The 144179-nt window shown below is 47.0% G+C and overlaps 1 long non-coding RNA gene across 2 annotated transcripts; it reads left to right on the top strand.

Moving 5' to 3' along the window:
• The first annotated feature begins 15777 nt into the window (after window positions 1-15777).
• Window positions 15778-117116, top strand: LOC118009978. 2 transcript variants are annotated; one of them, XR_004679068.1, is made up of 4 exons: window positions 15790-15866; window positions 55235-55419; window positions 114770-114918; window positions 116726-117116. It is a non-coding gene; the product is annotated as an uncharacterized LOC118009978 (long non-coding RNA). The 2 variants fall into 2 exon arrangements; XR_004679067.1 differs by lacking the exons at window positions 55235-55419; window positions 114770-114918; window positions 116726-117116 and adding exons at window positions 28386-28589; window positions 34762-35010 and having other exon boundaries at window positions 15778-15866.
• The last annotated feature ends 27063 nt before the right edge of the window (window positions 117117-144179 follow it).

The raw sequence follows: 144179 nt of genomic DNA on the forward strand, positions 1-144179 counted from the left end.
GGTCCCTTTCTAGCCTTCATACCTTTAGGATCCCCAGGGGCTGGAGAAAATTCTGCAACAATTGCCAATTCTCTTGGAGTTTCTCTAATGTTTTGGAGAGGTTTTCTCTCGAATTTCCCATCATCCGATATGAGCTCTCACTGTTCTGAGATGGTCTCCCCCTCCTTTGCCTCCTTATTCTTTGCTTTTTTAGCCTGTGCCGTCTGTCCTTGCCCGGAACCTACTGGATCGCCATGTGTTACAGGATTTGTGTCCCCTTACTGCCCAGGTTCTTGGTCAGGCCACTTCAAAGAATGAAGAGGTAGACCAGACGAAGAGTGGTGGGCAGCAAAGCACAGTTTATTGAACAAGAGTATAAAGCTCCTGGAGAGGGAGGGCGACCCAAGTGGGTTGCCCTCGGAGTTTCTAGGTGTAGGGGTTTGTATGAGCTCTTTTGCAGAACTTTCTTAAGCAATCAGGGTGTGCTGAGTTGTGCCCTATCAGGGCTTTGTTCACGTACCTGTCTACCTATTAGGTTAATGTCCATGTGCTGATGGCCTTTTTTTTTTTTTTTTTTTTTGACGTCTGGGGGCTTAGGTCTTTTTATTTTTTTTTTAAGATTTTATTTATTTATTTGAGAGAGAGAGAACACATGAGAGGGGGGAGGGTCAGAGGGAGAAGCAGACTCCCTGCCGAGCAGGGAGCCCGATGTGGGACGCGATCCAGGGACTCCAGGATCATGACCTGAGCCGAAGGCAGTCGCTTAACCGACTGAGCCACCCAGGCGCCCCCGGGGCTTAGGTCTTAATGGCCCCTTGCCTGTGATATTGATAAATGCTTTTGTGCTTAATTGTCTTATTTCAGGACGTTTTGCAGAAGTCATTTCTGCAAAGGCTGCAAAGCAGAATGTCAGTGCAGTCCCATCTAAGCTGCAAAACAGGATGTTAGGACTGTTTTAGTGTAGCTGTCCTGACTCTGTATTTTCTTGCTGGGGACCCTGGCCTTGACTACTAACTGTCCAAGTAACTCCTAACGCATGGACCAGGCGCTGGGAACTGGGGAACTCCCAAGGACCATGGAAGTGGTGGCTGCAGGAATGAGGAGGGTCGGTGGGGAGGCAGGATGACCTGAATACCAGGTAAGTCCCCACTCTCTCCAGAGTCAAAGTATAGCACAAATTGAGATCTCTGTGGGATAAATTCAGATGGGTTGTTAGGTGTGGGTATGGAGTTTAGAAGATTATAGGTGCGGGTTTTGCTGCTCAGCAAGAGCCTCAGCCCTGACCTTCATGAGACTTCTCACTGGTGTCATGTGCACACTCTTCCTGACTGCTTCGGGTCCCCCAGGTGGGGGGCCAGGTTTTTAGCCTTGATTTCTACCCACCCCTGCATCACTAAACTCTGGCCCCCGGGCGGTTTCCCGGAACACACGGGACTCAGATTCGCCTTGTCCCTTTGGCTTTTGTGGCCCTTCTCTTCCTGTCCATCCATCCAGTTCTACCCACGCTCTGAGGTTGAGATCAAGTTTTCTTTTCCCCTAAAACATGTCCCTGGCCACTTGGCTTCCTCTGACTGGCTTCCGGTCCCCAAGGCTCTCTTTAGCATGTACCTAAATACTGTTCCGTGTTGCCCGTATTGATCCGTTGTTTCTCTGGACTGTCCCATCTCCTCGCTGGGATATGAGGGATTTAGCCAGATGATCCTAAGGGTCTTTTGCAGGTATGACATCCTAGGATACTATGTCTGTTTGTCTCCCCTCATCATCTGGACTGTAAACTCCTCAAAAGCAGGGACACTATCTTTTCCTTGCATTGACTAGCCCACTGCTGGGCCCCAAGTGGGTATTCCATAGGAACTTTTGTTTACCTGACCTTTTTGTATACTTTTTCCTACTGGAACTGGAAGCCTGGTCTTGTAGTGTGGCCGGAAGGGAAATTGTTCTGTAGTCTATGGATATGATAAACATTGCCATGATGTCTCAACTCTCAATGTATTCTATTACAGGGAGCGGACACTGGGGAGCTCTGCCTGGCATAGGGAGATGTCTTATGAAAGGGGGCCAAGGACCCCCCAGCCCCGCCCCCCACCCTGCCCCTAGCAGCATATACATTTTGTGGTAAAGTCGAAAATAGTGCTCAGCTTGGTTCATACCTTGGTTTGGCCGCTTAACAGCCCACAGGACTCGAGCAAGTCACATGGCCTGTGTGAGTTGTGAAGGCTTACTTCTGAAATGGCAGTGTCTCTCTCGAAGGGTTGCTGTGGGAATAAAAAGGTGAGCCATGGGGAAATGTTCTGTAAATGATGAAGCCAATAGGGGTAGGTGTGAAGTATGGTTACTTAACGTCTCAAAATAAAAAGTCAAAAAAGTAAAACATGAAAACGAAACATAAAAAGAGAGTCAAAGGGCTCTCTCTTTTCCTCCACTGTGGACAAAGAACCACTTCTCTTCTCTGGATAATAATCTGTAGAGACTCCCTCCCCCCTGCCCTGCCAAAAATAGAAAATAAAAAGGAAGAAAGATATCAAAAGAAAAAAAAGTCCCGGAGTAAGAGGGAACATCCTGGTATATTCTGAAAGTTGACTCTGAGAAGAGAGGAAAACATGAGCAAACAAAAGCTGTCACTCACTGGCAAGCTGCTTCCTCTGGGGAATAGTCTCTGTGAGGAAAAACTCAAGATCTGAACGTTGCCTGGGAGCAGGCGCAGAGACTGCGGCCGTGGCTGGTAAAACAGGAGCCTCTGGGATGGAGCCTTCCTGCCCATTCTTGGGGTATCAGCGGCTCTGAGGGGGTCATGCTGTTGGTTAAGAGTCTGTCTGGTGGGGCGCCGTGTCCCTGCTCCTCAGCGTCCCAGCAGCTCTTGTAAACAGGCACAAACGGTGTATTCGGTGGTGCCAGGCTTTGTGCCACTGGAATATACCCACCGGCCCTTGGGCTCTCACACACTCATGCCTCGCTTCCCCTTATCCTATCCCCACCTTCCCTCTTCCCACATCCATTTGCCTTGCCTGTCAATTGTCACCCCATGAATCAAAGTCAGAGAACTTCCCAAAGCTGGCCACTGGGCCTCTAATCTTCTAGAAAGCTGTTTGTGTGCTGACAAAGGACCCCCCCCCTCCCCAAACCATGCACCATCACGACTTTCCAAGACGATGATTGAGTTTTTCCCCTGTTCTGCTTGATATTTCTGCCAAAGCAAGAAAAATCCTCATTGAAGTCTAGCAGGAAATCCAATAAAAATTCTTCAAAAGATGGGCTTGACATTGAAAAACAGCAAAATTATAAAATAGGCCTTAGAAAAGAGAGAGGAGAGTTATTATATCTGGCACCAAGCAAAAGCCCCGAGACCCTGTCCAAATGAGCCATCACAGATTGAAAGTGTTTAGCTTCCCGTTGATTAAATATGGAGAAGGACCCAGGGCCTGCCAAGCCTCGGGGATCCAAAGTTTGTTTTCAGTCAGAATGTGTTTTCAGTCAATGGAAAAAATGGTCGGCCTGCGCTGGGCTATGTAAACGAGAAGCCCCAGGTTTGGGGTGAGTAATGGCTGTGAAGCAGAAAACCATGAGGGTTGTTAATCATCCCTCACAGGCCCCTGTAATTTAACTCAGCGACTCATTCGACTTGGAAGGCTCCCCCCCCACCCCCTTTCTTCCTTCTCCCTCAGTTGATTTTGCTCAGGGGGGAAGAGATGAGTCCTTCTGATGCTTGTCTCTGTGTTTCAGTTGCGAAGCTTCCTCACCCGCAAGACATCCCTCTCCCCAGACAGGTTCCTGTCGCCCCCGCTGCTCTGAACACCCCGGGACAGAAGCAGCGAGAGAGGGTTTGCAGTCTCATCCGCAGGGTCCTTCCAGGGAACTCTCTTTGTCCCATGAGCTTCCTGGAATGGACGCCTGGAAAAATCTCTTCCTTCATGTGTTTCCGAGGTGTTTACAGGCATTCTTTAAACAGGGTTATCATATTCCAGGCTTGCAGTTTTCTTTTTTCCTGGGCTCTCCTCTGGCCTGCTGCATTCCCATACAATTAAGAGGATAGGGAGTCTTGGTTTTGAAGGTCATTAAAGGCAGTAAGAGTGAGGCTCTGAGGCAGAGAGAGAGAATGAGAGGGAGCGAGCGAGCAAGCCAGCAGCTGGAACTCTGAGGTAAGCCAAACCTCTTTTCCTGTCAAAAGCAAACACCTCTTCTATTTTTCTGCTTCAAGTTTTACACCCCGTGAGTAGCCTCAGGGGGGCGGGGATGCGGGTGCTTTTCTGACTCCCTTCCCTGTGCGCCCCACTGTGCGGGAACCGGGGCCTTCACTGTACGATGGGCTTCCCTGGCTTCACCTCTCCCGATCACCGTGACTCATGGGGCACACTGCACTGAAATCTGTTTACCATTGCAGGGGGTAGGCCCCGCTGAGCATTCTTTTGGTCTGCAGTCCGTTGCAAAATGGTGGTTGGCCTGAGCCCCAGCTTAATCTCACAGTGCAGGCGGCTTGATACCTTTCGGTTGGGCACCCAAATTTGGTTATAGGAAGTCACTCCAACCAAATATTTTTTGAGGACTAGGCAAATAAACTAAAGAAAATGAGTCAATAAATGGCTTGAAAATGATGACATGTGAAATGCTCAGTGGTTTAGTGGAAACAGACTGTTTTGTAAGGATGAGCAAGTCTCAGCTCGGCTGCGGAGGACACGGGCCCAGTCAGCTAATGCCCCGAATGCTGAGTGATGAAGGGACAAGGCAGAGACAGCTCCACGGGCCTAGGCTGTCCCAAACAGCAGCTGGAGGTGTTCTGGGCAGGGGGGAAAAGAAATGCTGCAGATCGGCTGTAGCGCACACATGCATATGCGCATGCGCAGAAGAGGGAGCTGCTCCGGATGCTACCGTTCTGGGGAGGGAGATCAAGGAGCGCACTGTAACTGAGTCAAAGGTGGTCTTCAGGTACAACCCTCTGCCTTCCCATTATTTTAATCCTCCTCCTCTTCACCACGGCTGTTACTTATTGAGTCATGGCCACGTGCCAGCCGGGTGCTGGCAGCCTTCTGTGTTATCTGATGAAGGCCTTCCAACAGCTCCTTAGAACATGCCTTATTTGCCTTCTTCACACTAGGAATCTGAGACTCAGCGTCCAGAAGAACACAAGGCTTGAAAGTGGCAGAGTCAGGATTTGAACCCAGGTCTGTCTAGCTTCCTGCCCTGAACCCACAAAGGCAGTCTGGTGGGCAGGCCATGGCGGGCAGCCATTCCAGGGCCCAGGCATTTGGAGAGAACCCAGGAGGGTCCAAATCAAACATCCCACTTCACAAGGGGAAGAAGACTAGAAGCCTCATCAGGTGGGGAGCCTGCATTTCAAAAGTTGTGGAGGCTGCTGAGTGCCTCACGGACAACAAGCCCAGATTGGAAGGGTCAGTGGCAGGTCACTGTCACCATCAATCACCACAAGCCCTTTGGCAGGGTGAGTGGAAAGGGGCTGGGTTGGGCACCAAGCAGAGAAGGTGAACCAACAGAATTGAAGGGACTCTGCTGGTGGCAGGAGATGGGGAGGGGCATTCACAATTTTAAGGCAAATCTCCATGGTTTGGGGAGAGAATATGCTGTTTCTAGGTCCCAGAACTGTGATGATGACTGGCATTCCCGTAACAACCTAGCTCATCCTGATGTTGAGTCACCCCTTAAGAAGACTAGATTTTTTTAATGTATCTCTCCATCCAGTTTTGAATGCTTCCTTGACCCACATCACCACAGATCTGGAAGTTATCAAGAAATACATTATGATGTTTGCATTCAGAGACACTTACTGTTGGGAAAAATATATACATGAAGCATAAAGTATAATAGTGTGTATATATATGTGCCTGGCACTGTTTTAAGTATATGCATGCATTAGATGGAACTCTAACAAGACTGGCTTAGGTGGGAGCTCCTATTATCCCCACTTCTCATATGAAGAAACTGAGGCACAGGGAGGCAAAGTAACTTGTCCATGTGTCTGGGGAGTGGTGGAGCCAGCATTCAACTCCAAGTTGCTTGGAGAAGGTAGAGAGGTGGTGGTACCTTCAAGAATGGGGTGAGGCATGACTCAGACACCTGGCCTGTGGGAGGTCAGGGAAGGAGGGCAGAGCTGTATGAGTGGGCAGCGTTGTGGGTGGGGGTGGGGGGGACTTGGGCCAGTTGCAGGGTGGGGATCTTTGTGAGCCAAAGCTGGGGTGAGACCGGTTCTGGGCTCTGTTGGGGAGAGACAGGGAGTCTGACTACAGAGTGGTGGGGTCATCAGGGGGCAGGAAGTGTGCAGGCTGGCGGGCCGGCTGTGGGCAGGTAGGTTTGGAGGGCCAGGCAAAGAACTTGGTCCGTTTCCTCTGAGGACGTGGGGATCCCTGGGAGATTTGGAGCCTCGAGCTGGCACAGCATAAAGAACAAGGTACTAGGAGGCCTGAAATCCAGGCCCAGCTCTGCCTTTAGGTGTCCTTGCTCAAGGTCATTCAGCTAAGTCATCTCTGGATTCCAGCTATCTCATTTTTTAAATACAAGGATTAGGCTAGATGAACCCTCTGGCTACAAAGTTGGCGGCAAAACCCAAAGACTCTAGTAGGGTTTTTGAGGAGGATTTTGGGGGGTGGTGGAAGAAACTGGAGGCAGTGAAAACTTGGAATCAGAGAATGTGGAACTAGACGGGATCTAAGAGCCCTTCCACTCACATTTTACAAGTGGGGAAACAGAGGCACAGAAAGGGTGGTTGGTTTTCTTAAGCCACAGAGATGATTATTGCCGAGCTGAGGTGCCAGCCCAGGCTCTGCTCTGTAGTCTGCTAGCCGGCCTGTGCCTGTTCCCTTCAGGTGGGAGCTCTGGGGAAACTTGGCTTGGATCTGGGATGGAAGGGGCTAGCAGGGAGGCTCAGCCCGCATACTATCCACCTGCATTCCTAGCTTGTTTTATCAGCACTGGCTGGGTGACTGTCCCCAAGGGAGCAGAGCTTAACAGAGCTGCTGATCTCTGGTTCCAGTCCTTGCTCTGCTATGGCAAGGCCCTGACTCTTTGGGGGTACTCTGACACGCTCATCTGTAAAATGCCCAGGACTGACCCTGCTCTGGGCTGTGAGCTGAGGCCATAATGTCACAAGAGTGGGGGAAATTGAAGTCTGACGTGGGGCCAAAGCCAGTGGCCAGTGTGGAGGCAGACTCCCAGGCCCAGCGCTCCATTTTTGCTTCTCTGGGCCCAGGGCTCTGTGCCTTGAATGTCCTGTGGCGGGGTGAAGGGGTAGGTATTCTGGCCTGGAGCTGCAGGGCTGGGTGCAGGTGATGAGGCTGTGGAGGGCTGTCTGAGCCTCTGACACTTGAATGAACCTCCCTCCTAGGTTCTTATTAGCGCTGCTCCATGTCAAAGGAGTCTGGTAAAAGTTAACAGGCCTCCCTGCCTCCAGGAGATCAGAGGGACAACTGGAGCTTACTGGGGTCAGGGAGAGGTCATTGAAACCTGCTTGATTGGGTAGTCAGGGAGCTGACCCTGGTCTGTGGGCTTGTCCTGTCCCCTCCCCTGATCCAGCACCCAGGGCTCCTTCCAGAGGGACTGACCTGACCCCTCCTTTGTCTAAAGGCCCCTTGGAAGGTGTCCTGGGCCTTCCGTAAGGCCCCCTCTCTGTTGGCCTGGGACACAGGACGTGTGGGAAGGAAAGGGATGCAGTGGGGAGAGAGTAGTCCAGCTCTGAGGATGAGGTGCTGGGCTGAACTGGGACTGGGCTAAGCCTGGCCAGGTGTGACCCGGCTCCCTGACCCCTGGTGGCCCAGAGGGGGAGGAGGTGAGCTTTGGGGCCTGGAAGGAGGCTGTTGGCTTACATTTACCAGGACCTTTGAAGATGTAAATGCTTCCCCAGGCCCTGTTTGGATTGATGGGGTCAGAGTTCACAGGCATGGTCGCCTGCTTCTCCAAGTAGGCTGGAAATCTTGCAGACAGATGGGTTATTGTCCCATGTGATAGGACTTTCCCCAGGGCTGGAGGGCTCATGGGAAATGCCATTTCTGGGGCTCTCCTGGATGAGGCCCCCTGGTCTGGAGGCCTTGGGAGGGGCTGACAGAAGCTGTCTTTTCCAAAAGCTCACATTTCAGTATGTTTTCCAGGGCATACTTAGCCCCACTAAGGTCAGTCACTGGGAGAAGGGCTTCCATCTCCTGCCGGTTTCCCTGATTTGTACTTTTGATTGTACAAATACTAGATTGCTTGAGGTTTTCCGTTCACATCCGGCTCTTTTAGGCCTGGTACCCCTCCTGTGCTAGTTTCTCTGCCGGCATGTCCTTCCCCACCTTCTCAGCCTGGTTAACTTCTATTCACCCTTCTGCATCACCTCCTGCAGGAAGCCTTCTGGGAATGGAATCTGCCCACTGTTCTGTTCTCCTGTAGCATTCAATGACTCGTTCAATCAACTACTATTTATGTGATATTGCCAGGCCCTGTTCTATTGGTAATGCATCAGTGCATAAAATAGACCCAAATCTTCCCTCAGGGAACTTACATTTTAGATGGTAATGATAGTGAACCATTGTATAACCCTATTTTAAGTGCTTTACACATGTTAACAAATTTAATCCTCAGAACATCCTTATGATTAGGTCAAGTATTAGCTGCATTTTAAGTATGAGGTTACATAGGTGATAAGGAACATATTTAATTTAATTTAATCCTTACAGCAGCCCTATGAAATAGATATTATTTCCTCATTTTACAGACGAGGAAACCAAGAGAGAAGGAATTGGCCCGAGGTCATCTAACCAGTAAACAGCTGCCAAGAAGGATGGCTCGAAGCCTGTGAAGGATCATATTGCCTCCCTACAATAAGAGTACTCTGTGTTTCTGTAGTGAGCAGCTTCTTTCCCTGTTTAAGTGATCTGCTCATCTTCTCCATTATCCTGGGAGCTCCCCCAAGGCAGTGACCTTGGCTTATTTATCTGTCTTTTGAACTGTTGTGTTGGGCACTTAATTGGCTTCCAACAAATAACTTGTCTATTGATTGACAGCTGTATGTGGGTGGAGATGAGAATAAAGCAGCTGACATTTATTGCACATACCCCTGGCTGGGCTGTGCATTGGTCCTTGCTAAGCATGATCTCTTCCAGTCCTTGTAAGAGTTATGTGAATGAGGGGCGCCTGGGTGGCTAAGCCGTTAAGCATCTGCCTTCAGCTCAGGTCATGATCCCAGGGTCCTGGGATCGAGCCCTGCATTGGGCTCCCTCCTCAGCCTGGAGTCTGCTTCTCCCTCTCCCTCTGCCCCTCCTCCCTTCTTGTGTGCTCGCACGCTCTCTCTCTCTCTCTCTGTCTCAAATAAGTAAATAAAATCTAAAAAAAAAAGTCATGTGAATGAGCTGTCACTACCCTGAGGCTGGCAGCCAGCACATGTGGGAGATGGGACCCTTTCCTCTGTGCCACGGGAGGCTGATCAAAGGAAAGGTGCCCAGTCTGAAGTCATGGAGCCTGAGTCTCGTGGCCCTTGCTGTTTCGGTGTCCACCTGGCTAGGAGGCCTTGGGGATGTGAAGAAGTGTGGGCCCGCGGTGCTAGGGGCTGCCTCCATGGCAGGTTGAAAGGTATCTGGTGAAGCTGAGGCCTTTGGTTCCAAGATGATTCCTACCTGTTAAGATGTTTGAAGTGGTTAAGGGAGTGATTCGACACATTGAAGGTGTTCAGTGAATTTTTACTGATTGTTGTAGAATTGTTCTCTGTTCCAGAGAAACAGCCAGATGCAGACTAAACTGGCAGATATACTGCAAGCGTTTTGCTGTGGAGGGAGGAGGATTATTGCAGAGCCGACTTCTGTCTTCAGGCCTGGAGCAGATATGGGAATATTCCTGCTCTACATACGTTTGGTTCCTTTCTTCTGACATCTGTTTTTTGGTTTTGTTTTTGTTCTTTTTGCTTTTCCAGTTAGGAGACTAGAGTCAAATCTTCTGACTCACCTGCCCACATCATAGGGCTTTGCAGAGTGGCCAACTGGGTATATGTATGGGGAGGGGAGTGCAAGGGATGGACTCAGGGTTGCCCAGCTGAACAGGGGCCCAGAGCCTGCACTCAGGCCTCCCACCCTCTCACTCATGCCATCAGCCTCGTTCCCTTCCGGAGCCCTGTCTCCCATGGCAGGTAGCGGCCTCAGGTCCCCCCAGCCCACTTTGATGAATCCCCTATTTTGCTTGACTAAGAGTCAAAATGCAGGACTGCACCCAAAAGAACTAAGCTCACTTAAATCCCTGGCAGGTAATTTGATAGATGAGTTGGCTGGCGCCCACTGTGGGAATTAAGCAAAGCCCGAGCTGTGGAGACAGTGGGAAACAAGCTTGAGCGACTGGTAAGCGGGTGGCCTCATTTCACCTGGGGACAGCCCCAGCCCCAGCCCCACAGCTCAAGTTGGAAGGCTTGTGTGTGCCACGAGGATGGTTGCCATGTCTCTCTCAGCCTCTTCCTCCAAAATTCGGGACCAACAACCCTGGGTCCTCGCTGACTCACCTGGCGTTTGGGTCTCTAACTGAGTGTCCAGGAAGGAGTGAGTACCAATGTGTTCTTAAAGCCCATGTCTCATCTCCTAGAACCCATAGGGTAAGAACACCAGCAAATGATCTCGTTTGGTGAGTTCACTTGTTTGTTGAGCGGACTCAGAGGGAACAAGGGTCTTTCAGCAGATGGAGCCGTGTTATACAAATGGGTGTCTCCTGGGCCACGTGCGGGAAACTGACCGCTTGCCGAAAGCTGCAAGCCCCCCCCCCCCACCTCTCTGCAGAGGGGCCAGTTGCAAGGGGGAAACTTGTAGATCCTTTCATCATGATGGGGATTGCTAGCTCTGACTTCAGATAAGCAGAACAAACAAGCCTCAGCCCAAGTGGGAACTGGTTCTGCCCCCTCTCTTTGCTTTTCTAAGTCATCAAAGCCAAGTTCCTAAAGCCTGACTGTCTCACGGTACTTTCTGATGGTTTCATTGTTTTGTTTATTGTGCTTATGACAAGTGCTAACAGACTGCTTTCAAAGTGTGTTGATATTTCGGTTGTTTTTGAATGGACCTTCTGTTTTTCTGCATCTGGACAGCATTAGAGTCTGGCCCCAGGGAACCACAGGTTCCTATAAAAGTGTACCAGGTCCCCTTCTGCAGAAAACCTTGGCCATGGCAAGATCAGACACCCCATCTGGGCAGGAACAAACACCAAAATGGAGAGCAGACTCATGAGACAGGATTCAGCAGCCAGGGAAGACAGGCCTCTGCTGGCAGTGCTCGCTGGCCCATGGGTGTTCTGTCCACGGCCGCACCGTGATGTTCCCGCTGGAGGACGTGGCCTAGCGGAGGGCCTGGCGCAGGGCAATACCACTAAACGCTGGTGGTCATCGATGGGTTCCCACTCTGCCTTCTCCGGGCTTGCCTGCTCAGTCACCAGCAGAGTGTCTGACAGGGGACTCCTGGGGACTGGACAGGGAAGAAGGAAGAGTGAGAACAGCATGAAGTCCTGGGGAAAACCAGAGGAAGCACCACTTCTCACAGCTCTCCTGGGGCATCTTTGCTACACTGTCCACGGGTGCTGAAGTGGGGAGAAGGTGGAAGAGTCCTCCTAAGACTTGTCTTCAGTTTTCTTTTTTTTTTTTTTTTAAGATTTTATTTATTTATTTTAGAGAGAGAGAATGAGAAACAGAGAGCATGAGAGGGAGGAGAGTCAGAGGGAGAAGCAGACTCCCCGCCGAGCAGGGAGCCTGATGCGGGACTCGACCCCGGGACTCCAGGATCATGACCTGAGCTGAAGGCAGTCGCTTAACCAACTGAGCCACCCAGGCGCCCCACTTGTCTTCAGTTTTCATGGACTTTCCCTTCCTACTTGTCCTGCTCTGTCCTGTCCCCAGGCCCCGCGCCATCCCGCATTAGAACCAGCTTCCTCCAGCGTGAGGGCACCTGGGGGTACAGACGGGCTCAGAGGAAGTGAGTCCCACATACGATCTCATGTGAGTTTAGCGCAGACTCAAATTCATTTCTTCAAGGTCATCTCTGATTTCTTCCTTCAAGCCGGCTGAGATTTTCTGGAACCCACGTACTTTACCGGCCTGTAAATGGTGCTCTCTTGTTTGGTGTCAGGAGTGAAAGGGCTCCTTTCTGCCTGACCTCCAGTGACTCTGGGGCTCCATGCGTGGCCCTGCCTTCACTCCCAGATATAGCAAGCCCCTGGACCTTGCTCTCAATGTCAAATGGGGTGGAGATTGAGAGGAGCAACAGTGAGCCCTGGTGCCTCAGTGCTATAGTTCCAGGGGCCCCAGCATTGCCGGGGAGGGGAAGAGTTAGCTCTGTTGGTTAGATCTCAGATGGAACCATGGGAGGCCTGTGTGTTCATGCACACACCTTGGGGGTGGTGGTCAGGGGCTGCACAATCTGATCGACTGGTGATGATTGGTCTCTACCCGTGGTATTAGGGCTGGACACACACTAGGCCTCAAAGTTCCTGACTTTATGACAACAATCCCTAGCATTTCCTTCTAGGTATACACCATCAAGTGAAAAATTCTCATTGATACTACTTGTCCTGACCTGGATCTTTCCCTTGAAGTTTTAGCATCCTTAGAATTGCATATGTTTACCACACTTCGCTTAGTGGGGATGTCTGATAAATCCCTCAGTGGCACCATTTTGTTTCTCAGGAACTGCACTGGCCCTTGATTCCAGCAAAGAGACAGAGAGCGACTCTGGGTCCAGGGCTGGGCACATCCCAATGGGCTGGGCTGATTGGCCTCTGAGAAGCTGAACGTGCCCTCCACCAAGGCAAGAATATTCCCTAAGGATGCTTGCTGGTTCCCAGTGTGATTCTCTGGGTAGGTGAGAAAGAGAACTGGGGCCTTTTGTCTGCCATACAGTATGTGTGTGTGATTGTGAGTGTGCGTGTGTATGTATGTATGAGGGTGTGTGCCTATGTGAGAGTGTGTGTGTGGATGTGAGTGTATATGTGTGTGTACGTGTGAGTGTGTGTGTGCGCGCGTATGTGTGTGAATGCTTGTCAGTTTGAAAAATTTCAAACTTTATGTAGCAGTTTCTTTCTCACCAGGGTCTCTGCTTGTGTGAAACTTTAATTTTATAGCTTTGGCTGTTAATTCATCATGGGCACCACCATTAATAAATATTTATTGAGCTTTCACTGAGCACAGCATGTTGAAATAAGAACTATATATTTGACTTAAGAGGAGTCAATAGCAGGTGGGGGTAGATTTGCGGAGGGGTGGGAGAAACAATCTTTGAGGTTTCTTTCAACCTTGAGATTTTATGACCTTATAACTAAAGCGACAGGATCCACTTGACACCCGTGGGGCAGCCAGCTCGGACAAGAGAATGGGCTACCAGAAGCCAGGCACCTTCAGAAATCCCACCCAATACTGACAGCACACATCTGCAAGCCTCATGTCTGTTTTGGAATTCAGGGCTGCAAAGGGATGAAGTGAATCTTCTTGGCCTTTCCCATGGTGCCCTATAGAAGTAAATATTTGCTGATCGAGTGATGGTTTGCCATTTGTCTTTGGAATTTACAAGAAGCATAGACTTCGGGGGAAGTTTGGAGCCCACTGATGTTTTGGCAGGAAAGGACCAGTTTTCTCCCGTTTTACGGGGTGTCAGTGGCAGCCTGGGGAAAGTCTCCATTGGAGAGAACTCCAGAATGGTGGGGGCTGAGAGCAAGTCTGGAGGGAGGGTGCGTGCCTCTCATGGAGCTCAGTTAATCAGACCAGAAGCAGTCTGCCTGCCACAGCAGTGACTCAGGCCTCCTGGGGGGTTTTCTTCAACATTATGAAGATGAACATGGCTCCGAGAATTCCCTTCGGACCTGGGCTTCGTGCTAATTGCCTCCATATTTATGGGAAGATGGGCGGCCCATGATGGGAACCTCCGGCGTGGCGTCTGGGGGTGTGCTCAGGAGAGTGGCCGGGCTCTAGAGGAGTTGGGAAAAGGTAGATCTGAGCCTGACAGGGTTAAGGCGCTCCTGCTGTCAGGTGGGTAAGCTACTATGATGATGATCACTACTCCCTTTTCCCCAAAGAGAAACTGAAACGGAAACCAGGAGTGGTTCCGTGCCCAAGGTAACACTGTCAGAAGGGGCCTCAGAGTCAAGGTAAATAGCAGAGTCAAGGTAAATAGTAGAGTCCAGATCCGTCACCTCCCAGTTCACAGATTTCCCCTGCCATGGGTGAGGGGTGGTGGGGGGGAGGCAATCCAGCATTGCTGAGTCACATAAAAGGTGATGTTCAGTGTCTTGCAAGCTGCTTTTCTCCTGAGTTAAACTGGTGGTATTCGGGGTGGAGACAGCTCATAGAGAAGTGAGAAAATAGGGAGTATTGCCTGCTTTTACTTTTACTAGCAGTTTAACTGTATGGCATCAGTTTCCCTGTCTGTAAAGTGAAGATAATAGTGGTAACTATCTCATAAGATTATTGGGGGGTTAATAAATGAAATAATACATGTAAGGAGATTTGCATCATGCCTGGAATACAAGTGGGTGCTTACTATCAGGTGCCATGATATGGAGGTAGTCTAGTAGTTAAAGATGCAGACTCAGGGCCCGAAGACCTGAGCACAGAGAGGTTTAGGGACCCACCAGGTCACACAGCTGGTGAGGAATACAGTCGTGGCGAGCTCCCTAGTTCAGTACAGGCAAACCTCGGGATGTTCCGGGTGTGGTTCCAGACCACAACAATAAAGCAAGTATTACAACAAAGCAAGTCAGATGAATTTTTTGGTCTTCCAGTGCATATAAAAGTTACGTTTATACTCTACTGTAGTCTATTAAGTGTGCAATAGTATTGTGTCTAAAACAAGTACAGAGCTTTATCGCTAGAAAATGCTAATCATCACCTGAGCTTTCAGTGAGCTGTGATCAGTGATCACAGATCACCATAACAAATATAATAATGATGCAAAAATTTGAGATATGGCGATAAAATGTGACACAAAACACAAAGTGAGCAAATGCTGTTGGACAAATGGTGCCGAAAGACTTGTTTGACACAGGGTCGCCACAAACCTGTGGTTTGTGAAAAATGCTGTATCTGAGAAGTGCAATAAAATGAGGTACGCCTGTACTCTTTCCAGACTTCTCCATGCTAGAACCTTTGGTCTGGGCACTGGGATGGGGCTCTCTGAGCACTAGTGCTGGTCACAGGAGCTGCCTATCTTGGAGGCTGGGGTGATAGGACTCCCGGGTTCCCCTGGACAGCTGCTACCTGGTGAGGGGCAAAGCACTGCAGGGACTCCAAGGGACTGCTCCTTGCCTCCCTCCCAAGACAGCTCTGGGGTAAGCTTAAGCAGCTGCCCTTGTCTACCCACAATCCAGTGGGGGTAGGTGCCTCCAGGCAGAGTGGAAGCCACACGGTCCAGGCAGGGTGGGGGTGCCCCCGGCGCCCTGGGGATCTCAGTGTGGCTTTCTTTCAAGCCTCTGTTGGTGCCTGGTTCCCCCATAAAGCCATTATGTACTGGGAGAATTAATCATGCCGTTAGGTAAGCATTATGGCACTTTTATGGCAGCTTTGAAGCTAATCTGTCATTAATGCCTGCTGGATTATCATGATTTCTTGCAGTTGTGATTCATTAACTCGAAGCCTAATAGTAATTCTATTAAACATCTCCCATCACCGTTTGCCCCAACATGTCCCCACTCTGTTCTATTGTGCCGCTGCAGCGGTGTGACTGGCAACCTGTGTGGTCTTCAAAGAGATGGACAGGTCCCCCTGCCAGCGAGAAACTGCCCAGCCAGGCATCCATGCCCTCCCCAACCTCGGAGCACGTCTCCTCCCACGCCAGCTGGACTCTTCGGTCCATTCTCGCTTTTCTCCCAGAGGTCGCCGCGATGCCTTTTCTGAACCACCCATGACTGCATTCCAGAGGCCAGACTGGGCAGAGTAAGACAAGCACCCCACGACTCCACAGGTGACTGTCCGGGCCGCGGGGCCAACCGGTGGCGGAAGTGGGTTTGGGGTCAGGAGAGAAACCGGGGTGCTGCGAAAGAAATGTGTTCAGGCGCCCCTTTCCCTCCTTGCTCAGAGCTCATGAAACTCACAAGCGGAGGAGGCAGGCGGCGGGGCCAGGAAGCAGGGGTGGCGCACCGTTGACTGTGGGCCTGCCCGCATGAATAAAAGCCCCTGGTGAGGTTTTTTTGAAAGAAATGGTTCTCTTAGGCTGGCTGTTCTCTGCAAAAGGTCAGCTTCGGGGCACGGTTTGACGGATGGGCTGTGAGTAGGCAAGAAAAAGGAAGTGGGGAGAACGGGCCGCTGGGGGTGGGTCAGGAGGAAGCCGGTGGAGGACTGGAGCTCGGGCTCGTCCCGGTGCCAGCATCTTGCCCCTCGTTCGGCGCCATCAATCAAGCCCGGCACCGATATCTCCGCAATTTGTAATGCCCCGACCCCCTCCGACCTGCCCAAGTGCGCACCGCGCTGACCCTTCTCGCCCTCATTCAGGCTTGTGCTGCTGCCCGGGTGATGGATGGCTTCTCCTCCCCCAGGGCTCGCCTCGCCACAGCTGGGGGAGCACGGGCAGGTAACCGAGGTCAAACCCGGGGCAGCCACAGTGACCCAGTCACCCAGGCCAAGGGACTGTGTGTTCCCAGAGGCAGCAGGTGATGCCAGGGATAGAGAAATAGAGCTGAGAGAGGAAGCAAGAGAAAATTCCAACTATATAAGGAAAGGGGGTGGGGGGAACCAAACCAAAAAACCTCTCTGTATCCTAAGGTCTTCCAAGACTTCTAAAAATCTCCAGCATGGTGTGATGTCTTCTGCGTACAGCTACAACATTGCCTGTTCCACTCCATCTGTGTTTTCTCACGCCTGTGCGCTTTAAGAACCACTGAAATGGAAAACAAGTTAAAAAATACATAGATGTATATATAGTGAGACGGAGAAAGAGAGGGCAGTACTCTGCAGCCTGCACTCGTTTTTCTCTTTCTTTCTCTCCCTCTTTTTTTTTTTTTTTTTGCCAGTGTTTGTTGTAGGAAAAAGTGTATAAAAACAAACCCTAGACAACTGGAGTAAATATTCTCAACACATCAGCCGAGGAGAAGTCAGGATCCAATGTTTCCATCCTTCCTCATTCTGGGCAGAGCTGGAAGGAAAAGAAAGGATCTCTGCCCGTTTTCTAACTTGTAGGTGGTGTTCCCTGTCTTTTGTTCACGGGTGAAATGGTTCTTGCGGTGGAGACTTGCAAATTGTGCGAAGTAAGGTGTGGACTGACCAGCTGGCCCGCGGAGGGCTGCGTTGGGAGGCTCCCGCCGAGGGCTTGGAGGGGTTGGCGCATGCGCGTGTGCTTGTGCGTGCAGGTGCGGGAGACGCCTGCGTCCGCTGCCAAGAGCAGCAGGTGAATTGAGTTTCGTGTCGGTGGACCCATCCTTGGCCTTGAGGCCCGGGGAAATAGCTCTCGGACAGGCTTCCTCTTGGAACTTCAGGGGCTGAGTAGAGGGTCCAGGAGAGGAGTCTGGGGACCGTGGACTTCCGAGCGAGTGGAACAGAGACTGCGGAGCGGGACTGCCCGGCATGCGATGGAGGGGTTGGGCCTGGGGCTGGCGAAGCCAGGAAATGGAGGAAAACACAAACTGATAGGCGGTGGAAGGAGAGAGGAAGGGACAGGAAAAGCGCTGAGAGAGATCCAAGAGATAGATGATCACGGGACAGGAGTCAGCAGGGAGAAGAGAGGGAGAGCAAATTTAATGAGGGCAACTTGAAGGCCAGCTTTAACCAACAGCTGGCGGGGGGCCGGGTTTGATCTCCTTGTGAGTCAGGCGGCTTGATTAATTGTGGCCTGTGGAGGAGGATGGACACCTGGCCCTGCTGCTGAGCTCTTTGATCTCAGGGTTTCTCAGGGCCTGTGGGAGGGGAGTTGCTCGCCTGGCTGGGGGCTCCCTGAGAAGGAAGCCAGGCGGCCCTGGAGAGGCTGGGAGAGTCAGGGCGGTGGGGGTAGGGATGGGGGAGACGGGAAGGCAGAGAGGCAAGCAGTACAAAGGGCAGGCGGGTCTGGAACTGTGAACAAAGCCCCCGGGGGGAAGGTGAGCTGAGGGAATGTAGAAGGAGGCAGCCTTTGAAGGTGAAGTTTCACCCATAATCTCGGGGTGATTCTGTGGTGAGGGTTCCTTCACCCTCTGTTTTACACCACTGTGTAGAGTTAGCTGAACTGTGAGGGAGGACCAGGCAGAGGAGAGAGCCATTTGCACAAAACTGTGTTCTGTTGCTTCTGGCTATGTGGCTAGCTAGTTTAATCAAGGAGTGAGCTCTACAAGGGGCAAAAGGAGAAGGGAGGTGTAGGGCTCCCTGGAACTGGCTCCATTTTATGCATGTTGGATGGAAACAGATTTGAGAGAAGAAAGCGACATATTGCCAAAAAAAAAAAAAAAAAAAAAACAACCCACCAACCCTCAAAGAAGAAGGAAAAAAGGAACTAAAACCCTAATGCCCTTAAAAAAGAAAACCAAAAAAAAAAAAAAAAAAAAGTCATATATTATGTCTTTGGACTAAATCCATTGGTGTTCTGCCAATTTCAAATAATAGTGTAACTTGATTAAGAAACTTTACAGGATTTAAAGTTGTTGGCTTTTCTGACTCCTCTCTGAGACTTCTCCGTAAGTCACTGTCTACACCAGGCTAATTTGTTCCCAGATTCCTTAATCTTTTGCAAGTTGGTGATGACGTTTATAACTTGGTAGCCATATTGGAAGTGTTCATGATTTCTTTCGCTCACAACTTCCACGCAGAATTTTTGGGTGACTTAAAACATTACCGTGAAATGTCCTGCTGTTGAAACACTGTGTATGTGTGTGTATCTGTGTGTGTGTGAATGTGTGCTCATAAGCTCTTCAAGCTTTATGTGGCCCCACTCTCCTCCTGGGCGCCAAACTCCTGCTCATAGCTGTTTTAAGTCTGAGACACAAGAATGAGGACAATAAGAATGGCCCCCTAGAGTTCAGCCTGGGACATAGGACTCCAGAGCCTCTGAAGACCAGCTGCAAAGGGAATTCCAGAAGTGAAGGAGGACGATTTTTCTGGCGGGATTCGAGTTTTGACCGGATGACATTAGTGTGGTTGGGAAGGCACTGGCCTCGCCTATGAACTAACGCCCAGCTCTGTACCCAGTCACCAGCTCTGCACCTTGGGCCTGCCACTTCATCTCCCTGGGGCTTCAGCTTCCTCATCTGTAACATGGGATAAAAGCATGTTTTTGGGGATGTGAAAGCACCCGGTAAAGGATGAAGCCTTCAATTAACAGCAGACATTAGAATTACTGCTTACATTACAGAAGCCCGGGTCTCTTTAAACACTCGTGTTGACAGCAAGGATGTTTTAATTTCAAACAGGGTTTGCTCATGGAGGACATTAGAAAATGAAATCCCATGTTACCTGCTCTCCCCGGGGCACCTGCTCTCCTATAATTATTATTTACTAATAAGTACATTTTGTTCATAAATGTCCCATAAAACCAGCTGAAATCCTTTCCCCGGCTGGCCTGGTTTTTCTGGGTAGGACTAGGCAGGAACCACTGGCAGTGCCCTCCGGGTGGTGGGGCTCTTGGTCTGTGAGTTGCTGTACCTGGCCCTTCCAGGGAAGGTCTGGCCAGTTTGACCTGGAGGTCTCCACGGTGTGGCGTCATCTGTCAAATCTTGCTCTTCCCGCTTCAGCCTGTTTTGCCTGTTTGTGAGAGGAACATTGTGTTCCTTGAGCCTGGGCTTCCTGGACCTTCACAGCTGTTTCTGTTTGTGGGGCTCTTGCTACCATTGACAGGCTAGGTGCATGGTGCCTGGAGCTCAGGCTCTGGTTTGAATGTGGTTTCTGATGTGAGACCTATGGGACATGGGACAAGATGGGGAGGGCCATGCTTACCCTTCAATGGTTGCGATGAGGATAAAGACGGTCTATGTAAAACTCCTAATCAACATCTGGCACCTAGCCAATGCTCAGTAAATGATTATTCTTGTAGACCAGTGGTCTCAACCCTGGCTATATATTGAAATGATGAGGGATCGTTTCAAAGCCTGGGCCCCACCTCTAGAAATCCTAACTGGTGTCGGGTTAAACCTTAGCATTAAAACCCTGGTGATTCTAATGTGTAGCCAGGGTTCAGAAATAGTAGTGCTATTTCTGAGATCATGACCTGAGCCGAAGGCAGACGCTTAACCGACTGAGCCACCCAGGCGCCCCTAAAATGCAGCTTCTGAGTCAGTACATGTGGGGCAGCAGAGCCTTTGCATTGCTGACAGGCGTGCCAATGCCTATGCGGGGACTACACTTTGGGTGGCAAGGCTCTAGCCTTCCCCGATCCTCATAGCTCATGCACGTGGCCATGGCCATGGATGGGAGACCTGGGAAGCAGGTGCAAGTGAACACAGGAAGAAATCTGAGAGGCAGTTCCGGAGGCTTGGTGAAGAGTGTTCCCACCAGGTACTGTCCTGGAATCCACAGTCCTCCTCAGTACACACACACGCATGCATGCATGCATGCACGCCTCCTTCTGAATCCAGTCTTGAACACCCATGTGAGTAGCAACCAGATGATGTTTTCCAATATTTCAGTATCTTTTCAGGTTGCCTATTCTGTGAAGACAACCAAATGAATGGAAACATTTGCCATGGAATATTTAGGGCTCAGGTCATGAGTTTAAATACCCATTTATAATACCCAACTGGAAGAGTAATCCCTAACCTGGCCTTGTAAATAGTCAGCCCAAGATGCTTACATGGCCAAATGAAATCCCCATAGGTGAGTATAATCATAGAGCAGATCCCAGTGAGGCTGCAAGTAAACAGCTACTGGTACTAGCCCATGAAACAGGGTATGCATTGGTGGGAGAGACAGAACTGATTAGAACAAAGGGCTTCTGAGTAGTGGGAAAGGGTCTTCCAGATAGCACTCAGTCTGGAAGACTTTTTTCCCCTAATGACAGGCATATATATAAACTACCACCTTCTCCCAACACAGTTGCAGATGATTGGGGTGTTTGGGGGCAGACACTTTTGCAAAAGACCCTGACAGAATGGGTTTTCCATGGGGGTATTAAGCTTACGCCATATTTCATGAGTTTATGGAATAAAGGAATAACCAGAGTTATATGGTTGATGAAGACTCTTCATGAAAGAATGCACTTTGAGCAATTGAGAGTCCTCTCCAGTTAGACTACCAGCTCAGGGCCAGGAAGCGAGCCATCTGACATGCCCACAGTGGCGTGGGTCTGGGTGTATCAGCCTGGGACCACCCTTGGTGGCATGCATGATCTCATCATCAGAGGCTGAGCACGTAGGACCGCATGGAAGAAGGAAGCCCTAACCTGACCCCTGTTGGAGGATTTCACTAGTCACCAAGGAAAAGAATTTCGCCACATGGCTGAGGGCTGGTGGTTGATGCCAGAACCACATCGTAGCCACCCCTATATATTTTTGGTTGGATCGTTCAATTGGCTTAAGTTCACTGTTGAGCAAATAGCATAGAGTGTTTCTGTGGTTTAGGTCAGGACCTTCTCGCAGTCCCTTTCCTGGTCTTTCTAAAGCCAGGTGTTTTTGGAGACCTATGTCAGGACAAGATGAACCCAGCTGCCAATCACTGTTGAGATCCTGGTGCATTGGGCAGTCAGGTAAGGAGCCCCTTTTAGGGGAAGGTGCCTGCACACAGTTTACTCTTGCTTTCAGGTGACACTCATTCCCAGAAATCCAAAGGCTGAGCCCCAGACAAGCTTTAGTGGGCTTGCCTGAGCACATCCGCCTCCAAGACGTCTGGGGCCCACTTGCACGCAGAAATCGACATGCACCGTTCCGGAAATCTTATTTTACTGCTCCTTTCCCCGCCAATAGTCCCCCTCCTCTGTCACCTCCTTGTTCACTCCTCTGGAATCCTAGTCCCAGATGTGACTTCTCTGTTTCCTTTGGCTGGGAATTTGCCGTTTTCCCATAACCCAGACGGGTTGCCTGTTAGAGAAACCAAAAAACTCCAACTTTCTGGGAAGACATCTAATTAAATTCCCAAAGAGGGAAGAGGAAAGCCCCCTGTGAAACAGACAGCTAGAACCTCACAAGACATAATCATCCCAGCAGAGAAAGTGCCCGGGATAAGCCTGGTGAACCGGTAACATGGTGTTCTGTTTCTTAATGTCCTCTGCAAAGAAGCTGGCCCTGGGTTTAAAATAGCCCTCTGGTAAAAAGCAACTATTTAAAGAGTATTGGGGTCTGAGAAATGCAAAACAAAGTGTTGTTGATTAAAAACACATGGTTTGTTCTCGAGACGCGAGTAGCCAGCAAAATCAAACGTGACAGTGTTTTGGCTTTTTCTATCCCACAAGACATGATGGTGATTTATTAGAGTGATGTCAGCTGTGGTTAAAAAGAGTTTGCTGTGTTGTCTTAATAAAAAGAGGCTTTACCTTGGCGCTGTCAAACTCCCTCTTCCCCTGGGCTTGAGGCAGTGGCTGCTCGGCCCTTGGCCCCTCCTGCAGGGGCTTCACCCCCAAGGGACAATCCTCTGCCTTGGGAAGTTTGTGAGGCCACAGGGCACCAAGTGCTCTTTGATGGAGATGCGGGATGGCCTCGAGGGGCTGCCTGCTCTGGGTTTGTTCAGCTTGTGCAGAGTGCAGCTGCTGCACCCAGCTTGGAGCTGGAGTATGGCCTGACTTGGTTGGGTGGTGGGGCCTTTGGTTGGAGGGACCCCCGTGGAAGGGAAGAGACCCTTAGCCCCATGGCCTTCTGCAGGTAACCTGGGCAGAAGCTGGATGATCAGCAGGGTAGATGATCTGCTGAAAACGATGAGAAATTGGGCTCTTAACTCAACATGAAGGAATTTCTTAGTGGAAACTCTTTGGCTATAAGGAAGAGAAGCCCCTCGAACAAAGTCAAATGACCAGGATGCACTGAAAGGACACAACAGTCCTTCTCATAGACATGTAAGAAGAGACAAGGCTATCTGGGGAATAAGGTGGGCAGCCAGGACTGGAGCCTCTTCTTTACCTTCCGTGAAGCCTTGCACCCTGGGGGCCTCCTCTCTCTTCCTTTTGTTCCCAAGGAAACCTCTGAGAAGGGAAGGGAGCTTCTCCATTTTTTACTTCTTCATGGCCTTGGCTTGTAACAGCCGTGCCCAATGCTACATGACCACATTTTTGTTCAAATACCATCATCTTTCTCCACTCAGTCTCGTTGTGTCAATTCCAAATTCCTGAGAGAGTGAATCCAGTTGGTGTAACTTGAATCAGATGTCTATCTCTGGTGCAGGCGGCAGCAGCTTGGGAGCCAGGGCCTGGGTGGTGTGGTTCCAGGGAGCCCGTGGAGAGGCTGGGCTGGGAGGCAACGTTAGGGGGTCAGCCCCAGAGAGGAGTGTGGTACCAGGGCAGTTGAAGAAAGCAATTACAGGTACGTGCTTTTGTCCTAAGATCCGGGACTTTGTGGGAGAATTTGATACTGCGATTTCTGAATGCTTCTGGCTCTTTCTTCTGTAGGAAGGAGAACCATCCCAACGGGAGGATGGAATCCCAGCAGACACCTTTAATTCTTTCCTGGAGACACACCCAGGAAGTGAGAAGATGACATTATTATTTCTTAATATCTGGATTTTTTTTTCTAATTACAAAGAAACGCATAAACGACTGTAGAAAATTTGGAAAACAGAAACAGACAAAGATGGATGTAAAAAGCCCCCGTAATCCAAGTTAACGGCTGTTAACATACTGGTGTATTTCCTTCTATCCTTTTTTTCTTTAAGTAGTAGCCTGAGGCCATGTGAACGATTGGAGCTTAAGATCTATCTTTTGACTTTAATTACGTGTCATCAGACTCTTTAAGACTTTAGGATTGCTTTAAATTTATTCCCATAGTTTTCCTGGAGCGCATCCTTTTCCCCCTGCTCTTTTCCCCTTTCCTGCAGGGGGCAGCGCAAATAGAATCAATGTTTGCTAGTACCTCTGTGCTGCACCCACTTTTGGGCACGGCAGCCCCCACCCCAGCCCCCCACCAGCTTTTCAACCGTCCCTTCCACTCCCTTCTTCCCCAGGGGTGGGAGTGAGGGTTGTGATCTTCTAAAGCCACATATCTGACCTCCTCCGTCCTCGCCCAACATCCTTTACTGGCCGTCCTTTGCATTTAGGGTAAGACAGACACAGCCTTTACCGTGTCCCTCCGGCCCACCTGCTCGCCGTTTGCAGCTGTAACACACCTTCTCTCCGCTCCTGCACTGTCTCAGTCACGTTCCCACCTCCGGCCTTCGCTGACTCGCTGCCTCTTCCCCCTCTTCGGCTGGCTGTCCCGGACTCCGCCTCCAGGCTGAGTTCAATGTCGCTTTTTTCAGAGAAGACTTTTCTCTCTGTGGCACCCTTAGGGTCCCTCAACATCCCCTTTTACCTTTCCTTCACGGCGGATCACACTTCGCAGTTGTACGTGTGTTTGCTCGGTTATTACATAATGTCTGTCTCCCGGATAGCTACGAACGCGCCCTGGGGCAGAGCAAATCTGTTATATACCCTCCGCCCGCTGTCAGCCCCCCACTCGGCTGCCACCCCCACCTCCCCACCCTCTGATCATCCCTGTCCTGGATGAGGGGCTCAATCCGTGCCTGCTGAACGAGTGAATCCAGTGCTCATCTGGTGCATATGCGTCAGTGAAGCGTCACTGTGTTGTAATATATTGGATCGGGAGGTCTGGTTTTCGACAAAGCCTCGGCGTGCCCCGCTTTCACAACCCCAGTCCTTTGTGAGTGCCCCAGAGTCCTCTGAGTGTGCCCGGCACACAGGGATGGGGGCTGTGGTGAGGCCAGATTTTGACTTGTGTGCACTGAGATGCTGATGCGTCAGGTGGGTTCGTGGGCTGGTGAGCGAAGTGGATTTCCAGTGAAGTATCTATACCTTGGCGTGGCTCTGCCACCCTCTGTGACCCACATTCTGTGGGGGGAGAGATCATTCTAGAGCATCTCTAAAGGCTGTTAAACCTCCTGGAATTGAACGCCTCCGTGGGGCAGAGCAGTCTGCCTCTGAATCAGCCCGGCGGACGGCTCCGGCAGTTCCATAGGTCTTGCCTAAGTTAAAGATGGATTTAGCTTCCTTAGAACCTTTATTGCTTGCCTCCTGAGATGTTTCTCCAGAGAATTCAGTGGACGTTTACTGAACACTGGCGCACCGGGCCAGGGAGGGACCCGGCACTGGGTGTACAGAGCTGCTTCTGACACGTGGGAAGCTAAGCCGGGGGGGCAGTGGTGGACAGCACTGCAGTCCGCCATGTGCTGTCACATCGTTATCTTAGTTCATCACAACACCCCTATGACGTGCATGCTGAAGAAATGGAAGCTCCGGGTTTGCACCACTTGCCTGACATGCCACAGTTCGTGCGTGAGGGAGCCACGGATCCAGCTGGTCTTTTGCCTCCAGCCCAGTGGTCCCTTTTACTACCCTAGGCTGAAAATATGAATGTACTTTTGCTTCGTGCAGTCCCTTGGACATGTGAGGGTAGCTAATGTACTCCCTGAATTCTCTCTTTCCCGGGATCTACTTGATCCCCCCTGAACTGGTCTTCCTTGGACTCCATCACACGGTAATGTCCTTGTAATTTGCAGAAGGTCGTGGCTACTCCTGTATGACACTCTTCCATCTGCAAATAGGAGGGTCTCAACCTTGAAAGCTAGATTCCCAAGGGGAACTCGGGGTGGTTACCCCCCACCCCAGGCAATGAAGCCAGTTGCTAAGCCTGGCACCTTTTTCTAGGGCAACTCAGGAGGTGCTTTCCCAGCAAGAATTGTGTAGTGAGAGATGACAGACATACAGACTTCCAGGGCAGTGTCTGACACCTGGGGCATCTTCTTCCCGACCTCCCTGTCTTAGTGACTGTTAAGTCGGGTACCACCCGACTTAAACGGTTCATGTTACGGGACACTCATGACCACCTGAGGAATGTCATTTTACCTACTGACAGATCCATTCGATTTTTGGCTCAACATATAAGGCAAAAAAAAAAAAAATCTGGCTCTTTGTAGCTTCCAACGTTGGTCTTCTTGTGGCTGGGAAGCCGGAGGGCAGTGCCTCTCTCACATGGCGGGCTGGCACACACACGAGGTGCCCAGGGAGTCCCAGCCTGAGCCCAGGCCCGGTCAGGCCCGGCTGAGCAGGCCCCATGATCGGCTGGGGTGGGCCCGTTCAGCCTCCTGGGAAGGAGCTTATCTCGACGGCAGAAGAAGGAACCAGCACAAACAGCTGACCTGAGACCTGAGCTTTGACTGTAGCAGGGCGGGAATAATTCTGAGCCTGGTCTGGTGAATGGCTCACAGCTGGGTTTGGCTCACAACTCAGCCCCCATTGGGCTTCTTTACAAAACCCCTGGAGAGCTGAGAGGCCACACATACAAACGGGAAGCATGTGTAAAGTAACACGTGCTGGTCCCTGGGGAGTCAGCTTTGGGACTTGCCCTCAGAGTAAAATGCACAATGGGGGGGAGACGCTCTCTCCTTCACCGTGGAACCCAGCAGGTTTTGGCCTCAGGGGGCCTCCGGCACCTCTGTGGTGGCAGTGACAGCAGGGCCCAGCGAGAGGTGGCGGTGTCCGGGGTCCTGGTAGAGGGCCTAGAGCAGGCCAAAGGGAATACAGCAGTGGGTGGTCAGAAGACTGTGTCTTGCGCACACATGGGGCAACTCCTAGGGACCTAGACATATGGGGGGGTGGGTAATTATGGAAGGGCTGACGCCCGGGTGAGCCATTGTTCCTAATAGGATTGTATCCAAGTAGGCCCAGGAGGCCAGGGTCCCGGGCCCCGAACGCCAGCTTCTCTTCCTGCTTGAGCATCCCCGTGTCCTCTGTCCCTTTTCAGAACCATGGTTCCAAGGCCCCCACTGCTCTCCTTACACCTTTCTGGAACCACTCCAGGCTGTGAGAGCCAAAACTGTTTGTGATAAGAATTTTCAGAAATCCTAGAATTAATATGGCCTCGTCTTTTTTTGACTCGATGAAATGAAAGCTCATACAGAAATGAAGTGACTTGCCCCGACTCTGTGTTCCCAGCCAGTAGAAGAGCAAGGACGGTCCCCAAGTCACATAACTATACTTCCCTCTCTGTTTCAACAAAGACCTCCCGCCCCGGGTTGGGGTCTGAGCCGGGGACTGGGAGCACGGGCGCAAACGTACCTTCTCTCGGTTGGACATGGCAGAGCTTTGTCCTCCAGCTGTGAGTCACATCTGGTCCTAACCCTCTAGGAGGGAGGGAAACAGGAACTGTTTTTCACTGTGCAAACCGGGTTGATGGAGGCGACCCCAGTGGGCAGTGCCAGTACATTTCTCGAAGCTAGCAGTGAGGACTCCCTTGTGGAAAGAGCACTAGCCTCCCTGTAAAGAGCAAGGGCTCTGCAAGCAGCTCGAGGCAGATGTGGAAAGTGACTGAAGAGGGTGGGCCTGTGATCCTAAAACAAGGTCCCCCATGGGACAAATGGGACAACTTAATAGTCCTCAGACAGAAAATCCCCCAAGAAAACCTGCCCCGGAAAATGTCCTGCCATCAGCTGAGACCCCCCATGGCTGGGAGGGAGGGGCCCACGAAGCCCCTGGATTTGCTGGGATGTCAGAAATAGCAGTCTGCAAATGTCTGTCTTTTTTGGGGACTGCACCCAAACCCCGAGATGGCCTGCAAATGTCAACATTTCATCCACCATCTTGCCCTTTCTCTAGCGTTTACATCTGTAGTCAGGGTTAGCAAGTAGATTTTGCTTCGAAGCCAAGTCCAGTTGATTCATGTCCGACTGCCAGAAGCATTGTTAAGAAGGGTTTTGAGGCAGACATTGGGATTAGCTGGCCATGTCTTCTGTCACCCCGGCAGGGAGGAGGGCAGGGAGGAGGTTCGAGTACTGTGGGAGGCAGAGTAATGGTCCCCTCAAGATTAGGTCCACATGCTAATCACTGCAGCCTGCAGACAGGTTATAATACGTGGCCGAGGGGAGTGAAGGTTGCAGACAGGCCGACCTTGAGATAAGAAGATTATCCTGATTAAGGATCTGAGTGAGTCCAAAGTAATCCCAAGGGTCCTCATAAGTGAAGGAGGAGATGGGGACTCAGAGTCAGTGATGTGATGTGAAAAAGACTAGTGGATATCACTGGCTTTGAAGATGGAAGAGACCACAAGCCCACAAATGCAGGCAGCCTCTAGGAACTAGAAAAGACATGGAAAAAGATTCTCCCCTGGAGGCTCCAGAAAGGAACACAGTACTGCCAACACCTTGACTTTGGCCCTGTGAGAACCATTTTGGACTTGGGGCCTCCAGAACTATAAGATAACAAATTTGTGTTATTTTAAACTATTAAATCTATGGTATTTTGTTACAGCAGCAAAAGGAAACCCATGCAATCTCTCCCTCCCCCTTCCCCCACTTCCCCTAGCCCCTCCCTGTCCCCCTCCCTCTCGCCCCCTCCTTTCCCCTTCCTTCTTCCTTTTCCTTCCTTCCTCCCACTCTTCCTCCCTCCCTTCCTTCCTAGAAGGACTCTGGCCCTGGATTATGCTGAGGACACAATCCAGGTGGCCACAACCACAGGCTAAGTCCAGGAATGATGCTCTTGGGGTGAAGCTTTTTCGTATACCAGGAGCCCGTTGGTGAAACAAGAATAATTCTTCTAGAACACAAGTATCTGTGATTTTGTTTCTTTTCCTGGCTCTCCTGGGGACCACTTCTGTGATTGTGGGTGAGTCTCTTTATTTCTCTCTTGGCCTGTGAAATGGGGAGGATGGACTAGAATCAGTGTTTTCCAACCAGTTCTTTTTAAAATTCATGCCACCTCAGCTAGGGAGATTTTGTTGAGCATTCCTCGCTGACATTTATATGATGAAAGCAATCTATTGTATTTTTAAATTTTGAGGTAAATCATAACTCATTTTCAAATCACACATTCCTCTTTCCCTCTACCCCCTTTCTGGTGTTTTGGGCAAAGCGCTGCTCCCTCCATCCTGCCATCTTGCACACAGTTGAGAATCCTTCCATTTGATGGTTTGGAATTTTGTTCTGGGTATAAGATTATTGGGGTCTAAGGGTATATATATTCTGGAAGAGAGATGGGGCAGGCTTACTGTGTTGCACATCTCTCTTCCTGGGGACCCCCCAACCCATTTTTCTCTGCCCGGGCCAGTTCTCTCTCTGCGCCCCCCATAGGCGGCCCCTTGGCTCTCCCGGGCTCTGAGGCAGCAGGTCGGCGGCCCTCCTGAGCGAGCAGACCGTCTCTCCGCAAGATTGCCAGCATGGTTATCTTTTATTTCTGCCTGGTGCAGTAACACAGTGATCTCAACTTCAGAGATTATCACCTCTCATCTTTTATTCTCTCTTTTCTCCTCTCCCTTTTCTTCCTGCAAGATGATAAAATTACCAGACAAGCCCTCCCTTCCTCCCGGCCCAGTCAGAGCTCAGAGATATTTACTTCTCGGGTAAACAGCTGTAATCTCCCTAACCAGACTTTATCGCAGTTAAGCAAGTTAAATTCTCCTGGTTTAATCCCCCAAGTGCTGTGGTTTTTTTGAGTATAAAGCTTTTGACATCTTCTGATATAATATGGCAACTCTGGGCCGCTGGATATGATTAGGCACCAGGCAAAGAGGTTTCAATGTACCTGAACTAGAAAAGAAGGGAACCTCTGCAGAACAGCTATGGACAGAAAAAAGTATGTGGAAAAGCACATTTGCTTGCGAGAGGAAAGGAGGGGGGTATGCAGGTGTTTTGCAGGGCTTGGGGACTCTCTCTAGTTATGCCAGCCTTTGGTGGCCAGTCAGTAACATGAGGTCCAAGCTGAGTCAGCCCCGGCGTCCATGTCTTTCCGCCTTGTCCCTAAACCACGTGCTGGGCACAGTGGCCGGAAGATGGGAGAAGCAAATGGCACCGTGCCTGAACTTGGAGAACGTGCCATTTCTAGTGGGAGAGACATGATGTACTTGCACCTCTAGAAAGCCTTACAAGGGCAGATGAAGACCAAAGGCTACATCGGACTTGGCTCTAATTATCAAAAATTCCAGGGCGTGGGGAATGGTGAGAGGACAGAAGATCAGTGTTTGACTGAAAGGTGTCTGAACTCCAGTGGAGACTGGAGCGAGCCTGGGAGACTGGTGGGGCTCTGCGTGGGTAGCTGGTGGCGGCAGGGGCTGGGGTGGGGGTGGGAGAGCAGCAGAACCCGGGGCTCGGGAGTAGGGATGTGCCTGCAGAGCGTCGCATCCAGTAGGGGGACCACAGCCCGTTCTTTCTGCCCAGAGGCCACTGTGGCCGCCTCGAAAGTGCCAGAGCCGTGCTCAGAAGCGCTTCTCGTTTCTATGTATATATGCTGCGTGTTGGCTTTTCTTTCTTGTCGACCTTCCAGTCACTCCTAAATTCGGTTCCCGTTCGTTCTCTGCCTCTCCCTGCCTGCCAGTGCCACCCATGCTCTCAGCCAAGCGGTGACATTTTCCCCAAGCACAGCCTGTGCATGTTTAAAGCCTGAGATGCGCTTAGGGGTTTGACTCCTCCTGCCACCCTCCCTTTGAATGTGTGTGTGTGTGAGAGAGAGAGAGAGAGAGAGAGTGTGTGTGTGTGTGTGTGTGTGTGTGAGTGAGAGAGAGAGAGAGAGAGAGAGAGAGTATTTTTGGCCTTGAATCCCCATTAAAAAGAAAAAGAGAGAAAACTGCCGGGGCCAAGGATGGAGAGGCAATTCGTGGATCCTAATAACCTGCCCTCCTATCCCCACTGCAGGCAACACTTTGATGGAGGCAGATCCACCACCAAGTTGGTTGCCCCCCCGAGAAGTTAGGGAGCTGCAGGGGCTTCTCCTGCCCATCCCCCCCACTTAGGGAAAGACAGGGCCCCAGGCGGCCGCTCCCTTCCCTCTGGGTGGCATCTCCCTGGAGGGCCACGGAAGTGTGTCCTACGTGCCATCCTGTTCTCCCGTCTTCCGCTTCCGGCACCTTCCCCTCTGCCAGCAGCCAGGCGCCCTGGGGTCTCTGCAGGGTCAGGACAGTGAAGGGCTACCCAGCCCAGTCTGAACCTGGTACTTGCTCCCGAGGGTCAGAAGCACCCATCAGCTGCAGGAAGGGTTGCAGACCCCTCAGCACGTGTCCTGCATGTGCTGCTTGTCGCTCCCCACGGCCTGCCTGGGCTCTTCGGCCCTTAAATCTCCATCTCTGTGTCTCTCCTGAGCAGGAGTCCCTGTTGCCATTTGTCAGGGTGTGTGTGAGTGAATGAATGAATGAATGAAGAGCAAGGGTAGGGTGCTTGCTTTAGATACCTGCCCCTGAAGTACCAGTGGCCCCTCAAATTCATCCGTTCACCTCTTTTCCACATTTTGGGGGGGCGGGTTAGGGCTGTGACCTCTTTTGCTCTGAGTGCTTATAAGCTGTTGGGCATTAGCACAAGTGAATTGTCATCTTCAGGGGCAGCTGGGGAGAGCTGAGCTTGATGGAGCTGTTGGGGGAGGAAAGAGGAAAACCTGGGGAATCTTGGGGAGGTGCTCTGAATGGCTAAAGGGGTCCCACCACTGGCCTTCTAGGTGATAAGAAGGAAAGCAGGGAGGACACAGTGAGACTGAGAAGGAAGAGACCCTCCTTCCATGGAGTGGCCTTGGGCCAGGGTAATGGGTGTCAGAGGGCGGTGTTTGGGACAGGGCCCCTATTCCATCAGCACCAGCTGAGCTGTCGGCTGGGCCGAGTCCCGTATCCCCCTGTAGGGAGGAGAAGGTGAGGCTTAGCACGTCTTACTCTACCCTGTGGTTGTCTGGCTTGCTTCTGGAATTCTTAACCCTGGTTTGGAGATGCTCCATCAGAAGCATGTACATTTGTTCTAAATGTGGTGAGATACATGTAATAATTTTAAGATTATAAGAGTAAATACTGACATGCTGTATATAGCTGTTGAAATGACGGAGAAATCAAGTGGCAGACTATTCATAGAGCACCTACTACATCCAAAGCTTTGGACATAACATTGCCCATCATGAGACTATTAACAAAAACAACAGTCATCATACTGATAGATACCATTCTTTGAGTATGTTTTATGTGCCAGGCATTCTGCCATATGATCCTGACAGTAACCCTTTTACTAAGGAAACAGATTGAAAGAGGTTGAGTAACTTGCCCATGGCTACACAACTAGTTAAGAAGCAAGGCTAGGATTCGGGCTCAGCTCCAGTGCCAGGCCCCCAAACCAGGAAATAGGTGAACATAGGAACAGACTAAGTCAACAGAAAAAGGTGTGAGATTAGATGCTCAGGGCTGTGGTTCTGACAATAAATCTTAGAGGAGGTGGTGAAGAGAGAAGGTCTGTGGAAGCTCAGGTGGTGACAGGTTTCTGGAAGGAGTTGAGGCTTGAGCGGGATTTAGGTAAGTGAAGGGGCGTACAGAAGGCATTTCAGAATGGATTTAGATACAGGAGTGAGCATGCCGTGTGTGGGGGTCAGTGAGAAGATGAGTAAGACAGGATGGAGGCTTGGTTTAGGGAAGAAGACACATCAGATTAGCGTGGTTAAAGTCCCCAGCCATTCTGTGTGAATTTGGGCAAACTAATAAACCTTCCCAAGCCCCAGCTCCTCCTCAGTACAACAGGGATCACGATAGTACCTGCTCTGTCATTCTGTGGTGAGGGTCCTGAGGTATTTCATGGGAGGCTCTTAGCACTGTGTCTGGCACATGCCACACACATGCCATCTGAGTGGAGAATGTTCTCTCCACCTGTTAAACTCCCGGGTTTTTGTGTTCTCTTAACTCTTCCCCCTTCTTCGGGGTCCTCCAGCCACTGAGTCATCAAGTTCAATTGATTTTATCTTCATAATATTTGTTCTTTCTTGTCCTCATTCACTGCCACCACACTGTTCCAGAGCCCTGTCATGACATGCCTGAATTATTGCAACAGACTCCTTCCTACTGTCTTCTGCCTACACTTTCTCCACGTCAGTCAACCTCATACATCAACACTGGATTATTCCCCCTGAAACACTGCACTCTCCATCTTACTTCCTTGCTCAGAACCTTCCAGTGACTCATTCTTGCCTTTGAAATTAAATCCAGGCTTTTTAGCTGAATCACCTACAGCCTACTTTCTCATCTGCCTCTGTTTCTCAACATGGTTGCTCTTACTGCTCTACGAACATGCTATGTTCTTTGCCATCAATGAGCCTTCAGCCCAATTTCCTCCTCCAGGAACCTACTCTTCCTCTCCATCTGGCCAAACGCTAATCTCCCAGGCTGGCTCGTCCGAAACCCACCTCCTCTGTGCAGATGTTCTGACTGGTCCAGCTCATGAGATCTCTCTCCTCAGTGGGCAGCTATTACACTCTCCCTGAGCCGTGCTCATTTGTGGCCAAGGGCTGTCTTGCTAACGATCTACTGTCACAAACAACAAAAAAGTCCCCCCAGATGGGCTGCAAATTCTCAAGGGAAGACTGCTTTATCCACCTCTTCTGTCCCCTGTGATTCCCAGCATAGAGCAGGGCTGAACACATAGAAGGCACTGAACACAATTTTTTAAAATTAAGTTTGTTGAATAAAGGTGGAAGTGAGAACCATGATAATGAAGAATGGAAGGTGGGAGAGAAGAGACTCTTCCCCAGGGAAGAAAGTGTGATTTGGGTGCTGCATTAGAAGCTTGTGGCTCAGCTTGGCCAGTCATTCATGTCGCTGGAGACGAGCAGCCTCTCTCTCTGTGCTTCCCCCTGGGCTACACACCACCCCACCCCCGGCCTTCTCCAGCCTTGCTTTCTGCCCTTAGAAGCTGTTCTTTGCCCACATCTCTGCTCTTGGGCTTCCTGGTAGAGCTCACAGCCCTCGCAGAAGGTAAACTGCGCTGGGATTGGTGCTTCGGTGGACATCTTGTAGCTGATACACCAGCCTTGGCCCTGCTGGTAGTTCACCATTGGCTGGGAGGGTTTATTTAATGTCTCAACAGATGAGTCAAGAGTGTATGAATGAAGAATAGCACGCAGCGGAATAGAATGCCAAGTCTTTAACAATAATATGTGGCCCTTTGTTGTATCCTTAATGACAATAACAGCAATAATGGTGATAATCTGATGGGGAGAACAGGACAGAGTGAATGATGGGTGGGACATAAGAGAACCTGATTCTCATCCTGGGGACTTGGGGTTTCAAGCCAGGCTTTCAATTTTGTTGGGTTTGTGTTCCATGCCCAGCTGGCAGGATGCCTCCCTCTGATTCAAAGGGGAAGAAGAATCCCTCACCCGGGGATCTTGGGGACGTCAAACCACTCCTTACGCAACAGCCTCCTAATGAGTTAAGTGTAAATGAATCAGAAGCAGATGGATTGGATTGTTCTGGAAATACACCCGAGGTTTGAAAATTAAGGGAAAAAGCATTTGGCAAAAGACATTTTGGGGTTTGCCAAGACCCAGAACATTTGAAAAACAGTTCAGGATTTTTTTTCTTTTTCTTTTTCTTTTTCTTCTTTTCTTTTCCTCTTTGGTTGTAAAACCCAAAATGCTGCCTGGAGGCAGCAGAAGAGATGGGCCTTGTTCTCTCAAAGTGAAGTTCCTCCTGCCGCGCGGGTAATGGACCCCTGACAGGAGGCAATGGGCTATAGAATTGTTGTGTCCGGGGCAAAGCACCCTGCCTCCCTTTGCAGGGGAAGGCAGCCCCTTGGGCCTGCAGCTCTCAGGCTGGGCCTCAGTCCCCCGGACCTGCCTGGGGCTGCTACCTCTGCCCTACAGTGAGCCTCTAGCCTTTCGTAAGACTTGCCTCACCTCATCCAAACATGAGGAAGCTCATTATATAAGGGAAATGGTCTCCAATTTGCTAGGCAAGAAACTTTGGAGGTTAGCAAACACTAATCCAATAAAATAGAAAATGAAGTGTTTATTCTAGAAAAAAACCCTTTAAACAATTTTTTTTTATTAGTCACATTTGGCATCGTCGAACCTTTCCCTGGAGAGACTGTCTTGCTGAGGGAAAAGAGAGAAAGCAACTGTTTCAGCAGAAAACTCAACCCAGCAGTTCCTAGATTTGCTGCTGGCTGGCTGTGTGTGGTACACAAGAACCAGACCTCTCTGTGCTTTGCTTTCCTAATAACCGCCTCTGAAGATTTTCTCTGATCAAAGGCGAATATATGAATGAAAGAGGTCAGGCTCATTCATGCAAGAAAATGAATCCTGGATCACCACATCAAAAACTAATGATGTATTGTATGGTGACTAACATAACATAATAAAATTTAAAAAATTAAAAAAAAAATTAAAAAAAAGAAAATGAATCCTAATGTCACCGGGGCACGAGTATCACGGGTGTGTCTGACACAGGCATTTACCTGTGGGCCCTGACACACCTGCACGCTTTCAGCATCCTGGGCCTTCTAAGCTTGGGGGTGGGGGGGAGCTGGCCCTGCTCTGTGCCATGACTGCCGTGGGGTCCCACCGCAGGATGTCTAGTCACTGCTCCAGAGTCTCCCACTTGCAAGAAGTGCTGTCCTCATCGGTGGCTTTGCCCCAGCACAGTCTGGAAAAAGCAGTATCGCTGTTCCCCTGTGAGCTGTTCTTGTGCGCTTACCTCCCGGGGCTGCTGACTCATCAGCGGTGTTCCTGCTGGATCCTAACCTAGCCCTTGGTCGCCCCGCCCCGAACTGTTCACTGTTTATAAAGAGCTTTCACACATGGGATCCCACAATGCCTCTTCTCCAAAGCCCACAGAGAACGCAGGGGCCTTCATTTCATCTTGTCACCGATATTTTAGAGAGGACAGGTTCTTAACCATAGTCCCACAGCCAGTGGGTGGCAGGGCTGGTCCGGTGCCTTCACTCACCGCCCTGCTTCCTTTTTGTCCTCGAAATCCCTTTGTTCCTGATCAGGATCTATTTTGTTACGTCATCTTGTTACATCACCCCATATGGACTGCAAAGGCCTTTGGGACAAGGATCATGTTTTGCACTTCTTCGTAACTCCCGTAGTGGACAACTGAGCGTCTTGCGCGTGGAATCCACCTAACCAAAATCTAATGGGCAGGGAAAAAGATGGAGTTGGGTAGAACTGGGGGTAACCCAACCCCAGTTCAGGGCAGACAGACTGGCGTTGGTGCTCTGGGTCTTGGGGATCATCCCCAATTGCTGCCAGACCCCCCTCCACCCCACCCTGCAGTCTGGACCCAGTCTCCTAGTCCTCAGCTGCAAGACAATTATCCTGACTGTCACCATGGTCCCACACAGAGTTCCTAGCGTGGGCCAAGAAGTGTGAAAGAAGGTGTTCACTTCTAGATATTGTCCCAGCCAAATAAATACCAAGCAGAAGCTCTGGAATTGGAGGGAGGAGACAGCCATGTGGGGAGGAAGCAGAAGGACCACGTGATCTACCAGCGGCCGGGGGTGGGGGGTGGGGGGTGGGGGTGGGGGTGGGGGGTGGGGCTGGCCCCGCCCCGAAATGCTGGGTTCCATCCTGCCTGGCTGGGTGACCTCAGCGCACTGCCCCTGGCTGAACTGGAGAACAAAGATCCTCTCTGTCCCGCCTACTTGCTTCTGAACCATTTTGAACTCGGGGAGAAAAGACAGCAGTAATAGTAACAATTATCTGGAGGTTACAGCCATCAAACAGAAAACAGCTCCCCGCTAAGGGCAACTGGGGGCCACTTCTAGGAGCCGGAGCAGTCTATCCTCCTGTCGGGCTCCGGGGGTGCGGGAGGCCGAGGGAAGGACAGAGAAACACCAGGGATTCTGCTTCAGATGCATTCATGTTCTTGGCTTCTCTAGGTGCATGGGAACCCTGAGAAGGCCTCCCCGCGCCCCCCGGTTTCTTCCTCCGATCTGTGAATTCTGGCTTCTTCGTGTGACGTGATGATTCAGGGCAAAAGTGGACTTGTCAGAAACAGGAAGGGAAGATAAGATAAAAACAAAACAAAACAAAATAAAAAATTAGCCAGACATAACTTCTTCCCCCCGTCCCCCAACATTCACATCCTTAAAACAGAAATCCCACAGCAAAGCCCAGAATGGGGGGCCAGACTTCGGGCTCCAGGTCAAGGCTGGAGAGCAGTGGGGGAAGCGATTCAGCACCCTGCGCCTGCCCAGATGGAGGAGCAGAGTACCAGGAGGCCCGGCCAGGACGCAGGGCTGTGGGTGGCGGGGCCTGCCTCAGCCTCAGCCCCGCCCACGGTGCTCGGCCCCCATTCACCCCAGGAGCCAGAGAGCTGGGGAGCTGCAGTGTGATTGATGGGCCCCAGCTTGAACTGAAAGTCCAGATCCCAGGGAGACAGCTTAAGAGGTAGGAGGAGAGACACTTCTCACATCTGCAACAAAATTAAAAATTAAATAAATAAAATTTGGTAGTTTACAAATAGAACTGTTACTTGTTACTCATGGTATTAATCTCCTATTTCAATTAAAAAATTTTTATTAAAATTTTTTTTTTTTTTTGGGAACACCCGTGAAAGACGTTTGTTTCATGCCAACATTTCTGCAGAACTAATGTGGGTGGATTGTGACAGATATAATTTCTCCGTCCTACAGTTTCATCAACTTGAGTTCTGTTAAACTATACCCGCTGGGCTTAGCTCCTTTTAAAGTTTCCGCTTTGACAGGTAGATTTATTAGTCTTGAAATTTGTACAAATCAGATGTCACTCGTGGCAACTTGTCAAAATGTCAGTCTGGCAAGGCAGCATGAAAGGCTTTCTGGAGAGAGACAGACGCGAGGCAGGCTTTAAAGAACTCCAGCGCGAGCCGGAGGAAGGAATGGGAGGGCTTGCAGCCTCTTGATCCTGAGGGCTTTACTTTATTAAATATCTCAGGCTGTACAGGGGGAAGGGCCCTCGGATCCCGGGCCTCTGAGACATCGCGTCTGACAGCTCCCAAACGATGGCTCCTGTCGGTTACAGCCTCAAATTTCTGGCTTGTTATGTGCACTTAGTGGGGGAAGGCACGGGATGCTTGCATGGGGGGTGGGGGGGGGGGGAGAGCAAATCCAGGTCTTTTAGTTTCAAAAACTGCTTGGGTGGGGCTGTGTAGTCAGATGGGCGTTCCAGGGTGGGCACCCTTGGCCAGAAGTACGGGGCGCCTCCTGGCTCACCAGTGCGAATTCTTCTATTCCCCCTGGGGAGAGAAGGAAGCCCGACGGAGAGGGAAGCTCTCAGGTGCAGACCCGTGGAAACAGGTCTGGTCTTTCCTGGCAGAGCAGAGCTGGGGGAGGCAGCGGTCCCACACCAGTCCCAGGAGCCCAGGGCTCCCTTTCCCAGTCTGTGGGCTTCTCAAACTTCCCAGACTTCCCTGTCCGGGGTCAGTTAATCAGGGATCCTGCGATCTGGTAAGCTCCATAATTATCTTAGTTTGACATAGCAGGAAATGTTATTCATAGCCCAAAAATTATCTGAAATTTTTTTCCCCTGGGGAAGGGGGGGCAGTGCTATAGAAAGAACCCAGCCAGGGTCCTGGATGCAGCTTTCTCCAACGGCAGACTGGGGGGGTGCCCTGGTGGGGGCCGTGGGTGGTGTATTCAGGGCTCCCTCTCGGGGACGGGTGGGGCTAGTGCTTCTGCACTGGTGTGTGTGTGTGCGCGCGCATGCTCCGTCTCTCTCACTGGATTATTGCACTGCTTGCTCATCTGTTTGTCTGTCTGTTCTGGAAAGTTGGAAGATACCAAACAAAGCTCTAGTTCTCTGTATTCCTGCCACCTTCCTCTCCCACTCCCCAAGGAGTTCTGGCAGGCTTCACAGTGTTGTCTTCCGAGAGGAGGGGCAAGGGCTCTAGGAGGTGAGGGCACGCTTCCATGGATATGTGCCCACACTCACCGCCCTATAACAGGGTCTTCCCTCCTCCTGCCTCAGGTCGGGGTTGGGGGGCCACCAGGCTGGCCTCCTCGGTGTCGCCTTCCCAACTACCCCCACCCGCTCTGGTCCATCTGTCTGCTTGCAAGATGTCTCCTGGGCATCAGGAGCAGGCACGATTTGCTTTGGGAAGTGTGAAGCATGCTCTCTTCGCCCCATCCATTCCTTCCTCTCCTTTTCATGGTTTTCCACGTGGAATGATTGAAGGCCTTTTTCTTCCTAAGTTCCCAGAAACTCCCGCTAAGATGCAAACACCTCCTTGAGGGGTGACACCCCCCCCCTCACTGGGGATTAGGTGGCACTGCTGAAAGCAAGGGAGTGTTCTGTGGAAAGGAAGCGGGGCCAGGATCAGGGGAGGAGAAGCATGGGGACCTGAAGGGACCTGCCTTACCTTGTTATATATATATTTTTTTAAGGATTTTATTTATTTATTTGACAGAGAGAGACAGCAAGAGAGGGAACACAGCAGGGGGAGTGAGAGAGGGAGAAGCAGGCTTCCCGTCGAGCAGGGAGCCCGATGTGGGGCTCGATCCCAGGACCCTGGGATCATGACCTGAGCCACCCAGGCACCTCTACCTTGTTATATTTTTGAGAGTCCAACCTGCTTGATGCATCTTGGTCCTGTCCCCAGAGTGGGGAGCGGGGGAGATCCAGGGGGGCGGGGTGGGGGGGGGCAGCCGGCGCTGTCCCAGTCCTCTCATCTGCCTTGCTCTCTGGGGAAGGGAAGGGACGTCCTCTTGGCCCCTCTGTCCCCCTACAGCACAAGTGCTGGTTTTTGTCAGTGGCTGAGTCCTTCTCGGCCAGCAGCAGGGAGTCTGAGGTGTCAGGTGCGGCAGCTTCCTTTCTGTGGCCCGGGGAGGTGTTCTGTTGTCATTCTTCCCGAGGAGGAAAAGAACCAAGCCCACTGTTTGGAGCCTGGCACCGTGAGGAACTCCACTGACCTTGCGAGTGAGTGAGATTATCCCAGGTGAAAAATCTCAGACATTAAGAGGCATGTTAATGATACTGGTCATGATGATATAATAATAGCGGTAATTATCCTAATAATCCCTTAGGATGTGTGCATGTCTTTCCAAGTACTCAGAGCACTTTCCCATTTGTGATCTCACATAACCTTAACCTACTTCTGGTAGAGAGACTGGGTGGAGCAGGCCATCATAGCTACACGGGGAAACTGAGGTACCCAGCTCATGCCTTCCACTCAGGTCTCTTACTTAGCTGCACAAATCCTGCAAAGAGGAATTTTCATTTTTGCTGTCACCCGTCCTGTCCCTGAGAATGAAACACACACACACACATCTGTGGCTTCCAACCCCCAAATGTGCCATTAACTGAAAAGCACTGTGGCTTTGGGAGTTGAGAGACTTAATAGCCAGCTTCCACCCCTGCTCATTCCTCCTGTGCTGTGCATGGGGTTGCTCATCAAAAGGGAGCAGGGAGGAGGCAGATCTGAGGAGCACTTCACAGGGGAAGACTCTTTAGAAGAAATCACTCTGTGTCATAGTGCAGGGTGACTTACTTTCATGTGGCAAATGCATTCTGGCAGCTCCCTGCTCTCACACGCCATAGATCATTAAAGGAGGGGTGGGTCCGGGGAATTTTCCCAGCCCCTCCTCCGAGGACAGCTCTGCCAGTCACCGGGAGGCGCCCTGGGGTCACTTTCAAAGGGAGAGCATGGGGTCCTGAGAGGCTAAGCAGTAGAAAGCAGAGAACAAGCCGTGGGTGCTCACAGCTAGCTGGAGTCCTGTGATTCCATTTACTAAATGTGTCTCTGCTTAGTAATTTCAGGGCAGCCAGCAGGGAGAGAGAATGCGGAGTTGCGGGGATGGGGGAGGCGACGGAGGGGGGAAGGCAAGCAAGAAGAAGAAGAAAAAAAACCCACCAGCCCGTCTGGCATCAGTTCAGAAAGCTCTCCAACTCACACATCTGGTTCTTATATTTCAAAGTTAATTAGTCATATTGAGGCTGTCTGAAGATAAATTTATCATCCAGAAAAAACACAAACAGTTTGAAAAATGAAAGGAAGTGAGGTGACATGGCTTGACGTTTAAATAAATCATTTTAACATGATTAAAAAACTTGTCCTGTCTGACACCTAGCACTTGGGTACTTTGTAAAGACTTTTTGACAAAGACAAGTCCCTGTTTGGTATACAAAAAACCCTTGCCATTAAATTACTCAGAATAATCTTTGGCCAATTACTTTTCTGAGTGACTACCGGGTAGGAAGGCCTGCAGCCGGGCGGGCCCGCTCTCTGGGGTGGCAGCCGGGAGCTTGGCGTGGTCAGTGATTATCCCAGTGGAAAACAACAACAACAACAACAAAACAACAACTCAGACGTTAAGAGGTTTGGGTAACTGGAGCGTTTTTCTGAGAGAGGAGCACGCATAAAGTGAATTCGTAATCTGGCTCTCTCTGGATGCCTTGAGTTTGAGCAGGAAATCCTTCCCCAGCCCAAAGAGGAAAGATCCTCTTCAGATGCCCGGGCAAATCCTTCCAAGAACCAGGTGTGTCCTGTTCTTTACACCTCCCGGGGCTTAGGGGACAGTTTGAACTTTGTGACGAATGAAATTAAGAACCGGGGCTCTCTCTGGCCCAGCTAGAATGGGCAATGGCCAGATGGGGGTGGTAGAAATGTAAATAATCGTGAGCGCGGATGTGTTGGTTTGTTCTTGGAGCAGATGGAAGTGAGCTGGAGTCCAACACTCTACGAACGCAGACGCACCACCGCCACTTGTCCCCCCGCCCCCGCCCCCCCCAGCCCTGCCAGTGCACCCTGTGTACTTTGTAAAGGTCACTGGTTCTTTTTCTTTGTCATGACCCACAGCCCTTCCCCGCCTGGCTCGGCAATGGGAACAGATACCAGAGCGGTGGTTGATCATCAAGGTGCTGGTGGCGTCTGTGGGTGTTTCTAGATGCAATGGAAGGAGGCGGCAGCTGCGGGGGGGGGGGGGGTGCATTCCAGGGCTTTCTCCACCCCTGTCCAAGGTAAAATGGCTCTTGGGAGATTTCGATGTGCCTTCTGGTTTGCCCTTTGCTTGCATTCAGGACAGGAGCAATATAATCCAACATGAATGTTTTCTCTGATTAGCAATTTGGTCTCATCGGTTTTGTTAATGGGATAACAAGAGGTGCTGGTTATGGTGCAAAAGTCTCATCATGTTGGTAATTTTCACTGTAACATGTTAGCAATCTGTCACTATTTGTTTCCAGCAATACTGGCAAGAGTCTGCTTACATCAGGGGCTCTAATTCTCTCTCCACACCGCCAGACTGTTCCTCCTTTCTCTGGCTGGGGAGCTTCCCCTGCTTCGATCTGTCTCTGTCCATCTTGCTGGGCCTTTGTTTCTCCCTTCCTATGCTTCTCTCTCTGCCACCTGCCCAGCTCGGATAACTCAGTGCGGTGTTTGTGTGGGAGGGAAACACCGCCCTGCGCAGCCTGCCATGGCAGAGTCCTAGGGCCCGAAACCCCACGCTGCCATTGCCCTCACCCTCTCACCGGTCAGGTGGAGAACCTGAGGCACAGACTGGAGCAATGACTTGCCCAAGGTAGCAGTCCCTTCATTAAACTCTGAGCAAGGTCAGGCCTCAGGCTCTGGTTTGTGATTTCAAATCCACGGTGCCTTTTACTACGGGATGAACAGTGTCATGTGAAGAAATCGTCCAGTCTCAGAAACCAACTTTCCTGCATATGGGAAAAGTCATCCCAGGGAAGTTAATAAGGTTACAGGGAGGAGAGAGTCTCCTTCACCAGCCTAATGGGGCCTTTCCCAGCATCATGGGGCTGAGCCTTCAAACCAGGTGGTTGGCCGAGGTGAGTCATCCTACCAGCTGCGATGTCTCGGTCTCAGGATCCCTGCTCTGGAATCAGGAAAGGGCATGCTCTCCTTAGTGAATCCTGGCCGGCAGTAGGGTGGATGCAGCTTTCAGCCCCAGCCTTGGTCACCAGCTGTCCAGGACAGAAGCTCTGGCCATAAATAGTCTTTCCTCTGCCAGGTGAGATGCTCCTGCCCGCCTCCGGGCCCTATTCCTCGGCTGAAGCTCCAAGAGACCTTCACCTCGCCCTTGTGCACTTGCTGGGGTGGCCAGGATTCATTCCTCCTGGAAGCGTTCAGTTCCACATGGTTCCACAGCTGGTGCCTTGCGGTGTGGAGGCCGAGAAAAGCCAGAAGCACCACCCTGTTGTACCCAGATAACCAGATTTCCAGTCGGACGGACTGGAGTTCGAATCTTAGCTCTGCTACTTAGTGGCCGTGTGACCTTCCTAGATACAGCAACTGTTAGTCTCCGTTAGTTTCTCTACCAATCACATGGGGATTCCTAATAGTTTGCTGGTAGGTTCGTAGTGGGGAGTAGAGAAAACGTATGCAAAGACCCAGAAGGCTCCAAGGCACAGGGTAAGTCTGCCTCTTCCTCGCGGTGTGGCCCACGTGGCGCAGACACCTGCCTTGGCCATCTTTTGAATTCATCCCTAGCTGCTGTCAAGCTCACAGTTCAGGGCGAGGACCAAGCACGTTGTTGTGGATGTGTCCATGAAAGGGTGCCGGGTTGCTGGAGAAGTGTTCCATTGCCAGGGTCAAGGAGACTTTCCAAGGCAAAGGGATCTGGAACCTGAATAAAGCATCTGTGGAGGGAGCGGAGGGAGAGAACCGAGTGACCCCTGAGTCACCGGAGGTGTTGAAGTTTAGGGGAAAGAATGAGTATTCAAGTTTCTGCCCTGGGGTGGGGGTGTGGGGCAAGGGATGGAAAGAGAAGTTTGAGCTCTGACTTGGTGCTGGGGAGAGCCACCAGGCTTCTCCACATTCTCTCTGTCAAAACCTTCCCACGAATTATCTAAAGCTTCCTTGATTGCTTCTAATGAAACCACCAGCTGACTTTGAAATCTCCGAACAGGCTCAACGTGCCTGATGAATAATAAACACTGTTCATGGGGGCGGCCACTTGGCCACAGGGGCGGGGGGGCAGTGCACTCCCCAGAGAGGCGCCCCCGGAGAGCAGAGCCTGGGCTGGGGCCTGCGGGTGCTCTGGCTCTCTGTTCTGACCATGTGTTCTGACCGTCTGCATGTCTGTCTGCTGCTTCCTCTGGAGGTGTGTGTGCGTGCGTGCATTCGCCTTTCCTGTGACTCAGGTCTCCTCTTGGGAAATGGAAGGGGAGGGGAGTCACAGCAGGAACAGTTTAAAAAGATGGGTAGGTCTGGTGCAGACCTCGAGACCTGCCATCCTCTGGCTGCAGGAGATAGGCCACGTTTTGACCCTCTTTGGGTCTTGATGTCTATCCGTAGCTCTTCACATGACCAGATCATGCTCCTTCGGAACGTCTGTGGGGAGGGTTCCCAGAGCACAGGGTCTAAAATACCTCTGTCATTTACTCTGCTTTTTGTTTTCTCTTAGCATGGATCAGAATGGTGCCTGTCTTGTTATTTGTGTCCTCTCTGGGGAGGGAAAGCCAGAAGGCGGCAGGGCCTTGGCCATCCTGTTCACCTGTCTTCTAGTGCTAGAACACCACCCTGCCGAGGCCACCAGGCTCAGGTACCTGTTGACTGAATGAGGGAACCTGCAAAGAGCAGCTGTTAAGGACTTCCTCTACCTGCCTCCTAGGGTTTTTGGAAGGGTCAAATGACAGTAGCTGTGAAAATAATTTGAAAAAGCGAAGAGAAATATGCTAAGTGTAAGCCATTCACATTACTCTCCTGGGGTGGGGCAGGGGGACGGGGGAGGAGGGGGTGAGGCAGAGGACATTCCTTTGCCAAAATCTCTCAGTAGCCCTGAGGGGAGCCTGGCAGAAACCGGACATCTTCCAAATTCGTCACTCCCACCTTCACAGGGGTCCTTCAAGCAGACCTCAGATCACAAAACAACTGAACGCAGATTTATTCCCATTCATTGAGTGCCCATGGCCTTGCTGCTCTGGGTGCTAGGAGGCCGAGGAGCCCAAGAGCATAATTCAGCCTCCGCCTGCAGGCAACTCCCCATCTAGGGGGCAGGCCCGCCTTGTAAACCAGTAAATTTCCATACTGGGACACGTGCAAGTTTAGGTACTCATGGTGTTGGAAGGAGTGATTAGTGTAATGTTCTAGGTCCCAGCATCCTGGAGCGTCATCTTGAGAGGCAGGTGGCTCCCCAAGGCTTGAACCCCAGTTTCTCAGGAGCTGAGCAAGACACCTGCCAGGGGTCACATCCTGCCACAAGGTGAGTTTACTCCGTTGTGGAGCCAAGTCTCAAAGCTGTGCTTTCTAGATTCTGTCCTGGGCACTCTCAGAGGCTCCTTTTTTCTAGAGCAGCCTCTGGTTGGGTTGGATTAGCAGAGACATTTAGGCATTCTTCTTTGCACATTACCGGAGAAATTATATCCCTGTCATATTTGAACACTCTGAAATAGGAAAGAATTATTTTATTGGGTGTCCCCCCCTCCCTCCTCCTAAATGTTAGAAGCTCACAAAATGTTTTCAAGCAATTTCTTGCCACTAGATTTGGTGAAACTTACTTCAAGTGTCTTTCCAGAGTCTTTCATAGAAAAGTAATTGTGTAATTAGCTATAAATTAGTAAAAATTATGCTAATTACTTCCAGGTGTGACATATTTTGTGCTTAAAAACAAGTAAGAGAAAAAAAGGGGCTGTCACTGTGGCTCCCCAGTGAAGGTTGGCCCAGGCAGGCTTGACAGGCTGATGTGCGCATTTACCTAATATTATTTTTTTTAATTATGTAATTTCGCAATAAGTACAAACAGACCCGAGAACAAAAGTACAACAGACAAAACTCAGGGGTGGTTCTTTGTGTGTGTGTGTGTGTGTGTGTGTATGTGTGCTTAATTAAAAGGAGCCTAAGCAGGGGCTTTTCCAGTACTTTTCATTTCATACTTGTAATGGGGGAACTGGAGGTGGTGGGATGGGGGATGTTGGTATTGGGAGAGATCTCTGGGATTTACAGGGTTACCGTAAGGCAGGAGAGGTCCATTGGTTCTCTGGGGGGTTTGCCCTCTCTTCACATCCCCTTCACCCTTTCAGTTCTCGATACTAAGGTAATGTGGACCATGGCTCGGAGATGGCCGCCATCCATGCTAACGGATGGTCTTCATTTGCGTGCATCTCTTTATGTGGCCCAAGGCTTTATGGTACTGGGTCTTTCTTGCAGTGTCCTTCTTTTTGTTCCTTTCTCCTCCTCCTCCCAGTACTACTCTGCATCCACTAACAATGGTGGTAAAGTACAAACCAACCCATCAGTCCATCTGTCAATCAAACATATTGGGCTTTGTGGTAGGTGCTAAGCATCCTGAGACCAATATCACAGGAAAGCTCACTGGTGGAGAAGGTAGACATGGGGAAACAATTTGATGGAATATGAGCAATACTCTCACTACAGTGATGCTAGGTCTTGGGGTTTCAAGGATAGTGCCACTGTAAAATATTCTGTCTTTCCATAAAAACATTTGTGTGCATGAGACATTGTGTTCCCAGCTTTGGTTTGGAGGATGGGGTCCCCTGAGGTGTAATAGAGGGACATGGCAAGTGCCATAGCTGGATGAGGGTCTTTCTCATGGAGGACAGCATGTCGGCTGGGTATTTGAGGGCAGTGGAAATTTTTCAGGCAGAGGAGGAGGGGAAGAGAATCCTTCCAGTCAGTAGAGGTGATGGTTGGGAAGGACTCTGAGGGATGACTGAGAACTCACCAGGATGTAATGGAGGGGGAGTTGCTGGTAAGGCACACGGCAGGGGTGAAGCACAGAGGCATTACACAGTGTGGTTTACTTGGGGAACTACCAGTAGTTTGGTGTCACTAGAGCATTAAGAGAGAGGAGAGGAGTAGGGACAGGGAGCGGGGTCAAAGGAGAGCCTAGTGGGCTGCACCAAGGAGGATGAACTTTGAAATAAAGGGAAACCACTGTAAAATTTAGGTATAGTTAGTATGTGTGTGTGTGTGTGTGTGTGTGTGTAAGAGGGGTGGGGTGGGAATCAGCAGATCCAAAGTCTGATTATAATGTTTCTGTTTTTTTGACCTTCCCCCCAGAGAGCTGGTTCTTAGTCTCGAGAAATGTTAGGTCTGATTGGTCAGCTGGGCTTGGAGGCAGAACACCCCCCCATCACCTCACAGGAAAGCAGGGAACCCCACTGCTCTGGAGGAGACCTCCTTGGTGGGGTGCCTGACAGAGCGGCTCCCTGGGATGGGCACCCTGTCGCCTCCGCTCACCACCACAGGCCGTGGCCCACATCTCGAGCCTTCGCTGCTACCGGTTTAAGCCAATAGACTGTGAAGGGGCAGCTGATCTGGGAGCATCGCCACCAAACAACGGCACCAGCTTAAAGAGGAAAAGGAATAAAAAGTACTCGTTTGTTCCTTGCCCCCCTTGACATTCTCCACAACCTTCTTGTAAGTTTCTCTTTCCGATCTCCAGATTAAAAAAGAAAATTCATTGAAATATCTTTTTAAAACTGGAAAATAGAGAAATATTAGCCAAGCATAGGAAGAACAAAATAAAACAAACCCCAATAACAACAACGAACCCAAACAAAAAGACGCGGACCAGGAGGCAGGGAGCTGGGTCAGGTCCTAGGCTCCTTCCTCTTGTGGGATGTGTGTATGTCTCAGCTTGGCTCCAGGCCACAGGTGTGGACGGGCACAGCACACCCACTGGGGCAGGTGGCCTTGCTTGTGGGAGCCCAGCCTTGCAGTTGGATTCATCCTGCCTCTCTCCCCAGGTAGAACTAGGCGTCGGTTCATCCGCTGTCTCATCATCTGTAAGATCAAGTCCAGCCACGGTGGCTGGCATGCGAGCCCTCCCCAGCAGGTCCTGCCCTATGATCTGGTTATAGTTCCTGCTGCCCCCAACTGAGCCCCGCTCTCTGCTCTGATGGCCGCTCACCTTGGTGTTCCCTACAGACAAGGTACAGTGGTCACGTTGGGGCCTTTGCTGAAGCTGCTCCCTTTCCTGAAATACTGGCTTATCCTCATTCCTCCCCCCCCCCCGGGTGACAGCTGACTCCCACTTCTTTTCGAGGCCCTTCCTGCAGGCTTCTCTTCCTTATGTGAGCTCCTAGGACCTTCATTTCCATGAAATAGTGTTGCTTGGCCATCTGCGTGTGGCTTTTCTGGAGGGCCAGGGATTGGACCATGACTTAGGCCCCCCGCCTTTTTAATACCCTCAAGTTTTGCCTTTTAGACTTGGCTCATAGTGGGCACGTAGGCACTATTTATAGGAGAGAGGAATGATTTAGACTCCCTAAGCCTTTCCTTCTAGATTCCTTTTGTGAACAGTTTGGTTAGTGTTGATCTCCAACGTTGGCTTGACTCTGGGTCTAGGAAAGCACCATGAGTGACTACGAAGGGTTCAGCGCTTACTGCCCAGAAAGAACATTTACTGGCACACCAAAGCCCTGCTAACTCGCACAGTGAGCAACTCCCACGTCGGGGAGGTCACCTGCTTGACATGGAATCTTGCCCTTGACCAGATGAGAGATCTTTATATACATGCTTTCCTGGCCGACATCACTTGTGGTAACTCCCAGAAAAGGGAATTTTAAAAGTCCACGCATTCTGAAAAGGCACGTGTCAGTGGGTCTTTGGAGATGTGGTCACGACCTGCTGCATAATTTGCCAGGCCAAGTGCGCATTGAAAATGGGGGCCCTTTGTTCGAAAATTATGAAGACTTTCGAGATGGTGACAAGCAGAGCATGAGTCTAGACCCTGGTCATTCTGAGGGCGGGGGTGGGTTGGGGGCAGTGGTTGGGGGTCTGTGCAGGGGCCTCTGCAGGAGGCTGTGTGCGTATGTGCTCTGCCGCGTGCGTAAGAATATTAAGTGTCTAGCATGTGCCCAGCACTATTTAAAACACCCCCGGGGGGTGGTTTTTTTACAAATCAGTAGGGGATAGGGTTCTCCCTGGAGAGATATTTACAAAATTATGAACGAGACAAGAGATATGTTCACTGCCCATGTATCACTGTCAGATGAAGAAGGGGAGGCTCAGATGATTTGCCCGAAGTCACACAGCCACTCCAGGAGTTTCCGTACCCATGAAACGCTTAAAGAATGGTGCACTTGGCGTGGGATGCTAGGAGCCATGGGAGGTCAGAGAAGCAGGGGCAGGTGGCCTTGCTCTTGGTCAGGGCCATGGACAGGTCCTGGCTGACTTGGAGAGGGGGAAGGGTTCAGGTTGGGGGGAAGAGCGGGAAGGGAGGGGGGGAGGGGGCGCTCTGCAGTCAGTGAGGTGCCTCTGGCTTCATCAGGAGGGGGTGTGAGAGGTGGGGATCTCTCCCAGACACCTTCTCCTCCTTAGCGCTCACCTTTGCGCACTCTTTTCCTTCTAAATAAGATACCTGTTCCCCATAGCCATCTCCTTCCCGATTCTAGTTCAGTTTGAAAGTGTTTTTCAAACTCTCTGGATCCCAGTCGACAGCAAAAACTGTATTTTCTGGTGTGGCCCAGTACACTTGTATGTGTATGTGTGTATATGTGTGATTGTGTTTTTGTGTTTCCTTACCCATTAAGGTAAGTAAACAGACATCTGATGCAGTCTGATGTTTTCTTTTATACTCTTTTATGTAATTAAAAATTCAGATAATGACACTCCAAATCGAGGCCTGCCCTGAATATGAAAAACTGCTTTACCTCCTCTCTGCTGTAGCCACTAGACAGGAAGAATTCTTTTGCACTCAAAGCCTGTGTGGAAGGAGGATGTATCTTCAGCTCTGTGAGCCTATAGAACTCTCTCTTTCTCTGAATGCCTAAAGCTCATCCTGTTGGCACCTGCCCTGGGATCTCAGCCCCTCCTAACAAGGATTTAATTGTATTTTTATGCATTTGAGTATGAGGGAGTACAAATTCCTTGCAGAGAAAACACATGCCTGGGTTACCCAATAACACATAGAAGGTAGTAAGAGCTCATCGAGCCCATTTCCTAACCCCTCTGAGGCCCAGCCCTGTGCCTTTTCCAGAGCAGGCATTCAGTAAGAGTTTCTAGATTGAAGAATTGGTTGAGAAGCTCAGAAGCACTTGGGAATTTTCTGGCGAGTTGAACATAAGCTCAGCACTGCTGGTTTAAAAGGCCTCTTGGTGGGGCTGGCATTTGATTGTTTCCCAAGCAAGCTGTTGGAACCCCTTTCTTGGCTGTTCCTTGTCTGGTCACATTTCTCTGCTGACAGCCTTGCTTTCCAGCCTCAGGTACTTCTGGGACTTATATCCCGTTGCTTTTTCCTGAGAGATGCTAACTAGGATGGTGGACGGTCTGACAAGAACCACAGACTTGGCTTTGCCTGCCCCCTGAGCCAGACAATGGAGAGCCCCCAACACCAGCTGCCCTCCTCCCACCCACATAGTGTGGGGAGAACACTGGGCTCAGTGTCTGAAAACCTGGCTTCACGAGTCCCCTTCCCCAGATGAGTGACTTTGGGGAAATGGCTTAGCCTCTTAGAACTTCATTTCTCGGGACGCCTGGGTGGCTCAGTCGTTAAGCTTCTGCCTTCGGCTCAGGTCATGGTCCCAGGGTCCTGGGATTGAGCCCCGCATTGGGCTCCCTGCTCGGCGGGAAGCCTGCTTCTCCCTCTCCCACTCCCCCTGCTTGTGTTCCCTCTCTCGCTGTGTCTCTCTCTGTCAAATAAATAAATAAAATCTTAAAAAAAAAAAAAAAGAACTTCATTTCTCTTCATTTGACACCTCTTGGGCTTATTGAGATGATTACGTTAACAAACACGTAGAAACTTTAACTGTATGGCAGCTTAATAATACCTACATTTGTAACGTGCATCTACCTGTCTTTTAACAACTGCGTGAATGGTTTTACGACCAACCTCAACTTAGCGAGGAACTGAGGTTTGGTTGTCCCAGATTACTTAGCTAATAAGCGGTGGAGTTAGAATCCAACTCTGTTTTCTTTTTCTAAAGTCTATATTCTTGTTATTATCATCATTATTTAATGTAATTCTATCAGCCTATTAAGTTAATTATTATTTTCTCCAGCCCAGGGGGGCCTTTAAGAGAGAACATTTCTGTTGACGTGGGGAGGGTTGGCTCATGGCGGGCCTGGGAAGCAGTGGTAGGAAAATGAGTGAGAAGAAAGGAAGGGAGAGGGCATGAGTGAAGGGCTAAGTTTAGGAATCACGTGAGGCTGGTCGTGGAGGGATTCCTGGGTCGCTTCTCTGCTGTTTCAGCTCCTCGGGTCTCTGGGCAGTCATCAGACACACCATCAGTGATTTTAATCAACAAACCAATGAACCGATATTTACTTGGGGATTTGGAGGCTGACGCAGAAGACTCCTCATTGGAGGCCCCTTGGCACCAGGGTCATTTTCCATGGCCACACAATCCCAGATCGCCAGCTCCAGAGTTTGGAACTGAGGGGGGTGATGGTCTTTGGAGAGTTTGTGGGCACTTGGTGGTTTTCACCGCTGTGTCCTGTCCCTGCAGAGGGGAGAGGGTGGTGTCAATGTTGGGGTGGGACCATCCTCTCTGGTGACTCAGCCTCCCCAGTGGAAGGTATACCAGTCAAGGGGGACTTCACTTCCTTTTGTCAGTGTCCAATCTGGTCTTTAAAAAGGGCAATGACATTCTTTTCTCCAGTGAGCCCTCCTGGCGATTCCAAGTAGTGGGTTCTAGCACTACCCCCGTTTTATAGGTGACGAAAGTTGGGTTTTGAGAGCACCCATGACCCGCCCAACGTCAGGTAGCCAGGTTTGGATCTAGGTCTTTGATGTCAGAGCCTACCATGATCTTTCTGCTTTCCTTCGGGCGCCTGAGCTCTTGAATCAAGGACTGGCTAAGATGAACACGAATGACCCAAGCAGTCACGGATTGCCATGGACACAGGACCTCCAATTCAAATTCTGAGACTCTCGCCTCCTGGGGGACAGGTCTCTGCTGAAGATTTGGTTTCCCATTCTCAGTTGCTTCCTCTGGAGGATTGCTTTCCAGCAGGTATTAACACAGTGATCTGCATAACTATTAATAAAACCTTTAATACAGGGTCTATCAAAGCAGACCAAATAATTTAGAAGGTCCCAATTTCCCACCCCCTCTTAGTGGTAGCTATTGTTAGTAGTTCCGTATGTGGCTTCCAGACATTTTAAGCATGGATATGTTGTATCTGTATGTGTGTGTTATATATAAAATGCTTTTAAGCATAAGCAGGTTCCTACTCTGCATATAATACGGCAACCGGCTTTTTCACTGAAGAACGTTTTATGGACACACATTCATGTTAGTACCCACAGTCCTACCTCATCCTTTTTAGTACATGCATAGTATTACTATTTCATTTTATGGATGAACCAGTTTATTTAACCTATTATCTATTGATGGACACTTAGGTTGATTCCAGCTTTTTTCTACTACAAACAGTGCTTCACTGAGCATCCTCATATAGTTGGATAAATTCATATAAATGAAATTTCTGGCATGCAGGATTTGTGCATTTAAGATTTTGATCGATATTGCCACATTGCTCTCCAAAGAGGTTGTCCCTATTTACAACATCAATCTAAACATTGTTTTTTGCATGTGTTCAGTAAATGCTGTGGAAATTGGTCCTGGCACTTTATTCAATTATTGTTGTGATTCAACTATCCACTCTACTCAGGGGTGATTCCATCACATTCTGGGTGTGTGATTTAAATCCTATCTCTGCCCTACTGGCTGGAGGATTGTGGGAAGTTTGCTTGACTTTTCTGAGCCATGATTTCCTCGTGGAGATAACAATACCTCTCTTGAAGAATAGAGTGAGGGACGTTGTGAATATTTGTCAAGCCTCTTGCCCAGGATCTGACACAGAGTAGGTGCTCAATCAATGCATCCTATCTTTATCCCCCTTTATACAAGGGCGGTCAGCTCCTGCCATCTGGCCCTGAGGAGAGAGGATTGCACAGTTTGCCAAAGGACTCAGAGGGGTCACCAAAGCACTGGTTGTTAAGGTCTCTCTAAATTTGTAGGGGCAGAGTAAAAACTCCTAACTTAGTAGACGGTAAGTCCCTTTAGGGCAATGACTTTGTTTTCTACTTTGTGCTGTTAGAGCGCTGAGCTGGTGTCTGGGACGTGGCAGGTACAGTTGGCTATCCAGGGTGAAAGGTGAGCCAGGGTTTTGACCAGGGACCATGAGTATCAGGAGACCCAGTGGAGGCAGAATGTCCCTTTTAGAATCCACATCCACTAGGAGACATAGCTTACACTTCTTGCTTTTTCCTATTTAGAGAATTTCAGAAAGAAGCCTCAATGGAAGTTGGGGGAAGCGACAAAACCCCAAACCAGCCTAGGCCCAGAAATCCCCTTTGAGAAACTGCCTCTGGGACTTGCTTGTGAAGTGGGAGGCAGGGTCCGATGCTGTCTGGGAAGCCATATGGGTAATTTATAGGTGGGGTGCAGTGGGGGCTTGTTGACTCCGAGTAGCATCTTAGCCGCTCTGGGTATGGTATCTGGAGCCCCCTGTCTCCCACCGGGCTGGTGCTCTGCAGCCGCTGCCTTACTCTCCCGGGGACTTTCCACCTACTCTTCTGGTCTTTTCTCACTCTATTTTTGGAAAGGGCCTTGTCCTTCTTTCCCCCATCAGTCACCCTCCCCACACCACCTGCCTGCTCCAGAGGCATCTGGTGTCAAGAACTCTATCTGAAAGGCTCGATCCCTGGGTCTAGGTCTGTCAGCCACAGCTCAGCACTGGCCAGGGGCACACATGGGGACAGGGAGGAAGCAGGGCCCTGCCCTGGGGCATGGGAGTAAGTTCAGGACAGGCGCCCGGTGACAAGGAGTTAGAATCTGGGTTTGACCACCAACTTCTCACTGTATCACATCTCTCTGTGCCCCAGACTTCCCTTCTGTTAAATGCAGTTATACCTGCCCTTGGCTCATCATGAGCACGCTCCAAGGACAGCTCAGTTGCCTGATACCAAAGCAAGAGAAATTACAGAGGAAATTCCTCTGTGCGTAATTCAAGAAGGTGGTGTTGCGTTCATGTCTCATGAGCCCTTCGGGAAGGAAATGTGCCAAACTAATAATATTCCACGCAGAAGTTGGAGCCTCCCGCCTGCCTGTACCTAGTTTATTCATGGAGGGCTAAGTCTAAATTCCTTCTCTGCCTTTACTAGCTGTATGATCTTGAACAAGTTACTTAACCTCTCTGGGTCAGAGTTGCTTCATATATAAAATGGACATTAGCACCTCATTAGGTTGTGACAAGATTCGATATTATTATTAACTTTGGCTGCACATGCAAATCCCATTTCAAGACAGATAGGTAATACTTGGCCTTTAGTCAGGTAGGCTGTAGACTATGCCATCTGCTTTAGTATGCTGTTGACTCTATGCAAGCCCCTTCCCTGCTTCCAGTAGGGAAGCTTCAGGAAAGGAAAAGTCTCTTTGGATGGTAGTTGGGTTTTTCCAAACTATATTCCATCTATTCCTGTCCATTGCATTCCATTCTATGGCATCAATACCATTCAATAGGCTTTCATTGAGACACAGTAGACTGAGTCAGGAAATCCGATGACTTTCATTCACTCAGCCTGAATCCTAGAGCCAGAAACGGGGACAGAAAAAGCAAATCAGAATCAAGGCTGTGCTGTAGAGCTTCTGAAGAAAAGAGTAATGACCTCTGAGCTCTGGCTTCTAACTTAGCCCCTGTCTGGGCATGGACCAAAGGCATGGGTCCAGAGTTGAAAGAGAAGCCTGGTCTCCAAGCAACCTGTTCATGTTGGTTTGGCTTTGAGATGAAAGTGAGGAATGGCAGCTGGGCCTTGGACATTTGAGAGAGATGAGGTTAATTGTTCCCTTCTTCAACTTGGCCTGGGTCCTCTTATCCCCACTGCAACTCCCTTACAAAAAAAGATCTAAGCTTATACACATGTTACACACACACTCACACACACACACACAGAGGAATCCAGAGAAAAACAAATGAGCAAGTTTGCTACTCGGGTCCTATCTGTAGGTCTGTCGTGATGGAGTGAAGACGCCTGTGGCTTGACTGTTGGTGTTAGCACTATCAAGTGTTGATTGAGTTTTGGTCCCAGTAGTAAGAAGCATTTGTAAAATTCAAATACAGAATTTCAAACCCTTGAGCACTTCCTGAGAGTCTCAATGGCTTTAATAAGGGAAGGGCATCTCTTTGATGGCAAATGATTATCCTTCACAGTGCAAGCACAAATTGGATCATAATTAATGATTTTGATATATGTTCTTCCTTGTTGTGGATGGGAGCTGGAGTTTAGTTTCTATTTATCTACATCTCCATAACTTTATATTCCCCTCTCCAAGGAGGGGGGAGGATGTTGCCACATTCAAATGAGAGGTTATGTCTTTGTAAGTACTTCCGTAGCTTAGCGACCAGTTTGGAGCAGCTCCTCTCTCTCTGTCTCCTTCTCTTCCTTCCTTCCTTCCTCCCTCCCCACTTCTAAGTACCATTTTGCAAATTCTGAACTGTACGCTGGCTTCCTAGAGCTGCTTCAATTGCTCTAAATGCCAGAGGTCCTCATACAGGGTGGAGAGAAGGAACACATTGCTTGTGTTGGTCCAAATGTGCTTTAACCATTCTTTACTCTTGATCTCTCCTTTCTTGTCTTTCTTGTCTCCTTCTTTCCTTATGGGGCTGTCCACTGCAGTGGTGGTCGTTGAGCTGATGCTGAAAGCCATCGCTGTGAATGTACACTGGATCTTCCCAGCACTGAAGGAGCCAGAAGCGCCACCGGATGCCTTGACTTCCGTCCCTCCTTCCTTCAGCAAACATATGCTGATTGGGTGTTCACCGAGGCCAGGCATACCCTCAACACCAGGAATACGGAGACCAGTAAGATACAGTTCTGGCCCTTTGGGAGTTTCTGCACTCGGCCTCACTTATTCTTTATCCTTAACGCATCCTTGGCTGGCGTGGACAGCCTTCTCTTCTCTCCACCTCACGCTGACTTTGAGGCGTCCCAAATGATTTGCTCATTTCATGGGCACACGTGCCCCTACCCTGCCTTCTTTGGCTAGAGCCAAAGCCGTGAATCTGTGCCAGGGAGAGTAGATTTCTTTCTAGGCAGATTGCTATGGATTGAATGTTTATATCCCCTCAAAATTCCTATGTTGAAATCCTAATCACCAAGATGATGGTATTAGGATGTGATTGGGACATGAGAGCAGAGCCCTCATCATGGGGATTAGCGCCCTTGTAAAAGGGACCCTTTCCACCCTGTAAGGACACAGAGAGAAGTAGGGGTCTGTCCATGAACCAAGAAGCAAGCCCTTACCATACACTGAGTCTGCCAGCACCTTGATCTTGGACTTTCCAGGCTCCGAAATTGTGAGAAATGTTTCTGTTGTTCAAAACTACCCAGTGTACAGTGCTCTGTTATAGCAGCCTGAAAGGACCAAGCCACAAATGTAAAGAGAAGATAAAGGACAGATACCGTTTCTGAAGGGAGCAAGTCAACAGTGCCTGCATCTGAGGGTTGATTTCAGGGGGCCCAGGAGAGGCAGGGCTACCACACCGCTCCACTCCCGGAACACAATTCATGTCGTTGTCTGCGTGGAGGGCAGCCTCGGTTTAGGAAGAGCATGCATGGGCGGATTTTCTGCAAAGCCAGCCCCCACTCAGCTATTCAGGCAGGCATGGAGTCAGCCTCAGAGGGGTGGGGCGTTCCCTGGGAAAACTGGCCAGAGTAAGGCTTCTAACTCAGATCACTGACTAGGTAGCGGTTATGAAGGTCCACTCAGTGACTGGGGGCTTGGGCTTTAGCAGCCTGGCGCCTGTGTCTGCAGGGAGGCCAAGCCTGCAGGAGGAGGTCAAGGGCTTTCTTGGTGGGACCTGGAGCCAGACACCTCATTATAATGGATCACTGTGCCAGGAAATTGTGAGGCACTTCTAGATCTCAGCCTAGTGCCCTTTCGAAAGAGGCAAGGCCGAGGAGGTGGCCAGTGTGAGTTAGTTGGGCCAGGGGATTTAACGGGGCCTTGACTCAGGCTGCTCCAATTTCTCCATCAGAGCAGTCCTCTGTTGCCCATTTCCTAGGATTCCCAAAGGACCCACTCTCGGTCGTCTCCTGGCCACTGGGGAGGGGAGGTCCCTCTGCTACCCGTCTCTCCGGGAGGCCGGGATTGGCTGGTCCCAGCCCAGTCCCCGCGCTCTCCTCTGCACGCTCTGTTCTCCCCGCGTGGGGCGTGTGACAGGTTGGGGAGGAAGGCTCCGGCGGGGGCGGGATGGCGGGGCGCGGGGCCTGTCTAGTGGTTGTGACAGGCCGGCCACCTGCCCGCCCGCCGGGCTGCTGCTGATTGGGGAGGCGCGGAGGGTGGTGGCGGGGCTGCGGCTCGGGGGGCTTGGGCTCTGGGGGCCACCACGCGCACCGCAGCCACGGGGAGGGCCTGTCACCCGCCTGCGACAGCGGGGCCCCGCCGCGGGCTTCGTGGTGGCACTTCCTCTTTTAATTTTTTCCCCCCAGGAAAGGAAGGGCGGGAGAAAGCAGGCTGTAATTGGGCTTTGGAAGGTTCTCGCTTGTCAGAGGAGGTGTAAGGCTTGAGAAGCAGCCATTAGCATAAGTGTGTTTCACAGGGGGAGGAAGGGGGCTGCGGTGCTTCCCCAGGCCCCCCCCCCCCCCGGCACGGAGTGTGTGGGTGCAGCCCCAGGCCCAGGCAGCTGCCTCCTCAGGCGTGGTGGGGCCACTCAGGCCCCCGCGGATGCTCCCCTGCCCAGATGGAAGATTCTAGAAGAAAGCAGGAGGGATGAGAGGAGACAGTGTGCACTGAAGCTGGGTTAGACGCATCTTCCTCACTCCCCTTCCCCCCCCCCACTCACTCAAGACTTTCAGGGCCCAAGGGGACTCTGGCTCATCTATCATAGCTTTCTCCTGGGCAACTGGGTGGGAGAAGGGGGGGAAGCGGGGGAAGGGGAGGACTTGCCAAGGGTCACACCTGTAGTTAGAGGCAGGGCTAACTGCACCTCAAATCTTAATCTTGGGCTTAGAATGATGGTGGGGATTCTGAGAGTGCCTTTTTACTCTCTTTCCCAGACAATGCCATTTCAGCCCATGGATGTCACTAAAATCACATACTTAGGGATTTATTCATTTGGATTCAAGCTAAGCTCACAATTATACAGCAAATTCTCTTGGTAGAGCTAATACATTAAGCTCTGTCAGTAATTTCTACCTTAGTAAAAATGATAAGGGAGATAAGGTACTGGCCACCTGGGGGCTAGTGTGTGTGTGCATCTGGGGGCTGTTTGGAGGAGGAAGAGACTGACAAGAGGGAACATGAGTCTGGGGACGCATCACCTGGGGGCCAGGAGAGCTGGAGGGGGAGTCTGAGGCCCCTTCAACTAATTGCACCTACTTCAGAATTTGACTCCATCCAGGCTTCCACTTCTGCGCTGGCCCCCTCCCACTCTGTGGGCAGGTCAGGAGTCCCCCATGGCCACGTCCCTCGTGCAGCTGCCGTTCTCCTGGAGTCCGTGTGACAGAATGGGACCTGTGGGGAAGACAGCCACGTCAGCACCCAGCCCCGTTTTGCACTCCGGCAGCTAATTAAAGCCAGGAAGGTAATTTATTGCTGAGGGAGAATGTGCGGGAGGTTTGGCTTAGTTGAAATGGCCCCCAAAGAGTTATGGAAAGCTAAAGTGGGTTTTCAGAAGCAAAAGTTAATTGCTCTTCACTTAGCATTTCGGTGTCATGTGGCTCTGAGTTACACACTTGCTGAGTGGAAGCCTTTACCCAGAGGTGGGGACCGAGGGGAACGTGCTGGAGCCAGGGATTCCAGGGGCATCAGAAATGCCACCCCTCTCCCCGCAAGGGATGTGGCTTTGCCTGCTCCAGGAGCCAGCCCCAGGTGAGGGCGGGACTCGAAGGCATTTATCTCCATGGAAGAGGGTTCCTGCGTGGGAGAAAGAACATTGCTCTGGAAACAGGAGCCTCGGAGTGGGGACCTCCAGCTCTGTCCTGACTGCTCTGTGGCTTGGCTGAGTTCTTTCCCGTCTCTGAATCTCACTGTTCCCCTCTGTTTAATGATCACTAAGGCACATCTTCACTCTTGGTGTCTGATCATTTCCTTGATGCTATGGGTTCTTGTCCTTGGGTCTCCTCATGGATGCTATTCATGCTGTGTGACCCATTTGGAAGAGGGAAGACTGAGGTATAGGATATCCCAACAGAAGGTACTGGAGGGTGTGGGAATAACTTGACTTTCAGCTGAAAACTGAGAGATCTGCCACCTAGAAATAGGAGATTCTAGGGCACTAAAGTGTTTCTTAGATTTATGGATAATGGCATTTGGGAAGGGGGGTTAAAAGGCATGGATTTGGGGCACTGCAGGAAGAAGGGGTGAAAGATTCTTTCAGCGAGAAAGGGGCCAAACAGAAATGGTACAAAGCTGCTTTGCATAGAGACTTATCTGTATTTAAATGTAGTAATTATCCTGACTACAGATATGCCTAGTATTAGGTACTAAATATTTAAAATGATTTCTACTGTTTATGTTTAAGGAGCTGACTTGAGGGGCTCCCACGTGACCTTCCTAGCTACATTCAGCAGGGGAAGGGCACTGCGCAATGGTGGCGGGGTGGGGGTGCTGCACTTAAGTGTTCAGTCCGAGGTGGTTTATGGCGAGTAATGAATTCTAGAGATAGAGGGGCCATAGCTCAGGTGGGTGTTGCATTCTCAAGCTGGTGGGCATGGTGAATCCAGTAAAGTCAGAATTATTTCTGAAAGTCCTTCTATTGTGGGGATCCTGAAAACTCAAAAGTGAAGAACACTTCTCCTTCTTCTTCTTTCTTCTCCTTCTCCTCCTCCCCTCTTCCTTCTTCCTCTTCCTCCTCCTCCTTCTTCTCTTCCCCTCTTCCTCCTCCTTCATCTCTTCCTCCTCCTTCTTCTCTCCCCCTCCTCCTTTTCCTCTTCCTTCTCCTTCCTATTGGTCATCCTAGGTAGAGGGTCTAGTTTGAATGGAGATGGTGAGTGTGATAGAGTATATATCCTGCTGACACTGTATGTACCGAACATGTGTAGTTCACTGCTCATTCTGTTGTCCCAATAAAGCCAGGCAGGAAAGTCTTAGACCAAAGTGCCTACACTTTAATACGAGCTCATTGAGAATTTTTTTGAATAAATGAGTGAATAAAAGTTCTTTAAAAATTCTTGTAGTTGTGCTATCACTCTGTATCATGGATAATGGAATTATATAGTTACATGCTTTGTGGATGTGGTTGAATGGTGGTACCTGTGGTTCAAGAACTATACTGAAAATAATTAAAGCTCCCTGGAGACAAGATGTGACAACCCAACAGGAATGCTTTAGCATCTCACGCATATAATATTAGGTCTCAGGAAAAATCACAGCCATGTTTATCTGAGAATGTTGGAAATGAGATCGGATTCCCTTTGCACAAGCCATCTACACGGCAATTTGTAGTGAATCTAAACATTATTGACCATTCTTTTTGAAAGCTTCCTTCTCTTATTAAAAAATGTTTCTGACTCCAGGACTGTTTGACCCAACAGTCCCCATTTACCTCAAGGATGGGCCGGACAGCTCAGAATGAGGCCCGAATCCCAGCGAAGCTCAGAATGGCCTGAACATCAGCCAAGGATGGTACTTAGGTCATGTTCTAATCTGCAAACCCACATTCCCTGGGAGTGCGTTGCTTAGCCAAGGGCTAAAGTACCACTCTGGCAGAGGCCTGAATAAATGGAGATGAAGTGGCCTTGGATTTTGTTGACATGTTTTTAGACCAGAGACGGCATTTAGGACAGTGCCAAGTGCTAAGGAAACACAATGCATCACCCATTCACATATCATGCCGAATTATTGTGAGTGTGAGCAGCATTTGCAAAATGCAGACACCTTTCACTTTGCCTAGTTGGAGGGTAGAAGTGATCTCTGTGGTGATTAGGTCCAAAAGCTATTCTTCTGTTTGAAACGAGAAGCTGGTGTGGCCCACGATTCCCTGTGTCTCCTGCGCCATGATAGACCCAGACACGCTGGATTTACCAGTAAGTGGAGGTGGCGTATAGAATAAGGTGGCTGGGTCCCCACTGGCAGGAAGAGGGGTGGTAGAGTCTGCATTGTGGATGCCTTTGAAAAGAGTTTGGTTTCTGTGAAGAGGAGCTGGAGAGGGAATGGCCTCATTTTCTTTGGGATGCAAGTTCCAATATCTTGTTGGGATGAGGCAAGAATGGAAGTGAGAAGCATTATTTAGGTGAAGGGAGCAGTAAAGAGGGGCGAGAAAGGAGCTGCTGATCATTGTGCCTTGTTAGGTAGAGAAAGTCTGGCAGAGGGTCAGAGAAACCCTAGAAATTACCAAATTAGCCTCTGGAAGTCATGGATTTTATTCTTCTGCAACATGGAGGTTTGGGTTCCATCATCCTAAATGACGCAAGACTCTTCTGTCCTTAAGACCTCTGGGGAAAAAGTTCTTGAACCACATGTGTATAGACTATGTCCAGACTCAAGAGCTTTTAAAACTTCATCCTGCAGATGACTAAATGGAATCCCTTGGCTAGAGAGTGGACTGGCCAGGAGGGGACCCAGCTCAGAATGGAGTTTCTTCAACCTTTTAGCCCAAGTAAAGGCTGAGGGGGATGGACAAGACCCCCAGGTATGTCATGGCCTGAAACATCTCCCAACAAGTGTTACATGTTTGAATTGTAGTGTTTAATGTTAAAAAATCATCAACATTTTGTATGTTCAGTCACAATACACTTGTGTTTTAATATAAAAACAATGCTTTAAATTACCATTAGGAAAAACATAAAGGAACATGCATGTTTCCTAGTTATTTCAATTAAAGGCAGAAACACTTTTGAATCCAGTATTTGGAGCTCTGAATTAGAAGGGCAGGGGGTAGCCTATCACTGCCAGTGGACAGATCATTTTTGCTTTCTGAGAACTGATAAAAATGGTGCAGTTTTTCACGAATTTTCAAGGTCAATCAGAGTGGTAGCTAAGTTGAGATGTCCTGAAAACTCTCTCTCTCTTTCACTGAGAATACCTGGAGATGGCACATTCACGGTGTACCAGTGCCTGGTTGGGAATCCTCAGGCTTGCCTGTTGTGGTTCGGCTTCCTCTGTGCACAGGAAAGTGCCCTGTGTTCACCTCAGGACGAACCAGGATGACCAGCCCACAGCTGCGTAAACGCAAGAGCACGACGGGCCCCTGTACAAAGAGCTCAGCATTACTCCATATGGTCCCCTTGTCCAGCCTTTTCAGTGGCACATCCCATCTCTTAAGGAAAATCGTGGTGGTGAATTTCATCCTGCAACCAATCTCAGTCCTTGATTGCCCTTGCAGCCTGCTTCATCATGCTGTTTATGGAGATGTTTCCAAGAATTAAGATGCTTCAGCAAATTCTAAAATGCTGTGGATGATTGTTTGTTTGTCTTCTGATGATGCTCTTGGTTAGGAGGCTTCCAACATTCCAGCCTAGAGACAGCATTTGAATAGCCATGTCTCTACTATCATTTCCTGGACAGAACTGAAGAATGACATGCTGGGGATCCACTTGCCCTAACTTTTTGCCCAGTTCCTCATTGTCCCATTCTCCTTGGATTTTGGTTTCTGTTTAATATGTCTCTTCCTAGCCCTGCTGTTTCACCTAGGTTTTAATCTCCCCACCCCTACTTCCCTAAACATGGTAATCTGAACAAATAGGGATCAGAGCCATATTACATGCGAGCATTCTGTTAGCTGCTGCAGTGGGTACTCCATGTCCATTCCGTGTTGGAGTCTTACACTTGGGTAGATTCATCTTTGGAATGTGACCTTACCAACTCTGAGAAAGACAACATCAGTCCATTATTATCCCACTATTATTGACTCTAAATTCAAGCTGTACAGCAGCTGCTGATGGGGGTGGGGGATGAGAGAAGGAAGAAAATCAGACAGATGTTTCCCCAGTGCCAGCCCCCTCAGTAAATGGAGATAACTGGCAATGGATCTGGAAATAGAGGCCAGTTGTATCTCCAAAACCCAGGGCTTCAGTGCTCAGAAGGGATAGCAACTTCCCCACCCCCTTTTTCTTCCTCTTCCTCTTCTTCTTCCCCTCATCCTCCCTTCCCCGCCTCATCGTCGTCGTCGTCGTCGTCCTCCTTCTTCTCTCTCCCTCTCTCACAAACTTGTTGCACTGAGTGGCAAAGAGCCCACAAATAACTGAGCTGTACATTGGAAATGGATTTGATGAGCCTTTTAATAGAAGAAAATCATCATTATTTCCCAAGAGTTCACATTCCCATAATATTTTTATTAGCAGCCTCTCTTCTAAATAAAGTTCAGTAGATTGATTTTGGTTGGGTTTTCTCATTTTAAATATTCCCTTAAATTATGACCATGGATCTAGTCCCATCATCACCATTGTTATTATTGTTATCAGCATCAGCAGCTCCATTGTTATATTTATGTCGCACTTAGAAAGCTCTCAAACACTTCAGGTATATTGCTTCGTTTGTCCTCATAGCATATCTGTAAGGACGGGAGGGGACCCATTAGAACTAAATACTGAGTACAGACCTCTCCTCTCTGTGCTTCTGTGAGGAAACCCCCCTTTGGGATGTGGCCAGGAGAAACCCCTTTGGGGGTATAGTCCTTTACCTCCACCTCAAGCAGAGGGCGATTGCTCCAGGATAATTTACAGCCACCCAGAGGCTGGAGGACTTGGCTCAGTGTGGGACGGAGGGTACTCACCTTGAGGGGCTGTGGAATGGGGGCAAAACCCTTGGGAATCACAATGACCACCTGGCCCTGATTTGCCCCCTTGCCTAGCCTTGGCCCTCATTTGGTATGTTGGGCAGTGTCTCTCATAGGGTCCCCAAAGCCCCAAATCCCAAGAGCACAGCACCATGGAACACCATGGAAGACACTGGCCTAGGAGCCAGATCTGAGTTTGAATCTTGATTCTGCCATTGAGGAGCTTTGTTTCTTGGGCCAATCCCTTAACATTTTGGAGCCTTCATTTCCTCACTTATAAAAGAAGGGGTATTAATGCCTCCTTTCTGGATTTGTGTGAGGATTTAATATGGTAACCTATATAGAAGTGCCAGCATGATGGATGGGACACAAGCATGCAGTCAATGTTCGTTCTATTTTTCCTTTAATCTTCTCTCCTGGCAAATCCTAAACTGTCTGTCCAGTACAATTTTGAGAGCTAAAAGGAAACATAGAGAGCAACATTTGGATAGGTTTATCTTTTTAATCAGTGCCTTGTCAAAATTCACGTATTTTCTTACCTTTGTGGAGTAAAAACTGGTAATCAGTAATTAGTGTATTTTAAAGCTTATGTTAGAAATAATGCTGGACGAGAGAGCAGACAGCCTGGGCTTCATCCCCCCCTCTCCACCATGAACCAGAGGGAAGTCCTTGAGCAAATTACTTGGCATGTCTGGGTCTCAGTTTCCTGATCTGTAAAATGAAGAGCTTGGAAAATATGACCATATAGTTACTCATGAGCCTCACAATTCTATAATTTTATAAGAACTGGTTTTCAGGGAAAAAGCCAAATGAGTGTGTGACCTTTGTTCCTTCCATTTCTTGGGCTACCTGTGCCATAGGGAAGAAACTCCACTGGTTGGTCCTGGGATCATTATCACGGAACCCCAGCTGATCTGGGGGCAGTACTGTGTTGTAGGCTCATTGCCCAGGAGGAAATGAACTGCCCTTGGAAGGCTAGGCAGCAAACCCAGACTCTACAGTGGCTGCTGATGTCTCAGACTTGGCACCTATTCGTTGGTCGACCCCAACCTCTCTCCTCCCTCCTGCCTCCCTCACCTGCTCCAAGAGACCTGGGTCTAGCCTGATGGCAGCGCGGATATCTGTGCACGGGAACCCAGCTGCTCTGATGTCTCAGGGCTTGGGAAGGCCGGTGAGGGACTGGGTGCTGGGTCCCTGGCTGCTCTGCTGACCGCATCTCCTGGCAGGCTCTGTCTTTGCAAGGTGCGGCGTTAGCTACTGTGCTAATCTCTGCACGTTACGCTTCTCAGCGGAGCCCGTGTGCTCCACAGGGTGGTAGGAGTCTTCCCAGAAACCAAACCTCCTTGAGCATGCCTCAGTTAGGGGGCCCCTGACTCTAGTGCTCCTTCTGCATCATCTGAAGAAGCAGGGGGAGGGTCTTGGAGGATGAATGGTTAGGGTATTTTCTCACGTAGGCTTCCCTGCACACAAATGCATCAGGAAGTGCATAAAACACAGAGAAGACTTTCCTTTGCCGGATTCACCTTATACCTTATTTTCTTTCTTTTACAGAACAAAGCCTAGCCGCATTTCCAGTTTAATTCAATTGAGTACTTACGAGGGCCGCTCAGTATGCTGGGTTGTGAGGCTCTAATGGGGAATATGATTCTGTCTCTACTCTCCAAGGGCTCACAACCAGGGGGAGAGGTAGACAAACACACAATTAACTAGGATAACAAGGCAGACAGTCAGGAGTGCTTTTATAAGTCACTAAATATCGTGGAAGAATTATTCCAACTGGGAATGTCAAGTCTTTTGTCGAGGCTTCTGTTAGGAGGTAGTTCTTGATTTGGACCTTGAATAATTGGAAGGGTTGCAATAAAAACACAGCGGAGGGTGGGGAAGGACATTTAGGATGGAAGGAAATAGTTCTAGGGAAGGCAGGCTGGATGGGAAAGGGAATGCCAAGAACGATTCCTTTATTCAACGTGCAGTCTGTCCTTGATGATGCCCAGACAGGAAGAAAGCACACAAACCAGCTTCTTGCATTCCGGAGTGGGAGAAAGGAAGTGCTGCGCTGTGCACCCTTCCACAGGGTCCAGAGCCTCAGCATTTTCTGATCTTATTTCAGATCCTTTTCTACTTTATCTGGACCCAGAGCACACAGATTCTCGAACGTCCCTTCAGTTTAGTTAGGAAACTAACAAAAATGGAAAACAAGCTCTCAGTTGAAGTATGAATGAAAAACTTACATGTAAATATCACTTTTCAATCAATTCTGAATCCTCTTTCTCCCTGGGAGGTAATATACATTGACGTGGAGCTGGAAGAAGTGACATCTTTCTGACTGTCCCTAAACGGTACTCAGGCCAGGCGTCACCCCCTGAACCAGCACGCCTTCTCCTTGAGCTGGGCTTGTCCTCAGAGTGCCCTGGTGTTCCAGACAACCCCTGCCAATCGACTGGTGGTATTACACCAGATGAATCTTATTTGCCATTTTCTGTTTTAAAGTAGGAGTTCTTCACTGCCATCTTAAATACTAAGTGCATTTTTATGAAACCCAAAGATGGTCTGAAAGCAGGGAGACATTTTTATAACATCTGGTGCAGTGAGAGTCTCAAAATATAAAAGGAAGTGGCTGATGAGTCTATGAGACTAGGAGAAAGGTATTCTCAGTCCTTTCTCCCAATCTCCCTGTGACTTAATGGTGTAAATATGAAGTTCAAAGAGACAGAACATATGTGAGAAAGTATAATAAAGTACACACAGAAAAATAACCATTGTCTTAGATCAGTGGTTCTCAACCTAGATATACATCTGAATCTCTTGCTTATTTATAGTGCAGCTTCCTGGGCCTCATTTTAGAGCAAATCACGATTTCTGGTCTTGGAGCTTAGAATTCAGCATGTCCACGAAACCCTCAGTAATTCTTCTGTCTCTGGAGACTCAAACGATAGGAAAGTTTTTGCCCTAGTCTATGTCATTGGATGGTTGGCCAAAAATACCATATTCATATGCCATGGCTGAGATGCCTTATATTCCAGGTTTAGTCCAGGTACTGAAAGACTGCAGTCATTTGGAAAATGGAAATATAGTCTCAGTTTCCAAAGCAATTGGTCATTTGGATGAGCTTGAGTCATGGTTTATGGAGATCAGTCTTCAGGATGTATCTGAATTATCATGCATCTATAACATTTTGATTTGGGTTTGAGAGGAATTGAGAGAGAAGAAAGCCAGTTCATGTTGAACAAGAAGACAGACTGTCTTGAAATTTCTGGTTCTATGGTCAATGTTCGAGTCTACCTGATTTTCTGAATGTTATAGTCATATTAACAAATGCTATTGGGGCGCCTAGTTGGCTCAGTCGGTTAAGCGTCTGCCTTTGGCTCAGGTCATAATCCCAGGGTCCTGGGATGGAGTCCTGTATAGGGCTCTCTGCTCAGCGGGGAGCCTGCTTCTCCCTCTGCCTGCCACTCCCCCTGCTTGTGCTCTCTCCTCTCTCTCTCCCTCTCTCTGACCAATAATAAAGAAAATCTTAAAAAAACCCCAAATACTAGATATTCTGCATCTATTTGTACTGGACACTTCACTAAGACCATATATACATTGCCTAATGCAGTCCTTCAGATAATCCTATGAAAAAGTTATTATTGTCCCCAGAAGAGGAAACTGAGGCTCAGTAAATTTAAGTAACTTGCCTTGGGTTACGCAGGCTGTGGATGTGAGTCTTGAACCTACGGGCTGTTTAACTCCACATCTTTTATTCTTATTTACTACACTCTACCCGCTGTTTCCAAGAAATATTCTGTTCTCTGAGATTGCTGGAGCCCAAACCATCATTAATGATGCAAACCCCAAGTGAGGTCTAAGAAGGGCTCCTGCTAAACACACCAGTAGTGGTCTGTAAGACTCTGGTGTTCCCATCGGCTTGATCAAAATTCACCGTTTATTACTGGGTCTTTTATTTGTCTAATTTTGCATGAATAAAGTTTGTTAAACTGTATGAGGATTGTTCTTATGCCCCAAATTCATATTTTTGAGAAGATAAAGGGCTACAGACTTTATCATTGATATTAAAAAAAAAAAAGAAAGAACCACCAATGTGATCCTTACATATGTGGCTTTTCATGGAACAACCTGGATGCTCCTCCCATATATCCTGGAAAGTGTATGTGGAGAGGACTGGCCCCGTGCCCACCAGACTGGCTGATCATCCAGTGTATGGAGGAGCACTACATAGTAGTCAAGAGGCTTGGTTTCCAGGTAGGTCTTTTATCTTGGGCAAGTCATTTTACTACTTGGGTCCTCTGTTTCCATGCTAATCTGTTGAACTAAAGGCCATAAAATTCTCTTCTGGATTTAAAATGTCCAAATTCTGGAAAACACATCAGCCATGGAGCTGGCAAAGAGATTGATGGGGCTTGTGAGTGGCATCCCTGTCCCTGTCCTCACCCGTTCAGGATGGGCAGAGGGTGACAACTCTGCAGACCAGTCTCCTGAGGTTTCTTTTGTCCCCCTGACCTCGCTGGCCTGCCTCCTTCTTAGGCCTAACGTTGTCAGACACCTCTCCCCTCAGGAGACAGTCATGGCGGGCTCTAGTGCCATATTCTTTGATACTTCCTGTTGAAGTGACTTTAAATCCAGACCTTCAAGCAAAAATCGAAGTAGCCCCTTCGTGCATAGCTTATTTTTCTTGGAAATACTGGTCACCCATTTACACTCGACCCTGGCAGTGGGCTAGGCCTGCCTGGGCTGTGTGTATGACGGCAGACCTCCATGACGCATGGGGATTTGAAGCTCAAGGGACCTTCTTGAGCATCTACTCCAACTCCTTTATTTCCCAGATGAGAACAAAAGGCCCCAAGAGGGAAAGTGACCCAACTCAAAGCCACCCCACCAGTCAGTGAAGGAAATGACACCATGTTTTCAAATTTATACCTTGAGTCTAATAATAAAACTGACCCCGTGGACCCGCCAGGAAGGTACGTAAACAAGATAATGCCCACAAAGCACTTGAGTGCTGTTCTTAGCATGGACAACCATGGGACGCCAAGCTGTTCCCTTCCTTCCTAGAACTCAGATCTCCTGCTCCTCACAGGACTCACGTTCCCATAGAAGTCCTGTAAGTGAGGACAGGCAGACTTCATTATTCCTTTACTCCCCAGCTCACCAAGGCATGCAGAAGTAAACTGAGCTGCCCCACGCTTAATTATTGCCTTAGTGGTGAAATCTGACTTGGCTCATGTGACCTACTCAAAGAATGTTTGGGGTTGCTGCCCACTAGAACTCATCCCTCCTGACTCTTAATCCAGTGCTCTTTCCATTATACCAAGCTGATGGATGCGTGGGTGGGGATAAGCTACTCTGAAATGCTATGAATACCAGCATGGTGACAGATGCGTAAGAACACATGGGGCCGCAATCCCAGTATATCTTAAGTCTGCCAGTGTAATTTTATTATCGAGCATTTATCAAGGCTACTATGTGCCACGAGCTCTGCTTACTGCTGAGATGAATATAAAAATGAATAGGATACAGACCCTGCCCTCAAGGAGCACTTAATTTGATAAGAGAGACAGACTGAGACATAAATAATTCAAATTTGAGGCAGATGGTAATCCATGACTCCTCTAGATAGACCAAAAGGAAGTGTAGGGACTGGGGCCCTCACTTGTTGACATGGTGGGAAGGGGGGTGGGCCAGGATAGGGCCACCCCCAAACGTCTCCGTCCAGGTGAGTGCACAAGGTAGAGGTAGAGGGAGTCTACCCCACCCCTGCTGTGTGCCGGAAGGAAGAGTGCCCCCCAAGGACGCCAGCCTCTGAGCTCCTTGGCCTTCACTTGGAGTGACTGGAGCTGGGCCATTGTCTTGTTCCAAGCCTGTTTCTTCAGCAGTTTTGCAAAATGGGAGAACATCCCCTTTCTTGCTCTGTACTCGGTGGGGACTGGAGTGTTGCTTGGTCTAGACGTTTGTTTTTGGAAAGGACTGCCCTCACCCCAGCAAAGAGCAAAGCATCTGCCCTCCACGCAGAGAACAAGAAAAACGCCATCCTTTTTCTCTCTCCTCTCTGTTTTGCAGAGAGGAGGAGGGTGGGGGTTGGGCGGGGAGGGTGGGGGGGAGGGATGGCGGAAGGTGAGGGGACTTGTAGGTCAGTGCTTGACAAGGGGAGCGGGGTCACTCGGGGAAAATACGGCCCTTCCCTCCCCTGGCAGATTCCCAGGGAAGCTCTAACTGGTCCCCACCTGTCCCGTGCCCCCGCCCCGCAGCGCTGCTGTCCCCGCATGCACGGAGCAGGGAGGCAATGATGAATTTCCCCCGAACGGCATTACAGACAGTCATAAATAATGCTTTGCTCTTTGGTGACGGCACTTTCCATTAGAGCTGCCTGTGCTGGGCTGTTGCAACCCCCAGTCTTCTGCTGGGGACTTGCAGTAAAATTTATCAGTGAGCTCTCTGCACCTAATAAATCATCCCCTCCGGGAGCCATCTGGCAGATAAGGCCGAGAGAACCCACATGCTCTGCAGAGGCAGAGTGGAGTGAGAGCTGGCCTGGCTGGGGCCCGGGGCCCTGTTGAGGGGGACTTTCTCCCCATCAGCCTGGGGCCTGTCACACTCCTTCTGGCTTTTCTCATCAGACTCAGGATGGGGGCCCTGGCTTTGGCGGCTGTTCCAACTCACAGAACTGTTCGTCCCACTCTGGGGACAGGCCTGAAAATCACATCCTTCTCCCGTCTCCCCACCCCACCCGCGCAGGTGTGCAGAAGGTCGGGGTCTGACAGCAGGCAGGAGGAGGGGTGTCCCAGGGCAAGGTGCATGCTGTGATGGGCATGACTATGGCTTAATTGAATCCTCCTTGGCGTCTCCCAGCCACTTGGGTGTTGGCCAACATGGAAATTATCGCCTGGTGATAAGAAACTTCCTGCTTGGATGGAAGACATCTAGGAGAACCTCCTTGCAGTTCAGGGTAAAGCTTCATATGGACATTTCCACTTTCTTGGAGCAACTGCCACCATGATGTTAGCGTTTTCTTTCAAGTGTGGATTACTGTTCATTAATACACACTAGAGGACGGACTCAAGCGCACGGGACACAGAGAGAGCAATGCGCAGGTTAACGACTGTGGCTCTTTCCCTAACGCGCTTTATAGCCTGGGCGGAGAGACTGTTCTAAAACCAGTCTCGGAGGCCGCTGTGGCAGTGTCCACATGGGGACACACAGCGCCCGCGTGATGTGATCGTGGCGGCGAGGGACGCAAGGGGTCAGCTCTCCCGGTTTGGCGGTCCCAGGGACCGCAATGGGATGTGGCAGGGAGCAAAGTGCCTGACACAGCCAACGAGACAAAGTAGCATCTGAGAATAGGATTGATAAATAGCAGGATGGAGGCAGCTTTACCATCCCCGGCTTCCCGCAGAGGGTGAACCCCGTCCCTTAGGGCTCTCGAGAGCATCTCGGAACACAACCCTGTCCTGGGCAGGATGGAGTCCGTGTTCGTGTCTCAGCTTGATCAAGGGGTTCACTGAGCTTCAGTGTTCTCCTCTATAAAATAAGAGGAAAAGGTGAGGTAACTTGGGGGGCACAATTTTTCATATTGCTGCTTGAAGAATATTTTCTAATTTTTCCTTTTCTGATGCCCACTGTTTTTGAAAGACAGGAAGCTGAATGGGTAAAACCAGTGGGAACTCCTGCCTTTTCCTGCCCTCTTTTCCCACTACCCAGGTGAGATAAGCTTGTTTAAGGTCTGCATGCGGGGACCCCAGGGGGCTAGAGCTGGAGCTCCCTGAGTTCTTCCCGAGGACTCATTCTGCAGGAGGACACCTATCATGCCTCCTCTGATTGCTGCGGACATATCCGGGAAAACATTAAATGGAGTGTCCCGAAGATGCTTAGCTTAGCTATGCATTTAATTTGATGGTAATTGAAATTTGCCAACAAAGATTTGCATGTAATCTGTGATTTCATTTTTCAATTAAAATTGCTTTCTTCCTGTGGATGGGAAGTACTTGGTTCTTTTCTTCCTCACAGCACTTTGCAAACACGAATCCCTCACTTCCTTGGGGCTGGAGTGAGGAGAGGGGTGTGGGACAGGGAGCTGATAGCTGAGGCCAAGAGGGATGCTCCCGCAGGATGGCAGGGACACTCAGCAGAGGTGCTGGGGGCATGGCTCCTTTATTCCTGGTGGGTTTGGCAAGGAGCCTCCAACCAGGACCTTTGGAACTTCAGGTTCTAGGGAGCCGGTGGAGTTTGGGGAGTAGAAGATTTAGAGAGGTGAGAAGAGCCAACCAGTTCTCCAATGGCCAAGGCAAGCAAGCAGCAAGAAGCCGGAACAAGACAACAGGCTCAGGTACTGGGGAGCAGGCAGGTGGGCTGATAGGAATGAGATCTTCTCTACGGGGTGAGTGTGGCCTTTGATAAAGGCGAGAAGCAGCACAGCTCCCTGGAGAAGAGAAGTTAAGAGAGCGGTGTGTTCTAAGGATGGAGGGAGGAGTGAGACAAACACAAGAAGCAGAGCCTCTGGAGAACCGCTTCAGAGGGTGTGGAACCTGCAGAATGGTGAGTCCGATGAGCTGGCCCCCAGGTGTGGATTTTTCCTCTGTGGGCTCTGTGGCCTTGGGTTAGTGCCCAGTCTCTTGGAATTCTGGTTTCTTCAACTATTCCCCGGGTATGCAAGTAATGTCTACCCAAGTGGGGGCTGGGGGAAGCAGCCCGTGGGTCTGTGGGCATTGTCCCAAGGTCAGGGGCTCCATCTTAATGCCCTTCATACGCCCAGGGCCTAGCACAGTGCTTGGCACACAGCAAGAGTTTAGTAAAATCAGTTAAAATGGAAAATCGGTCGACCGGGATGATGTGAGTGGAAGAGCATCTTGTACCTTCCAATTAGCCATTTGTGGTACTCTTAGGGCCTTCCGGATTGTGAAATGAGATTAAGTATTTGACTTAAGGCCAGGCTGGTTCTGGGCTGAGCCTCGGGGAAAGGACGGGGAAGGGTCGGGGCAGAGGTTCTAGTACAGATTTGGTGCTTCTCTGTAAGCCCGGCATGCAGGTCCCCTGTGTGACCCAGCTGGGGGCTGCCTTCAGGCAAGGGCCCATCGCCAGCATGCGCCAGGCTGGCAATTTCTGCCACGGTGGCCCGGACATGGAGAGGTTGCCTCCGAAAGGTCCGGGGACAGTGTCTGTGAGAGAGACAGTTTGCTTCCCGCAACCAGATTGGGGACAGGATTAAGAATTGTTTGAAGAATGAGTAGCAATTTTGGCTGCAACAGAAGGCCCACAGCTTTGGGCAGAGCAGGGGTCCTTCCCTCGGCCTGTGCAAGTCATTTTTGGTCTGGTTTCTTTCACGTAGAGATGATCCCTTCTACCTGGCCAGACAGCTGAACTGTTTTCTTTCCTCCTCCTCCTCCTCCTCCTCCTTCTTCTTCTTCTTCTTCTTCTTCTCCTCCTCCTCCTCCTCCTCCTCCTCCTCCTCCCCCCTCCCCCTCCTCCTCCTCCTTCTTTTTCTTCTTCTTCTTCTTCTTCTTCTTCTTCTTCTTCTTCTTCTTCTTCTTCTTCTTCTTCTTCTTCTTCTTCTTCTCCTCCTCCTCCTCCTCCTTCTCCTTCTTCTTCTTCTCCTCCTTCTCCTTTCTTTTTTATTCAGTAATAAATCTGCCAACCCCACAGGCTCAAGCCAAGGGCTTCGCTACAGCAACTCCACAGAGGTCTCGTAAAAATAGTGTGAAATGAAAGAGAAAAATGAATATTTCACACTTTGTCTGTTCTGGGTTATGGTGATTCTCAACTCATCCTCATTCCAAACAGCCGACCTTCCCACAGAGTTCGAGTACCTTCCACCAGCCTGTCTCCCTCCCCCGTGAACCTCCCTTTTTCCCCAAACACACACATTTTGCCGGGCTGTTGGGAGGCGTCCTCCTCTGCTTCAGTGCTTTCCAGGAGGAAGGGGGGCACAAGAGCCCCCCGGGCACACTGGTAGTGAGTGGACACACACAGGCTGCAGACAGAGGCATCCACCCTCGTCCACAGCTAGCCTTGTGTCTATCCTGGCATCTGCTCCTCTTCCCAAGAGGCAAATGTATGTAAGATAGACGAATATGGGTCTTTCCTTCTATTGAAGGCTGCCCTGTGTTCATTACAGGCGGTTTTTAAACATGACCCGATCTCTAACATCAGCTTGGTTGGTGTTCAGTAGAAACAAACTTTTACCTGCCTCTGTTCTCCTGGGGAGAAATCTCCTACAGAAGCATATCCACTTATCCGTCACAGTGGCCACTTTCGACTTCCTGAACATGCCATGTTTGTTTCCACCTCCTGGCCTTTACCCCCACACAATCCTCCTGCATCCATGCTGCTTCTTTCTCTGTTCTGCCCAGCTGAGTCCTGTCTACCTTCAAAGCCCACTGCCTCCTTGAAGTCCTCCTGGCTCACCCAGCATATAGGGCTCTCTCTTCACTTGGGACACCGTTAGCACTGACAGCCCGTATCACTGGCTCCCTTGGTCATCGATCGCACACTGCTTTTTGGATTTTTTTTTTTTTTCTGAAAAGCATTGTCATTTTCTTATATCATCATGATTTTCTTTTTATTTTTTTTAAAGATTTTATTTATTTATTTGAGAGAGAGAATGAGATAGAGAGACAGAGCATGAGAAGGGGGAGGGTCAGAGGGAGAAGCAGACTCCCCGCCGAGCAGGGAGCCCGATGCGGGACTCGATCCCGGGACTCCAGGATCATGACCTGAGCTGAAGGCAGTGGCTTAACCAACTGAGCCACCCAGGCGCCCTATCATCATGATTTTCTTATTTAACGTTTCTTATTCTCCTGTGAGACCACAGGGTCTCACAGACATTTCTGTCTTCTCTAGCGCCAAACATACAGCAGGTGCTTAGCAAATGCATGTCAGGAAAATGAATGAGTGGAAATTCCCACGTGGGGTGTGAGTGAGGCTCTGGTGTTGTGGCTTTATCGTTCTCGATTGGAGGAGTGAAGCAAGGCAATTCACACCTCCAAGGGAAGAGAGTCTTGGCTTGTGTGCGGGCTGCCCATTTGATATTTCCCCTTGTCTGGACGGTGCTGGATAATCGGGTAACTGTGGAATGTCAGGACGGCTCCTGTGCTCCACGTAGACCCTAAGATCCCCTTGTCTACGATCACATGGACTGTTGAGATTTTTTGGGGGGGAGTGAGAACAACTTAGTGCTTCTCACTGTGTCCCCCTCCCCCCATACCTTCCTTGTGCCTTTTTACCTCCCCGTGTGCTCCCCACATGCAGCCTGTATTTCATGTAGAGCTGGGAATTGCGAATTCAGTTTCCTTTCCTCTGTGTAGAGCACAGCCACTGCCCACCACCTTGTTACGTCTGCACTTTGTGCTTCCCGCCTCAAGGCCACTTTACGGATTTGTTTGATTTGTGGTTGTGGTTTGTAGCTGTTACTGATTTCTTTGTTGTTGTCGTGCTCCTGCCTCTGTTCCCTTACAGCTCGATTTTTAGCTGAGTGTTTGAGTAGTAAATACGGTTTACACCAACTCTGCTGGAAATAATGGCATTTATGTGCTGAAGTTATTTCCAAACCTGAGGATATGTGTATACAAATAGATCCACGGCAGGGCCCCTAGACTGCGGAGAGCAGACTCGACAGAGCCTTCGCCATAGAGTATAAACAGGTGTCGGAGACTAGGGCTAGGCCAGGCGGTTCAGAACAAAACGACCTCCCACCCCTGCTGCTGGCTCGAAATTGAAGCTGTACTTGCTTAGCATCGGGGGATGTAGGAGATATTTTTGTGATCCTATTTGTCTGCTAAATGTGCCCTTACATCCTTTAGTGCATCTCACATGAAACTTCTCACTTTTCTATTCGCTCGCCCTCAATGGCTTTAAACCTTAACTACCCTGGATCCTGGCGGGGCAAAAAAATGTGCCAAGAAATACCATGGGATTGGCTGATCAAACTGGCTGCCCTCTGCTTCCAAACGGCTGCTAGTTTGAGGGGATCTTCGGTGTATGGGGTAAATCTAACCTCTTCAGCTCTGTCTTGGAGCTCTACTAATCCCAACCGCGGGCAGGAAATAGAAGCTAGAACTCTCCGAGGGAAAAGCCAGGCTCCTCTTAGCAGCTGTGGCTCTGGCCTCCAAATTTGGGTGGTATGGATTTCCTCAATGCCCAGATTCTTGACCTCCCTCTCTGCCCTCATCTCTGGGAGAAGCACCAGTCCCTGCATCTGACGCATGTCCGTGAGCGGAGGCTGCACCCCAACCCAAGGTGAAGGTCACGTTCACCTAGGGGTCAGGAGCGATCTCAGAGCCTTCTTGGCTCTCTGTGCGGAAGGCCTTGTGACAAAGGCATAGGAAAGGTGTTCAATTGTTCTCCAACTTGTAAATGCCAAGCAGAAATCTTGTTGCAGTTCCTAAATGCCACATTTCGGCGTGTTTATTGTTTCCCCCCCTAACAGGGAAAGATGGTGAATGGACTAATAATTCAGGAGCCGAGAACATGTTTATTTGATTTTTAGAGCTTTAGCAAATACAGTGTGTACAAAACCCGATGCCAACAGCATGCATAATTCCTCCAGGAATGGGGCTGATAGAAACACAAAGCTTGCATGCTTCAAAACTGTAACCAATATTTACACATCTGAGTGACTAATTCTCTACTCCGAGCAGGAGAACAATAGGCATAATAGTCAGGTACATTAATGCAGAGCATGCTCGTCTGGTGGCTTGGATATTTGACACATAAACAAAGTTGAGGGGCTGCCGTGGGGGGAGAAGCAGAGGCTTTTTATCTACCTGTGTAACCATACACCAAACAGCAGGTTACAGACGCACTTGGAAAATGCTGACCCAATGCCGTTCTTGTACCTCACATGCAGGGTTGGCACCTGATTTGCAGCGCTGCGGGAGTTCTGTAGCTGACCTCATTAGCGGCGCATTTCCTGGCTTGTTAGCATCATATTTGTATAATTTACAGCACCTTCGTTTTTATGGAATGTGTTTCTTGTAGAGTGTAATGGCAGCAATATATTTAACCTATCGTATTTAGGAATGCTTTTGCTGGAGGCAGCCTGCAGATAAAAAGGGGACATTTTCTCCTCTCCTGCATGGGTCTTTTTTTTTTTTTTTTTTTTGCATTTTGGCTCATGTGGTGGCCACATATGTGCGTGTGTGTGTTTGCATGTGTGTGCATGCTTCTGCATGTATAAATATATGTGTGCAAATGCCTGGGAGACATAAAAGGGCCCTGGAGGTGCACCTCTTTCTTCCGAGGATTATCTTTGCTCCCTGGCCATCTCTGAGGCATGGCTGTGGACCGGGTGGCCCTGGAAGGCTTAGATGCCTTGCTTTGAGGGGACAAATTTACGAATTTATGAAATGGAATAGGGAGCCCGGGCAGGTCAGATATTTGGGAATAATTTATGATGGGGGGGACAAAGGTGGTATGAAGATGCTGAGAAGTAAGTTGGCTCATGAAGGTGGGTTTTCAAGTCTCCGTGACCTCTTGGAGGCTTTTGTAGAAAACAATAGGCTGGAGAATGGAAAGCATATGTCCCTCAGGGACTGATCTGGCCCCCAGTGATTTCTTATCCTAGAAAACATAGAACATATGGACAGAGAGGCATATATTCTTCTCCTTCCTGACCGGTATAAAAAAGATAGGAATGGCTAGGAGTAGATGTTTGCAAAGGGGAGAATGTCTTAATTTGGGGGTCTCTCAGGGAAACCCTGGGCCAGGAGCCTGGAGATCAGATCCTAGTCCGAGCCCGCTGCTCACCAAGGCTGATGACCTCGGGCAAATCGCTTCACGTCCTAGGTGGGCCTTCTCACCCACAAATGAAGGGGTGAGACCGGCTCGCCTCTCTCTGGAGTGCGTTTCTCTGTCCCCAGTCACTCCAGGCAGATAAAGACTGAAGGCGGGGGTTCGCATCCCCCACAGTCGTCCGTGCTGTGTTCTTGAGGGTGACTTGCATGACCCAGAAGAGAGAAACACAGCTCTCCAGGAACTGTCAGTGTGTCTTAGTTACATCTGACAGGTGGCAAAGAGGGTGAATAGACCAATGATTCCGAAACCAAGGACATGGTAGGGTGAGTTTCAGAGCTTCAGTAAAAAGTGGTACCAGAACATGTGTAGCTGCATATCTCCTTCCCATAATCACTTCTCCGCCTCAAGGAGAACCTCACCTCAGGGGCAAGATAGATAGGTAGGCCCTGGACTTTGTCAACCCATGATAGAATGAGAAGAAATGAAGGAAATCTGTTAAAATGACCCGAGGCACAGAGACAAAGTTGATCCAACTGGCTAGTCAGGTTAGGGTCCTCTGTATCCTCCTTTCCCCACTCACCACCTCCTAGCTTTTGAAATTTCAGAAATGTTTTCTGCCACTGATATCTTCTGCCATTGCTATAACCTCTTCTCACTGATTTAAGAGGTTTGGGGTGCTTGATTTTACTTAATAGTTATGTCCCTAACATACTGGAGTGGCTAGATTCGATGGTAATAATTCAAAATACTGAAGGTATTTATAGCCAGAACTCAAATATAAGTTTTTATTCAAAGTTTAAATGCATCAGGGTTACTGGGTAGTTCAAATGTACCTGGTGGTAAAATTGTTGGTAAAGAAAAGTAACTGTTTTGTGAAACCTAGTCTTAACCGAATCCTTGAAATATTTATTGAGCATGTGCTGGGGACACAAACAAAAATTGTATAAAATTCCTGCCTTCAAGAGGCTCTTATTCTAGCTTTCTAACTGGGATTTGCCTGTATTTTGTATACACATATTCATGCGCATAATAAAATGTGGACACTTTCGGCATCCACCATCCACTAACTAGGTTGGCTTCAAAATTCTGCAAAAAAGAGACCGTTATTAAAAATGTTAATTCCTAAATTCTTTATTCGTGCCACTTGACTAATTTGGTAATGCTCATCTAATGTGATGGCAGAAAGGGGTTGTGAACCTTGACTCAGTCTGGTGGAACAGATGTGCGCTTGCAAAACGCTTCCCTTCTTTTTTTTTTTTTTTTTTGAGGGAGAGAGACAGAGATAGCGACAGAGATAGCGAGAGAGAGCATGAGCATGAGGAGAGGGAGGTGCAGGCTCCCCACTGAGCAGGGATCCTGACGTGGGGCTCCATCCCAGGACCCTGGGATCATGACCAGAGCCGAAGGCAGACGCTTAATGGACTGAGCCACCCAGGCGCCCCAAAACGCTTCCCTTCTGATAAAATAGAAGCCCTATCCTTTTCTTTCCTCTGTGGCCATTCCACCTGTACTCTAAATCATTCCATTATTCCTCAGCTTCTTATGACCCAGAGCTACGACTTATATTTGTGCTTCCCTTTATCTTTAGCACCGACACATACCCGAATCTCTTCCATCTTAAAAAAAATGCCGCCCCTGCCATAATCTCTAGACTAGCTACCTCGCCCCTGCTCTCTCCAGCCACACTTTCTGAACAACCATGCTCCACTCATCACTTCTGTTGCCTCTCAGTTTCCTTGGGCATTGCTTCTGCTCCCCTCTGTGTCCTTGAAGTTTCTCCCCAAGGTCACCAGTGAGCTCCAAGCCACTGACACGAACAGATGCTAATGTTGCATGCTTCCTCCCAGCACCACCTGCTCCCTTGTGGAGGACCACATCCTCCTGGAGTCTGCTCCCTTTACTGGCCATTGTCAGGTGGCTTCATCAGCTGGGGTTTTAGCACCTGACTTTTCTGTTGGCGTCCTGAGGGTTTTGACCAAGTCTCTGCTTTCTCACCCACTTTCCTCTCTTGCCAAGGCTATTTATTTCTTTGCCATGGTTTCAATAGCTTTTTACGTTCTGAAGATGCTCCAACTTTCCTGAGATGCTCTCTCCGCCTTTTTACCAAGCATTTCCACTGGGCTATTCTGCTAAAACAGAGTGGAAAATGCAGTGGTTCAAATAAGACTGTAATTTATTTCTCTTTCACACCATAGTCCAGAGTTTCTGGGCATTCCAGGGAGGGCAAGTGGTTCTGTTTCATGAAGTTGTCCAGGGATGTAGGTTTTTTCTATCCTCTTACTCCACCATCTAGAACACTGTCCACTCTTCCACAGGGTGAAAAATGGCTCAAAGCACTGTGTTCCAGCATGCATGAAGGGGGAAGAGGAAGCTAAAGGCACCTAGCTCCCTTTCCAGAAAGTGAGCCAGTAGTTGTGTATGGAGCTTACACACCCAACCCACGGGGCCATACCTAGTTGTGAGCTAAGCTAGGAAATGGGGTATCACCTGGGCAGCCTTGTATCAGTGAAGACCCGGGACACTCTGTTGTGAAATAAGAAATAGAAGATCCTGGATGTCATCACCACCCCCCCAGTATAGAATTTTAGGAAATTAAGCACATTTATTAAAATGACCTAAGGCACAAGGACAAGTTTTATCCAACTGACTAGTCAGACCAAGTTTCTTGGTAGCTTCCCTTCATCCCCTAGCTCCCCAGAATGTAGGCTGGGAGGACGATTAGCAGTCTCTGCCACAGGCACCTCGAACTTAATATTTCCCAAACCCCTTCATTATCTTCCCCTTCCACCCTGCTCCTTCAGTTACCTCTCTGGGCGAGCATCATTGTCATACCCAGTTGCTCAAACCAGAAACTTGGAACCAGTCTTGAGTTCTCTCTTTCTCTTTCACTGCTGCACATCAGTATTTCTCGAACTCTAGCCATTTATATCTCTTACATATTTTAGATCTAGACCCTTCTCTACCCCACTGCCACCAGCTTAGTACGAGGCACCATTATCTCTTCCTTGGATCATTGCAATAGGCTCTTAACTGGCCTTCCTACACTTACCCCTGCCCCTTCAGATCTATTTCCCATTCCGTTGTCAAAGTTACATTATACAAATGAAAATATGATAATATTACTCCTGCTTAAGATCCTCCAATGGCTTTTCATGAACCCAAATTTGTAATGTGCTCTAGAAGACCCTGCCGACGTGACCTCTGCTTGAGTCACCAGGCTGATTTCATGCCTCTTTGATCTTGGTTCTCTCCAGGCCTGACATATCGGTTTGTTTTGACACCTTTTTTTCTTTTTTAAGATTTATTTATTTTAGAGAAAGAGAGAGAGAAAGTGCGTGAGCAGGGGGGAGGGGCAGAGGTAGAGGGAGAGAATCCCAAGCAGACTCCCCACCGAGTGCGGAGCCCCATCCTGTGACCTTGCCAAGATCATGACCTGAGCGGAGACCGAATTGGGCACCAGCCAACTGAACCAACCAGGCACTCCTATTTTGACACCTTTTAAAATCAGCTATGCTATCCCTTGATTCTTGTCTTTCAAACATACTACTCTCTTTGTGGGAGCGCTCCTTCTACTTCCCTCCCTGCTTGGTTAACTATTCCTTATCTCCCAGAGCTCAGCTTTGGGATTATTTTCTTACTAGGGCCCTCTCCTTATTCTGTGCTCCTATGGCACCTCTTAATTCTTTTTTACTAACGCTAATTAAACCAATAATTAAATGACCAGTATCTGTACTTGTGACTATATTGTAAGCTCCAAGAAAGCTGGGCTGCCTTCTTTATTTGATGAAGAAAACAAATGAAAGCATTTGGCAAAAATTACTATCTTCGGAAAATTCCCTCACCCTCTCCTGCTCTAGGCAAAGCCTTTCTTTGTATAATGATGTAGTAGTGCTTACCTATTATAATAATAGTAATACCTCTGCCCATGAAAATTATTAGGGATGTACAGTGAAGAAAACATAAAGCAATAAATATAAATGATATGTAATATTTAATTAGAATGATAACTTATATTAATATATGATTTTACAATTTTAATGCTTTTGTTTATATAAGTTTATTTGAACCTCACAAGACCCTGTTAGTTAGAGATGTCAGGCAAATTATTCCCACTTTACAGATGTGCAAACTGAGAGTCCATGAAGTTAAATGACTTAACTGAGGTCTTTCATTTGGTGAATAAAGGAGACAGAGCTTGAGTCCAGATCTCCGGCTCAGGACCAGGGTGCTGTCCACTGTATCGGGCTGTGATAGAGATCATGAAACATCACTGTGCATATCTCTCATTTCTGTGTCGGACACAGGCAGGCATTTGAGGATCATTTGTTGAACAGATAAATGCATGAATAGATACACCAGTAGGTCTAACAATGTGACTGAGATTTAACATCAACCTGGAAGTCAACAATGTGGGATAATGAACAGAAACGATAAAACATGCTATGCTATATAGGAGAGAAGTGAGATCTGGCCAACCTACTAGATAATTGTTTTTGAGTGAATTCAGTGATCATTTTAAATAACTATGTGGGTGTGGAAGGTCTGTATATACTCATCAAGAATCTTGAACCCACTAGGGATGGCTTGACAAAGGAAATCTTATTGTAGCTCAGAATTTGATTGAAATGCAAGATATAAAATGAGTGAATGATACCCAGGTTGACTCTCCTATGCACAGAAAGGAGCAGAGGGCTGTTGACTGTATCATTGGCTTGAGGGGGCCTTAAATATTTTTCTGTCCAAACTTCATTCTCTCCCCACCCCCCTGAGCCATTTAAATGTATTCTTGAATAAAGGGGGTACCAGGGAGCATTTAGAGGGCCTCTGCCTCTCTAGCTGAGTAGCCAGTGTGTCTTATTCTGGGATTTTGGGGTAGACAGCAACTCCATCAAGGGAAGGTGCTTCCTCCAAGGGAAGACCTTAACTGTGGGTTAGTGAGAGATACCTTAAGGATCTAATAATTCTGATGACTCCATAAGGGGAAAAAGTGACTAGATCCAAGGGTCTTATTATTATTATTATTTATCTTTTGGTTAGTTTCAGGTCTATCTCTGTGTATGTTAAGCACCTAAGTAGTTCTTGGACATAATAGGTCCTCAATAATTGGTGGTTATTCTGGAGATAATGCAGCCAGCTATCAAGGAAGTGCAAAGACATGAATGAGGTTGAAGCCCAGTTATGACACTTATTAGGTGACAAGATAGCTTCCTGTTACAGAGCAAGATAACTTCCTCACAGAGCAAGTTATTTAAACTTCCTAATCTTAAATATCCTCGTCTATAAAAAGAATGGTAGCTAGATGAGCCAGGTTCCATGTTAGGTGTTCTTTTCCTGCTATTTCTTATCATTATGACAACTTTGAATGCTCAGTTTATAGGTAAGTTAACTGAGGCTTGTAGATGTTAAGCAATTGGTCTTAGGCTGTGGTCATTTAGTTAGTGTCAAATGAAGATCGAAACCTACGCTTATCTAACTCTGACACCTGAGCATTTTCCACCTCACAGCACTGCTCGTATAAACTAGAGATGACAAAGATGCAGGATTCTTGTGATGGTTAGAGCCAGTGCTTGGCACACATTTGACACTCAGAATAGTAACTATTATTGTTAATTGTGCCGCACGTGGTACAGGACAACCTATATATTCATATTAATCAGGGTTGGAAGAGCTTTGAGGTACCCTATCCATTAAGAGCCCTGGTTGAAATTTCCCTGTTTGGCACACAGCAGATACCCAGTAAATGCTTGTTGACACGTTAAAGACAGGTGTAATGATGCATGTTAAAGAGCCAGTCATGTCTGAATTTTTAGTTGGATTCTGTTCCTTTCACACCCCCACCACAAGCACACCTCTTTCACCTTTGAAAGTTTGGGAAAGTTTTATGACATACAGTAGGACAAGGAACTATAAGGGGTGGTCTTATCAGAACAGCTGGCCTTTTCCCCCCCTCAAAATACACTGGGAGGGTTCTACTTCTGGCATGGTCAAGTAGGAGCCTATCAGATGAACCACCTCCAAACAGACAATAACTGTAAGCTCTAGACAAAATTCAAGAAGCAGCCACCTGAAGGCACAGTTGACACCTGGGAGAAGGGATAGTGTAGGATAAGTTTCCCATTATTGTGGCCTTTAGCTGCAATCCATCCCACGTGGGGCAGCTAAAACTCCTCTAGGAAACCTGCAATTTTCCTGGCCTAAAGAATCAGATGACAGAGTTTTGGGCAACTGTGGCTGCTAAATATAAACTGTACCCAAATCTCAGGTTCCAGCATGCATGGGGTAGAATCCAAGCAGCTCAGCTAAAAATAGAAGAATCAGACTGAGATTTAAGCTGCCACCCAAGAGACAGAACTGACAATTTCAGCCCAACCAATCTAATCGCCTTAATTGTTGTTATAACAACAACAACTGCAACAGTAGCAATTTCACACTCTTCAGCAGAATGTAACAAAATTCAGAGTACCCACAACACAACATTCGCCATGTCCAGAATATAATTCACAGTTACCCAGTACAGAAAGAGCTAGAAAAATGTGACTTGTTTTCAAGAGAAAGCACAATCAGTGAAGACTGATCCCTACGTGACCCAAATGTTGGAATTAGTAGAAAAAGGATTTTAAATTAGTTGTTATTACTATACTCATTAACATATGAGAAAATATGCCTGAAATAAATGAAAAAATATATAACCTTAAAGAAGAAATAGAAACTGTTAAAAAAGACCAAACAGAAGTTGAAAATAAAATATTTGAAGTAAAAATTCACCGGATGGACTTAAAAGCAGAAGAGATGATGAAGAAATAGTCTGTGAACTAGAAGGTAGATTAATATAAATTATCTATCCTTAAGAAAGAATGGAAAGGAAAAAGAAAAACAGAAAGAATAGAAAGAAATAATGTGAAGAAATAATGAAAAAATATTTCCCAAATGTGATAAAAGACAAATTTACAGATTCAAGAATATCAGCAGGGGCTCCTGGGTGGCTCATTCAGTTAAGCGTACTGACTCTTGATTTTGGCTCAGGTCTTGATCTCAGGGTCATGAGCTTACTTAAAAAAAAAAAAAAAAAGTCTCAGCAAACCCCAAACAAGACAAATATGGAGAAAACAATGACTTGGCACATCATAGTTAAATTATGAAAAACCAGAGGAGAGAGAGAAAATCTTGAGAGCGGTCAGAGCAAAAGGATGCTTTATTTATTTATCTAAAGATTTTTTTTTATTAGAGAGAGAGAGAGAGAAAGAGAGAGAGAGAGACAGCAGGCAGGGAGGGCCAGAGGGAGAGGGAGAGAAGCAGACTCAGCTAAGCGCAGAGCCTGATGTGGGGCTCGACTTGGGGCTCCATCTCATGGCCCTGAGATCATGACCTGAGTTGAAATCAAGGGTAGGTTGCTTAACCAACTGAGCCACCCAGGTATCTCAAAAGGACGCTTTATATATAGGAAGACAATGAGTTGACAGAGGCAAGAAAATCATGGAAGGCCATCTTTAAAGTGCTTAAAAAAAGCCTCTGTCCACCCCAAATTTATAGCTGGTGAAAATATTTTCCAAGAACAAAGGCAAAATAAAGACATTTTTAGCTAAAAGAAAGCCAAGTGAGTTCACTGTCAGCTGACCCGCATGACAACAAATGCTGCAGGAAGTTCTTTGGAATGAAATGATACCAAATGGAAAAGCAGATCTTCAGGAAAGGGTGAAGAACATCAAAAAATGGTAAGTATATGGAGTAAATAAAAAAAATACTATTTTTCGTTTCTTAATTTCTCTAAAATACACATGACATTTATAGCGCATGTTCTAACGTTGTCTTGTGGGCTTTATAACATGAGCAGTTGTGATAAATAGGGCCACCAACCATGGCAGAAAAGATGGGGAGAGATGGTGAACTGACCTATCCAGTGGCAAAGTTTTTACATTTTGCATGAAAAGATACAATGGGAATTCTAAACAGATTGTGAAAAGTTAAGACTATGCATTATAATTACTAGAAAAAACACAAAAAAGAGAATACAAAAAGTTATGGCTCAAAAACAAAGAGAGAAATAAAAGAGACTTATTTTTTCTTTTTCCACTTTCTGCCTGAAATTCATCTTGATTACTAGTTCTTGCTGGGAAAATGGGGAATGCATTCATTTACTCATTCATACATGCATCTAATAGATGTTTGTTGCACAGCCCTTAGATTTTCAAGTACAATATGAAGCCTTGAGGATATTAAAAAAATAGTACACAGTCTTTTCCTTTGAGCAGTTTTGTCCTTCTCCCCTGTGACTTGAGGGAGACTCTTCTGACCTCCATATTGGTGGGGTCTTCAATTTTTTCAAATTTAGGAATAGGGAGAGCAGGGTCCTCAAAAGACCCATATTTCTAGATTCAGGTTATAGTTAAGAGGTGCTCTAAACAGTCTTTCTGCATGGAGAGTATGTTGGTCTCTGATTTCATTTCCAGCTCTGGTGTGAAAAACCTCAATGAGGTGGGAGGGGTGGAGAGCTGAGGACTGTGCCCTTGACTCAGAGTGAGAAGACTAGGCTGTAGTCCTGCCGGTGGCCCACTTAGCTGTGCAACCTTAAATAAATCACTTAGCCTCTCTGAACCTCAGTGTCATCATGTGCAAATTGGGTAGTAATCTCTGTTCTTGCTCTTAAAGGAGATGAATCTAGCTTCTGCTTCCTGAGTTCCGGGTCCAGTATGGCTCAGGGTCCACATGTCAGACTTTAAGAGCTCTTAGAACTAGGTGTTCTAGAACCAGTTCTCCAACTTGAGTCTTGGGGAAGTTGATGGACTATTTTCTTGGAAGTTTATGCACTGATTTTCTTTTCTTTTCCTGTATAGTTTAATTTGGTGGAGTGGAATAAGCATAGGCTTTGGTGTAAGACACACCTGGATTTAAATTTAGCTCTGACATTATACTCTGTTTCCTCATGTGTAAAATGCTTAGAGGGTGTGGCAGAGATGACCAGCTGTCCATCAAAGATTCTTGGTTCTTCCTATAGCACAGAGGATTTCTTGCCGGGAGCTGCCCAGCTAGGGCCAAGCGGTGGTATCTAAAAGTCCATCTATAGGGACGCTTGGCTGGCTCAGTCGGCAGAGCATGTGATTCTAGATCTCAGGCTTGTGAGTTCAAGCCCCATGTTGAGGGCAGAGCTTGCTTAAAAAAGTAGTCCGTTTATGAATACCATCTATAAATATTTCTTCTAGATCCAACGTGAGTGGGAGTGACACAGGCTACTTCCAGGCCTGGCCCATTAGAAACCTCTCAGGGGCAAACTTCCATGATCTTTCCCTTTCAGACTTGAGGCAGAACTTAGCCCAAAGAGCTTGGAGCCCCATGGTGAAGACGAGAGCCACAAGACGGAAGGATGCTGGGCCCCCACTACCCGCTTGGAGGAGCACCACCCCACTTGTTAGGGATGATATTCTAGCCTCGTGTAAGTGGGGCACAAACTTCTATTGTGTTGGAGCTATCATACATTTTGGAGTCTGTTTTTACAAATTAATTTAGACAGGGTGAGCTATGTAAAGCGTTATCTGTCACACGGTAGGGTTAAAGGAATAAAAGTGTCCTTCTGCCTGACGACAATATTTTTATCAGGTTGGATGAAGAGTCAACATCATTCTTGCTTATGTGGTATTTTTGTCATCTATGCATGTGACTCTCATTTTCCAAATAAACCCAAACAGTAATAGCAGTCTCCCTCCTGGAATCCCCGAGGGATAACTTAGTCCTATGCAGGAATGGGAGAACATGTGGCTGAGGGCATTTCAGAAGTATCAGATGGCAATGGGACGGGCAGGTAAGATGAAATGAAACTCAAAGCAAGTACTTCCGTTAAAGCAGCAAATGTGCTTGGGTCATTATCAGACAAAGAGGCCCAGGACATGTGTGGGGAAGCTGTTTTCCCTCAGAAGACTTTCAGTTAAGTGAAGTCCTCATTGCTGTCTCTGAGAAATGTATGTTCAGTCACTTGCCCAGGAAGGACAGCCTTTGACCGTGATGGCAGCGCAAGTACGGAGCTGGGAGGATGGAGGACTGCGCGGCACACTCCGGACACCCAAACCCGCTGATCGCCTCCATCCGGGGGCTCCCCTGCAGCCTAGCCAGACTGAGGCCCGTGCGTCGCAGGTGAACGTGGTGTTTCTACACTCACCGATGTCTGCCTAGGCTCTGGCGCCAGCCTGGGCAGCCTCCCCCCACCCCCCAACGGAGCTTTGCTCTCCCTAAGCTCATGAGGTTACCCATGACCGCTCCAGAGGGGGTTCATGGCCCCTGGGCCTGGGGACCTCCCCGGGCTAGTTAGGTGAGTGGTGGTTACTGCCCCTTGGGGCTGGGCCTGCTTCTATTCCAGCACACAAGGTGAGCCTCCGAAAACGTGGAATTTGATTCCACAGATGCCAAATGGTGGGCAGGCGGCATTCCACCACCAGGCCGGGAGCAGGCTCTGTGGTAGAATTTGGAGGGGTCGTGAAGAGGCCTGGAGAAGTGGGGATCTTCCGGTGCAAGAAGACAGGGCACTGGATGGGAGAGAGAGCAAAAGGGAAGGAGGAGCTGACTGCTGAGGATGTGAAAGGGATGGATCTGACTGGGGTGAGGGGCGGTGCTGAGGAGCAGGGGGTTGTGGTGGCCAAGGTGAGTGGTGCCCGATTCCGGAGGATTCTGAAAGCCAGGCAGAGAAGACAAGGGGTCAGCATGCTTCTCAGGCTGGCACACGAAGGGCACCTTGGAGGCAGGCTTCTTTCCCAGCCCAGCAAACTCCCACCTCCCCCAGGATGCCGAGGACGGAGCCGTGTTGGGTGCTCACGGGGCCCGGGGCTGGCCCCTCGGGTGGGGGGAGCCGGTCAGCTCATCCTGCCGTACCGCCCAGGGTGGCCATGCAGCGGGGGCCGCCCGTTCCGCTCAGCACGCTCCTCTCCAGCTCTGCTCAGCTCAGCTCCCCGGCCCTCGCCCGCGCCCAGGCCAGCGCAAACCATTTCTCCAGGCGGAGAGGAGGATGGGGTTCGGGTCTGCTCCTCTCCGTGCTGCTTCCCAACGCAGCCCTGCCTCCCTGGCTTGCAGCCCTCCAAGCAGAGCTTTTCCCTCCCTCCCCGTCTCTCCCACCGAGTGGACCCGCCCAGCTCGCGCTCGGGAGCCTCCCTGTGCGGTGCTTTAGTGCGTCCTGCTCAAGAGGACTCGGGGCTTCCTCCACGCCTCCTTCTTCTAGCTCACTTCTGCTTGACTACCTTGCTTTTGTTACCCCAAGTCTCTCTCTCTCTCTCCCTTTCTCAATCTCTTTCTCTCTCTCGCCCCTTACAAATGGCTTTGCAGCAGCCCGGGGAGTGCACGGCCGCACCAATAATGTCTCCATGGTTCCTTGTTAGCTGCACTCTAAGCAGGAAAGTGACTAGGCCTGACAATATAATTTACATCGCTGTATAAAACTATCTGTGGAAGCCAAGCTAATTTGTGCCAGATTAGGCTATTTGTCTCAGCCACTGTCTAGCAGCACAATCTATCAGAGGGCTGTTTTCAAATATCGCTTTTCAAGCGTGCCCTTGAGAGGCAGAAATTGATTGGGATCTCAGAGAGCAAAATTACAGCAATAACTTAAAAGAAACAATAATTACTGAATCATACCAGTGTCAGCACTCTGCAAAACACGAAATAGCCATCAAACCCCAATCCAATATATTCTGGAGCGAATTTATTGAATGGAAAAAGCAGTTGAGTGAGGGTTTTTCTCCCCCTCCTCCCCTTCCGCTGTACATATGGTTATCTCAAAACCGCAAGTGAATGAGTCGATAATTCTTGTCATTGACTGCTCCATTTTCACCGAGTCAGAGGAGATCCATTAGCTGCCTCCTGCTGCACGGACTCCCTCTCCCCTCTCTTTCCTCCATCGCCTCTATTCATTTGCTAGTCTCTGCTCTTCAAGCAAACAAACATGTATAACTAATCATCTGTTAAAATGCAGAGGGCCCCTAATAAATCTCCGCAGCTGAAATACTTTAATGGGTAATTAATTGATCCTGTTCCAGAGGAGTAATAAGATAATAAATTAGACAATATTTCACTCAGTCGTGTCAGGCTCCTGGCTAATGGCACTGTAGGGCTAAGCTGAAGGATAATAAATTAGCCAGAAATTAACTGCTAAGAGCTTTCTGCAGAGAAATCGGCTGACAAGTGAGTCACGCGTGATTCAGGGCCCGATCGGGGTTGTGGCGATCTCCAAGAAGGCGAACCTGGGCTTTGGGTGGGGGACCCGGGGAATGGGGGGGGGGTTAGCTTCCCCACTGGGGAGAGCCTGCCGCGCAGAGCTGAGAGTTTGCCCCGCTGACCCAGGACCCTTCCTCGCACACCCAGCGGGTCCCTAGCAGCTGGAAACTCATGCACCTGCACATGCGCACTCTTGAAAATAGTTTTCTCCCACGCCCTTGGACTCAACGAGTTTTTATGGGTTTCGCTCACTCTGACCAGTATGGGGTCAGAACACCTGTAGCCCCCATGCTCTGTCAGCTGCTCCCTAAGCAAATAGAGAATGAGCCTTTGTGGAAAAGAGACTCATGGTCTGTCCAGGGTTTCACAAAAATTAAGCAGAAAAGGGTGTAGGGAGAAACGGCAAGAATTACATTTTGCAACGGGTAAGAAGTATTTGTTAGGGGGCAGGATGGAGAACAGGTCTTGGTTTTATTAAGGAAGTCAAGTGAGGTGATGCCGATTAATAGGCAAGACAAGAAAGAACTTGACCTGGAAGGTCAGGGGGGCCTTTGCTTGAGAAAACGTGAGGTCAGTTTGTCCGTTAGGAAGGTCGGGGGGCAGAAGTGGGAGGTTGGAGGGGAAGTCAGTATATAATAAAGCATTGGGGATATGAGGTCTTTTGAAGTCTCCCCTGGTCTTACAAGCTATGTGACCTTGTGGAGGTTACTTAACTACCCCGAGCTTTGGTTTGCTCATCAGTAAAGCAGTGTTAGGATGAATAAATGAAATGCATATGAGATGCTTCTGGTTCTGTATCTCGCCCACAGGACGTGCTCTATTAATGTGAGTTATTATATCGTGGGCATGGGGGAGGTTATAATGGACAAGCAAGGGAGGCAGCACCCAAGGAAATGAGGGGGCTAGGCAGTGAGAGACAGCAGGCTGGTCCTCTTGGAATAAGGACCAGGTGCCCTTCCCCTCCACCAGTACTCACCTCCTGCCAGACCTTTCCTGATTGCTGTGGCACACAGGGGCGGATTAATCTTCTGAGTCATGGTCAGTATGGCAGGATGGGTGGAAGGCATACGCAGAGTTTGATTATTTAAATGAGAAAATGTATGCAGAACACATGGTCAGGGCTCCTTAGCATTACATTACCAATAGCAGCATTATTGGTATTCCTTGCCTGGCGTCTCTCGGCTCTTCATTTTTCTGGGTGGTGATCCACCTGGGAATGGGTCCGGAAGACAAGCCCTCGTAGAATCTCAGATGGAACCATCTCGGGCAGCCCCAGTGCTGTTCTCCTGAGGAGACGCTGGGCATCCCCGAGGACCCAGAGCCCAGAGGGCCACCAGCAGAACAGGATCAGCTAAAAACTGCACTCTGCCTATGTACAAGCAGCAGGTGCTTTGAAGGAGACGCGGCAGGGTGAATTCGCTCCTACGGCAAGGATCCATGAACTGACATTTGTTTTAAAAATAAACATGTGCTATTTCATTCTTTGTTCTTTTATTGCTGGCTCCCATCAGCCTTTGCTCCCCCTTCTTCCTTTGTCCCTGAGACCTCAGAGCTGGAAGACAGGTTGAGAGCCCCTGGCCTGCCCTCTGTCCCAGGCCACTCACCCCAGCCTTGGATTGCACAGGCCCAGGAATGGCTGAGCCCGGAGGCCCACTTCATGTGTTTGAATCATTAGAAAATTCTTTCTCTCAAAGGTCCTAGCTGGGCCCTGTGGGGCAGCTCTTAGATGATTGATAACCATTATATGACCCCTAAAGCCTCTCTTTTTCAGGCAAACTTGCTTATTTCCTTTAACCATTACGTACATCCTATTTTCCCTTATTTTTCTTGTGAAATACAACACGCACAAAGAAAAGTACCTCAAACGTATATGTATAGCTTGACTAATAATTATAAAGTGAACACCCATGGATGGTAAAATTTTGGTAACTTTCCCGAACATGCTATTCTAATCAGAGCACCCCCTCCCCTCCCTCCATAGTAACCACTATCCTGACTTCTGTGAAACCCATTTCACCACGTTACTTCCTAGATCTATAATTTATATATTCATTCCCAAACCATAGGGTTTAGCTTTGCCAATTTGAAATCTTTGTATGAAGGAAATCATGCTGGAGGTATTCTTTTGTGCCTTCTTTTTGCTCAACATTATGTCAGCGAGATTCACCTTTGTGACTTGTTGCTATATCTCGTTCATTCTTGGCGATATATACGTTGTATACATTTTATATGTATATATTGATATAAAATAATTTATTGATGATTTCACTCTATGAATATGTTGTAATTTACAAAATGAGTTTTAGAGTTGTCTCCAGTTTGGGGCTGTTACAGACAGTGCTGTGATGAGCATTTATCTCAGGATGCACGGGAATGCATTTCACGACGCTACACCCCGAGGATGGAATGTTGGATCATCGGGCATGCACATCTTCAGCTTGATCAAACTGGTGTCCAAAATGGTTGTATTAAGTCACAACACCATCAGTAGAGTGTGCTCGTTCCCATGGTAGACCTGAAGGTGGGCTGCACAGACCCTTCTTCCAGGGCGACTTGCTGACCTGCTCAGCTCCTGCAGGGCCTGTCTCCACCGCAGAGCTGCCTTTGCCCAGGGACCCGCCCTTCCCGGGACAGCCTGGGTCCCAGGGCTGTGGGTAGGAGAAAAATGGCGGGGCCATTCTGCATCACTGTGGGGCCAGTCTGATGAGCAACACTCACTCCCGATCGCCCCATCAGAGCTTTGTCAGGCCTGTGCCTTAGCGACTTTTTTTTTCCTGTTTTTTCCACCATCCTTTTATTATGAACTTCTCCCACACCGGGCTCCACCTCAGAGCCTGCTTCTTGACAACCCCGTCTGCGACCGTTCCTGCGGCTCCTCATCCTTGCCAAAATTTGATATCAACAGACCTGGTATTTTGCCAGTTTGGTCCATATTTAAGGCGCTCTCATCGTGGCTGTTTTCTTTAGTTACAATTTCAGAAATCAGATTTATTGAGGTATAAGTTACATACAATAGAATTCATTCTTTCAGAGTGGAGTTTGATGACTTTTGACAACTGTATACCATCATGGGTCACCACCACCATCAAGACATAGAACATTGTCATCACCCTCAAAACTTTGCCCTCAGTCCCCTCCCCCATCATGGATCCGTTTTCTGTCGCTATAGGTTTGTCTCTTCCAGATATTTGGTAAACGGAATGATCCAGAAAATACTCTTTTCTGCCTGGTTTCTTTTAGTTACTTAGCAGAACGCTTTTACAATTCATCTGTGTTGTTGGATGTTAGTAGTTTGTTCCTTTTTACTGCTGAGTGGTATTCTGTGTATAAACAGATCACAGTTTATCCATTCTTCTGTGGATGGGCATTTGGAATGTTTCCAGTTTTCGGCAGTGTTTTTTTTTTTTTATTTTTTTTAAAGATTTACTTATTTATATTAGAGAGAGAGAGAGCACGTGAGTGGGGGAAGGGGCAGAGGGAGAGAGAGAATCATCAAGCAGACTCCCCTCTGAGCATGGAGCCCGATGCGGGGTTCGATCCCAGGACCCCAAGATCACGAGCTGAGCCGAAATCAAGAGTCAGCTGCTCAACTAACTGAGCTACCCAGGTGCCCCTGGCAATTACTAACAAAGCTTCCAAGACATATGCTAAATTATGTAGGAGTGGCATTGCTGGGTCATACAGTAGGTATAATTTTGACTTTATAAGTCAAACCACCAACCAGCTTTATACACAAAAACCACAGGAACCACAGGAATAATTCAGGTTGGATTAAAGAAACCACCAAACAGCTTTCTAAAATGGTTTTACCATTTTGCACTTTTCATACCATTAGCCTGTGAGAGTTCTGGTTGCTTCACACCCTTGTGAGCACTTGGTATATTCTGTCTTTTTAATATTAACCATTGTAGTGTATGCTGTGATACCTTGTATTTTAATTTATATTTCCCTGGTGGCTAATGATGTTGAACATATTTTCATATTGGTCATGTGTTGGCAAAATCATTCATTTCTCATTGATCTACAATGATATCTCTGTCATCTCTCAAAAATCCGTACATGGAGGTCCATCCCTGCATTGATATTATAAAACCTTAATAACTGAAGATTTATGATGTCTTACTATCTGGTAGAGCAGGTCCTCCCACCTTTTCTTCCTCATCTGGAGTGTTTTGCTTAATCTTGTCTTTTTGCATTTTTGTATAAATTTTAGAATCAACTTGTCAAGTTCTAAAAAAATTTTGTTGGAAGTTTGATTTAAATATTACCACATCTACAAAACAATTTGGGATTATTTAAACCTTCATAATATTGACTCTTACAGTTAATGGATATAGTGTAACTCTCAATTTAGATCTTCTTCGAAGTCTCTTGACAAAGTTTTATAATTCTCCCCATAAAGACTCATTCTTAGATACTTTGCTATAAATGGTTACCTTTTAAAATATTTCATTTCCTGTTGCTGGTAGATAGGGATACTTTGAAAAGATTTTGTTATAATTTTAAAATTACAGACAAGTTGTAAGGACGGTACAAGGAATTTCCATATATCTTTATACCAGATTCATCAGTTGTTTACATTTTGCTCCATTTGCTTTATCCCATAAAAATATATGCATATTTATAAATATGCATGTATGTATGTGTATGTATATGTACGTACATATATATATGTATAGACTCCAAAATTATTATATTAAATTACAATACAATGATGATGTATGCACGTTCCTGTGCTAGACCTGAAGGTATGCTGCTGCACAAATTCCCCTTCAAGTTTTTGAAATATATTGAGCCTTGGTTTATTCTGGCGAATGTTCCATGTGGCTTTGGAAAAGTGTATATTTTTCTGTCATTGGTGGAGTGTTCTATAAATGATAATGAGATGAAGACGGTTGGTAGTGTTGTTCAGATCTCCTATATTTCTATTATTTTGTTTAGTTGTTCTATGGTTGCTTAGAGAACAGTGTTAACCTTCAATTTTCATGGATATATCTATTTCTTCCTTTATTTTGTGCGTTTTTGCTTCATGTATCTTAAAATTCTGTTATTAAGTGCATAGGGATTTACGATTGTCATCTCTTCCTGATTAATTGATCTTTTAATCGTTATGAAATGTCACTTTTTATTTCTGGTAATACTTCTCTTGAAATCCATTTTATCTGTTATTAATACAGACTCTCTAGCTTTCTTATGATTAGTGTCTACATGGTATATCTTTTTCTGTCATCTTACTTTCAACCTATCTGTGTCTTTTCATTTAAAACACATCTCTTATGCACAGCAGATAGTTGAAACGTACTTTTAAAATCTAGACTGTCAATCTCTGTCTTTTAATTGGAGTGTTTAGTCAATTAACATTTAATGTAATTATTGATATGGTTTAATTTAGCACCACCATTTGTCATTTGTTGTCTATTTATTCCACTTGCTTTTGCTTTCTTTGTTTTTCCTTTCCTGCCTTCTTTTGGGAAAATCAAAGCCAAGACTCCCTCCCTCCTTTGTTCCTTTCTTCCGTCCTTTCTTCCTTCCTTCATGTTTGCCTTCCTCTCTCCCTTTTTCCTCCTCCTCCTCCCCCTTTCCTTTTCCCTTGCCTCCCTTTCCCACCTTTCTTTCTTTTGTATCCTTAGAGGTTTCTGTAAGGATTAAAATATGCATCCTCAACTTATCAGAGTATTTTTAGAGTTAATATTTTATCCCTTCACATAAAATTTGCATCTTGCAAGAGTATATATTAATTCTTGCTCCTGAGTCCTTTGTACTATTGATGCTTTATATATATTACATCTGCATATGTTAAGAATCCCATAATACAGTGTCATATTTTGTTTTAAAAAACAGTTACATACTTTTAAAAGGATTTTAAAAGAAAGAAACAAAAATATACTCTGTTATGTTAATCCACTATTAACCTTTTTTGGTGCTTTTATTCTCTCCAGTAAATCCTAGTTTCATATGGTATCATTTCCTTCCAATCTAAAGAACTTTTTACATTTCTTATAGTTCAGGTTCATTGCTGGTTAATTCTTTCAGTTTTCTTCGTCCTAAAAATTTTAGCAGTTTTCAGTTTTGAAAGGTATTTTCATTTGATTTAGAGTTCTGGGACGATAGATTTTTTTTTTTTCCTTTTGAACATTTAAAGATGTCTTTACATGGTCTTCTGGCTTACATTGCTTTTTTTTATGAGAAACTCAGCCATAATTCCTATTGTTCGTTCTCTGTATGCAATATATCATTTCCTTCTGCTTTCAAGATTATCAATTTATTATTAGTTTTCAACATTTTTACTATAATTCACCTACATGTGGTTTTCATAGGAATTATCCTTCATAGGATTTGCTGACCTCCTTAGTAGATGTGTAGATTTATGTTTTTAACATAAATTTGGGAAGTTTTCCTCCTATTTCTTTAAATATTTATTCTTCTCCAGTCTTTTTCCCCTCTCCTTCTGGGACTCTCATTACATGAATGTCAGACTTCTTGATAGTTTCCTGCTGGTCATTGATATCTTAGTCCTTTCTCAAAAATGTTTTCTTCTTTTTTTCTTCAGATTTGATACTTTCTAATGATTTATCCATAAGCTTGTTGGACCTATCTTCTACTGTCCCCAATATGCTGTTAAGACTATCTAGTCATCTTTTCATTTTAGATACTGTAATTTTAATTTTTTTTTAAAGATTTATTTATTTATTTGAGAGAGCGAGAATGAGAGAGAGTACACGAGAGGGGGGAGGGTCAGAGGGAGAAGCAGGCTCCTTGCTGAGCAGGGAGCCCGACGCGGGACTCGATCCAGGGACTCCAGGATCATGACCCGAGCCAAAGGCAGTCGTTTAACCAACTGAGCCACCCAGGCGCCCCTGTAATTTTAATTTTAAATTTTCATTTGGTCCTTTTCTATGGTTTCCATTTCTCTGTTGAGATTCCTATCTGTTTGTTCATTATGAAGTTAGCTCCCTAAAGTCTTTGATTATATTTATAATAATTTCTTTAAGTTTTTTTTTTTTCTGTTAATGCTAACATCTGGGACGTGTAGAGTTTGGCTTATATAGACAACATTTTTTTTTTTCTTGACTTAGGTCACATTCTTCTGTTTATTCCTCCACCCCCCCAATGTCTAGTAATTTTTTTATTGTACGCTAGACTTTGTTAATGATAAGTTGTACAGACTGCATATCCTTTATCTTCCTTTGAAGAATGTTTATTTTTTTCTAGCAAGTAGTTAACTTGGCTGGACTGAAACTCCAAACTGTTTCTTCTGGAGTAGGCAATATTGAAATCCTTGCTCAGGCTCAGTTCTTTCAGCCATGCAGCTGTTGTTTCCCACTGGTCTCCTGAGATTCTTCCCCATATATGTGAAGTTCAGGGGTTGGTCAAGGATTTAGGTGGAATTATGTGTAGATTTGGAGGCTTTCCTCATGCTCCACTCTTTTCCAGAAGTTTCATTTTATTTTTCAGCTGCTGTGGAAGCCCAATTCCTGACTCTTTAAGCCAGTAAGCCAGAAGCTTTCTGTTTGACATCTAGATGTCTCATGTTCTATAGACCATAGAGTATCCTCAGGCAAAAACAGACTGAGGACAATTTCCTTATTTCAAAGTTTGATTCTTCACCAGTTTCTGACTGCTTTTGGTTGCCCTCTATACCCTTAAATAGTTGGTTTTTAAGTATTTTATAAATGTTATCTGTGGGAATGTTAGTCCAAAAGAAACTACTGTCTTATTTCAGAGTGGTTTGTATCATTGATTTTTGTATCTTGATTTTATATATATATATACATACATATATATATGAACCTTGATATTTTCTTGTTAATTCAAAGAATTAATTTGCAGATTCATTGAGATTTTTTAATGTACACAATAATACTATCTGTGTATAATGACAGTATTGTTTCTTCTTTTCTTCAGTATCCCTTTTATTTCTCTGTTTTGCCTCATTGCATGGGCTGGCACCTCTAATACAATATTGAAAAGAAATGGTGATAGAAAAATCTTTCACTTGGTACATATCTCAAAGGGAAAACTTTCAGAGTTTAACCCGTAGGTACTATATTATCTATAATTTTTTAAATAGATAAACTTTATCATACCAGAAAAATTACTTCCAAGCACTCAAAGTATTTAAAAAAAATTATGAATGGACATTAAATTTTATCAGGTACTTTTTAAAAATTCATCTATTGAGATTTTTGGATTATATTTTCTTTAACATGTTATTGTGTTGGGTTGCACTAATTGATTTTCTAACATGTAATCAACTTTGCATTTTTGGAATAAATCCAATTTGGTAAGATTTATTATCCATTTTTATATGTTGCTGGATTCATCTTACTAGCATTTTGTTTAGGATTTTTGTATCTATGCTCATGAATGAAATAGAAATATACTTTTCTCTATACAATCCTTGTTGAGTTTGATATAAAAGTTATACTATCTTCATATAATGAGTTAGCAAAAGGTTGTGTATAATTGGAATTATTTTTTCCTTGACTAATTGGTAGCACCTGCCAATGAAACCATCTGGGTTTGTAGGTTGCTTTATAGGAATACTTTTGACTTGTGCTCAAATTTATCTAATGGTCAGAACATAAAGGTTTTCTATTTTTCTTGTGTCAGTTTTAGTAAGACGTATTTGTACTAGTTATTAAGCTGCTGCCTTTGATTTCTAAGTATACCCTTGTAGTTTCTGCTCTGTAATGCCAGGATTATCACTCTGCTAACCATCTTTCTTCTTTGTCATCTGTGTTCCTATTAGGTTCTGCAGTAGGGAATTCTAGAAGGAGATTGGGAGGTAATTTTGCTTTGTAACTTACACTCTAGATCTGATGTCCAGAACTTAATTTGACTGGGCACAATAGAGCCTTAGCTTCTTACTCTTCAGGCATAAGCCAGGTCACAGAGCCTGAGAATCTTGAATGAAGGGGAGGCTGGTCTCCCTTGAGGATGAACATGCAACCCTGCTACAACCGTATTCTGCAAATATTCCTCTAAGCCTTTCTCAAAGGGGCCTTTGGCCATTTCCTAGACTTAGTGTGCACTAGGTAAATGGAAATCTTCAGACCTTTCGAGGATTTACTACACACAGAATTGGCTCTGAATTGGCACTGGTAACTGGGTCCCCAAATGCCACTGTGATTCACTATTCAAAGTGGGAACTTACTGTGATCAGGTGATAAATGAAGTTTTGGCATAAATCCATCTCACATGGGTGCATCTCTCAGTGCACCCGTGGATCCTCTCCGTAGTTTTCCTTCTTGTTCCTGAATATATAAAAAGAGTAGACATATTTGGCAACTTGGCAGAAACACCACCTTGGCTCCCCAAACTCTGGAATGAGGGCTATTGTTTGCTGCTGCTCTCTAGTAGCTTAGTCTTACCTTCCACATAAACTGTAAGGTCCTGAATATAGTAAATCTTGGGTAGCTGACTCTATCCTGCCAGGCCACTCCCATTCCCTATCAATGCTTGGGAGTGTACTTTAGTATTAGGTACTCAATATGAATGTATTGATAGGAGCTATGTGACATCATGTCAATATCTTGAAGTGTTTAAGAGGAGCAAACTAACTTGGGGGGTGGGTGGAAGAGAGAATGATGTTCCAGACAGAAGGCAAAATAACTAGCTTTAGGAAAGGGCTATGAGTCCTTGCTCTGGTATTTGCTCTTCCAGGGTCTGAGTCAGGTTCAAAAGTGTATTTATAGATACCTACTCTAATATGAGACATGTTATTTATATTTACAGTTTGAAATCTCATTCAATCTTTATGACATCATTCTGAAGTCGATTTTATAATTTCTCTTTTACTGGTTCTCAGGAAGCTTAAGTAGCTGGTTCTGAGTCGGTAAGTGGCTGGACAGAGGTCCAAACCCAGATTTTTTGATCAAAATATTAGGTGTTTTCCACCGTACCCTAGTTAGTTCTTTAGCAGGCAATTTTGTCTTATTTTTCTTACGCTATAGATGGTCACCTTTCCTTGGAAAAGTAAATACTTCTTGTTTCCTCAGCAATGATAATTTCAGCTACTACCTTCACCTGGGGGGATGGGAAGGAGGAAGAAGAAACTATTTGTACTTTCACCCCTGGGTCATGTATTGACCTGAGATCTCTTTCTTTATACTGTAGATCCCACAAAGATAAAGTCATTTAAACATGACTTTACAAAAGGATTGAGTATAATAAATAAAGGGGAGATAAACCTAGAAATTGATATGAAATCTGATAATCTGCCTAGCAAGAAGTGTTTTGCTCTTCATTGTTTCAGGTTGTCTTACCAGAGAATTTCTCCTTCATGCTTTTGGGCCTTTCTTCATGGGATGTTTGTAGCAAGCCCTCATCACTATCTCTATCACCCCTGCCCCCACCCCTGCTATAGGCCACCTCTAAGATATGACACTGAGGGACAAGTAGGGACCTTCTGGTCCAGAAGGGCTTAGGGAAGGAAGGCCTGTGTCCCAACTGCTTTTTCCTGACTGAAGTTTTCCCAGTTCCTTGGTGATCTGTCTCAACAATGGAAGTGTGACCTTGAAGGCCCAGCTGGGAGAAGCTATTCAAGGTGACACAAGAACGCACATAGCTCATGTAAAATCTACATGCACTCTGCAAAGGATGCAGCATTTTTTTTTTTTTTTGGTACCTTGACACACTCTTTGTCACGATATCCTATAAGGGAAACTGTCATTTCTCAAGGTCAAGGTCATTGAAATGGTGTAGTTTGGACCAGATTCTCCTGGAGCATTAAGTTCTTTCCTAAGAGTAAGTTAAGACATATTGGGAGCTGTACTGACTTTTTAGACCCACTAGTGACCCATTTCTGGCTTTGAAGCTTTGATATAATGGATTTAGGATCAGGATACTCTTTGGCCTTATAGACCATCAGTGGAACTCCATGGTGACCTACCTTCAATGCCCTGGCAGGCCCAAGGAACAGGCAAGGGAATGACAGAAAGAAAGATATGGAAAGAAAAATGGGCAGCAAGGAAGAAGAAGGGGGGAAAAGGAGAGAAATAATAGGAATACATAAATTGACCAGCACTTAGTATAGCATAGGGATGTATTCTTATTCTGGTTAGCTCAGTAAAGACAGAAGTACAAGGAATATGAAAAGTACTGCAATAAGCAAAAACAGAGAGTAAGGGTTGGGGAACAGAGTGTTGGATAAGGAAAATTTTCTGCAGGTAGCATAGCAGTGGTGTTTCAAAGAAAGACTAGAGTTAGCTAAAAAGGGCAGAAAATCCTCCAGGCTGGTGATGGGCCTGGGCAAAGGTGCCAAGGCATGAGGGTATGGGATCCTCATTTAATGTGGGATCCATGTGTGGGTGACTTCCATCTCCATGTGCCTGAATGGTGGCTTCTAGCACTTTGGCAGAGACCACTGGTGGCCCACTCAAACATCTATTCTCCCTTTCTCCCTCATAACAAGTCCTCACTTTTAACAGGACATGTTGCTACCTTTCCTGCAGTGATGTGTGGCTCTGTAACGGAGTGCTAGCCAGTGAGATGTAGGTGGCACTTCTGGAAGGGGGTATTGAAGGGGAATGACTCAGTCTGGAGGAGCCCCTTGTTTACCTTCTGCTTTTCCTCCTTGGCTGTAACACAGATGTGATGACTAGAACTCCACAGCCACCTCAAACCCTGAGGCAGCCTTGAGGATGGGAGTCATTAGCTGGGACAGTGAAACAGGGAGATTGAAACTTCTGTTTTGCTGAACATGGTATGCAAGCTGAGCCAGAGCTGAATTTCTTGGGATGACAGGGTTTTAAAAGGCTATATGAGACAGAGAAACAGAAAGCTCCTAGGAAATAGCTTGGGACCATCCATTGTTACTCAAGAATGCCCCTAAGAGGACTCATGAAGTGGCTTATTGAGAAACATACTCAAGAAAACAAGATCTGTCTCTGGGAATATACAGTAGGTGGGAGAGATTGTGCAGTGATTAAAAAAAAAAAAAAAAAACAAACAGTTAAGACAAGTACAAGTTTCTGTACCACAAAGAGCTGGGATTTAAACCCAGGTCTGTCTGACTCCAAAAACCATGCTTTCCATAGAAAATACAGGAGGAGGCCCATGTTGATTCAGAGGATGGATGAAAGGTGAGATAGTGCAGTCTCATTGGTGTCTTAGACCTTCCTAGATGACATTAGGGGGGCCCAGCTGAGTTCCAGAGACAGATTAATCTCAGGGAATTTCTAGCTAATTTGATAGAATTATTTTCCATAGCTTTTTTGGTTGTTTGTTTTAGTGATAGGATTTCATACTCTGTGTATTCAAACAGCTCTTCCCCCAACCTCCCAACCAAGTTCCTTGGCCTTGCTATATTCCCCCCATAAGTAACCTGGTGAAATCATGGAAGTCCTAAGAGTTTGCCTCAAAACTTCCAAAAGCAGTGAGGGAGTGTCTTGTCAGATATTCTGTTAGGAACTGATGTGTGTGCATGCACACGTGTGTGTGTGTGTGTGTGTGTGTGTGTCTGTAGTGTGTGTGAAATCTATATGAGAGAGAAAGAATCCAAGGAATTAAAAGTCTGCTATGAGAGCAGGAAACCCTGGTCCTTAAAGCCTCTATTTCTGGAGTGCTGGGTGGCTCAGTCATTAAGCGTCTGCTTTCGGCTCAGGTCATGATCTCAGGGTTCTGGGATCAAGCCCCGCATTGGGCTCCCTGCTTGGCAGGAAGTCTGCTTCTCCCTCTCACACCCCCCCTGCTTGTGTTCCCTCTCTCGCTATATCTCTGTCAAATAAATAAATAAAATCTTTAAAAAGAAATAAACCCTCTATTTCTGTTGTTTACTTCCTGGGAGGCAGGATTTGCTATCTTCCACCTCAGCTTGCTAATCAGTTCTGCCAGACCTGTGACTTCTTCACCTTGCAGAAGAGTCTTGCCTGCTCTCTGTCCTTGTTATCTTGGGTCCAGGAAAAACCAAGGAATCAGGACTGGGAGGCTATCCAAGGGCTCCTGGTAACTCACTTTGCAATCATTCTTTCTTTCTACTTTCTTTCATTCTTCCCTTATTCCTGCTTCCATTCTTTGGGTGCTTGTCTTCAAAGGTTGTCTTCTCAGGAAAACTTTCTCTGCTCACCCTGAGATGTCCATCTTGACCTCCGGACACTGCTAATGCCCTTCCCTCTAGTTTTCTGCATAGCATGCATCAACATTTGACATAAAATATATTTGGCCTGTTTACTTTATTGTCAAGACTCCCTTAACTAGAACATCCCTAGCACCTAGGACAATGCCTGCCACATAAACACTCAATAAATATTTGCTGAATGAATAAGTTGATAATGAACGAACATCCCATAGTTCTCAAGTATCTATTGGCAAAGGTATTAGTTAATTGCTATTTTATCACAAACCTCTTTGTGAGGTTTCAGAAGAGAAAACAACCTTATAACTTCTAAGATCACATAAATGAGCACATTGGGAAATGAGAAGAGCACTGGAATGAGAGTCAAGAGACTTAGGTTTGCATTCTGACCATGTAAAGAACTAGCTGTGGACCTTGAAGACCTAATTCAACTCAGTACACCCTTGCCATTCATATATTTGTTGTCTGTGAAGAATCTTAAAGATAATTTGTAATTTTTGTTGAGGCATGAACTTAGTTGGCCTGAGTCTTGGGCAGACATTTCTTAATGAGAACTGTTTGCGCTCAAGGAGTTCACTGGCTAGTTAGGAGATAAGACTTCCACCCACATTGAACACCAAGAGTGTGTGGCAGACAGAGTTCACTAGTCCCAGAAGTATTTCATGTTTTTGAGAGATCCCTGTGTCCTGGGGTAAATTCAGGAAGGCTTCATGTAGGGGAAATGTTTTATTTTTTATTTTTTTTCTGGGAACTATAGAGTTTGCATTGTAGATAGAAGAAAAGATGAAGAGGACAAAATGAGCAAAGTCTTGGAGATGTGAATTAATCTGGTAGTGTCGATGAAGAGCAGAAGGATGGCAATAGGGAATTCCCTCTAGAGGAAGGAACCTATATTGGGCAAGAGTGAGAGAGAAGTTGTACCCAACTGGGGAAAGGCTTAAAATGCCAGGCTGATGAGCTTGAACTTAATGGAACAATATGGAGCCACTGTTGATCTTTTTTGAAATTTTAAAACTTTTAATGAAATATTTCATTTATACAAATACACACGTGTGTGTAATTATAAGGTATAAAGAACAAAATAAAAGCTGTGTACCCCCTATTCTACTTAAAAATTAGAACAAAATCAATACCCCTGAAGCCCTCTGTGTTCTCCTTCCCTGTAGTTATCTTCCTTGTTCCCCAAGAGTGACCATTATTTTGAATTTTATATTCAGAGTATATTGCTTTTGGGGTTAATTTTATTACATACATATTACGCTTTAAATTTGTGTATTATATTTTCTATTATACAATATGTTTATATTATATTTAAACTATATTTAATTTATACACATATTATCATTTGCATTGCCTACAGTTCCTTCTTTCATTGCATTGGTTTCTGGGATTATTTTATTTCTTAAATTAAGTCTTTCAGTGAGGATATCTTGGCAGAAAACTAATTTTTTTAATCTGAAAGGAACTTGAAATACAAATCTTTTGGATACAGTGTTCAAGATTGACAGTTTTCCCCCCCTACACATTGACTATATTCCATTATACTCTGTCTTCCATTGTCACAAGTGAGGAGTCTGTTGCTAGTCTAATTATTGATTTCTTCTTTTGTATTTTTATTTTTGGTAATCAGTCTTTTGGATGTTTAAAAAGATGTTTTAATTGGCTTTGCTGTTCTGTAGTTTCACTACAAGGTGCATAGGTATGCATTTCATTTCATTTATACTGTGTATGGTTGTGCTTCCTTTATGTATAGATTTATGTCTCACATATTCTGGAAAAATCTTAGTCATTATTACTTGAATATTGTCTCTCTTTCAATTTCTGTTTCTATAACTTTAATTGAACATGTGCTATGCCTTCTAATTTCCATCCTTTATGTTTCTTGACCTCTTCTTCATTCATATTTTCCATCTCCTAACTGTATGCTAGGTTCTGCATAAATCATCAGCTTTCTTCCACTTAACTGATTTATTCTTCAGGGGTGTCTAGTCTGATGTTAACCTTTGCATTGAGTTTTTAATTTCAATGATTGTATTTTGAATTTCAATTAAAATTTTTTTCCTTGTCATTTTTGAACCTTTCTTGTATTTTGTTCATTCTCCCAATTTTATCTATTTTCTTTAAACACTACATAGTTAGTTATATCATATTCACTCTCTGATAACCCAATATTCAAATTTCGAGGGGGTCATTTTTCATTTGCTGATGTAGGCTTAAGGTAGCTTGTTTCTCCTTTTGTTTGATAATTTTTTGCTTGAGCTCTTATTTGCTTGAACATAATCTATGGGGTCTGTGTTGAGGACTTTGTTTTCAGAAGGGTTTATATTTGCTTCTGTTTGGCACTGGGTCACTACCAAACTTGGACAACTTTCATTTAATTTATCAGCTTAACATTTCTTTTACATGTGGGTAGTATGAATCCAAATGCCTGACCCCAGTGAAAATAGATCTAGGTTATGAATTTTAAGGGAATATTATTTTATATATATAAAAAATATATAAAGCCACCACAGAGACATTTTTCCTTTGCTAGAAGGCTGTATTTTTTTCTTCAGTTTGTCCTTTCATTGAGGATATAGCTTTATGTGGAAGTCTTGGGTGTAGCGCCTCAACCTTGAATAAGGTCAAGGCCTAGCATCCCATTTCCTATTCATAACAAAGCCACATTAATTAATTAATTAAGGGTTAGAAGATATTATACTTTTAATTTAATTTAATTTTCTATTTAAGTATAGTTGATGCACAATATTATATTAGTGTCAGGTGTACAACATAGTGATTCAACAGCTCTATATGCTATGCTATGCTCACCACAAGTGTAGCTACCTTCTATTACCATATAATAATATTATGATATTACTGACTATATCCTTGTGACTTACTCATTCCATAACTGGAAGCCTGTACCTCCCACTCCCCTTCACTCATTCTGCCCATCCCTCCACATCCTCCCCTCTGTCAACCATCAGTTTGTTCTCTGTATTTATAGGACTAATTCTGCTTTTGGTTAGTTTGTTTATTCATTTATTTTGTGATTTAGATTCCATGTATAAGTGAAATCATATGGTTTTTATATTTCAGTCTGACTTACTTCACTTAGCATAACACACTCCCTAGGTCCAACCGTGTTGTCACAAATGGTAAGATCTCATCCATTTTTATGGCTGAGTAATACAGAAGATATTTTTAGAATGCTTAGTCTGTCATGTTGTCAGAAGTAAAAGTGCCATTGCAGACTCTTATGAAGGGAGATAAAATGAGAAGAAAATGTCCTGAATTAGGAGACATCTTAGTTTAGTCCCAGACACAAAGATCCTAGGAAGCAACCAAGGGGGTAGAGAAAATGTGACAGCAGTGGGAGAAAAGCTGATGAAGGTAAGTTGATTGATGGGTTACTGTTGTGGGCAATTGGCTCTCAATAGGACCCTCTGTGGATCCATACAGAATGCACCTCAAAACTGTCTTCCCAAGGGATGGGCAAGTCTTATATTTATATACCAATTCACATCCCATTGGTGAGGTTGTTCTTTGGGGTGTTAAAGGCCCAGTATCTCTCCTTCTTTGCACACAAGCTAAGCAAGCTCCCAGAACACTACAGAACACCCTTGGGCAGTGAAGCAGAGAGAGGTAGGCTCAGCGGGGAAGATATCAGTGTTCCCAGGAGCTGTCATCTGAGGCTGTAGGTACTCAGAGGTGGGCTAAGGAAATAGGAGGCAGGCCATCAACAATGTCTGCTACAGAAGACTAGAACTGCAGTCTTATTTCTAGATCTAATTATACTTTTGCAAAATACCGAGAACTACAGTGTTTAAGGAAGATTAATACAACAGCAATATAAAATATGGGTTGGCAAACCACAGCCCATAGGGCAAATCTAGCCTGGCATTGTTTTGTAAATAAAGTTTTATTAGAACACAGCCACTCCCATTCATTCATATTTGTCTATGGCCACTCTTACAGTACAACAGCAGAGTTGAGTAGTTACAACAGAGACGGTATGGCCCACAAAGCCTAAAATATTTATTATCTTGCCCTTCATGGAAGAGGTTTGCGGTCTTTGATTTAGAAGGATTGACTAGGAAGAACTCCATTGTTAGGGAGACAAATTTGGGAACTCCTGTAGATTCAAATCTGAAATGAGAAGGGCCATGACCAAAGTCTACACCTAGTGCTTCATTTATGCCTATGCTTAGTACTCTTTGAATTTGGAGAATTAGAGTAAAAGAATTTAAGAACAACTGCAGGGTCTTGAGTCTGGGAGACCCTGAGAATGATGGGATCATTGTTAGACATGAGGAAGTTAAGACATTTTTGGTCGGGGTACGGAGATGGTGAGGAGAGGATGGTAATGAGTTCAGTTCAAGAAGAAGTCATAAGGGCAATGGAAATGTCCGGTTTCTAAGTCAAAATAGAGCGCTAGTTGAAAGCTGGACAATGACTGGGCCACCCATGGGCCTAAGCATAGGGACAGCTCACCAGAGCACTGGGAGGCAACCCAGGTCAACCTGTTTCAGGGTCTCCACCCTCAAGGCCTATAGCCATTCACCATCTGTGTTTTGGGGGTCCAGATGTGGGGACTCTCCAGAGAGGAGACTGTCTAATTTTAGCTAGACAGCATAAAAGCAACCAGATCTGTGACTCTCAAGTGAGCTTGGTTTTTTCCAAGCTTCTGTGACTTGAGAACTTGCCACACCACACAGGGACACACAAGCATCCATCAGGATGAAGAGGGCCCTCTGCTGTGTCTGAGGCCTGTCCTAACGCTGCCGATTATTCCTGTTCTTTAGGAGATGCCGTGGAGATGGCCAAGGCCCTGTGAAGAAGCCCAAGGGATGTAGAAAATCTGGTCTGCTCTTAGCCTCCCGGCCTGTATTTGTCAGTCCCCACAGAGCAAGCGGGTTGGTGTTCTGATCCAGGGCATTGAAAACCAGGGCATCTTCTCAGTATGGCTAGAAAGGATCACACGGGCAGGACACGGAAGGAATGAGAATGTGCTGCCACAATTTCAAAATTTCAAAAACAGTTTTTTTTTTAAGATTTCATTTTTTTATTTGATAGAGAATGAGAATGAGAGCAGGAACACAAGCAGAGGGAGTGGGAGAGGGAGAAGCAGGCTTCCTGTCGAGCAGGGAGCCCGACACGGGACTCAATCCCAGGACCCCGGGATCATGACCTGAGCTGAAGGCAGACGCTTAATGACTGAGCCACCCAGGTGCCCCCTAAAATAGTTTTAAAGTTTAATTAAACAAACAGTAGGGTTTTTGTTTGTTTGTTTGATATTTATCAGATGGGCAGATATTTTATAAGGAAAGGACACAACTTGGAGGACGACCTGGGTATGAGTCCCAGCTTTGTCATTTGCAAACTGTGTGACCTTATGAAAGTGACTCTGTTCCTTCCCAGTTTCCTTCTCTGTTAGGTGGGGACGGTTGTCAGAGAGAAGTACGATAATGCATGTGAAAGGGTTTTGTGAATGTCAAGTATTTTTCAGACTGTAAGAATGAGAAAGTATGGCAAGGTAGAATGATGATTAACTGTTCTGAGAGGTAACAGTTATCGTGCAAGGCTTTGGTCTAGGTATTTCCATTCATTCTCCCATCCAGTCCTCATGGTCACCCATGGGATGCGAGTGCTACTATATTATCCCTGTTTTACAGATAAAAACTGAAGTGTGGAGATTTTAACCAGCTTGCGGAAAGAAGTAAAACGAGTCTAAAATCTGATCTGGCCCATGAAGTCTTGCTGGTGGCAGAAGCAGAGCCCCAAGTTGGTGGTTCCCTAGTATGGTTGCCAAGATGCAGGACCTCGGCCCCAGGTTGCTGGTATATTCAGGGGTGAACTGGACTTAGGGATCTATTTAACCTAGCCTGACTCATAAGAGATTGATAGATAACATTTAGGAGGTCAACTTATTAATTTGCAAAGAGAAACGTATCTAATACACAGACTGATTCTCATGTTAGCCAACAGATTAGTGAGGCTTTTCTTGTTGGGAAACCAAATTACAATTATATAATCAACAGGTTGCTGGGTAGGGATGAAATCAGAGCACAACAAATTGCTAATAGTAATAATTATAGCAATGACGGCAATAATAAAAGACACATTGATCACCTACTAAGTGCCAGGCACAATGCTGAGTGCTTTTTACAATTTAATGGATTTAGTTTTTATGAGAAACTCAGGTCTGTCCTATTTGGTTCCCATTCTACAGGTGAGGAAACTAAGATACAGCAAGATTAAAGAGTTTACCTGAGCTCACGCATGTCGTAAATGATAGAGCTGGGATTTGACCCCAGCCACACACTCTGCTGCACTGAGGGATGATCTGCTTCCTAGAAACAGTGCTGCATGGGAAGAGTTCTATCCCTCACCCAGAAGGAAAGCCAGGACGTGATGTTTAAGTCATTGTGGAAGGGAGTTGATGATAAGGCCCACATGGGAGGCCAAACAGGGAGAGAGCAGGGAGGGCTCCTGTGATCAGGAAAGGCTGCATGGAAAGGGAGGTTGGATAGATGGGGCTTGAGACTGGCTTGGAAGGGTGAGCAGGAAGGGCAAGATTCATCGGAAAAGACCAAGCAGAGTGGGCAAGAATATGGACATGGGATGTGTAAAGCCCATCTAGATGGAGGACTTGTGTTGGGGAGCAGTGGGAGGAAATACTAGAAGTATTCATGGGGAGAGGTTGTGGGGGAACCTTGAATGCTGACGTGTGCTTTTATCCTGATCTGGGCAAACGTAGATGGCTCTGTGCTTGCCCACATTCCACAATGAGCGCCAGCTCCCTGCCAAGCATCCCACGGAGTGCTGGAGGTAGAAAGGTTGCTGAGGTCCAGGCCCTACCTACAGGGGCTCACAGTTTAGCAGCACAGTGGGCAGGACCCATCAGAAGAGAACAGGAATGCAGGGCAATGGGGGCATCACAGAGCGAGACTTGGGCAGGTGGGGGGGTCCAGACAGTCCAATAACAGGTGCCGTTCCCATGGCGACCTGAAAACCAGGGCTTGAAGAATAAGGAGCCACAGACGGTCAGGGAGCAAGGCTGGAAGGGTATTTTAGAGCCAGTGACAGCAAGAACAGAGGTGTAACATTCAGAATGGGGCTACGTGCCCGTGGAATGGGGACGGTGTGGCGTGGCAGGCTCCAGGGCCCGGGCAGAGAGAGGGCAGATGTGTGGGCAGAGAAGTGGGGTTCTTAATCACTGGCCCCAACACTGCCTGGGCTTCCGTGGGTGCAGAGCACAGGGCTAGATGGGGGTGGGGGCACACAGATAAAGAAGTGAGAGTCCTTGCCCTCCAGGGCCCATCAGTCTAGGAGGGCCAGAAGACCAGATGTGGGCTTCTTGGGGGAAGAGCATCACATCTGGCTCGTTTTGTTTTCTTCTCTGAGGGCAGTGAGCAGCGTGCCTGGCACATACTAAGTGCTCATCTGTTGTTCCCTGAATGAATCAATGGACATAAATAATTTTCACCCAATGTAGAAATGAATACATGCTAACCAGTGGTGCACACAAGGGGAACAGTGGTCAGCTCTGACAACGGGAGTCTGAGATCTCAGATTTAGGGGAGACAGGGAGAGGACCCTGTCCATCTGGGGGAGGCCCCCCATCTGAGTGCTCCTCGCCACTTGCCCTTTGCTTCTCCTCACTCTGTTGTCCTCCCCTTCCTGCCCAAGTGGTCTGGGACTGAAAATCAGCCTGGGCAGCACCAGAAGAGCTTTGCAGATGAGATTAAAAGCAAATCAAAGAAGAAAAATTGTGGTTCGGTTTATGTCTTCCTAATTAAAACCCCGCCAGTCTCGCTTCTTTTTCTTTCCAGCTAATGTTACACTAACGAGCTGAGTTTAGTGGCATTTATGTAGATAAAAGTCCCAATGATTGATCTCAATGGCTTGTTAAAATTAGTTTCAGTCCACCATATTGATTTAATTCCATTGCTTGAAAGTGCTAATTAATAATGATAATAAAAGTGTCTCGGCCCATTATTATCAGTGGGCAGGAGGGGGCGGAGTGGGGGGGAGAATTGCTGTTTTTAGTGTCACTTACTCTGTCTAAGGGTGGCCTTTGAGAGCTGGCGGAGGGGACAGGAGGCTGGGTGTGGGGGCAGCAAGGGGTGGTTCCGTCTCTCTCTGGTGTCTGGCAGGTTCCTCGTGGTGGTATTCCAGGCTGCAGGAAGGGGTGAGGGAAGGGTGGGTACGCAGGTCCCCGGGGAGCATTGAGCTGCTTGTCCTTTGCTTTCTCTGCCCCTCCAGAGGTGGGGGCGCTGCTTGCCTGAGTGCTTCTTGAAGGAGGTCAAGGGTTCAAACTTTAGACTGTTCTTGAGGGTGACGAAGCTGGAAGGCATCGGGTCAGGGGCTTGTCGTTTAGTTACCATTGAGCAGCAGAAGCTTGGGTCCAGGAACCTCTGTCACCCCAGATCCTGTGCTGCAGGACCCGGAGGAGGGGAAGGAGGGATCTGGCGGCAAGAAGGTCAACTGATGAAGAGTCCCATGGTGGGGGGAGGGAAGAAGGATTTTGGAGAGCAAAGACAGAAAGCGTCCAGGGAAAAGGGAGAGTTACAAGTGTCTTCCAAATTAATTAATTTAATTTTAAAGAAGTCTTTCTGCCTGAGATAATGCCCTATGCCCCTGGAAAGCATTGTCCCAGCCACTCTGCAGAATAGGGTGTAGGGGTGAGGAGAGGGTGGTGCTGGGAATGAAAACAGCGCCTGAAGGAATGAACAGCTCTTCCGAGACAGTGGCAGAGGCTTTGAGGCAAGAAACACCTCCCCAGTGCTGGCAGGAAATGAGAGGAAGGGAGAATGGCCCCTGCCATTTGACTGCCCCTCCCCCCCCAGCCTCCAATCCTCTGGGGTTCAACTGGAGACCACTTACCAGACCTCTCTCTCCCTCTCTCTCGCTCTCTCTCTCTCTCCACCCCCCTCCCTCTCTAACCACCCCACATCCCCATACACACACATCATGGAGAGGTCCAAGTTTCATTAACTATGCATGATTTGCATTCTGGAACAGGTGAAAGCTTGCTCTTCTTCCTCTGTTGAACTTTATGACCATCGGAGGTCCATGGATTGCACTCTGAGAAGCAGGAAGGGAGGGAAAGAGCTTTCGGGTCCCAGAGGGTGTGGGGGAGTAAGTGGGATGAGTGAGACATGCAGCCTCTAGAGGTGAGGGGCCAGGGACCCACAGAAACTGCCCACGCAGCCCACATGAGGCCCAAGACACCTGACGACCAAGAGGTCACCTTAATTTTGAGGCAGGTTCCGGATCAGCCAGTAGCTGCTCCTTTCCTGGGCTGGCCTGTGGGGTAGGAATACGTCTGTTTAAGACAGAAGTCTGTAGGAGATGCAGCTGCTGGTTCTGGCAATTCTGAGCATCAGAGTCTTGAATGTAATATCCAAAGATCCACCTGATATACGTATATTCCTGGAGACATTCTTTATTGAAGGACCTATGAAGCACCCTCCCTACCCGCAAAAAGATGAATTGAAAACTCAAACTACAGAATCAAGCTATATATGATTTTACTCTACAGTTAACTCAAGTATAATTATATGCAATAATTATACTGTGTAGTTCTGATATTAATTACAATCCATCCTCATTAAGGAATTAACGAAACCATGTGTGGCTGGGGGTAGGGAGGAGGAGATAGTTTTTATTATGCTTTACTCTCAATTTTCCCTCTTTTAGGTTATGCTATTCCCCTGACTCCTGTGCCCCAGTGGTTTGGGTTGGGATATTGTGTTTCTTGTATCAAGATCCTCATTACTAACCACAGAAAATCATCTGTCTCTGTTTATGTGATTCTTCCAGGTTCACTTAAGTAAAGAATCTTTACCAGCCATGCTCCTTAGGAAGGGTGCTTCCTCCAATATAATCAGCCAAATGCCAACTACTAGCTTTACTTTATATGGGATTTCTATTTGAATGATCCTAGCTTTCTGTTTCTCCCTGCCTCCTCCCGCCTGCTTCTCCCGTCTCCAGCACAGTGCCCTGCACAGTGATAGGGTGAAGGGGTTTGAGCTTGACTCATTTTGGGGGAAGAGTAACTTCCAGATTGAGTCCGAGCTTAGAATAGATTGCCTTTGGTAAAAAATATGGGGATCCATATGCTTCCTTGTAACACTGTTAAGCGCCCTCCCTGCTTCAACTCAGGAATATTACTGTTAACTATTTCATACACATGTTTGGATGGGGTAACAATCCTCACAGTTGGAATGTGGATCCTGGTTGGGAATCTTAAAAGTAATTCATCCATTTTGTTTTGTTTCGTTTTTAAGTAGAAGCCATTATTTATGTTTCCTAGGTCTGGAAATACCAATGGAATTTTGGAGAACATGACGCATTCTGTTACCCCTGGTACCCTACTATTCCTTTCTATATTCTTTTTTTTTTCTTTTTCTTTTTCCTTGTCCTCTTTCTTCCTCTGCACTCCTAGCCTACTCATCCTAGCTGTGGCTGACACATGAGAACTATCGGGTGGTCCGAGGGACCATGGGAGCGAAAGCAAGCAGTAGGGCTGGGGGAACCTTATTCGGGGCACAGTGTATGTGGTGGTGGGGAGGGTGTTTTCTCGTTAAGACTCCCGACATTAGGAATGGCCGACTCTACTCGTCCCTCGTGGCAGCAGCTGGTTCTCAAGGGGATTCAGTGATTTCCAGTGGTAAGTTTGGACTGGACAGTTAGGGGTTATCTAATCAGACGGATGGGACACAGAGCAAGATGTTCCAACTAAGAGTCAAGCTCGGAAGTCTGATGGCCTCAAGCCTGGAGATTAAGCATCCCTGACCATACTGAGTGGAGGACACAGTGGATGGTGCCTGGTCCTGGGGGTGGACGGTTGGAAAAACACCAGGGCCTCCTCATGGGGTGGAGGGACTGTTTAATCCTCAGTAGGTGTGTACATGTTCAAGGGGTGTGGTAGAGGGGGAGGGGTTGGGGAAGGGGTTGGCAACAGCCAGAGAGAATGATTTAAAAATATCATCTAATTGTTTATGAAGGTGGAAACTGAATTTGTCACCAGATCCATGGAGTAAATCCTGGGTGGGAAACTGGAGGCAAAGAAGGTGAGAGGCGTGGTTACTACAGAAGTAGAGTGGGAGGCAAGGAGCTGGCAGGGGGCTTGCGTGAGGCAGGATAGGCCAAGACTTCGTGGCCAGAGCAGAGTCATGGGGTGGGGGACAGGGGCACAGTGGTGTCAGCTTGAGTGGATGGCATAAGAGTGGAGGTATCTATGGGCTAGGGTACTTGGCAGTTGAACCCCATGGACGTGTATAGTGAATCGAGTTGAGCCGCAGTCTGGGATGTGTGTAGAGGGGATTGCAGCTCAGGGGCTGTCTGAGCCCCAGGGGCTACCGTGGATCCTGGGTGTGGTTGGACATGGAGGGGAATGCAGATGGGGGTGGGGAGGAGCCATGTAGGGAGGAGACAAGAAGGAAGTTCAGTGGGCTAGCAACCGTGGCTGGGCAGTGGGGTCTGGAGCCCAACCTACCGACTCACAGGAGCCTCTGGGCATACCTCTTCGGAGTTCCAAGCCCAGCGACATTCTGTTCACAGCTTGTTAGCTTGAAATCAGCCATGGGGAGGGTATGAATACTGTGGAGTGGCAAATGCCACCAATCAGGGCCTTTTCTCCCCTGGAGAGTTGGTGTTCTATATTTACCAGCACCTTACTGGGACCAGAACCTCTTTCGTGCCTCCCTAGTGTTAGAGGTGAGGGTATGGGTGCAGGCTTTATTCTGTGCAATTAGCTCAGACACTGCCCAGACTGGAGCCTGTGTCTGAGGAGCTGGGAGAGAGAGAAGCAGGGGAAAGGGTCGAGGGGCTGGCACCAGATATGACAGCTGCAAAAGTTGTTACCTGAGGGGGTGCTAATGAAGGCTGATGAAAGTAGCCATCAGCAGCCCTACTTTTTTTAGCCTTTTGACCAATCGCCTGGCTCTGGGTGTGGCATGTGGGCACTGTCACCCTGTGCTGGGTAGTGAAAATGGATACAGACCTGTTGAAAAACAAATTGGCACCAGGCACCCTGACCTTACAACACGAATACCTTCTGACCCAGTAATTCTCCTTCTGGGAATCTGTCCTAAGAAATTAATCCTAAACACATTCTCATTTTTTTCAAACCTACAGTTCAAAAAAACAGCTTTATTTATATTAGCAAAATTGGAAATTAATTTGAAATTCATCTGAATGTCTCATTGTAACAAAATGGTTAAGTAATCTATGGCATATAGATTACTTAGTAGATTATTATGCAGTGATTTAAAAGGATGTGAAGAACGTGTATGAAAAATGTGGAAATGCTTATGACAAGTGGAATACAAAATTGTAGAGTAGCGGTTTTCCAGAGTGTGTTTTTTGGAATCCTACTCCTGTGTCAAATATATTTGGGAAATGCTTGGTATCATATGCCCCACTCAGGACTTCCTGATGCACATCAACAGAGAAGGTTCTGGGAAGTTCTGTGGTTTGACCTACTGCTTCTGAACTTATTTCACCCCGTAGTCCTTAATCCAACCAACATCTACGATCATCCCCGAGCATGAGAGTTCTGCAGAATGGAGTTTTGGGAAATGACATGCTGAACGGTTATAATGGCATTAAAATTTCCATCAGAATACAGAGAAAAGACTGGAAGAAAAAAATAACAAAATGTAAGTAGGGGCCACGGGTAGTAGTGAATGGGACAGATTTTTAAAAAATCTTTTGTGTGTACATTTGCCAAAAATTCTTTAGTATGCATATATTATTCTATTAAAAAATCTTATAAAGGCCTCTCTCTAAGCAAGACTGTGTCTTTCTACAGTTTTTAACTGCACATTGAGCATTTGTGCTTTCTGCCTGGTGAATAAAATATCCATATAAGCCAGTAGGATATCTGATAAATAAAGAGGCCTACGGCTGGTATTTATGATAGCATAATGACAATCTCAGGGTGTGAATGCGGGTTTGAGATCAACCTCGTTCATCACAATGAAAAAGCAACAGTCTTTAAACAACTAGCAAACATCTACCTAGTAGCTGAAGGTGTGCCTTGCTTGATTCAGAGCATCTGACCCATATTACTTAATCTTCATGGCGACCCCACATGGTAGGTACTACTATTGTCCGCATTCTACAGATAAGTAAACTAAGCCACAGAGAGGTTAGGTAACTTACCTGTGACTCCAAACCTTCTGTCTCCAGAGACCAGATTCTTCCTCAATACCCAGAGCTGTCTCCTGCGAGGGACCACTGAAGACGGACAGGATCTCACTGCTGCTGATTTAACTTAGGCACGAAACCATTCCTGCTGGTGAAAGGGCTGAGGCCCTGTTCCGTTGGGTTGGGAAGTGGGACTCACATAGGCCCTTCCCTTCCTCTGGGTATATTCTCAACTATCTTAGGGTGGGGAAGGTGTAGACACGAGAAAGGGTATTTTGGCCATCAGGTGTCTGAGGAGTGTGGTGGATACAAGTTGCCGTCTACAATCCAGTGACGTCCTGGATGTGAGAGATGGAGGGAGATAAGGCAAGGAAACAGGAGAAAAGAAACCTGTTCCACACAGGTTTAAAAGCCAGCGATCCCAAGGACATGACTGTGGGGTTGGTGAGTCTTTGATGGAGTTAAAGCCCATCACTGGCTCTTTCCCCCTCCGAAGAATGGGGAGGACAGGCTGGGCACTGTGTCTGTCAGAAAGAGCCTCTCATTGGCTTGGAGCCTATTGTTAAGTCAGCTCAGTGCCACTCACCTGCTTCGTCCTAGATTTTCCACTCTGGACTCCAGAATTCAAGGCCCTACTCTCTTCCCCTTGATATCCTGGCTCTTTTCCCATTTCCCTTCAGCTGGTCAGCCCCAAACGGCATGAAGGCCCAGTGGGGGCCAACTCCAGGTTCTCATAGGATGGTTGCTAGCTGGTCCTGTGTTGTTCTATCAAATATTGTCTCATTCTACATTCACACTTAATGTTCTCAACTGATTGGTAACACACAGCAGGCACGATCCCACCACCCAACAAAGCACTAGACTTGCCTGCTGATTCGCACTTGCCTGTTATGCACTCTGCATCTGCTGTTCTCTTCTTAGTAGCTTTTATTCTTTCCCACACTTTCCACTTTTTTATTCTTACCTATTTATTTATTATAAAGATTTTATTTATGTATTGGTCAGAGACAGAGAGAGCACAAGCGGGGGAGCGGCCAGCAAAGGGAGAAGCAGGCTCCCCGCTGAGCAAGGAGACCGATGTGGGGCTCAATCCCAGGACCCCGGGATCATGACCTGAGCTGAAGGCAGACGCTTAACTGACTGAGCCACCCAGGCGCCCCTTACCTATATATTTAATGGTATCACTTCCCTCTCTTCTAATAGGTTTAAAACTTTACACTGATTACCACTGAACTTCATTGGGTTTGCTTTGGACCAAGTACCCAGTTTGTCAAATCAACCTTTGTATTAACTTAAAATTGTGTTCCCTATTTACAGCTCCTGGGCCATTGATCAGTGTTGCTTTCACAGAAGGGTCTTTCTTAGAGCAAAATTTCTCTGCAAGCAATGCATTCTCTGAATTGTTGGTGACTGGATTGACAAGAAAAATGGAGCCAATATTGTGGTAAAGCAGCATCAGAAACATCCTCCAGGTCCTCGTGATACAATGCACTTCAAGAATAATGAGGGTGTCAACTCCCCAGTCCACCACCCTAGAGAGAAGAAAGCTTGTTGAGATTGGAGAGATACCATTGGGTGGCATGGCTTCTGCATGTGAAAGCACTTTGGTGAGGAGTCTCGCCCATTCCTTGAAGACAGGAGTCATAATTTTGGGGTCTGGCCTGGTTGTTGCTTATTATTGTCATCCTGATTTTTAAAAACAATATTGTTGAGGAAAGAGTCTGAAGACCAATTATTGTTGTTTTGGTCACTAAAAAAAAAAAAAAAAAATTACATGTCAGTCATTCCTTAGTCCCTCAGTGGCTCTCCCAGCTATGTAATAGTATAACAGAACTATCCTGGACAATCCCATAGGGACAGTGAGAAGATAAAATAGGACAAAATACTAATACTAATAATAGCAACAAAAGCCAATAGTCACGAGTGCTTGCCCTGTGCAGGGCCCCATGTGCTGTGTTTTCAGTGCTCTGTAGTAGACCCAGAGTGACCATGTCTATGAAATAATGTGAGTTACCATGTATTCTATCTCTTACTCTCTCACTCCTTTTCCTTACCAAGTCCTCTGGATTCTCTTTTCAGTATTCTTCCTTCCAGTTCCTGCTGTCCCATCTGAGAGAAGCCCCCATCTCCACTCACTGCTGCAACGGTTCGCTGGCCCCTGCCTCTCCCTGTCTCCCCCTCCTGCAGGTGCTCCCACACTGACCAGCTAACAAAGTCACGTCCATTAAACCACCCCCACCACTTCCCAGTTACAATTCTTCCATGTTGCCCTATTAGCTGCTCTGGTATTTGGGACTCTCTGTATTGACTCCAAATGACCTTTCCTGTCTCCTACTCCTCCTCTCCAGGGCTGCCTCACCTAGTTTGCTGGATTCCCTTACTGTCCTAGACCACTCTGTGTGTTCCTCCCGCCTGTGCTCCCCCTTCTCCACCTGCACGTGCTCACCTCTACACATCCTTCGAGTCCAGCCCAAGCTCTTGTTCCCACACTATGACTTCCCCGAACATGCCTGCCATCTCTTCTTCCACGGATGCGCGCACCAGCCAGCGCTCCGTTTCCCATCTTTGGTGTTGTTGTTTTGGGTTGTTATTTAATTCCTCTCCTTTTTTGAACATGTGGGCATCTATATTCCTCCCTCAACTAGATTATAAATTCCTTGATGATAGGAGTCATGGGGAGATATATATGTATATATTTTTTTACATATATATATGTAGAATTCCTCACAGTATCTAGTCTGTGGTAGACCATAGTAGCCCATTCAATAATGCTTTGACCAATGAAGGAATGCCGATATATAAATGTAGTGCCAAGCTCCAGAGGTATTAGTTTCCTTCTCAGATTTATTAAAAAAAAGAAGAATCTTCCGTATAAAGTGATGGGAGAGAAAGCGGGTAAATGAGGCACGTGGGTGCGAGAGACAGGAAAGTGGCCTGGAACAGAGTCTTGAACAGAAGCTTGGATAAAACCCAGGGCTTTGGTGCTCTATCTAAGATGTTCTGGGGCTTTGCTTAAATAACCCAGAGTCTGGACTCCCCAGAGAGTTGGAAGAGCTAGCCAGTAGCAAGGTAGCAAAGAAATTGCGCAGTGCTCATTACAGTAGGGAACAAGAATAACGATTATGATAATAATGATGATGGCGATGGAGATGCTGATGATTGGGCAGTAGCCCCAGCAAAGCTTCCACCACGGGAGGAGGAATCAGTTTCCTTCTTCTCGTGGAGAGAGAGGTGTGTGGCCACCGAGGTGGCGCGGGGCCCCGGGCTCCCTGGGCCGAAGGGGCAGGGAGGGCCGGGTCAGGGAGGCTGGCCAACAGGCTTCAGGCTGGATGAGGGGAGGGAAGTCATTTCCAGTCTCTTTGGTCTTGACTGAAAACAAAGTGAGGGTCCCTGAGTTCTCCTATAAACGGTAATGATAACACAATTATCATGCAAAACAAAAATTAAGTTTAATGGTGCAAAGCCAGGGTGTACTGGGGAGGTAATTCATATTAATTATGTTTGGATTAAAAGCTTATTTCTTTTGTTAGCATCCGCAAGTAGAAACTTAGCTGTTAGAAAAAAATCCGCATATAATTACGGTCTCTTATGGAGGAGCAGTGTTGGACTTAATGGAGCATCCCTGCTCTCTTCAAGCTCCCGGAGAATGGTAATATTTCACATTTTATGAAACACAGAAGAAATAAATTACAGGTTTAATGATAAGAACTACTTGGACTCATAATGAAATCTGATTGGCCAGTTAATCCACCGAGACTCTCAGATGCGAACCATCCAAAAGGGGTAAAAATGATGAAAAATGAAATTAAATGGAAAACCCTTCACCCGCAGCCTCTTTTGTGAAGGCTGGGGAAGCGCTGAGCAGCAGGAGAGGAACCCCGGGGCGGAGGAGAAAATTCGCTTTCTGGGGTTGGGGGGGAAGAGAGCAGAACAAGGAAGGGGTTTCCCTCCTGCCCTCCCCAGATTTCCTGTGGGAATGAAGCCTGGAGATTTTGTGGGAATAAAGGGAAGGGGACTGGAGGAGGAAGGGAGGAAGGCGGGTTTCCCTGGTGAGAAAGCTGTGCAGACCCCCAGCAGGGCCTGGCCTCCAGTGGGAAATGCCAAGTCTGCATGAAGGGTAACTGGAGTTGGGCTGAGTTGATCCTATTTTCCACCAACAAGGAAATATTTTGCTAGGGGAGGAAGGTGAAGGTGTCCTCTGTTTCTAAGTGCAGGGGGCACTTCTGGGCCTGAGGCATGTTCCCCTGAGGGACTCCAGTCCTCCCTGTAGGCCCAGCTGGGCCCCTGTGTGCCTCTTCTGCCTCTGCCTTTGTTGTTGGCAGTCTCTTCGGCACCTTGGGGGTGAGCCCGCCTCTGTTTGGTGAGAGCTGTGACGACTGTCCATTTCTTTCTTTCTTTCGTTTTTTAATTTTTAAAAATTTTTTAAATTTTTTCTTTTTTTAAAGATTTTATTCGAGAGAGAGAGACTGCACAAGTTGGAGCGGGGAGAGGCAGAGGGAGAAGCAGACTCTCCACTGAGTGGGGATCCCGATACTGGGACTCAATCCCAGGAACCTGGGATCATGACTTGAGCTGAAGGCAGGCACTTAACTGATTGAGCCACCCAGGCTCCCCAGGACTGCCCCTTTCACTTTGAGAGACAGCAGGGCACAGCAGAAAGAATTTGGGCTTTGGAATCAGACAGGCCTGGGTTTCAATTCTTGCTCTGCCAATTATTTGTTGTGTGACCTTGGATAGGATATTTCACTTCTCAGTCTCAGGTTCCTCATCTGGAGACTGGGAGTGTTGTGAAGTTTCAATACGAATGAGAATTATATATGTGTAGGGCTTGAGACGTGCTAGGTGTTCAGAAAATAACCATGGCCACTCCCACTATTACTGTTGTAAATATGAGAAAACCTTCTTGTCTGGGGTGAGGCCTGCAAATCAGCACATGCCCACAAACCCGTAGGATAATCAGAGAAATAACTTTATAAGAACTTAAATGATTGTCCCAAGTGCTCTGAATCCTCGGATCACCAACAGTACCATCTCCCAGCCACGGTATGGTCTTCCTAGATTCCATACATGTAGGAAGTCCTTGAAAGACTCATTTTAAAAAAAATATTTTATTTATTTATTTAAAGAGAGTGGGGAGGGCAGGGGCAGAGGGAGAAGCAGGCTTCGCGCTGAGCAGGGAGCCTGATGGGGGGCTCGATCCCAGGACCCTGCGATCACGACTTGAGCCGAAATCAAGAGTCGGACGCTTAACCGACCGAGCCACCCAGGTGCCCCGAGTCTCGGTTTTGATATCAGGAACTATATGGCACTGTATGATTTAATGGAACCATGTGGGAACTGGAGCTAAATAAGACTTCTTCCATCCTCAGCTCTCCAGTTGTGAACCATCCATACCACCAAGCTCACCGCTGATGATGAAGTCCATGGGTATGGATGGGGGTGACTGTGCAAGGAGAGGGGAGTACTCATGGCGCTAGGTCCCCCTGGTCTTTGCCATCTGGTCATAATGCAGAGACCATGCACAGGGCCAAGGTGGCTGCAGTAAATTCCGAGGACTAGAAGCCATGGTTCCATCAGGGTGTCGGGCAGGACATACTGGGTAGGAAGTGAGGGTGTGGAATAGAAACTTTGCTGGGGAAAGCAGAAAAGTGAATTCCTAGAGCGCCATATTATTGGACAAGGCAGGTCCCAGCCCAAAATGTGGCTGTTGCACTGTGACACAGCACTGAGCTCCAGGAGTCTCTGAGAGGCTCTGAAGGGCCCTGTGGATTTCTGGAAAGTTCTTGTAGGGCCCCAGTCTCAGGCCCTCCCTGGTGCTGCCTTGTTCCAAGTCTCCCCTGGCTTGGTGGTCTGGGCACAACCCCTCTTAATGGTAGATGCCCAAGCTGGATCTTGGGGATCACCTGATCCTGCCCCTTCATTGAACAAATAGGGAAGCAGACATAACCCATGAACAGTGCTTAGAGCAGGGCCTGCCACATATAGATAATAAATGATAGCTGTCACTTTCCCTTAAGTGACTTGCTCAAGGTTCTTTAGTGCCCAGGCTGGAAATACCATTTGCCCCAGTGTTTGGTTATGTTTTTTTTCTTTTAAGACTTTATTTTTTAAAAGCAGTGTTAGTTTCATAGCCAAGTTGAGAGACAGACACTAATATTTTTCATATACCCCCTGTCCCCATACAGGCATAGCTTCCCCCATCATCAACAACCCCCACCAGCGTGGTACATTTGTTACAATTGATGAACTTGCATGTGCACATCATCACACAAAGATTCACATTAGGGTTCACTCTTGGCATTGTAAATTCTATGCATTTAGACAAATGTGTAAGGATATGTTTCAATTATCATAGTATCACACAGAATATTTTTACTGCCCTAAAAATCCTTTCTCCAATCATGGCAACCACTGATTTTTTACTGTCTCCATAGTTTGCCTTTTCCAGAATGTCACATAGTTGGAATCATATAGTATATAACCTTTTGAGATTGGCTTCTTCCACTTAGTAATATGCATTTAAAATTCCTCCATGTCTTTTCATTGCTTGGTAGCTCATTCCTTTTCATGCTGAATTGTATTCCATTGTCCAGATGTACCAGTGTTTATTTATCCATTCACCTACTGAAGGACATCTTGGCTGCTTCCAGGTTTTGGAGATTACATATAAAACTGCCACAAACACTTGTGTGTAGGTTTTTATTTGGAAACGGTTTCAACTCCTTTGGGTAAATATCAAGGTGTGTGACTGCTGGATCACATGGTAAGAGTATGTTTGGCTTTGTAAGAAACCACTGAGCTCTTTTCCAAAGAAGCCATGACATGTTGCATCCCCACCAACAATGGATGCGCGGGCCTCTTGCTCCAATTTTCGGTGTTGTCCTTGTTTTGGGTCTTGGCCATTCTCATAGGTGCGTGGTATATCTTGTTGTACCTCTCAGTTTTTGAGCACTTACTGTGCCAAACAACATGCTGGTACTTTTATGCACACTGTTACATTTAATTCTCCCCAAAACCCTTCAAGGGGGTGTCATTTTCAAAGGAGACAAGAATATCCAATGGGAAAAAGACAGTCTCTTCAACAAAAGGTGTTGGGAAAACTGGACAGCTACATGCAAAAGAATGAAACCGGACCACTTTCCTACGCGATACATAGAATAAACTCAAAATATATTGAAGACCTAAATGTGTGGCCTCAAACCATAAAACTCTTGAAGAAAACATAGGCAGTAAGCATCTTGACATCGGTTGTAGTGATATTTTTGGGTCTGACTCCAAGGGCAAGGGAAACAAAACCAAAAATAAAGAAATGGGACTACATCAAACCAGAAAGCTTCTGCACAGTGAAGGAAACCATCAACAAATGAAAAGACAACTTACTGAAAGAGAGAAGATATTTGCAAGTCATGTATCTGATAAGGGGCTAATATTTAAAGTATATAAAGAACTCATACAGGTCAGTAACATCACTCTCCTCAGGGCGATGCAGATCAAAACCGCAATGAGATACCACTTTACACCTATCAGAATGGCTAATATCAAAAAACAAGAGATAACAAGTGTTGGTGAAGATGTGGAGGAAAGGGAACCCTTGCGCACTGTTGGGGAATGTAAATTGGTACAGCCACTATGGAAAGAAAATAGTTTGGAGGTTCCTCAAAAAATTAAAAATAAGTCATTTAAAAAAATTAAAAATAAGTCAGCCATATGATACCAGCAACACTGGTATCTACCTGAAGAAAAGGAAACACTAATTCTAAAATGTTCATTGCAGTCTTATTTACAATAGCCAAGATATGGAAACAACCTTATGTCCATTGATAGATGAAAGGATAAAGAAGATGTGGTACACACACACACATACACACACACACCCACCCACACTGGAATATTATACAACCCTAAAAATGAATGAAATCTTGCCATTTTTGACAACATAGATGGAGCTTTGGGTATTATTCTAAGTGAAATAAGTGAGACAGAGAAAGACAAATCCTCCATGATTGCACTTATATGTGGAATCTAAAAAAACAAAACAAACAAACCAACCAAAACAAAACTTAGACTCACAGATACAGAGAACGGATGGGTGGTTGCCAGAGAGGAGGGGGTGAAATGGGTGAAAAGGATTAAGAGGTACAAATGTTCAGTTCTAAAATGAATAAGTCAAAAAAATATAACTTAATCATGGGGATGTGATGTACAGCATGGGAAATATAGTCAATAATATTGTAGAACTTTATATGGTGACAGAGGGTAAGCAGACTTCTTGTGGTGAGCATTTCACAATGTACACAAATGTCAAATCACTATGTACACCTGAAACTAACATGATGTTGTATGTCAATTATACCTTCATAAAAAACATAATATATATTTTAAAAAGTAGGTGTCATTTTTCCACTTTACTGATACGGAAAGGAAGACTCAAAGAAGTGAACTGATCTGATCAGGTAACTCCAAGTCTTCTGACTCCTAGTTTGGAATTCTCTCTACTTCACGGCTGGGGACAACTGTGTTCTCTTTCTTTTTCAAAGATTTATTTATTTTAGAGAGAGTGCACACATGTGAGTGGGGGGAGGAGCAGAGGGAGAAAGTCTTACAGCAGATTCCCTCCTGAGTGGGGAGCCTGAGGTGGGGCTCGATCTCATGACCCATGAGACCACAACCTGAGCCAAAATCAAGAGTCGGATGCTCAGCCAACTGAACCACCCTGGCACCTCTCTTATTTTTTGATATCAACAATTTACTAACTGGCAAATGATTTTCTTATTGTTTGTTCTTCTTATTGCTTTTAATAAATATGGATTGTAAGACATTATAATAAAGTTATAAGAAAATTATAAATAAATAACTTTTAAAAAGAAAAAAAGTTGGGATGCCTGGGTGGCTCAGTCGATTAAGCGTCTGCCTTCGCCTCGGGTCATGGTCCTGGGTCCTGGGATCGAGTTCAGCATCGGGCTCCCTGCTCGGTGGGGAGCCTGCTTCTCCCTCTCCCTCTGCTGCTCCCCCTGCTTGTGCTCTTTCTCTCTCTCTCTTTCAAATAAATAAATAAAATATATATATAAAAAGAAAAAAGTTATCAGTTGGTGAGTCTCCCCACCAAAAGGCTTTTGATGGCTTCTGTAAGTGGACCTTTGATCTTATGGTCTATGACATCCCCCCTGTTCACTAAAATGCTGTTAGGCTGACCACAGTGCTTCTCCTAACTTTTCCCAATCTAGCTGGCCATGCCTTGCCCTTGCACTTGGGGTGTTTGTGCTTGCATTTCCATCTGCCTGCCATGCTTTTCCCCCTAGCACCGCTCCCGTTATGGTCTGTCTCAATGCTCAGCTTCATTTTCTGCACGGTACTTATCACTCTGCAAAATTCTCTTATTTGTTTAAGAGTATAAACTTCAAGAAGGCAAGGGCTGTGTTCTTTTTTTTTTTTTAAGGTTTATTTATTAGAGAGAGAGAGAGAGCTCGAGTGAGCAGGGGGAGGGGTAGAGGGAGAGAATCCTCAAGCAGATTCCCCACTGAGCGCAGAGCCCCACGCGGGGCTCGATCTCACAACTCTGAGATCATGACCTGAGCTGAAATCCAGAGTCGGAGGCTTAACCTACTGAGCCACCCAGATGCTCCAGGATGTGTTCTATTAACTGCCATGTCCACAGGGTTGGCTGAGGGCCTGGCACAAGGTAGAGACTCAATAAATCTTTGTAGAAAGAGTGAATAAATGAATGAGAGAAACCCAATTCTGTCTCCATGTCCATTTTCAGCTGTGCTTCCCGGGTCCTCCTCTTGAATTCGTTCCTCTTCTTGCAGCTACCAAACCCTCTGTGCGTGTGGGTGCTCACGTCTTTGCACGGAGTGGGGGTACCCCACAGAACAGAAACACGCAGTGCCACCCTGCCCTTCCTGAAAAGTGGAAGCCCGGGGAAATTGTCTTTGGCAGCAGTAAGAAGCAATGACCTTCCTGCCTGTGACAAATACTTTTCCAGGTACAGTTCAGGTGTTGACGGGCCTCAGTCGGTTGCTCCAAGCTGAGCTCTTGCTGAGAAGGGAAGAAGTAGGGCTGGCAGGCTGGCACACACCTTCTCCCTGTCTTACCCCTGCCCAGGCAGCCTGTCCGGCTGTGGCGTCCCAGCAGCAGCCCCCGGGCGGGGGACCCAGTTTTCCCCTGGCAGATTGCTCTGCAGGGGCTGGAAGACAGGGCAGGGGTGAGGAGGAGGTCTCCCTTGAAGAAGTAACCTTCATTTCCGAACCTCCTGCTGGGACTCAGATCCCTGGCTCATGGTGCCGGTGGAGGTGGAGGGAGAAAATGCTGGGAACTGAAGAGATTCTGAGTACCCCCAGGATATCGGCCACATGGCCGAGGGCAGCAGAGAACTGTGGGTCGGAGCACAGACTTCGGGAGCCTGGCTGCCTGGATTGGATCTCAGCTCTGCCTTTTGCTAACCATGTGAACTTGGACAAATACCTTGAGCTCTCTGGCCTGGGCTCCCCTCCTGTAAAAAGGGCCGAAGAAAAGAACTTACCCCAGGGTTGTTGTGGAAAGGAAAGAAGTTAATATTTATAAAGTACGTGGAACATTGACTGGCATGTGGTAAGCTCTATATTGTAAGTGTATTTTATTGGTTAAATACGTAAAAATTATCACTATTACAGCTTCCATGTGGATGCTATTACACAGTTTGTACCACGCTCTCCCACAGAGGATGCCATTTGATCCTGTCTCTGTAATGGTGGGGAGTTTATTCCTTTTTCTATCCCTTCTTTCTCTCTTTCTGACTTCTTTCCTCCTCCCTCTCTCCCTTTTTCTCTTTCTTTCATCCCCTCTCTCTTTTCCCCTCAGATGAAGAAACAAATGGGAAGTGAACTGGTTTGTCCTGAACACCTACGTTTGATAGGTCCCTTACGTATTTCTTTAGTCCTCTTAAGACCTGTTTAGAGTGAATAGTATTCCATTTTTATAGATTTGAAAAGCGAGGCTCCTGCTTCTGAGTTCCATCCTAATACAAGTGGAATCTGAGAGGGAAGAAAATCTACTCTGCCCCAACTCCAGGCCGGACAGCTCCTCTCCCTGGGGTGTGTTGTGTCTTATGTCCCCGGCAGAGCTGTTAATTCTGTTCATCTAACCTATCATAAAACCCAAACAATTCAATTCTTTTCAAACTACCAAGCTCTTGGAGAATGGGACCTGCAAACGGGAGAAAGAAACTCTTTTTAAGTATAATTATGATTTACATTTCTCTAAACACTGGCATAGCAAGGCCTTGGCTGGTTTAATGAAGAGACTCATGTCTGGTCCATGAAGGGCAATCCCTTGGCCATGGCATTGTAGGCAACGTCGTGGGAAGAGATGGCTTCAGGGGGTGCGGGAAGACGAGGCTAGGGTAAGAAGATAGAAGGAAATGTTTAGAAGCAATCTGCTGTTAATGGAAATAGCCACATACAGTTTACATAGTCTGCTATAGAAATTTTTCCTTAACTAATGGGTTTGACATAAATTTGGGGGGAAGCAGAATAGGAGCTGATCTCAACATGATAGAGTTTGCATAGAAATGGACTTTTTTTTTTTAAGATTTTATTTATTTTTTGACAGAGAGAGACAGCGAGAGAGGGAACACAAGCAGGGGGAGTGGGAGAGGGAGAAGCAGGCTTCCCGCTGAGCAGGGAGCCCGTTGCAGGGCTCCATCCCAGGACCCTGGGATCATGACCTGAGCCGAAGGCAGACGCTAAACAACTGAGCCACCCAGGCGCCCAGAAATGGACTTCTTCATCAAAGACAATGACTCCTACATTTTTTAAAAGCTGGGACAACCCTGCATTAGTTTGTTCAGGCTGAATCCCATAGATGGGGGCTTAAACAAGAGGAATTTAATTTCTCACAGTTCTCGAAGCTAGAGGTCTAAGATTGAGGTGTTGGCAGGATTGGTTTCCTCTGAGGCCTCTCTCCTTGGCTTGCCGATGGCTGTCTTCTTCTGCTACTCCACATGGTTTCCCCTCTGTGCACAGCCCCCCAGTGTCTCTTCCTCCTCAAATAAGGACACCAGTCATCAATATGACACCAGTCATATTGGATTAAGGCCTACGCATACGATCATATTTATCTTACTTCTTTAAAGGCCTTATCTCCAACACAGTTCAGCCCACAACAACCGCTTTTGTTTGTTTAATTCTGATTGTCTGGTTTCATGCCTTCCTTCTCCTAAAAAGCAGAAACAAACACACTTATTTTTTTTAAGTGAAAGGAACGAAAGCACCTTTTATTAAAACATTTTTGAGACTTTCACAGCAAATTTTGAATCAACCAAAGATATACCTGGGAATGCTGCAAAATCCTGGCTGGGAATCATGGCTTTCTGGACAGCGAGGAAGGAAATAGATAGTACAGATATTAGGAGAGGTATATTTGAAACTGTTGAGGGCTTATTATCTGCCAAGTTAAATATATTGCTCAAGAGAATAACAAATACTCAAGTATCGTTGTTAAGCATATTGTCTAAGGTCACACTGTTCTTGAACAACAGTATTGGGATTTAAACCCGGAGTCTGAAACACAAGTCCAGCTTCTGTCCACTATACCGGGCCGAAGCATGACTGGTTTTCATAACACATGGCTATGTCTCTGGACCTATTTGCTAATCATTGTTCTGATGTGTGCAAAACTTACTGGGCAGCCATCCAACACAAACCCTATTAGGTGATCCACATAACAAGAGGGAACTATCACTGTCCTTTGGAGGAGCTGCTCATGTGATTTTAGTGGTCGGCTGACAATTAGACCCTGCCCTCCAGCCACAGGGGTGGGTCCATAGTAGATCAGGCCAATGATAATATCCTATCTCCATGACTACCGTGACTGGTTCAGGCGGTGAGCATGTGACACACATTGGACCAACCACAGTCCTTCTTGAGGATTTTAAAAACTGAAGGTGCGAGAGAGAAATTCTCTCTTTCCTCTGGGAGTGGGAGGGCAGGGCTGCTGGGATGTGGATCTGGGACCCTGGAGGCCATGCACTTACTTTCCCATGTGGAGAAAAGAATCTGCAGAAGGAGAGAATGAAGCCAACACACAGAAGAGCAGAAGCCCGAGATGGAGCAAGAGAACCCTGAAAACACTGTGGTCTCTGGCTCCAGCCATTGTTGTGGTCATGTGCTACCTTCTTCCCCTTATAGAAATTGTCTCTTTGGTCTATTAGCTTGGACCAGGCTTCTGTCCCTTATAACTGGAAACCCTGACCAGCATGACGCTGTTGAGTAGATCCATATGAAAGGAAGTGGTAGCGTGGTGTGAAGAGCGTGGAATACGTGGTTGGGTGGTCTGCTATGAGTTTGGATCTGATGGTTCGTTAAGTCCTTGATTTTGGAAAAGATGGTTTCTCAGAATTTTAGTTTACTGAGTTGTAAAATGTAGATAACATTAATACATGTTCTTTCAACCACCTAGAGTTCTTCCGAAGAGAAACTGAGGTAAAATAGGCAAGAGGGAAATGTTGTAGAATTCTAAGCAGGAGGTGATTAAAGAGTGACTTTGCCTCAAGACCTCAGAGGGGAGCTACCACTCTGGCTACTTGTGAGCAACTTCTGCCACAGAAGACTGACATTCTGAAAAATTATGAAACACTTGAAGAAAGCCTTCAAAATGAACAAGAGATGATAAACAAGTTCTTATGCAAAAGGAAACAAACAATAGAGCCAGCAGCACAGGCTTTTGCTTATTTATTTAATTTATTTTTAACTTTTTTAGAGAGAGTGAGAGAGCTTGAGTGGGGGAGGGGCGGAGGGAGAGGGAGAGAGAGAATCTCGAGCAGGCTCCCTGCTGAGTGCAGAGCCCACGACCCTGAGATCATGACCTGAGCTGAAATCAAGAATCAGATATTTAACCAACTGAGCCAGCCAAGCACAGACTTTTAAAACAATTATATTTAATATCCTTCAGGAGACAAAAGAGGCCACTATATCCATGAAACAAGAACAGGAAATTATGAAACAAGGACAAATTGTTTTTACAAAGGACCTGTCAAGGCACTTAGAAATGAACAATCTGATTACTGGAGACAGAATGGATACAGCCAGATATTCATTAAGAGACCATCAGGTGCTGGGGGCTGGGGATACACTGATGAACAAAAGCAGATAGGAGGGAGAAAGTCATTTATAAAATAACCACTCCAACAAATCTAAAAGGGAATGGGATGCCACCAGAGCCTGTGGTGGGTGGGGATAGGGTTTACTTAAGCAGGGAGAGCAGAGAGAGCACCCCCAGGGAAGTCATATCTGCTCTGAGGTCTCAAGCGTGAGGAGGGCTGACCAGCCAAAAAGAGAGGGTGAGTATTGCCTGCAGAGGGAGCAGACTGTGTGGTTGTGCGAGTAGAACAGAAGGCAGGTGGGCCCGGTGAGCAGGGCCAAGGGAGAGTGTGAGCTGTGGAGAAGTGAGGTTGGGCCTGGGGGGGGGTGGGGGTGTGGAGAAGGTCATGCCAATGGGGAGCCATTTTAGGTTTGGGCTTGAAGCAAACTTCAGTTAGGATGGTAGGAAAAAAAAATCTCTTCTGGCTAAAAGGGCTTTAAACCCCTCCTTCACCACCCGGTGTGCAGAATACTATTGCTCTGAGAGAAAAGGCAGCCTTCAAGTTTGAGGAGGAGAGCTTGATCATCATCCATCCTGCTCACAGTCAGAGTTTTACGGAACCCGGGGGAAGTGAAACCACCCACAGAAATCCAGCGACAGAAATGCCCAGAGACTGGGCAGCCGGGGATGGCAGATGAAGTGAGGCCAGATTGAGGCTGGGCGGCCACCAGAAGTCATGTGCACGCTGAAGCTAGACCAAGTCCAGAGCTGGAGGGAGGGCATTAAAGCACCCTCCTCCTAAAGATGCAGGCTTGGCTTAAGCGGAGGGGCGGGGGGGAGGCGGGGGATGGGGAGATCGACGAGAGAGAGAGGGCACACTTAATGTACAATGACTTTTTAGTTCTCTGTGAGGCCTTGCTGAGCTCGTATTTTTCTGTTCTTTAGGTTTCTGTGAACTTCCTTCTATGGGGCTGCTTGTATATTTACAACGAACCCCTTTTTAATCTCCTGAGAAAAGAAAGCAAACTAAAGGGCATGGTAATGGTTTCATACTTAAAGCCTGCCCTGCTCGCAGGGAATAAGTCAGGTCTGAGATTTATAACAAGGGCTTTCAAAGAAGAGGCTTAGGCAATTTTGCCCGAAGCAAGGGGTAGGAGCAGAAACCGGGGGAACTGAGATCTGATAATGCTGTAATCTTGATAGCCAGTTACGGGTCAATATGTCAATATGTTTGGTCCTCTGTGTTGTGTTCAGTTTTCATGGCAAAGCGTGAGCTCAGTCTTTACCACAACCTTTTCACAGCTTCATGAAGACAAGAGAGCAAGTTTTTTAAAGAATTGCCTCTCCTTGGGGTGCCTTGGTGTCTCAGTTGTTAGCGTCTGCCTTCTGCTCGGGTCATGATCCCAGGGTCCTGGGATCGAGCCCCATATCAGGCTCCCTGCTCGGCGGGAAGCCTGCTTCTCCCTCTCCCACTCCCCCTGCTTGTGTTCCTGCTCTCACTATCTCTCTCTCTCTCTGTCAAACAAATAAATAAAATCTTAAAAAGAAAAAAAAAAGAATTGCCTCTGCCTTTCTGTATATCTGTATGTGGAGCAAACCAGAAGGAGGCTAGGACAGCAGGAAGTCTTTGGAATGACAGTGATAGAAGGACTGGTTGCTCGCTCAGGATTGGTAGGTTTGTATATGAGAGACGTGCTCTGGGTGAGTCCATTGCTATTTCTAAGAAAAGGCTAGCCCTGGGAGGGACAGTCTCCCCACAGCCAGCAAGCTTTCTAAGATGTCAATATATGTATACGGATAAGTGTCACATGGATGTATCTGTATATTTATGACACTGAAGACGTATGTCTATAACTTAAGATATCTTAAGGTATATTATACACACACACAACTAAACAATGTGTGAATAAGGACCACTTGGTTAAAAACATTAGGAAACACTCATAGAGATTCAAAATGCACACTAGTACGTTAATATACAGTAAAGAGGTTGATCGAAATGTACTGAACTCAGCATTCCCCAAATTCATTTGATGCTGAAAACTTTTTTATTTATTTATTTGAGAGAGAGAGCGTGAGTGAGCATGAGTAGGGGGAGGGGCAGAGGGGGAGGCAGAAGCAGAGGTGAAAGAAAGAGGCGAAAGGAAAGCCTGAACCAGAGCCTGTATTGGGGTTTTTGTAGGAAAGACAAGGCAGGGGAAAACATACAGTGCAGGCTGGGCTGGTTTGAATACCTGGTGGGCTTTGGCCATAGGGGTGGTCTCTAGTTGTCTGGTACCCGGCTCTGGGGTGCGTTAGAGCAGAGGACAATTGGCTGTGTGAGGGAGTTAGAGGAAGGGTGGCTGGTTTGATGTGAAAGACGTGCTCTGGGTGAGCCCTTTGCCTGCTAGTTCTGGGGGAGGGTTTGGCTCTCTCTGGCCAGCAAGCTTTTTAAGATGTGAGAACATTATAAAACAGGGGTGCCTGCGTGGTTCAGTGGGTTAAGCATCAGATACTTGATTTCAGCTCAGGTCATGATCTCAGGGTCGTGGGATTGAGCCTCGAGTTGGGCTCTGTGCTCAGGATGAAGTCAGCTTGTCCCTCTCCCTCTGCCTTCTACTCTCCCCCAATTTGTGTGACTGTGTGTGCTCTTTCTCTCAAAAATAAATAAGTAAAATCTTAAAAAAAAATCATAAAATACAGACAATAAAAAACATGATTAATATAGTCACATAGAGACATTTTGGAAGAGTGTACTTGGATTGATTTCTAAAGTCAAGATTTTGGAGACCAAAGTGGGCAAAACCAGCAGTTCCTGTTAATCAGAGTCTAGTGAGGAAAACAGAAGTCAACCTAGGTATTTCAAAAAGAGGCTATTTAATACAGGGTATAGATTACAAAGATCTTGGAAAGTCAAAGAGTAAAAGAGAGAGTGAGAGATTAAAATAATTCAGAGATAGTCTAGGGTTGGAGGACTACAGGGTGCTGATGGGGTTTCCAGAAGCTAAGGTGGGTCATTAGGCGGATCACAGCCTCAGAAGCTGGGCTAATGTAAGAAACACTATCAGAGGAAGGCAGGGGATGAGTGGAGAGATTGAGACAGAGGGAGAGGGGGAAAGAGAGAGAGAGAGAGACAGAGGAACAAAGACGTTTCCCCTCCTCTCAGATCTTGATTCTCCTGCCAGTTTGGCAAAACCTAACAGGAAGCCAGCTGCCTGAGGAAGCTGGAAAAAGTAGTTTGCAGACTTCCAGCCCCATTATCGTAGAGGGCAGTTGTGGGACAGAGATAACAGGCAAAAACCTGCCACACTTAACAGAGCTCGATGTTGTCTGGGACAGTTTCGTAGTGAGTTTCACAATTACTAGTTTTTATTATGTGGCTATCGTTCTAGTCTCAATGAATCTTTCAAATAATCACTTTGACCCGTACTTCCCTCTAAATTAAATCAGTCGTTTGACTAATCAGTGTGATTGTTTATTGCCACGGTACTCTAAAGGAGAACGTGTATAAACAAGCTTTTTTGGACTACTCAAATGAAAGGAAAACGTATGTGTACAAAGAAGTTCTTAACAGCAAAACTTATCATAGGAAAAGAGAAACACTTGCAAACAATCTAAATGTTTAAGAACAGGTGATGAGCTAAGAGAATTTTAGTATATTATTTTGATTATTATGTAGCTATTACAAATAATAAGTGTGGGCTTTATGCAACGAAGCCCATTCTTCTAACCAAAATATATTGAGCACTTAGTATGTGCCAGGCCCCATAATTAATGATAGGCATAAAAAGGCAATGGGACGTGGTCCCCTGTTCTTATGGCATCCATAATCCCATGGAGGAGACAGCCTTATAAATATGAAAACGAGTTTACAAATTACATAAGAAATTAGAATGGCAAATTTTTATGTATACAAATTTTCTATAATGAACGTGCCTTATATGTGTAATAAAAGTAGTACATTCTTGTAATATAGTTTTTTTACAACCATGTAAAAAAATACATATATAGTTATTGGGAGAGAACACAAAAGAGTGAGAAGAGTTGTATTAGAGTAATCCTACCGTGAGGGTTAATTGTCTGTGTCTACTTGACTAGAGTACCCAGTGATTTAGTCCAGCACTGATCTAGGTGTTGCTGTGGAGGTATTTTTAAGATGTGGTTCACTTCTACAATTGACCTTATATAAAGGAGCATACTGTTGATGAGGCAGGTGGGCCACATCCAATCAGTTGAAGGCCTTAAGATCAAAAGCTGAGCTTTCCCTGAGAAGTTCTACCTCAAGATGGCAGCAATTAACTCATGCCTGAGTTTCCAGCCTTCTGGCCTGCCTTATAGATTTCGGACTTACAATTCTCCACGATTATGTGAGACAATTCCTTAAAATATACCTCTTTATTTCATATATGTATATGTATAGATATGTATAAACATGCACACACATGTACCTCCTATGGCTCTGTTTCTCTGGAGAACCCTGACTGATACACCACTAAACTTTTCTCTTTTGAACAGTCCTTAGGTTAATGTTGGTTTAATTATATAAATTTTGCTAGTGTTTTCTGTCCTTAGTGTAACTAGACTCCTCTTTGACACCTTTTCTCAGCCCTCCAACAATGTCTTCCTACAGTTAGCCCATAGGGACCACAGGCCACAGTTGGTCTGCGTAGAGGCAGGATCTAATGAAGATGAAGGCCAGACATCTTAGCTCGCACGTTTTCTTTTTCGCCTCTACACTGGCTACTGAGCAATGTCGAGGGCTGCTCTCTGTCTCAAGGCCAGAGCAGCTCATCAAGGGACAGCTGGCCATCAAGGACAGCCTCTTAGGTAACAGGGAGCACAGAAGTCCCAGGAACACTGGTTGGTGTGCCACCTCCGGAGTTCCTTGATCTCATAAAGGGATTGGAGAACGAACTCTGTTCAGTTCTCTAGCTCAAAGCACGATCTGTATTGCTTGAAAGGTAGCGCCATTGGTAGGGGACAGGCTCAACTACTTTCTGGCTGTGTGACTTTACCCAAGTTGACATAACCCTGCCATGACTCTGTTTCCTCATCTGTAAATGGCTGTTTAGTCAAAGCTGCAGGACTGTACATTTCCTAGCACACAGCCGTGGTCCCACTCCTGGCAGTGGCTCTTACCATGATAAGCCAGAGGGCGAGGGCCAATTTTGGAAAAGACTTCTGGCACATGGCAGCCTCCTCAGAAATAGGGATCTGGGGCCACCGCCACCTCCCAGATCTGACTGAGACGAAAGACACACACAAAGCACAGTGAACCCTTGAAAGAAACATGGATTTTTCTGTCATTTAAAAATCACTACCGGGGCGCCTGGGTGGCTCAGTCGGTTGGGCGACTGCCTTCGGCTCAGGTCATGATCCTGGAGTCCCAGGATTGAGTCCCGCGTCGGGCTCCCTGCTTGGCGGGGAGTCTGCTTCTCCCGCTGACTCTCCCCCCTCTCATGTACTCTCTCTCTCAAATAAATAAATAAATCTTAAAAAAAACCCCAAAACACTACCATGTTAGCAGACCATAATAGATTACTCAACCCTACAAATAAGTAGAGAAAATTTATCATCACCCAGAAATTTTGTTTTTGGGGTTGCCCGGGGGGCTCAGTCAGTTAAGTGTCCGCCTTCGGCTCAGGTCATGATTCCGGGGTCCTGGGATCCAGATCCTGGTCAGTAGTTAGGGCTCCCTGCTCAGCAGGGAGTCTGCTTTTCCCTCTCCTTCTGCCCAACCCCCATTCCTGCTTTCTTTCTCTCAAATAAGTAAATAAAATATTTAAAAAAATAAAAGAAATTTTGTTTTTGCAATTTTCCCTTTTCCCAGAAGGTACGCAGGCAGTAAATCGCCCTCCCCCCCTTCCTTCCTTAACTTGGCACTTTGTTTTTAATTATCTCGGGCAGGTGAACAGGTGCCTATTTGCACTGCAGTAACCAGATTCTCCTCGGCCAGGGACCCGACTCTAGTCAGTTTTATGTATCTGCATGTGGATTATCCACTTAATGAAGCATCTGCCAGGAAAGTTTTAATCCCAGCCTGGCTTTCTCCTAGCATCCCCCTCTCCCCTCTCCCTCCTCCCCCACTCCTTCAGCCCTCACCCAGCTGATGTGGGCTTAGGAAATGCAAACTAATTTTAAAATTCGCTGGAGCAAAACATGATTAGAATGGTTAAGTCTGCTGCCAAAAATAAAATCAGCTAATGCATTCCATATATTTAGATTTCCAAAATTAAGTTGAAATGATGCTTAGTTCATCCAAAGTTTGGGTTTATGCACATCACCCCATATCTCTGTTAGCTGACCCTACTTTTTCTGGCAGTGATGTTGGTTCTCCTGTAAATGGCATCACCTTTCCCATATTCCACGGCAATGTTTTTACTCTCCGATCCTGCTGAACGTGAGGGTGGGATCCCTTTTCAAGATGGTGGAGAAGAGGATCCTCGGAGCTGGGGAGGAGGACAGGAGAAGAGACCCTGCATCTCCGTCTGAACCAAGGCCGTCCCATTCTCTGGTCCCCTCTTCCCAGCCTGGCCGGAAAGTCAGGAGTCCAGCTGGGGCACCAGGTGCGGGCATTGCAGGAGATCCAGTTAAGACTCTGAAGACGTGTTGCTGCCTTCAAGGAGCTCACAGTCTCTTGGGGGGAGACAAAATCCACATAGCGGCATAGCACACACTACAGAATCGAATTAATTGCCAAAATGTTGTGACATAGACTCTAAGGAGAAACTCAAGGGACAGATCGACAATGAGGCCAGAATCATTTTCATGATGGAGGAGGTGTCCGAGTTACCAGTAGGCTAGATCAGGGGCAAGGGAAGGCGTTTCTGGCCAAAGAAGCAATCTGAGCCAGTTGGAGAATACAAACAGGAGCAAGGCAGATGTGGGATGGCAAAAGAAGCCAGCCTGACTGGACCAGAAACACCAGGGGAGGGACTTGTGGGAAATACAGGTGTGTCAGGACCCTTAGGTACAAGGAATAGAAAACATCTGGTCTAATTTAAGAAAAAAATGGGAATTTATTTTTTTTTAGGGTATAAGGGAGTCTCCTGGGACATGAGATAGAGTCCAGCTTACCATACTTGGACATATTAAAATATCTTACGATGACTTTTTACCCTTGTAGACTTCTCCTCCACAATTCCTAACTTATTTTTTCCATGTCCTTCCTCACATTTTTTTCTCCTTAAGAAAGAGGTCCATGCTGAACTTCAGTCAGTGGATCCTTACTCCTGGAGAAGTCTTGTGCCCCATACTAATTGAGTGGTGAATGAATGACCATTTATGTGTTCTAAGAGAAAATAAAGTGTTTAAATATGTTAAAAAAAAGAAAGAGGCTCTTTTGGATAACATGTTTTCTTTCTTTATATTCTCTTTGTCCTTCTGTTGACTAACTTTGGTATTTCCCTTCTTTTAATACATTAGAAAAATGCCCCAAGAGTCTTATCTTTTAGTGAAGGCAAGACTTCCTTTACATGAAATTGAAATTCAGCTTTTGTTTGAATAATGGAGAGCTCACAGCTTTGTAAGGCATCCCATTTCATTGTTAGCTTAATTTGTTGGGGAGTTCATTCTAAAATTATAATGATTTAATTGCATGAGTCCCCACTTGTTTATACTCAACTTCAACAGAGAGCTTTGAGTCTGTCATTCTTTTGTTCAAACTCCCCACATGGTGCTCTACCACCTTATAAATAAAGAAAAAAAGAAGGAAAGAAAAGAAAAGGAGTATTTATTTTATTTAGACAAGGGAGTCTCTTGGGACTCAAGGACCCAAAGGGTGCATGGAAAATCGTATCAGGATCCAAGAAGCTCTTCCGAGTCTCTCCTCTGCGCCTCTCTGCAAATGTATCTGCTCTGGCATCTGGGTTTTTGGTTCTTTTTTTTTTTTTTTTTAAGATTTTATTTATTTTATTTATTTGAGAGAGAGAGAGTGAGAGACAGAGAGCATGAGAGGGAGGAGGGTCAGAGGGAGAAGCAGACTCCCTGCTGAGCAGGGAACCCGATGCGATGCGGGACTCCATCTGGGGACTCGATCTGGGGACTCCAGGATCATGACCTGAGCAGAAGGCTGTCGCTTAACCAACTGAGCCACCCAGGCACCTCTGGGTTTTTGATACTTAGGGAGGATGATAGCTGCCTCTAGCAACTTAGTTCTCCTTCCCTCTTCAGCCCTCTGGCAGTTATTCTGCCCCAATTCCAGACCCCTGGAAGATAGAGAACCCAACTGGTCCAGGTCTGGTCCGACTATGCTGGGGGGTGGGGCGTGCCGCTTAGTGCAAGTGAAAACATATCTGCCAGTGCCCCTCCTGGGGTGAGGGGTGCGGAGGGCAGTCCTAGAGGGGGAAAGCGCTAATTCCCTGGGTAAGATTAACAAAGACAGGCCTCCAGCCATGTGGTTCTTTCAGAGTCTTTGAGGAAAACCAGGTGAAAATATTTCAGTTGGCTGGGATTCTTGAGGGTCACCTTGCTTCCAGCAAATATTGAAAAATCCAGATTTTTTTTAAAGCAGAGAAATGGAGTTATGATCACTCACTTCATAAAAAGCATTATTCACTTTTGGGGAGACGTACAAGGATTCCTTTCAACTCCAGATGATACTCTCCCATTATACTCGAATTATGCTCATCTTCTCTGCAATGAATCTGCTTCCCTTGATTTTGGGACCTTCCCTCAGTGGGATCCAGGGTCCCTCCCCTGGCACCCTCCGTGCAGGGAGGACCTGGGAGGGAGTGATGCACCCTGCGTTTGGCTGCCGGCTGCCCATGGCTAGAACGCGAGCCTCCTGAGGGCAGGCAGACGCCCTCAGTTCGCCTCTGCATCCATCCGGAGTCTGACACATGCCAATGAATGCTTATGGAGCTGAATGCACAAAGCCAGTTTCCAGATGTAAGCGATCCGTAGCCAAGGAGTAGCTTAAGGAGACTAGAGCTTTGTTGTAAGGGGAATAACAATATTATGTCCCTTCCTACAGAAACATTCCATATGGCACTGCTTCTTCCGGTCCCGCCAGCAGTGTCTCCTGGGGCTGGGTGACCCCGCCTCCCGTTTAGTCTTAGGACACTCTCTGATGATTTGATCCACCTCAAATAATGCCCGTGACCTTAGTTACCTTTCCCTCCCACGGGGGAGCCGGGGCGGGGGCGGAGGGGCAGGAAGCCGGCTGAGGTCCCAGAGAGAAAAACCTCGCCCCGTTCGAGGAGGCCCGGTGGAGGCTGAGTAGCCAGGAGGAGGACCGGCCACCCTCCACCTGCTAGTCCCCAGGCGCCGCCCAGCAGACGGGCCCGGGAGGAAAGGCTGCCCAGCGGACGGCCCACCCTGGCCAACTCCTTGCCTCGGCTGAGGAGAAGGCGACAAATGAGACAAAATGAAAAATATAATGATGCATATTATATTAATCATCCTCCCTTTTTCTGACACAATAAATCTTCTCTTTAAACTCATGGTGGCGATTGCATCATCTCCCTCTCTCCTCGAAACAGTACAGATTAAGATTAAGTGATAGTGCTGTGTCAGAGAGAGCTTTACCACCACACTTGGGATACAAAGAGAGAGGTTAATTTATCATCGCTGGGGAGAACTGACAGAAGAGAGATATACTACCGAAAGGGGATTTAGCACAGGGCCAAGAAACTTCACACTATTTTTACCATCTGTCACATGCTCTAATAAAGCAGGGCAAAATATGAAGAAAGGAAAAATGAACTATCAAACACTGATGTAATGCAGCCCATAAATCTAATTTAATTACTTTGCATGGAGACAGGTCCTCGAGTCTGTGTGAATATACTGGATTTTCTTGGCAACTTAACAACTAAGTGTTTTAATAACATCACACTATAATTTATTCTGCTTGAAACACAAAACCCCTTTTGTGAGAGTTTCATTTTTGAGAGCTGTTAATTTTTTCGGCTAATGTCAAAACTGGCATAAATTCACATGTGAACTTGAAGCCTGACTGTGAAAAAGGCTTAGGTTACTGCATGCCTTTTTATTGTTTGGCACTTTTTCCCCCTTCTGCATGTATTAGAAATAATTGGGCTTTGTTGATGACTTAGGTGAGGAGAGTTGTCTTGCAATTAGATTTTAATATAATGACAAAGGGTGGATGAGGGGGAAATCTTTGTAAAATAGAAAGAGGTAAGGAAATGCAATGGGAAAAAAAAAAAAAACCCTCAGTTTCCAGCAGAAAAGCAAAACCCGAAGTGCACTATTCCTGGAACCAGGCTGTTCCCAGGACCATGAGAATTTCACTCTGGAGGATGGAGAGGCTCTCAGGGCAAGAAGGACGCTGGGAACGCAGGTCGGCCCTAGAGGGAGCCACCGGGTGCAGAAAATAAATCAAAAATAAAATTAATATTCATCGGGTGTCTTCCCGAATTTGGATGCAGTTACAGAAATTATTGTTAATAATGAAAGCCATATATCAAAGGTTATAAAATTCATCTGTGCTAGGACACTATTTTTTTAGGCTTTGTTCTGAACCATTAAAGATGACATACTGCGTTTGTGTGCCTCTGTGTATAATAAGATACATTTAAGTCTGATTCTAACCTAAACTGGCAATTTTGGCATTGAACTCAAGTTCTTGAATGGGGCCTGTGACACGACTGTCCAGAAGAGGTCGGCTAAACCCATCCATTCTCCCATGACCTCACTCAGTAGGGCAGGATGGATGGGTAATTAATTTGTTAGATCATCAGTGATTCATGTTGGGAAAATAAGACTCCAAGCCTCTTGACAAATTCAATTGAAATATAACAGGGGATAAGAAGATAAAAAACCAAACAAAACCCTATTCCCCTCCTGCCCACCCCTTTTCCTGTTCCCAAACCCCAAGTGCTCACGCTAAAAGAAAACCTCACTGTACAGATGTACAGTCTGCTGAAATTCATTTATTTATTCCTTCAGCAACACTCACTAAATCCTTCCTATGTGGAAATCTCTGTAGGACACACTTTGGGGGCATACACAGTCTGGTCGCAGAGATGCACAGAAAAATGATTGCAGTTTAGTACATTTTGAGAAAGTTTAACCTGGTGGGCAATCTTGGTGGAGTTCATGCAGAGGGCAGGTATGGAGCTGGTCATGGTAGGGACTCTGGATAAAACAGCAGTGATTCATCTGGAAAACTCTAACAAGTATTAGACCCATCAGGAAACCCACGGTGATATTCGTACTGTTGAATATTTATTGAATGCTACTGGTGATTTGGTATCTGTTAACTATCTAGACAGATTCAGGGCCTTGAAGCCAGGAAACTGAGGGGCAAAGTTTTTCAGAGAAGTGCTTTCAAATAAATTTCCCCTCGTGCTTTTTCCTGACGTTCACATTCGCCTATTTAGACTTGGAAAACACTCAATTCTTGCGGTTTCTTGTTCTGTTGAATTTGTGTGGGAGAAAAATGTACAACCTTGAACTCTGAATGAAGCCCAGTGTGAAAAGTAGTGGTTTTCAGCTGTGCTATTTCAAAGGCTCTCATTGGTATTTTAAAAGACTTCCCACATATTCAGTTACTGACCTGGGGCCTGGAAGAGTGCACATTAAAAATTAAAAAAAGAAAAAAAAAATCAAACTGCCAGTATTTACTTACGAAATGACTTGGTTATAGCCCGGCAATCCAACTGCCTTAAAATTAGGGTACAAATTGAAAGTTTGAAGGGTTTCTTTTTTGGCATTTTGATTTCCTCATCTGAAAAATGGGGATATTAATACCTACCTCCTGGGGTTGTCGGGAGGATTAAATGCACTCACATATGTAAAGCATCGAGCACACTAAAATGATGGCTGCAATTATTATTTTATTATTATTGTTTTGATTTCGCTACCCCTCCTTCTCTTCCTCTCCGCATTTCTAATCACCCCCTCTCCCCTCACCCTCCCCCCACCACCCCATTAGTACTTTTTTTACAGACTTGCAGGAATCCACTTCCTTCAGCCTCCCCCTTCTGGTCCAGCTGCAGACTGCAGCCCTGTCACTTTTTTTTTTTAAGTTACCTTTGAAATAGGAAATGTATTAAAAAAAAAAAATTGGACCCAGGCTGTTTTCTGGAAACGAATCTTACTAAGGAAGCAGTGGGCAAAAACAAAAAAAGCACTGAGCTCCTTGTGGGCTCTGTGGCAAAAGAAAGCATCGCGAGGGTCCGTGTTCTCAGAAACCTAGGAAAGAGTCTTTCCAGTCAAGGGGATTAGAGAGGGGGGAGTACCCCAGGAGTTAAAAAGCCTGCAAAATTTATGGTATTGTCTCCTTTAATCGGTAACTGCTAACCCAAGCGCCCGACACAAGGTGAGCTTGACCTTCCCTATAAAACAGTTGTACTTGAACTCTCCATGCTGCTCCACGGCTCTTCATATTCTTCTTTTAAGAGGTACCTTGCTTTAACCTTGCTGGTCAAGAAGACAGATCATTCACATTAACAGATTATGCCAGAATGCTCCAGGTCTAAGCTGGAGGTGCACAGGTGACTTGGGTTGCCAAGGGCAAGGACCTGAGGAGAAGCCCAAACAGCTGACACCCCCATTTGGAAGGAGTGAGGTTTCAAGGAAACATCTTAAAACCACACGGGTCCCTGTTGTGGCACCCAAGAGATGCTGAGCCACACTGAATTTTAAACAATGATCTCCCTCTTCTTCCCAGTTGCTTGCGAATGTATGTTTTGTTCATTTATTCACTTAGGCATCAAACACTGGGTGCGTCATTATTGTATGCCAAGCATTATGGCAGGTGCTGAGGATGATTAGAAGGAACAGATTGACCCTGCCCTCAAGATAGATTGAACAGAGGGGAGGACGCAGACACAAACTCCCTTAACTATAATGTAGTGTGAAAACCACTACATCATCAAAGTCTGAGCGCAGTTCTGTACAAGACGGGGAGACCCCATATAGAGGAAAGGGGGAAGGTTCCCAAGGGTATCAACTGAGCTAGGGATAGAAGGATGAGTTGCATTTGTCTCGGGTGTAGACGTGGGAGGAATGATGTTTCTGGTGGAGGGCACAGCATAAGCAAAGATTCAGGAGCGTGACTAGTGTATGGGAAAGTCAAACTGCTCTTGATCACCTAGTGGCCACAATAATAGTCTGTGATTTGCTGCTAGGTAAGGTCACAGGTAGGTAGGAGGTGAGTGGAAGAGCAGGTAAATCTCTAGCTGCCCTGTTGTCTAGATCTTGTTCTTCAAATCCCAGGGTCCAACGTGCAGAGAGAACGGGTTCTGTTAGGTTCTGCCTATTGGCCCAAGCACTAGCTCCAGAAGGGCTTGTGAATGTCATCTGACCTCCCGAAGGAGACCCCGAGGGTTGGTGGCCAAGCTAGGCAGTGTCCCTTTGCATAAGGAAGAGTCTGTTTTGATGTACCTGGGGAGGGGCTGAAAGTCCTCCCTCATGGCCAGTGTGTTCCTGCTAACCAGAGAAAAGCACTTTGTTGAAGCATCATCTAGGTACCCCCAGGGAAAGGTCACAGTTACAACTGACCTTTACTGAACACTCTACCCAAGCCCAACACTATTCTGAGGGCTTCACTGAAACCTCACAACGAACCTAGAGAGTAGTAGGTCTGTTATCATTTTATCATTTTGCCAGGGAAAGGTCTGTGGCACAGACAGGTGGGGTGACTTGCCCAAGGTCACACAACTAAAAAGTGGCAGAGCATCTTTGTCCTCTTCACCAACTTCCTATATCCACCCAAGAGCGTGAGACCGCCATGACACATTTGCTAAGCTGGGTGCTTTGTTCATGTACATCATCTCATGATATCATCAGTGGTGACAACTCTATGAGACAGGTATGACCTTCATGTTACAGATGGGGAAACTGAGGCTCAGAAAGATGAAGTAACTTATTGTCAAACAGCCAGTAACTAATGAAGGTGGCATTTGAACTGAATGTACCTGGCCTCAAAGCTAATGTCCTTTCCACTCTACCACGCTGAATTTCCAAGAAAAAATCTCAGCAGATACTGTTCCTTTTCCTGACACTCAAGGAGGTAAGCACTGGCAGTGCATTTCAGTGAGCAACAGCTTCGCTTGTGAACCCCCAGGAAGCCCCTCTCCACTCCGTGCTTGGAATCTTTACTGCTAAGATGGTATATTCTAGACCCCCTTCCCTCTCTAGCTTCTTTCCCAGTAGAGTGGAGGCAAACTCCATGCGGTTACTGTGGTTGGGAGGTGAGTCATACACAGGCACGCTTCAGAAGGACTGTGTGTTTGGTTCCAGACCACCGCAATAAAGTACATATTGCAACAAAGCGAGTCAAAAGAATTTTCTGGTTTCCTGCTGCATATACAAGTTATGTTTATACTACACTGTAGTCTATTAACTGTGCAATAGCATTGTGTCTAAGAAAACAACGTACATACCTTAATTAAAAAAAATACAGCTCAAAAATACTAACCATCATCTGAACTTTCAGCAAGTCATAATCACTGATCCCAGATCACCACGACAAAGATAGTAATAACGAAAAAGTTTGCAACATGGCGAGAATTACCAAAGACGCAGAGTGAGCAAATGCTGTTGGAAAAATGGCGCCCACAGACTTGCTTGTCCAGGGTTGCCGCAAAGCTTCCATTTGTAAAATATTCGATATCTGTGAAACACAGTAAAACAAAGCACAATAAAATGAGGTACGTTTGTATACAGGGGTACCTTGTTTTGAAGGAACTCAAGAGCTAAAGTGAACTAGCCTTGTTCACCTTAGGGAAGGAGTATTCTTTGACGCTCATGAAAGAGGAAACTCCCT

The sequence above is a fragment of the Mirounga leonina genome, unplaced genomic scaffold, assembly GCF_011800145.1.
Source record: "Mirounga leonina isolate KUSES-001 unplaced genomic scaffold, KU_Mleo_1.0 Mir_128, whole genome shotgun sequence".
Taxonomy (NCBI): Eukaryota; Metazoa; Chordata; class Mammalia; order Carnivora; family Phocidae; genus Mirounga; species Mirounga leonina.